At 44.2% G+C, this 144,179-nt stretch overlaps 6 protein-coding genes and 1 pseudogene across 9 annotated transcripts in view; 4 read left to right on the top strand and 3 right to left on the bottom strand.

Moving 5' to 3' along the window:
• LOC146617678 (kelch repeat and BTB domain-containing protein 11-like) overlaps positions 1-1,429 on the top strand; it is a 2,874-nt gene extending 1,445 nt beyond the window's left edge. The window contains exon 2 of the mRNA XM_085373071.1: positions 1,283-1,429. Coding sequence (XP_085229197.1) covers positions 1,283-1,429 — 147 coding nt within the window. The remainder of the gene's footprint in view (positions 1-1,282) is intronic.
• Positions 1,430-26,073: 24,644 nt separating this feature from the next.
• LOC146617677 (E3 SUMO-protein ligase ZBED1-like) lies at positions 26,074-28,834 on the top strand (annotated as a pseudogene).
• A 5,177-nt stretch (positions 28,835-34,011) lies between these two features.
• ccr6a (chemokine (C-C motif) receptor 6a) lies at positions 34,012-39,960 on the bottom strand. Its single transcript, XM_085372285.1, has 2 exons — positions 39,131-39,960; positions 34,012-35,376 (listed from the first exon to the last, which is right to left on the bottom strand). Exon 2 carries the CDS (start codon positions 35,354-35,356, stop codon positions 34,181-34,183), a length of 1,176 nt encoding a protein of 391 aa, XP_085228411.1. The 5' UTR covers positions 35,357-35,376; positions 39,131-39,960; the 3' UTR covers positions 34,012-34,180.
• A 3,690-nt stretch (positions 39,961-43,650) lies between these two features.
• Positions 43,651-69,904, bottom strand: cep43 (centrosomal protein 43). Its single transcript, XM_085373073.1, has 19 exons — positions 69,759-69,904; positions 68,814-68,867; positions 68,217-68,271; positions 58,308-58,396; positions 56,785-56,922; positions 55,278-55,334; positions 55,115-55,185; positions 54,952-55,013; positions 54,786-54,847; positions 54,602-54,664; positions 53,828-53,875; positions 52,822-52,985; positions 51,596-51,670; positions 50,326-50,394; positions 49,470-49,579; positions 49,151-49,216; positions 45,443-45,476; positions 43,933-44,020; positions 43,651-43,858 (listed from the first exon to the last, which is right to left on the bottom strand). The coding sequence occupies exons 1-19, from the start codon at positions 69,840-69,842 to the stop codon at positions 43,778-43,780; spliced, it is 1,470 nt and encodes a 489-aa protein (XP_085229199.1). The 5' UTR covers positions 69,843-69,904; the 3' UTR covers positions 43,651-43,777.
• Positions 69,905-73,129: 3,225 nt separating this feature from the next.
• mboat2b (membrane bound O-acyltransferase domain containing 2b) lies at positions 73,130-83,682 on the top strand. Its single transcript, XM_085372448.1, has 13 exons — positions 73,130-73,219; positions 75,080-75,225; positions 75,763-75,840; positions 76,266-76,361; positions 76,446-76,501; positions 76,576-76,630; positions 80,651-80,834; positions 81,034-81,226; positions 81,402-81,505; positions 82,663-82,727; positions 82,818-82,950; positions 83,099-83,250; positions 83,507-83,682. The coding sequence occupies exons 1-13, from the start codon at positions 73,130-73,132 to the stop codon at positions 83,676-83,678; spliced, it is 1,524 nt and encodes a 507-aa protein (XP_085228574.1). The 3' UTR covers positions 83,679-83,682.
• Positions 83,683-89,169: 5,487 nt separating this feature from the next.
• On the top strand, positions 89,170-108,967 carry kidins220b (kinase D-interacting substrate 220b). Of its 3 annotated transcripts, none has more exons than XM_085372135.1 (29): positions 89,170-89,316; positions 91,068-91,223; positions 91,519-91,617; positions 91,755-91,853; positions 91,946-92,044; positions 92,182-92,283; positions 92,605-92,703; positions 92,807-93,004; positions 93,085-93,183; positions 93,564-93,662; positions 93,743-93,841; positions 94,299-94,476; positions 97,465-97,629; positions 97,726-97,905; positions 97,994-98,159; positions 98,240-98,391; positions 98,487-98,776; positions 99,110-99,250; positions 99,508-99,745; positions 100,106-100,194; positions 100,473-100,617; positions 100,789-100,951; positions 101,026-101,204; positions 101,325-101,560; positions 102,136-102,261; positions 104,189-104,326; positions 104,402-104,500; positions 106,119-106,349; positions 106,430-108,967. In XM_085372135.1, the coding sequence occupies exons 2-29, from the start codon at positions 91,092-91,094 to the stop codon at positions 107,621-107,623; spliced, it is 5,235 nt and encodes a 1,744-aa protein (XP_085228261.1). In that variant the 5' UTR covers positions 89,170-89,316; positions 91,068-91,091; the 3' UTR covers positions 107,624-108,967. The 3 variants fall into 3 exon arrangements, with proteins under 3 accessions (XP_085228261.1, XP_085228259.1, XP_085228260.1); XM_085372133.1 differs by having other exon boundaries at positions 100,103-100,194; XM_085372134.1 differs by having other exon boundaries at positions 91,065-91,223; positions 100,103-100,194.
• A 6,333-nt stretch (positions 108,968-115,300) lies between these two features.
• sox11b (SRY-box transcription factor 11b) lies at positions 115,301-116,578 on the bottom strand. Of its 2 annotated transcripts, XM_085372035.1 has the most exons (2): positions 116,067-116,443; positions 115,301-115,901 (listed from the first exon to the last, which is right to left on the bottom strand). In XM_085372035.1, the coding sequence occupies exons 1-2, from the start codon at positions 116,417-116,419 to the stop codon at positions 115,301-115,303; spliced, it is 954 nt and encodes a 317-aa protein (XP_085228161.1). In that variant the 5' UTR covers positions 116,420-116,443. The 2 variants fall into 2 exon arrangements, with proteins under 2 accessions (XP_085228161.1, XP_085228160.1); XM_085372034.1 differs by having other exon boundaries at positions 115,301-116,578.
• Positions 116,579-144,179: the final 27,601 nt, after the last annotated feature.

Raw genomic sequence — 144,179 nt, 5'->3', positions numbered from 1 at the left:
ATCTCATTCAATCTTGCAGATTGCACCTTCTGTGGAAAGTGGTACCACACGGTGTGTGTGGACTTCCCCTGTGCAGAAGGCGACTACAAATGTTGTGGGTGCTAAATAAACAGAAAAAATTGATCCCTGTTGTCTTTGCTTACCGATTGTTTTTAGTGTTGACAATCCACATTGCTGGCATTGCATCTTTCAACATGTTTGTGGGTAGATTTGGATGTACCAGGGGTAAGTGCAGCCACTCAGCCTCTACTCAATGTGATCATAGCAGCAGGTGCAGATGTGTCACAAGTTAATCTAGTAGTGGCCTATGGTCATGTGTTAGTGGTGGGAACAGTCATATCCACTCACTCTCACTGGCTGTTTATTACTAATCACTGTGTAACTGCTGTGAATTCACAGTAACTGCCGTCTCCTTACAAATCTTCATTAGATTAACCACACTTATACAGACTGTATATAACTCCAGCCATGTTGATGAATTGCCTATATTGGCTGGAAATATTCATTTTCAGGGAAAAGACACAGACAGACGATGCTTACAGGATGTGATGTGACAACACCAATGAAATATTGATGTGTCATATTTGTCCAAGGCGTATTTCATTGTTATGGAAAAAGAGAATATTAAAATCATGATGACCAATTGGAGTGGTGATTTCTATGACTTTGTGTATATAATTTGGAATTTTGTACAAATGTAGGCCAATAAGGAATATATGATATCATTTCATTCTTTCCAAAGGTTTATTTGCATGACGCACAAACAGACACAATTGAAAGGTACAAATGTGCATGACACGAATTCAAACGTGGTGCAGATGTGTGTCACAGGTTGATCTGGCTGTAGGCTGTGGCACTTGGCCAGAGGTGGCGCTGGTTGACTCGACTCCATGTTAGTGCACAAAGTAAACTGCACGCTGTAGTTGTGAAGCAAAAACGCTGAATTCGGAGAAATAAACCGTGCGAGGGGAACGATAACGACGACAAGAGTCTCCCGATCGTTTACTCTTGCTGTCCCGTGAACAACAACGGCGTGGTGTTACTTGTTTGCTGTTTTCGCGATCGCGTCGCGCACGAGGATATCACCAGGTAAACTCGCCACATTTTTAAACATTTTGTTGTTCAACAGCATCAAGACTGACGGAGTGTGTTTGAGATAACCTCACAAGTGTCACAGATGACACATTTGGCTTTTTTTTGCTGGTTTGTCGGTAGGAGCTACTGAAACGCAAGACTGCCACACATCTGTTCAACCAACGCCAGTTGATCTAAACGCCAGTAGATCTGGAACACCGGCTTCCTGCCCGAGGTCCTACCAGCCCCCGCCGGGGCCCGGGGCAACCTGGTGCCCTTTGTCCTCAGCCTGCCCCAGAACACTCTTGCCTCTGACCATGGATCACAGACCGTGATCTCTGACCCTGGCATTTAAGAACCACAGTTGGGCTGCTTGGCCCCTCCTTGTCGTCGCGGTGCCTTCTTGTTCCTAACTTTAACGGTGAGAATGTTTCCTGCGTGTGCATGGGTGGCGGTGGGCCGAGCTGGAACTGTAACGCAGTTTTTATTCGGACAATTCCTGTTTGGTTTGTGACTGAAGCCGTCAGAGAGGATGCTGCTGCTCGTGAGGAGCTGAAGCGTGTGTTTAGAGTTATTGATGTCGGACTTTGATCATGGCTCCTGATGCTGCATGTCGATCAATAAAGCAGAAATCTGAGTGAACGCGAGTGTGTGTGTTTCATGTGACATCATCACGTGTCAGGAGGAAGGACACATTAGTAAACATTGATGTGCAAAAACCTATTTCATCTTACTAAGTAGTACTGAAGTTCATTTTCACTCTGCTGATGGACTCAATAACTTCACGTATTATTACAATATGACCGTTAATGTAAAGTTAACTGTGACACACTTTTGAGCTGTTTAAAATGTTTTTGACGCTTGACCTTAACAAACATCCTGAGAGAGCTCCACACCCACTAAATAAGGAACAGGGAAATTAATAATGATAATGATAAATATTTGCACTCAGCAGCAAAATCTTGTTAAATTTGGTTTAAAATCAATATGCTTAATGAATTTAATTCTGAATCATTTTAACTGAGGTCAGAGGAAAGCTGTTGCAGCAGGTTCAGTCTTTACATCCATATATGGAATATATAAAATCTGGGTTTGTACAAGCAGTCTGAGTACAAATAACAGTGTCAATTATAATTATTAACGCCTCACAGACAGACACTGTGTGTCATTAAAACAGCACCCTGAGTCAGTCGGGCTCACGCTGACGGAGAAACAGGAAACGCTAGTTGGAGAGCAGCTGAAGATGCCGCTCTCGCATCATCTGGCTGCGCAATCTCAGTGCTCTTTGTCTAAGTCACAGGTTAAAGCAAAAAATAAATCTTTATCCAGAGTAAACCTGCTGTCGTGTCTTCTAATGGAGAGATGAGTGTTCATGACTGAAATACAAAGAGGACACTCTGAAAACACTCAGACTTCTAACAATCAGATAACAATAAGAAACACAAGGCACAAGGGCATCAGTGAAATCATCCAGAGGGGCACCACAATCATTTTTTTTTCAGGACCTGTCTTTGATATTGTGTAGACACTTCAACAGAGACATCAAAATAACGGAAATAAATTTGGATTTCATCAGCAAACTTCCTGAAAATCAGCAGCAGGTGTGATGAAAACAGAGTAGGACCCAAAACAGAGCCCTGTGTTACACCAAAGGAAACACGGGCTAAGGAAGAGGAGGATTCCGCGATGGCTACAGAAAACAGCCTTTCTGACAGACATGAGCCTTCAGGACCAACAGCATGCTCCAGTTTAGATGAATGAATGTATGATGACCACAAGAGTCCAAAGCGATCTGAAAACTTGCCAGGACATTTTTAATAATAGGCTTCAGCTGGCACACAGCCTGATGACAAAGAAACATTTAATAAAAGTAAATTATACTAAAATATACTGTACTATATCCCTGGCCCAATAACGTGGAGCGATTCATTAAGAAGATGACTGGGGAGGATATCTGGAATGGAATTAGAAGCTCTTAAATAATTACTTAATTTCCTTCCTTCCTTTCCTTATTTCCTTAAAGATTACTTCCTTTAAAACAAAGAAATGTCCCAGGCTCAGGAGTGTTTAGGAGGTAAGACCAGGCCCAGCACAGATTTTATTCATTTTCACAAAGCACAGAAGAAGCCTCCACAGGAACAGTCACAGGTTTGGACACAGCCCGGGCAGTAACGGCTGCCATTAGTGAAACAAAGAATTGTGGTGAAATGAGGTCTGTCTGTCTCTCTTCCTCACTGTAATGCGTTTGGAGACAACGACGATGATGTAACTCTAGATTAAATTTGGCACTCAGGAAACAGGAAGCAGAGCTCAGGCGCTCACAGCCAAATCATGCTGAGAAACCGCAATGCCACAAAGCTGCTGACGAGCCTGGTTTATAGTTTCACACCTGAGTCATTCACACAGCTTTATGAACACACAACTGTTCAACCCATTGCTGTAAAGTCACTGTGTGCACCAGGGGGAGCATCTACACTGTGATAAAGGGACAGAAGGTTCCAGATGTGTGAAGGAGCTGCTGGTTTCACTGGAAATGCAGATATTATGTGGACTCGGTGTCACTGTATGACGTCCTGCTCTATGTGAGGCGCCTGAAGTCCTCACAAACAAACTGACTCTTTCATATGCTTCAGCAGCGGCTTTCAAACAGACACATGGGAGAGAGGCAGCATCAATGCAGCTCTCTGTTTCTGAACTGGTGACATTGAGGTCAGTGCTGTTAATGTTCCAACAGCTGCAGCGTTCCCTCACCTGCTCAGAAAAGACACGCCTCCACATTTCATCTGCAGGGCGACACAGGCGAGCCACCCTGCAGGCTGGACTCCACAAGTGACTGGATTTTAGTGTGCTCATTTCAGTGTGAAAAAAGCTGCAGACTTCACAGTCCAATCCAATTAGAAGCTGAGACACCCCGTGCATTCTGTACCACCCCAAAAACAACCACTAACAGACTAACTGACCACAGTGGACGTCTGTGTCTGCGCATGTTTAAACAGAGCAAATCCTCTTTGTGTGTCTATATCTATCACCCGGCATAAAAACACACATATATACCTGCAGGGACGAGAGGGGAATTTTAAAAATATATATACAGCCTTCCACCCCCAGGGAAGAACTCTGGAGTAAAAAGTAAAATAGCACAAAATATTTCGAGTTATTGCATGTCACTGTCACATGGGGGCGCATGTGAGACTCTTTTATGCATACATTTAGTGTTGCCAGCATGCTGCTAGGCAAGACGTGAAGCAGCTTATGGCGGTGAGAAGCGACCGTCAGAGGAGAGCAGACACACAACCTGACCACGACCAGTATTCTGAGAAACCTTCCTACTATGGCAAATTGTCCTACCCGTATTATAATTTGACGGTAACTTCTGACTGAACCTAATCCTAACCATAACCCTAACCATAAGAAATATTCACAATGGGTTAAAAAAATGAAGTAAATTTGGGTTTTGTGTTGAGCGCATGCACAGCATATGCTCAGAAACAGCAGGATGGTTTGTGAGGTAGGATGGATTCCCAAAACAACAGGTTTTTGAAAAGCTTTTATTTTGAGAATTCCACTCACCCGTACAATAAATTTGCACGTTAGCTGGGGGTGACGTGACGTTAATGGCAGAGTGCTTTTCGCCCGCTCCTACAGCTTGGCATTCGTTTAGGCTTTTATATATGTCTAATTCGGTTAAAGTCTGCTTTATTTCCACCTTCAAACTTTGTATGATGCCAAGCACCCAGAAGAAGCTCAACCTTGGTCCAAAATTGGGCAAATCTGGAGAAAACCACCCTCCGCTGAGCGACCAGCTGCAACGGTAAAGGCTCCCCATCGTTTTCACCCCTCTGCCAAGTGGACACCAAAAAGCTGGTGGAGACAATAACAGCGGAGGTGCTGAAGGCTGTGGAGGCCTCCTTTGAGAAGAAGATTGACCCTGTTCTAAAAAGACTGGAAACATGCACAGCTAATATATATGCATTGGAGGTTCAAATGAAGGAGGCAGAGGTGCGCATATCAACGCGGTTCAGAAAGGCGGTCTTGCCGCTCCCTCCCTCCCACAATACCTCTGGGCTGCACAGTTTAAATTTCTCACAGAATGGTTTATAGGTGATCCTGATTTCATTTACCTGAGTGCTGAGTCCACTCCTTTAAAGGGCATTCCATTGCAGAACCTGCTATATATTTCCATAGATAAAGCCACACAAGATAATATGGTGTTAAAAAATATGTTCACTATTTGGCACAAAGTCAGGCACCTGGAAGTATATGGTAATTGTTTCTCCCTTCTTACTCCTATTCATGAAAACCCTGACTTCTTACCTGGTCTTTGGGCTGGTTTTGCCGACCGGTCTCAAAAAGGGATTAATATAGTGGGTGATCTTATTCATGGGAACTCTTTTCTTATATTTAATCAATTGACAATCAAGTTTGGTCTGACCAATAAGGATTTTTGGAAGTACTTTCAGATAAAGAACTTTATTATTTCTAAATTGAAGGATTTTAATGGAGGGTTTGGTGTCTCTCCTACAGAATCCATCATACTCAACCAAAATGTATAACTAAAAAGATTTATAACATTCTCTCTGATCTTAGAATGGATAACTCTAATAAAATCAAGAGCCAATGGGAATCATATGAAGGCGTGATAGATGCTGAGGCTTGGGATGAGCTGTGTTGTCAACTTTTAAGGAATCGGCATCCATTTCTATTTGGGAGAGGCAATTTAAACTCATACATAGGCTTTATATTACACCTGAGAAAAGACACATAATGTTTCCAGCTTTCTCAAATCTCTGTAACAAATGTCACGCTGCTGTTGCTTTTCTTTTTTTTTCAGTCTGTGGAGCTGTTCTGTTATTCTACAGTTTTTTTTACATTCTACAGCTATGCATCATATTTAACCCTCTGGGGTGCAGAGTATAATTGGGTGTTTTTGACTACTTTTGATTTTACCTCTATATATTTCACATTAAAAAACTGTTTAACTTGCCTTGTTTGGTATTATTATTTTCAGCACAACCTCAAACATCTGAAATCGGAAGGTTTGTTTTTCATTTTGACATTCTGTATTAACCAGTGTTGGGTAAGTTACTATTAGTAAGTTAGTTACATTACTAGTTACTTCTATCAAAAGTAACTCAGTTACTTCAAGTTACTCATACTTTCAAAATAACTAGTTACTAGGGAAAGTAACTTTGGTTTTACTCAGAATTCTCTTGTTAATGTGTTGCTTCCGTAACTGGATACCCAGCAAGATTGCCAGTCTTCTAGCTTGCTTACTTGCCACAAGTGCACTGTGCCACCTACCAATAGAAAGGAAAAAAATAATGTGCATATTTCCACGAGAGAAATCCCACGACTGGACCGTCGTTGACCGCCACCATGATTCTAGCCTACGTCACAGCGTCATGTGCGCTTTTTACATCCAACACCAAAACTGCAGTCGTGGTCCTTTGATTGTACTCAGAACTCAGAAATTCTGCCTTCTGAAAAGGAAGATGTAGGTAACACCAGACTGCAGATGAGCTGCATACGGGGCTGGACTGGGACAAAAAAATCGGCCTGGGCATTTTGACTAGAGACTGACCCACCATTATAGGAAAAATCATAAAGGCTTTGAATGAAAACAAACGCCGTTGTGACAGTGATGCACACTGTTCTGATGGTATATATGTATCAATCATTTGTAAGATTCAGATAATTACTTTTTAAAAGATAGACATTTTAAATGAGAATAACAAAGAAAAGTATTTCTTTGTGCCCCCCTTTCCCTGTTAATGCCCTAACTGGCCCCCTGGCAACACTTTGCTAGACCCGGCCCTGCACAGTTACCAGTTGTCAGCTACTTAGAAAAGGATCCTGGTGTTATTTGTCTCTCAGAAACAGTTCATAACTTCCCTTCAACTCATTCATGTCACCTAAAAGGTAAACCTGTTTCTCCATCACCTGTTCAGCTCTGATGATTCAGTGAGGACATCTCCTGGTTTCATCTTCATGTTTCCCTCTCACCAGATAACCAAACCGATATCATGACCAGCAGCTTTTACAGCTGTGGCTCCAGCAAACATCAGCTGATACTAGAAATTAATATTAAATAAATTCTAACAACAGCTGATCAAGCTTAAACGTGGTGCTGTTGTTTAGCGCGACATCCGACATCCTCTTTTTTCTGGCGCGAAGTGGGCGATAAACAAACAAGAGAGAAAAGCTGATCAGCTGATCATTGATCAGTTTCATGATTGAAGTAGAAACGAGAGAGGGAGGGGGAGAGAATGAGAGAAGAAGAAACAGCTGCAGCGTAAAGACAATAACTCCAGCTTTGTGTCTTTTTCATTGTAGCTGAAGTACAGGACAAACTGTGTTTCTTTTCACCTCAATACGAAACGCGTAATATTTTCTCTGAATATGGGACAATTCCATTTTTTACAGGATGGTTGGCAACTCTACAAACTAACCTTATGAATAAAATAAAGTTCAACATCAGTAACATCATAGCACCCACCCAGCTGTATAGAAACTCCATCATGCTAGCGAGTACGCAGTAAGAAAAAAAATTAATTCCACCTAAACTTGGTTTAGGGAACTCAAAACTGGATTATAGATGGCAGACAGTTGGTGTCGTAAACCACCGCCTCTGTTCAAAGATGGTCGCTCACAGTGGACATAGATGGCTTCTTTCACTCCTCTTTCAAACCATCTGTCCTCTCTGTCCAAAATGTTAACATTGGCATCCTCGAAAGATCCTTAAGATGCAGAAGGACTGCTGTGTCTTGTCCCGTGGAGATGGCTCTTCTATGTTGTGCCATGCGCTTGTGAAGTGGCTGTTTGGTCTCTCCAATGTAGAGGTCTGGGCATTCCTCGCTACACTGTACAGCATACACCACATTGTTGTTTGTGTTTTGGAGTTTTGTCTTTCGGGTGAACCAGTTTTTGTCTGAGCATGTTGCTGGGTCTGAAATGCACCGGGATGTCATGCTTGGAGAAAACTCTCCTGAGTTTTTCTGATACACCGGCTACATAGGGGATGACAATGTTGTTGCATCTGTCCTTCTTATCCTCCCTCGCTGTTGTCTGATCTTCTTTTCTGTGCCTCTTTGCTGACTTTAGGAACACCCATTTAGGATAGCCGCACGTTTTGAGTGCTTCTTTACATGTGTGTGTTCCTTCTTTTTTCCTTCAGGCTTAGAGGGAACATGTTCTGCCTGGTGGTGTAGGGTCCTGATTACTCCAAGTTTGTGTTCCCTGGGGTGATGGGAGTTTTTGCTAGTTTACCTTACATGCATTAATGTAATAAAGTGGTTAGCGTACTCAACGTAAATTACACACGAACAACATTAAGCTACTGACACAGAAAAGAACGGCTGCTGCTGCCATCATCATCCGTCATCATTTCTTTTTTTTTTTTTTTTTTTTTCTTTTTTTTGCCTGTCCCGTTTGGCTCTTTTGCCATCAGAATTATTGTCTAAAGGCAAAGAAAGATGCCCAACGGATTTATTTTACCAAATTGACCATCCCAGCCTTGTCGTAATGGTCCATTTGATTCACCTTTTATTGTTTATTTTATTTTCACTTACTGAATACGGGACAGACTTGACTGGGGGAAAGAAGGGGAGAAAGAAAGAGGGAAAGAGAAACCGCTGAGAAGAGGGACGGGGGAGAAGGGCAAAAAACAACAGAACGGGCAGAAAAAAAAAGAAAAAGAAAAAAAATGCATATATCGATCACCTGGATCACCTGCTGAGAAAGAAAAAAGAAAACAAGCAGAAGAGAACAAGAGTAATAGAATAAACAACATCACAATGATATATGGGAATATGACAGTAAATACTAAATCTTAAACATTATTGTGCAGCACATAAGATCAACAGAACACAGTGTGCTTTGAGGTAGAAGCCAAAAAGGGTGTAGTTTGTGGGTGAGATCACCAGTGTGTACACCTGTGAGCATGGACGCGCTTGTTTTTTTAAAAGGTTCCTTCATGTAATGATCTGGTAGAGGGTGTGGGGGGGCCACAGCCCCGTCCTCCGGGGCATGAAGCAGGTATGGAGGAGATCAAAACTCCAGACATCCAGAGGCCCCCAGAACACAAGAGACCAAGGAAGACCAACAGAGGGGCAGCCGCGCCACTGTCCCAGAAAGAGCTGAGGAGAGTCCCAGATGAGGGCTCACTCAGCAGCCACGGAGCAGAAGCCAGGGGGAGTTGCAGTGACGCGCCCGTGAGCTCTGCCGGCAGCCAGCCGTGCCTGAGTGACCGAGCCCCAGGCCGAGAGGCCGGGGGCACCCCACCTCCGAAGTGGCCCGAGCGAGCCCCAGGCTCCAGGCCCCGATAAGCGGCCGCCAAGGAGTGAGCCGGTGTGTACCTGGACGCCCATCCCCAGACACAAAGAACCACCAACGCACCGATGTCTGAGGGAGTCCGCCACTGGCAGGGGAAGTGGTGGTGGGGGAAGATAGGCCTCCAAACCTTGGAGGGCCTGAGATGTCCCCAGAGAGGTGGTGTCTGACACCCAACCTGACATATAGACACAGACCTACAGGCACACACAGATACAAACATCCATTCCCACCCTCATGCTCTCATATGCACTTACTCCACACTCAACCAACGTGGAGACAGACATAAAGAGACGCTGTACACACGATCACACTCCCCAAGCGTACTCTACGAACCGGGTCTAGGTACCCTTGCCCCTGGAGGGGGGAACTGCACCCAGACCCAGGTGGTGTTACCCTTTTCCCTGCGGTGGGGGGGAGGCAGACCGCCCCGACTCCGCAGCAGCAGGGAGGCCCCACACTCCAGACCGCAGTCGGACGGCCAACTCCTCCTCCTAGCCCCCCCGCTCCAGCAGGCCGCAGAGAATGGGGGTGAGAGAAGACTCCAAACCTCCCTCCACCCGCTCATTGTAGTGTTGATGCATGTGTGCTCTAAGGTGCATTTAAAACCCAGGAGGGCATGGAGCTACCTGCCAGAGAGCAGCAGGTAAGCGCATGGTCCCTCCTGCTAGCCCTCAATGTCTACGTGTATTTAAAATTGAGAGGTGGGCAACGACGCCAGGGGTGAGGTGTACACCCTGATGGTAATTTGGATTCCGTGTATCGTGCCCACCCCCAAGATCCTATATGTATGTGTAATGAGAGTGTGAGTAATGTGAATGTCTAAGTTGTGGGATAAAATTGAGGAAGAGGCAGCCAGAAGGGGACGGGGGGGGTAGCCTCCTCTGCACCCTGGTGACATACCCCTACTCCAAGGTCCTGCATGTGTGGGTGGTTGTGGTGGAGCGGGAAGAGGGAGGCAGCTGGAGATGGGGAGGGAAGGAAGGGAGGGGCAAGTGACCCCTCCCTGGGGCCAGCTCCCCTGCTGACCCCAGTAGGCACCCCCATACTCCGCGACCCGCTAGGGAAAGGGGGCCCAGGCCCATCCAGACCGGGGCCCAGTGCAGCAGCGCCTCCCGGCCCCACAGAGCCCAGGACAGTCCACCCAACCCCACCACAGAGAAAACTGCACCCACCCCACCATCCACTCATCTTCCAGACTACATAAGACAATAAACGCCCAGGCTGAGATCTTCCTCCACCTCTCCTGTATCTCCCCCTCCTGCAGAGAGAGTTCCTGAAGAGAGGAAAGTTCCTGCAAGATGTGACAATCTCCCCCACCAGTTGAAGAGCCCCCCAGGTGGCTCGATGCACTGGCGGCACCCTGCTCCAGGGCTGGGCCCCCATGCACCCACCCGCCCACAACCCCGGCAACACACCAACCAGGACCCAAGCCCCCCAGCCCAGAGACGGAGCGCCCCCAGAACCTCACGCCCATCCCGGACCCACCCAGGGGCAGCCAGGCTACCAGGTCAGTAACCCACGTCCGTCAGCACAGACCCTCCCCTAGCCCCGCTGCACGCAGCCGCGACGAAACAGTCACCTGAGAGCCAACAGAGCCCCTAACCGGACATGACCACTACCCCAGGTTGAGCCCCCCAAGGAAGATGCCTCCGGGGAACCCCCCGACGCCCTAAGCCTGTCCCTACCCCCACACCAATCACAACAGTGAAGGCGGGACCAAACTATGACCCCCCACCCCCACTAGGTGATGGAGCTGATAAAAGGAGCCCAGAGCAATTGATCTGATGTGGTGGCAGAGGCTGTATCAAAACTAATGTAATCTAATAGATAATTTCTATATTGGTTAGAATTAAGATTATTTTTATTTTTCCAGTTCATGAGGACTGTTTTCTTGGCTATGCATAGGGCAGTGAAAACCATATGGGCGATATTCTTTTCTGAAGTGACATTATCTAAGCTGCCCAACAAGCACACTAAGGGGGAAGTTGGAATGTTACATTTCAGACACTTCGATAAGTCTTCACATATCTCGCGCCAAAACTTCTGAACTGGTGGACAGAACCAAAGAGCGTGGATATAATTGTCCGGTGAATTGGTTTGGCAGTGTGAGCAGTTGTTGGTAGACGTAAAGCCCATCTTGAACATCCGATGACCTGTATACAGTGTTGGGAAGGTTACTTTTAAAATGTATTCCATTACAGAATACAGAATACATGCCCCAAAATGTAGTCTGTAACGTATTCCGTTACGTTACTCAATGACAGTAACGTATTCTGAATACTTTGGATTACTTAATATATTATCATGCTTTTTACAACAACGTGAATGTACTATTGCTGTGTGATTTATTACTATTACTGAAGGTCCGCGACTCCGAACTGTAGTAAAGGGACCTCTGGCTAATACGGCGGGGTCCCTGTCGCCTCGTAGCCGAAAAATAGCTTTACTTTGTTGTGCGGGTCAACTTTTCTTGCGAGAGACAGAGAGAGGCGTTGAAAGGCTGCTCTAACGGAACTTATTGTTTTCGGAGGAAAACACGAACACGGCGTACAGTCGAGTCTTAATAGCTTACTTACAACTGGGCTCGTCAGGCACTCTTCTTGGCTGCAGTGGTTATTATTATATTTACATGCTTCCAGCTCCCGTTTTTCCTCGATGACAACTCGTACCTTTCCACTCCCCTTTTTCTCCCTCCTCGCGCTCACAGACCCATAACGGGTATGGCAGTCCATTCTCCCTGCAACACGGACTACACTGCCCATGATGCTACATTCTTTAGAGCTATGCTTGTAGCATTCTGCCTGTTAGCTTAGCACAACAACAACAACAACGAAAAGGCGCTCTCTCACCCAGGAAACACACAGTCACAGAGAGAGAGCATCACCCTGTAACCATGGCAACCGTAACGCTGCCGCCTGGAACAACAGAACGTAGCTGTCAAACAAAACCCAAACAGTCCTGACCCGCGACAAAATGAAACAGGAAAGTACGGCAATGTAATCCATTTATTTCAACAAAGTAACTGTATTCTGAATACCACCTTTTTAAACGGTAACTGTAACGGAATACAGTTACTCATATTTTGTATTTTAAATACGTAACGGCGGTACATGTATTCCGTTACTCCCCAACACTGCCTGTATAGTGCACTCTATGTAATATTTTGTATTGAATTAATTGAAGACTGGGATTTCTAATTAGATGAAAGGTTTTTAAGCAAATCTGAGACCAGAAGTTTAGGTCTAAGTTAACTGATAAATCCGCTTCCCATTTTGCAATAGGAAGTGATATTGATTCATCTGTTTTAGAAAGCATTCTGTATATTTTGGATAGTAATTTGGGGGTTTTAAGAGTAAGAAATTGAACCACACTTGGTAGTGTTTGTAGTTCAACTTGACCCGGTTTAAATTTATTTTTTACTATGGATTTAATTTGTTGATATTCTAAAAATCTTTTCTTGGTGATCCCATATTGTGTAACTAGTCCGTCAAATGAAATAAATTCTGTTCCTTCTAGTATATGTTCTAAATATTTGATTCCTTTACCACTCCAATCTGAAAAGTTTATCATATTATTGTTTTGTAATATGTCAGGGTTGTTCCAGATAGGTGTACGTTTGCATGGGATTAATGAAGATGCCGTCAATTTTAGAAACTCCCACCATGCTGTCAGAGAAGAGCTGATGTTGATGCTTTTAAAGCATTCATGTCGTTGGATGTTTGAGCTGATAAATGGTAGGTCTGAGATCTCTAGATTATTGCAAAGTGCTTGTTCTACATCTAGCCAAGGTTCATCTAAGAGGGGATGTTTTAGCCATCCTGAGATAAACTGAAGCCTGTTGGCTAAGAAGTAGTGCTGAAAGTTAGGCAGTTCTAGTCCTCCTTTATCCTTGGTCTTTTGTAGTGTTTTTAAGCTTATACGTGGGGGTTTATTTTTCCAAAGGAATTTGGACATACATGAATCTAGAGATCTGAACCAATCTTGTGGCGGTTTAGTTGGGATCATTGAGTATAAATAATTTATTTTTGGTAAGACCATCATTTTTATAGCGGCAACCCTTCCCATGAGTGATATGGGTAGACATTTCCATCTAGCCAGATCATCTTCTACCTTCTTTAAAAGTGGGATATGGTTTAATTTAGTTAGATCTGCAAGCTTGGGAGAAACATTAATACCTAAATATTTTATATTTCCCGATTGCAGTGGTGTAGAAGAGGAATTATGGAGGGAGCAATTAATCGGTAGGACTGTAGATTTTGACCAGTTAATTGAGTAATCTGATATTCTTGCAAAAGAGTTTATCAATTCAATCACCCCAGAGATATTGGTTTGTGAATTTTGGAGAAAGAGTAACAGATCATCCGCATAAAGGCTGATTTTATGTTCCACGTTCTTGCATTTTATGCCCTTAATTACTGAATTCTGTCTAATTGCTGCTGCTAGTGGTTCAATAAAAATTGCAAACAGTGAAGGGGAGAGTGGGCATCCCTGCCTGGTGCCCCTCAAGAGACAGAAGCTGGATGATGTCTGGTCATTTGTTCTAACACAAGCTGTTGGGGAATTATATAATATTTTTAACCAGTTTATGAAAGAGGATCCAAAACCAAATTTGTGTAAAGTTGCAAATAGAAATTTCCAGTTAACTCTGTCAAATGCTTTTTCTGCGTCTAAAGAGAATATTGTAGTTTCTAGGTTTTTACTGTATGAGTAGTCTATCAAATTAAGTAATCTACGTGTATTTGTTGATGAGTGCCTACCTTTTATGAAACCAGTTTGGTCAGGATGAATTAAGAGGGGGGTTATTTTCTCCAGTCTCTTTGAGAGAGCTATACAGATTATTTTAAGGTCTACATTTATAAGGGATATTGGACGATAGCTTGAGGGATATACAGGGTCTTTGCCTGGTTTTAGCAGGAGATTAATGTTTGCAGAATTCATATTTGATGGAAGTCTGCCCTTTTCTTTAATTTCCAACAACGTTCTGTAGAAAACTGGTGCTAGAATCGACCAGAATTCTTTGTAGAATTCTGCAGGAAAGCCGTCTGGACCTGGAGCCTTATTATTGGGCATACTTATCAGGGCTTCCTGGAGTTCACCTGGTGTCAGTGGTGAATCCAGTGCCATTGCTTGAGTGTCTAATAATTTTGGAAGAGTTATGTTGTCCAAAAACTGATCAATTTCTTTTTTAGATGGGTTTATTTGTGGTGAATACAACGTTTTATAGAAATCCCTGAAAATGTTGTTTATTTGTATCGGATCATATATTGTGTTCCCAGATAAATCTTGAACAGCACATATAGTTGTTTTTTCTTTATTTATTTTTAGCTGGTTTGCTAGAAATTGACTGGATTTATTACCATGTTCATAATTTTGTAAGCGTAGTCTTTGTACTAAGAATTTTGTTTTTTTATCAATTATCTCATTTAATTCTAGTTTTGTTTTGCTGTCATCATTTCTGCTACACTGACAGGGCTAGGGGCCAGGACTCTCCTCTTCGGGTTCTTGGGGGATGTTGCTAACTCCCGGTTCGATAACAGGCACCACACCCATAGTAGGTACGGTGCATTTCGCAGCTTTAAAAAAAACCCGGCTTTAAAAAAACCCGCTATGCGTCACCAGGTGTTTCATCAGATTCAAGGTGTTACCTCCTTTGCACAGTATCACCTTAAAGCACTTGTTGCAGGTTGCTGAGTTTGCATTTTTTCCTGTGAAGACTTTTGACCGCTGGGCATTTTTAATCTGTAGCTCTGCTCTAAAAGAACGTACGTACCTCGGACCGCCTACTATCCTTGGAAACATAAAATGATTGGCTAGAATCTGAAGTGTATCACATCTCAGGAAACAAAAAGCACCGAAATAAAGCACCGAAATGTGCGCTGATTTTAGGTCTGGTTACTACCGTTTATGTCAGAACCGGTGCCCATCCCTAATTACAAGTATTATGCTGTAAAAGCAACAGGCTGCACTCTGCTTCAGCTCCTGTGCAGAGCTGATTATTAAATATGTGCAAACAACAGCATGTTTTCAAGTCTCTTGCCACATCTGTAAAAACAGTAACACCAAATTAAAAGCAAAAAAAAGCTTGTACCTCAATAACTCCTCATTAATCAGTCTGGGGAGTATCCGAGTATTTATAACATTACACAAACCAAAGGTCCCCATCACAGTGTTCATTAAATGCTGGGTGTATCCATCTTCTGGGATTTAAATAGTTTTAGATCCATTACACTCACAGTCTTAAATGTTAAAATCTCAAAGGACAGCATTACATTTTTGATATTAACAATAACTCTGGTCCTCTGTGGAGTGTGCAGCTGATCTTATCGCTGTCTAAAAAAATGGATAACAAAACCTAAGGAGTACTGAATCATTCAATAATACAGACTATTAGAGTAACAGTTGTATAGCATCGCTAACTAGCTAGCAACAAGCCTCCAACACATTGCGTATGCTAGCGGCTAATCAAGAAAACAAATTAACTGAGTGATTTTAGATGTTGTAGAATTATAAGACGTTAAGCTGTGTGTCTTTTTCATAACAGTGACATAGTTGTGTTTACCTTAATTGAACGAGTCGTCAGTCGGTATACCCATCAGCAAATAAACTGGAGCAGCCGGGCTACGTAAAAAGTATAGAGGGGCATGTTTAGGGGCAGGGATAGCTCAGTAGGTAAAGTGGTCGCCCCATGATCGGAAGGTCGGCGGTTCGAATCCACTTAACGGCTACCCTGAGGTACCCCTGAGCAAGGTACCGTCCCTACACACTGCTCCCCGGGCGCCTGCTTAGTGGGCTGCCCACTGCTTCACTGAGTGAATGGGTCAAATGCAGAGAAAAACAAGTAATTTCCCCATGGGGATCAATAAAGTATCCATTATTATTATTATTATTATTTGCGGTCACATCCAGCGGATGTGTGGGTGGGAGCGTGACACAGTCGCTCCACTCTGGCTCCAAAAATGCAAGATGGCAGCCTCCACAAGCGGGATATTTTGGCTTCATTTTTGCACAACGGGAGGCCATGTTTTCTACAGTCATTGGTTAGGACTAAATGATGAGCTACCTGCCAACTTCCACAGCAAAGATCTCCTTCACATATTGTTGCTCTATGCTCAAAAGTACATTATGATACTGTGGATTTCTGATAAGGGATACCAGATCAGGTGCTGGTGCTGATGGTGCTGGTGAGGCCTTAGGGCCTCTCAGGTGCCGTCGGTTATGCCGTATAGTCTGCGGATGACGAAAGGCGTACAGTCTCTGCAGGTCGAACGATGACAGCCAGTTTCCAGCTTCCTGTCTCATGCTGAAAGCGAATGTGGCCCCCTGCTGCAGCCATGGTACGAGTGTGGTGCTGCGATTGCAGTATCGCCTTTAGTGTTCTTGTCTTTCCATCCGTTTCTTTTGTACCACCCTCTGACTTATGACGCGGGATACCAGCTGGTATCCGGTGATAGGAAGCACTCATCCCAGACGTCGACTCATGAGGAGCTGCGCTGATGATCTGAGGCCGTCAACTGGTGTGTTCTTTTGCTCTAATAGAGACAGGTAGGGATCTGCATGAGCTTTATCAGAACTGATTTGGCTGTACTGACTGTTTTTTCGGTGAGGCCGTTGCTTTGTGGATACAAAGGGCTTGAGGTTATGTGGATAAGTCCTATGTGACTACAAAGTCCTTGAACTCTGGACAGCCGTACTGTGGGCCATTATTGCAAATAAGCTTTTTTGGTATTCCGCGTCTGGCAAATATAGCCTTGAGCTTTTGGATGACTGACCCTGCAGTGGTGGAGAATAGCCTTTTGAGCTCAAAGTAGCAGCTGTAATAGAGATTGAAAATGTGATGTCATTCAGGGGTAAAACCGTAAAGGATTCTGGGAACTCGTGGCAAGAGGTACTAGCGCATGCAGGCTTTCAATTGAAATCAGTTACACAGCAATAAAAAGAAACACAAAAAATGGCAAGAAGCTGTTGTGTTATTAACTGCAATATCTGGTTGCATGACAGCCACGGGAAGCCGACGGGTAAAGAGATTGGTTGTTATCAGATTACGTCGTTGAAGAGAAATTGTTCAAGCCATGTTTCCAAAGTAACAAATAGCCGACGGATGGCCTGGATTGCAGCCATTCAAAGACCAAATATAACATCCCAGAACACTCCAGCTCACATGTTAGTCTGCTCCAAGCATTTCCACAAAGGTAAGTGTTTTGTAGTAGACCGACCACAGTATGTGAGAACTCAGGGCTGTGTGTTGGACAGGGTCGTCTGCAGTACGGGGGCCCCACAGGGAACGGTTCTGGCTCCGTTCCTCTTCACCATCTACACTGCAGACTTCTCCCACCATTCCACCCAGTGCTTCCTGCAGAAGTTCTCTGATGACTCTGCAATAGTCGGCCTCATCACTGATGGGGACGACAAGGAGTACAGAGGACTGACTCAAGACCTAGTGGGAGTATCTGTTAACAACAGAGGCGGTGGTTTACGACACCAACTCTCTGCCATCTATAATCCAGTTTTGAGATCCCTTCCCAGACGCCTTAACGCCCACTCACATCCTGGGCCATCTGATCTCAGGAATTCGCATGATAAGGTGGGGCCAGGTTTCACAATGAACTCACCCGAAACTCTGGCTGATTGGGACCCACACCCAGTTTCACACCTTGGCTCAGGCGATTAGAGGATCATCAGGGGGTCCTTTTGTCCCTCTGTGGGGGGATACTCCCACTAGGTTTATATCTGGGACTCTCCACCATTTGACCTTAGAACTGAAGAAGCTTCTCGAATGAGAGGTGAAACGTCTTCAAGTAACTTAAAGAAGTCCAGACGCTTTTCTTTGCAAGCTCCTTTGACTTCGCAGGTCTTTCCTCCCCACTGCTGTCAGACTGTACAACAAAGACTCCAACTGATCAAACACACACATCCACAAATGTGCAATAACACTAATGTGCAATAATCTTTTCTGGCATCATTGTATTTTTACTCAGTTGTATATAGCATTTGTATTCTATTTTTATCTTATTTTATTTTATTCTATTCTGTACAGTTGTGTACTGTATTTATTCTTATTGTATTCTAATTTTTGCTTCATAACTTTTGCACTGTCCACTTCCTGCTGTAACAAAACAAATTTCCCACGTGTGGGACTAATAAAGGTTATCTTATCTTATTTTTCTTATACATAATTGGTGATATAGGTTACAAGCACGTCGGGCGCTGATCAGAAATTGTCACGCTATGCTCCTTGTTTATTGTGCATAAATAGTGAATTGTCCTGACACAATATTGTGTTTCGCTTCTGTTATTACCATGGTACATTGACAAAAACATATACTTTTATTCACAGGATAAAACAGTTTTTTTGTATCACTAATTGCCCAGTACGATTACAGCATACAATATTATTGTCACTGCTACATTTCTGTATCGTGTACCAGAAATTATTTCCACTACTAATTAATTACCGTTGAGATCAAAGGTCCTATTAATAAACGGTTAACGATTGTGTATTTATGAAGACGATTTGTGAGACTGGTAAACTTATGATAGGTACCAGGGTCTTTCGTTCTACACGGTGCATTTCAAGGTCCTGTACCCATCTGTCGGTAAACTGTACCTGGGCTTGTTGCAGTGACCTGAAGTTACTAAAAACTTCATGAGTGTATGCACTCACTCCAAGAACCGTATAATTATAAATATGAGCGTGGTGAAAGTTGGGCAGCACGCTAACGTCTTTTGTCCACTCTGTGTGCTCGTAAGGGTCTAACCCTTTCACTCCTTTGATTTTTTTTCCTTGTATCTTTTCTTTGACTTTTCATCAAGTCTGTCTTTGTACAGACCGGCATTGTTCTCCTTCGTTTTGTACATAACTTTTTGGGGGGCCAAAGAAAAAGCAAGAAGGTATTGGAACCGGAGAATGAACGTGTTGCAGTACTTGGATTGTTTTGCCACGAGTTTCCGGCATGCAATGCGCGAAAGTCACGTGGTCTGTCAATCTCTAAAGTCCACAACTATGATGTAGTCTCGTCCACGCCATGTGAAGAGGTTGAGGCCACAGCCTTCCATGGTCTCTCAGGAATCTGGTGTGAAATCAGAGGTTCTTTAGGGTTCGTTGCACGCCTCTCCTGACATATAGAACAGTCCTCTACTGTGGCAGCAATGTCATTGCCCATGCCTGGCAAGAACAGGGCATCCTTAGCTCTCTGCAAAATTTTGTCTCTGAAATTCCAGAAATCCAGAAGGGTTTTAGGACATTTTTTCCTGTCTTCAGGCCAGCCACCATGTACTTTGCTATAACTGGGTGAGCTGTGGGTGGCTTGCTGTAGCAGCTTGTATTTCCGAGATTTTTTTTATCACTTACTGGAAGGCTGTCTATCACTGAGTGGACCTGGTCCTCCATGCCTTCATTTAACGTGCTTGTCTTGGTCGAGCAATGAATTTTCTGGACAGAGTGTCGGCCACAGGTATGTCTTTTCTAGGCCGGTGCACAATCTCTATGTCATATCTCTGAAGCTGTAAAAGCATGCACTGCAGACGAGTTGGGGCTACAGAGATTGGCTTCTTCAGTATGTGCTCTAATTGCAGGCCCTGGTGGTGGAGCAGAGATGAGACAGTTGGCATGACAATATGGGCTCCAACTCACAACCCTCTGTCCCACCCAATCCAGGTGAGGGTTATGATGCCTTAGCCAGGGGAAACCTAAAATTATGGGTGTGTCACGGGATTGAGAGGAGTAAAAGATCAGTGTTTCTCTATGGTTGCCGGAAGTAATCAAAGTAACTGGTGTGGTGCGATGGGTTATGTAAGAAAAGACTCGATTGTTTAATGCTTTAACTGGGATGGATGGGTTTAACTCAAAAAGAGGGATCTGAAGTTGTTCAGCAAATCCCCTATCAGTTAAACTCTTCTCGGCCCCCGAATCAATCAGTGCTTGTGAGGCGTAGGTTCCCTGACCGAGCAAAAGTGTGACCAAAAGTAAAAAGCGGGGCTTAGTGTTAACATTGGTTCCGCCCACCCATTTTCCCTGACCTACCGGCGGGCGGCCTCTTTTCCTTTTTTGGGGCAAGTGTCACGGGTAATGGGAAAATACGGACTCAGTCGCGGAGCTCTGGATGCGAAGCAAACAGTGCGTTTATTTACAGTGCTCAAAAGCAGTCTCAAAACACAAAGCAAAGTGCAAAAATCCAACGATCTTCTCTAAATTCCAAGTGGTGTGCAGGTGAGTCTCCCAAGTGATTATCCGAGTGTGTTTCTCCTCCGAGAGCTTAATCCAGTGGGCTCCTGACTGACATTCATGCTTTTAACAACGGGCTGGTCCGGACCGGCCTAATTTGAGAAACATGAAACACGTTGTGTACCTTCATGTTGCGCGGGAGGGCCAGCCGGACAGTCACTTGCACAGACAGCTTGCACAGGACAGCTTGCACAGAACAGCTCAGGACAGCTTGCACAGAAAAGGGTCCAAGGAACCTGGGAGCCAGCTTCTTGGACTCAGTCCGCAGAGTGATGTTCCTAGAGGAAAGCCATGCCTGCTGGCCCACCCGATAGGCCGGTGTAGGGACGCGGCGGCAGTCAGCCAGTCTCTTATTTTGTGCGCTCGTACGCAGTAGGGCCACTCAAGTTGCCCGCCAGATCCGTCGACAGCGCCTCATGTGATGTTGGGTACGGCCACCTCTCTCTCCATGATGGAGAGGAGTGGGGGTTGATACCCCAGGGATGCTTCGAAGGGACAGACACCTGTAGCGGCCGACGTGCTGGAGTTATGGGCGTATTCGGCCCACGCCAACTGCTCACTCCATGATGACTGGTTGGAGGAAACAACGCAGCGCAGCATGGCCTCCAACTCCTGGTTCGCTCACTCTGTTTGCCCATTAGTCTGCCTGTGGAAACCAGAAGACAGGCTGACCTGGACCCCCAGCTCGGCACAAAATATCTTCCACACCTGAGAGGTGAACTTGTGCCCACGGTCAGAAACAATGTCCAGAGGAATGCCGTGAAGGCGAAAAACATGCTGGGTTAGGAGCTGGGCAGTCTCTAGAGCGGTGGGAAATTTGGTAAGGGCAACAAAATGGGCAGCCTTAGAGTAACAGTCAATGATGGTGAGTATAACAGTTTTACCAGAGGATGGAGGGAGAGCAGTGATGAAGTCCAGATCGATGTGTGACCACGGCCAGCTGGCATGGTCTAAGGAGTCCCGATGGAGGTGAGTTGGACGTCTTATTTTGAGCGCACACAGGACATGCAGCCACATACTCCCGGACGTCCTGAGAGAGAGAGGGCCACCAAAACAACCTTTGTAAAAAGGTTACAGTTTGATTCCTACCCAGATGGCAGGTAAACCACGCGGTGTGTGCCCAGAGGATAACCTTACCCCTGACCGCCGAGGGAACATACAATCTACCTTCTGGACCGGTTCCGGGGTCGGGCTCTTGTTGTTGGGCATCTCGGACCACCCTTTCTATCTCCCAGGTGAGGGTCCCCACAATGCACGAGGCCGGCAGAATGGGTCTCTCCTTCTCCTCAGGGTCTGTGTCTGGCGCGAACTGGTGTGACAAGGCGTCTGGTTTCGTGTTCCGGGACCCGGGTCTGTAGGTAATGGTTAGGTTAAGCAAAAAACAATGCCCACCTGGCCTGTCGGGCGTTCAGGTGCTTAGCCGCTTGGAGGTAGGCAAGGTTCTTGTGGTCCGTCCAAACGACAACAGGATGTTCGCTCCCCTCCAGCCAGTGCTGCCACTCCTCAAACGCCAACTTGATGGCAAGAAGCTCCCGGTCACCCACGTCATAATTCCTTTCGGCCTGAGAGAGACGACGGGAGAAAAAGGCACAGGGGTATAATTTAGCTTCCTTGCGCTGAAAGAGAACCGCCCCAACTCCCGAATCAGAAGCATTCACTTCCACCACGAACGGCAGGGCCAGTTCAGCCTGGGCCAGGATGGGGGCCGAGGCGAACAAGCTTTTGAGACAGTCGAATGCTTGTTGAGCTGCTGGAGACCACAGGAACGGCTGTTTGGGTGATGTAAGTTGTGTGAGAGGCAATGCTACCTTACTGAAGTCCCAGATGAAACGTCTGTAGAAGTTGGCGAATCCAAGAAAACTTTGCAACTTCTTCCGGGTGCCGGGCACAGGCCACTCCAACACAGCTTTGACCTTAGCCGGGTCTGCTCGCAACCGGCCCTGTTCAATGATGAAACCCAGAAAAGAGACAGTTGAGGCACAAAACTCACATTTCTCCCCTTTGCAAAACAGCCGATTCTCCAGCAGACGGCGCAACACCAGTCTCACATGCTTAACATGCTCAGCTCTGGATCTGGAGAAAATCAGAATGTCATCAAGATAAACAAACACGAAGTGGTTCGAAAAATCTCGTAGAACATCATTTACCAGGGCCTGGAAGACAGCAGGGGTGTTTGTGAGTCCAAACGGCATTACCAGGTACTCGAAGTAGGCCAGATGGGTGTTGAAGGCTGTCTTCCAATCGCCCCCCTCGCGAATGCAGACCAGGTGATAAGCATTGCGGAGATCAAGTTTGATGAAAAGGGTGGCTCCTTGAAGGAGTTCAAAAGCTGAGGCGAGCAGAGGTAGAGGATATTTGTTTTTGATCATGATTTTATTTAGTCCCCGATAGTCAATGCAGGGGCGTAGGGTCTTATCCTTCTTTTCAACAAAAAAGAAGCCTGCGCCCATGGGAGAGGTGGAGGGGCAGATGATGCCAGCTGGCAGGGAGTCCGTAATGTAGCGCTCCATAGACTTGCGCTCGGGTTTTGAGATACTATAGTGTCGGCTAGTGGGCAAGGGGGCGCTTGGGAGCAAATCAATCCCGCAGTCGTACGGACGATGGGGAGGCAGCGATTGGGCCCCGTCTTTGCTAAAGACTTGACCTAGGTTGTAATATTCGGCGGGCACGGTTGACAAGTCGGGGAGAGTGGGCAGCCCCGCAGGATTGTCAGACATACAACCTGGCACCACAGAGTGTAAACACTGCTCATAGCAACCGGTGCTCCACCCAACAATACATCCCTTGGTCCAATCAACCTGTGGATTGTTTTGCTGGAGCCAGGGGAATCCCAAAACTAAGGGTGTGTCAGGTGCCTTGAAGAGAAACAGGGACATCTGCTCAGTGTGATTGCCGGAGAGAGTGAGTGTGATTTCTTGGGTGCGGTGAGTGACAGCAGCTAAAGGACTGCCATTAAGTGCTGACACTTGGAGCGCTTCAGGGAGAGGAACAACAGGCAAACCCATTTTGTGGGCCAAAGCCTCATCCAAAAAACTTTGTTCAGCTCCCGAGTCTATTAGTGCATCACAAGAATGGGTGCGGGAAAGAAACAGTAATTTAGCTGGGCAGCTGAGGTGGAGGAATTATTAACCGGCGCACCCGTCAGTATCCCCACCTTTACTGACGGGCTGAGTCTTTTAACCATGAGGGACAAGCGTCCGCGAAATGCCCCTTCTTCCCGCACACAAAACACTCACCCACCAGTTGTCTTCTCCTCCGGGTGAATTCAGTCCGTCCCAGCTGCATGTGTTGTACATAGGGCTCTGGTGGTTGAACAAGTGCTCTGGGTGTAGCAAGCAACATACCTTTCAGTTCAGATACCACCTGTAGTAGCACGGACTGCTCCTTGGCAACATGCTGCAGCATTTTTTTCATGTCGTTCCAACTGTTCAGCTTGAAACGCGAGTTCGCGCTCGATGGGAGTTGAGTCCGCTGAGTCCATTGCTGGCTGGATTGTTCTGTCATGGGTAATGGGAAATTACGGACTCAGTCGCGGAGCTCTGGATGCGAAGCAAACAGTGCGTTTATTTACAGTGCTCAAAAACAGTCTCAAAACACAAAGCGAAGTGCAAAAATCCAACGGTGATCTTCTCCAAATTCTTAGTGGTGTGCACGTGAGTCTCCCAAGTGATTATCTGAGTGTGTTTCTCCTCCGAGAGCTTAATCCAGCGGGCTCCTTCTCTCCAACCTTCTGCTCCGTATCTCTTCCTCCTACAAACAAGCGACAACAACATGTGAGAAGGCTAGCCGGCTAAAGCTATGTTACGAGTAACAAGCACTCTTTACTACCGAGCTTCAAGTACAATCCAGTGTCGACTGCCATCAGGACACAGTTAAATACCTCAGCCCAAAACGAAGAATGATTAGTGACAGCTGGGTGGCAAATTAGGGGCAGGTGTGTCGGCCGCTGGGTGGAGACAACAAGGGTGGGGAGGAGGAGAGAGAGACACACACACATACACATAGGCAGGTCTTCTGGGGAGGACCGTCCAACCAAGACAGCAAGAGGAAATCAGATGCTAAATAGGAATAAAATATTAATTTCACAGTACTCGATACAGTTATAGATCCAGAGGGCAGATTCTTAATCATAAAACTATCTATACTTGATAAAAAGCTATGTATTGTAAGTGTATATGGTCCAAATGTTGATGATCCCTCATTCTTTCATGGCTTTTTCAGTGCACTCTCTGAATACTTAGATCGCACACTTGTTCTTGGAGGGGACCTCAACCTTGGACTAAATGAAGAAATGGATAGGCTCAATACAGCAGGAACTCAGCGTAATTGGCAATCCACAAATATAATCAAACAGTATATGAGCGACTTTGGCCTTTGCGATGCATGGCGCTCCCTTCACCCCACCAGTAAGGAATATACTTTTTTCTCACATGTTCATCACTCCTACTCTCGTCTGGATTATTTTTTGGTCAGCAGCTCACTGCTGAGTGACATTTCAGACACTGAGATTCACCCTATAGCTGTCAGCGATCATGCTCCTGTATCTCTAACACTAATGCACAAGAATAATACTACACCAAGTAAAAACTGGAGATTTAATACATCACTGCTTAAAGATGAAGACTTTATTAAATATTTTAAAAAAGAAGGGACTCTATATTTAGACTATAATGACACTCCTGGAACTTCAGCATCTGTTCTATGGGAGGCAGGGAAAGCTGTGATGTGAGGTAAAATAATGCAGCCTGTCCTGCTGGAGGCAATACAATATAAATTAGATTGTAGTGCATAAATATACTTTTTTTCCCATGTCAAATATATTAAGTTAACATACCTCCAGCAGACAAATGTGTTTGCTGCACACCTGGCTTGTCTTCTAAAATCACTACTAGAAACCTAAAATACAATAAACATCAAATACATTTCAACGAATTTTTAAAAAAAGCACTAAAAGAAAAACAGCCTGTACCTCGAACCTCTGCTGTAGAGGTTTAAAACAACTGTTTGTGTAGAAGACAATTAAAACTAGTGATGTGACGAGTAATGGAGGGGCATTTCCACGATGCGCGTAACAAGGCTTGCTTCATTTATGGGAGGAGCTGAAAATGATGACCGCGAGCTATGACAGCGATATAAACCCCCCAGACTCCATTCAAAATGTGGGTATTTGATGGAGAGTTGCGGTTAGTGAGAGTTTGGAGGTTTAGGAGAGTGAGGAGAGAAAGTCAGGAGAGAATGGAGCCAGCTAAGAAGAGGAGGATGTCCTCCCCTGTGTGGGAAATTTTTGATCTTATTCCTCCCAACAAGGTATGTAAATTTCTACAGAAGATGTATTTTCATAATACTGATGGTGCAATACAATTTATGTTAAGCTGTCTTTACTTTTGTACAAGGTGAAGTGTTTGCTATGTGCCAGGGAGCTGGGATATAACAACAACACGTCATCCATGCTTAGGCACTACAGAGCTTTGCCTGAGAATAAGTGGAACACCGATCGTGGAGCAAGACCAGGTGAGCCATCAAATGCCATGATAATATAGCATGCAGTAATGTTACTAAATGATATAACAATATTAGTAATAATATAAATAACAACTGTAATAAGTTACGTGTGTGATATTTATATTTGTGCTTTGTTTTTATTGTCTTTCCTCAGGAGAACAATCTCAAATAGATGAAGACCTGGTCAGCATGGTGATTGAGGACTCCCAGCCATTTAGCACTGTGGAGGACAAACGATTTAAAAGATTTGTTAAATCATTAAATCCTAGCTATGTTCTCCCCAATAAAAAGGTCATAAAAGCAGTGAAAATTTAGTTTTTACAGACTAAAATGTGAACAGGCAGGACTGTGTAGCTACACTACACACTGCTTCACAGCCACGTCGTACTTTTAAACAAAATGTTTTTTCTTTCCTGTAGGCCCTGAAAGTCATGGTGGAGGCCAGGTAACAGGAGATGAAGGAGAAAGCTAAGGCCAGCATTGAGAAGGAAGCAGCTGTGAATCTGACATCAGATATGTGGACCTCCATCAACACAGAGGCCTATCTTGCAGTCACCTGCCATTTTGTTGATGAGTCCAGCACATTAAACACCGTTGTTGTCACGGTCTGGCTGGCAGACCATGGGGGTGTAGGGAAGGAGGACCCAGGCGCGGTGCTCTGTGTGTAAACAGTGCGTTTATTTACAGTGTATGAAACTAAACAACAATAAATCCCCGTGCTTTCCCCAGACTCCCGTGTCGTGTCTTCTCCCAGTGTTTGTGCTCTCCGCCCCCGTGTCTCAGCCCTCCCCATGCTGGCTGCTGTCTGGCACTCCACCCCTCTCCTGGGGACACAATAGAAGCAGCCGTCAGGACACATACAACCGCGGGCATACACACACACTAACCAAGCACAACTGGGTGACTAACGTGGAGTCTCAAGCAATGATCCCGCGTCAGTGGGAGCTCCAAGACTCTCCTAAGTAGCTCCCCTGACGAGGCGGACGAAGCAGCAGGTGTGTGGCTTCGGGTGTGGCCAGACCGCCAGCAGGCCCACACCAACCAGGCCTGAAGACCCTGACAGTGGTTTTAGGAGTGCAATATTTTCCTAATGCACACACTGCAGAAAATATTGCACAAGTGAAAGGCTCACTCATGACAGTGGACAATTACTGACAAAGTCACATGCCTAGTAACAGATGGGGCTGCCAATATGGGGGCTCGTGCAAGGGAGCTACGACTTAAACATGCCATATGCATAGCTCACACCCTGAACTTAGTGGTGAAGAAGGCCCTTGACCAGACCCCAGAGCTCTCTCACATCCGAGCCAAGTCCAGGAAGATCGTGGGATATTTCAGGAGCAGTACCACTGCAAAGGTAAGTTCTTAAGTGGATTAATTACAGTTTCTTTAATGCTACTTAAGTGTATAGTTCTGCTCCCTTGACAATCTAATGTATGGTTTTTTAAATTGTATTTTGTAAGGAGAGGCTTTCAGTGGTGCAGGAACAACTAAGGAAGCCTCAACTCAAACTAATACAGGAGGTGGAAACCCGCTGGAACAGCACTTATAATATGCTGCAAAGACTGTTCGAGCAAAGGGAGCCAGTGGGTGCTGCTTTGGCAAGTCTCACAACAGAGATCCCACCTATTTCATCTGAGGAATTTGGTATAATTTCAGAGTGAATAGAATAGAATAATCCTTTAATTGTCCCACAAGGGGAGATTTGGGTGTAACAGCAGCAAGAAAACACATATGCAAACAAACAGTACACAAGACACAGAACAGAAACACACACAATTTTTACATATTTACATGAAGGACAATGGTTACCAAAAACTGAGTACCATACTGTTGTTAAATTAAATAAAATTAAATATAGATAAGAGGCAACCCTGGTTATAGTGTGAATCGGTTGATAAAATAGTGCAAGATACAGTGCTGATGTAAACGCCTATGTTTGTTGGGAGCAGTTCTGATTGTACAGTCTGATCATGCAGGGAGCTGCAGGGAGGAAGGACCTGCGGAAACGCGTGTCTGGTTGTCCTAGTACCATTTAACGATGCAACCACTGAGCTCTCTCAGGAAAAAAGAGTGTCTGGGTCAAAGATCATACCTTTGCTCACTATGCTGGATCATTGCCTCAATGAACAAATGGAAAAATCACCATCCATTGGGTCTTCTCTGGCTCAGAAGCTGAGGATGCTATTGAGAGAGAAGCTGGATAAAATACAAACCATGAGCATTATGTGCCTTGCGACACTGCTGAACCCAAGGTTCAGAAAACTCGGGTTTCTCAGCCCTACAAGAGCTAGCGAAGCAGAAAAAAGACTGAAAGCAGAATGTGCTTCCGTAATGAGGGCCTCCACCACCTCCTCGTCCTCCGCACTACCACCACAGCCATCAATGTCACAAACTGTTGAGGCTGTTTCCCACGGTACTATTGTTATTGCATTTGAGTTGCACTTATATAACCTGATTGTACAATAATAGATACAGAGGAAAACCCAACAATCTACTGTACAATATAAAGTGCCTTGAGGCGACTGTTGTTGTGATTTGGGGCTATATAAATAACAATGAATTGAAAATTGAATTGTTAGTATCACATAAAACTCTCCTTATTGTTTAGGTAACAACCTGTGGCTGGATGAAAGTGTCAGGCAGACACAGACACAAAATGTGACAGCAGACGCGAATATTGAGGTCCAACTGTACATGATGTAGCCAAATATTGGAAGGCTGGAGGACCCCCTTAAATACTGGGAGAGACAAAAATATGTCTATCCTCACTTATATAAGTTAGCACTGACATACCTGTGTACCCCTGCCTCATCTGTGCCCTGTGAGTGAGTGTTTTCAAAAGCAGGGGAAGTATTGTCCAAAAAAAGAAATCGCCTACAACCTGCCACAGTGGAGAAACTGTTGTTTTTAAATAGAAATCAATGATGTGTCCCCTAAACACTAATCACTGTCCATACCTCAACTTTACAAAAGCACAACCACTGTCCATACCTGTCCAACCTCACCTCACAGTAAATGATCATTTCCATTTTAAGCATTTCCAAATAATCATTTTTCATACTGCCAGTATAAATATACACAGTATACTGCCATCACTACAATATACATGTTTTACACACTCCTTTTTTTGTTGACATTTACAGGCTGTGTGCAAAATGCCACACTTTTCCAATTCATGCCAACTAATATTTTTACATCCAATGTAATCTAAATCAGCGGGAGCTCCCAGACTCACGTCCTACTCCATCAAAGCTCAACCGGAAGTCCAATTTTTGAGAAGTTTAAGTGCGCCTTATAGTGCAGAAAATACGGTAAGTAATCCAAAGTATTCAGAATACTTTACTGATTGAGTAACTTAACGCAATATGTTACAAAATACATTTTGGGGTATGTATTCTTTAATCTGTAGTGGAATACATTTTAAAAGTAACCTTCCCAACACTGCAGTACAAGTTACTCACCAGAAATGGAGATGGAAGCATGTAAATATAATAATTACCACTGCAGCCAAAAAGAGTGCGTGACGAGCCCAGTTGTAAGTAAACTGTCAAGACTCAACTGTATACTGTGTTCGTGTTTTCCTCAGAAATAAGTTATAATATATTATAATATAATAAGTTCTGTTGGAGCAGACTGTTAACGCCTCTCTCTGTCTCTCTCTAGCAAAGTTGACCCAGACAACAAAGTAAAGCTAGTTTTCAGCCGCAGACCTGTTTTATATTCGCAGGGAATAGTTTTCTACACGAGATCACTGCAAAAAGTGCAGCCTTACCCACCCTTCTGTTACTCATTTTAGATTAAGATCTAAAAATCTAGTTGGTATTGGTATGGCAAGTAACCTTCAGTAATAGTAATAAACCATACAGAAATAGTACATTCATGTAGTTGTAAAAAGAATGATCACTTTAAATATACCATACCCATTTGTATCATTGCAGTGTGACAGTGGACTGATAAAAATTCATGCTCAGAATAAATCAGTACATGAAAGTTGTGACTTTCACACTCCTGTGTTGGACAGTTTCTGTTTTCCACTCGTGCACTCGTGTCTGCTTTCATACACTAATGTATCCACAGTTTGTCCTCAGTGTGGTCATGTCATTCATAATTCAATCATCATTCATGTGCCCCCTTCTGATTCATGCACATGAACTCAAGACACAGACATGGTCTCATTATTTACCAGAAGTGTTGGTGAAGTTACTTGAAAAAAGTAATCAGTAACTAATTACTGATTACGTCCCCCAAAAAGTAATCCCGTTACTTTACTGATTACTTATTTTCAAAAGTAATTAATTACTTAGTTACTTAGTTACTTTTTAAAAACACGATTTACAACCTGAATAGGTGATAAAGCGATAGATCTTTCAGCCCAATTCTACTTTTTCTACATAATCCATCATACAAAATGTAAAACTTGTTTTATTAGTTTTAATCTTTTAACTTTAAGCATCAAGCAAAAATGTAATTATATGCACCATTCTCTGACTGGAAGAAATTTCTTTTAAACCTATTTAAACCTATTTTCTGCACATTCCAGCACATAATTTTTTTTGTGTGTGTTTACACTCACTCTTTCAAATAGATGCAAGTAAAACACAGCAGAAAATAAAGTCAAAGACTAGCGGTCCTGTTGCTCTATTTTCACCTGTAAAGCAGGAGTAGGGTAGGCAGAGGTTTACCCTGGTGCAGGTGTGCCGCAGCCGTCAGTGGAAGAATCCGCGAGTTTCTCTGTGAATTTCCCATTACGTCGTAGCGCACTCGGTGCTTGCTTGGAAGTTTAGGGGGTTGTTTTCGCTGTAAAAAGAAGTTTTCTTCCCACGCACGATGGACGCTAATGTTTTTGTCACTTTTTATGGAATCAAACTAAAAGTAAGGTCAGTACTTCCATGCTTTAAACGCTGCACGCTCATACTCTCTCCCGCACTCGATCCATTGTTGATCTGCACACAGCTGTTGTCACAAACGTCGCACTTGCTTACGTCACTGTCATGAGACATTCTCGCAAAAAAAATCACGGTTTTAGTAACGCAGTAACGCAGCGTTCCTACGGGAAAGCAACGGTAATCTAATTACCGTTTTTGCAATAGTAATCCCTTACTTTACTCGTTACTTGAAAAAAGTAATCGGATTACAGTAACGCGTTACTGCCCATCTCTGTTTACCAGAGGGTCGGTAAGGTGACAGAACATTGTCTCTGAGACTTCAGTATGTAGAGTCCAGAGGTCCAGTTAGTGAAGAGACAGACTCTGATCTCTTCACATAAATGCTAAAACATGCATTAAACACAGTGAATTGACTGCCCAGTGTTACACTCTCAGCAGAGCTGTAAGCAAAGCTGTACATGGCGTCAGGGTGTCCTTAAAGCAGAAGCAGTGCTGAAAGAGATCAAGTGTGCACGCGAAAGCCGCCATGAAAGAAAGATCAGACGAGTTTAAATCAGACGTGTTTTCATGGTTCCGCCTGTTTCTAAACTAATGCAGTTCCTCTCTCTGCGTCCAAATGACTTTTCTCTGTGCATAAATCATCTCTGCAGGAAACTGCAGCAGCATGCTTTTACCAGACCCCAATGTCTAACAGCAGGCAGACTATAGATGTTTACACAATAGATTAAAACCCTCATTTCTAGCACAGTGTTGTCTAGAAAGCTTGTTTGTTTTTTTTTTTTGTTTATTTGATCGTAATTCTGTTTATTTGATCGTAATTCTGTTTAAAGTAGTGCGATTTTGCAGATTTGTCCTGTTCTGTGCCATTGTCCTGTTTTTGGGGAGTCTAACTTTGTTACGTCCCCCCCGAAGGGGTCTAGGCATGCGAGTGAGGGGACCAGTAACAAATGAGTCCAGAACAGAATGAAAGGAAAACAGACAGGTGTTCTTAGTAAATAACAGTCTTTATTGTAGATAATCATAACATAAGGAGCCGGCAACGCCGTATTACCAATAACATGCCGAAAAAAGGAAAAAAAGGTTGCAACAACAAAGAACACAACAACCAAACAAAAACTCCACACCACGAGGAGGCACTTCCAGGGGCCCACAAGCTCACCCTGTCACTAACAGCAGCTGGCTTTACTGCTGCCAAGGCCCACAAGCCCACACTACTCACGTAAAGCAGCTATACTGCTTCCACAATTCCACAACTCCACACTTCAGGCAGGCTACCTACACACCAAGCAGAGACACCCCACACCCTGCTCACAGCTCATCCCCAGCTTATATGACCTCAGAGAGGTGATTGCTGACTGGGCCCAGGTGGTAAGTGAGTCCAATGAGCAGCAGCTGTGTCCTGGGGAGAGAGAGAGCAAGAGAGAGACAGGGGGGTGGAGCAAAAGAGGAGGAGGCGGAGAAAAACACCACGCCCACACAAGGGCAGTATCAGGAGGCCCAGCTAGGGCCGTAACACTCTGCAAAGAGTCTGAACATCGAAGACATGCCATAACTCAGCTGAGTACAACAAAGAAAATACTCCTTTAAAAGGAAATCAGTAAATGCCCTTTACACTCCAGAGGTTTAAATCCCGTTAAAGTTCTGGAAAAGGCGCCACCTAGTGTTTAGCCATAGAATGACAGAGACGTTAAAACAAAAACTCGGACCCATAGCTATAGATGAAATAAACTGCATTTATTTTGAAAGGCACAAATCTGACAGCTCAGCTGTAATATTACATTCAAAGGATACATTCACTGTCACAATAATAAACACAGGTATGAACAGGAATTTTAAAAAAAGAATGAGAGGAATCACAACAAATAAGAGTTGGATATGAAGAAAAGCCGAGTTTTCTAAATGTATGTGCCTTGAGACAAAATTAAAACTGAAAAACTGAATTTCATCAGGGTTTAAATGAGGATGTGAAAATCTCTGAAAAGTTTCAATTCTTAATCCTGGAAATCACCCAGAAGCAGATTAGGATTACACATTCACATCAATGCAGACTAATCGCACAGCTGAATGAATGAAATGACAAACAGCAAATAAACATAAAAAAATACATTCTTAAGTACAAAATGTTAAAAAAAAGGATTCAAAACATGCCTGCAGTCTCATGTGGATGGTGGAGCCTATCAGCTGTTGTTTGTTGGTAGGTTTTAATGGTCAATGTCCAGTTAGTCTGGTGAGTAACCTTCTAATGGGTCAAGGTTCATTCATGGGCGGCAGCTGGCAATGATTCCAGTAAAAACAGCTCTTTAAAAGCTTTCACAAAGCAATCACAGACATTGTCACCAAACATGTTGGTTTCGACTCTGATGATGTTTAGGAGACCAAATGGAGTTTGAAGGTGCTGGTCTGAGGGCGAGTTTACTACAATGAGCTGATCAGGTGTGTTGGGGATTGGACAATCCCCCTTGCTCTTAATTTGAAAATTCATGTGCTTGTGTCGGGGTTTTTGGTACTGATGGTGCGATTGGGGTGGCTTTAGTTCTGGTTCTGTTCTGGAGGGTCTTTCTAACCAAATGGTGCAGCAGGTGAAGAACTGGATTATGAGCAGAACCAGGACCAGTGGGCATGAAAGTTGTGGGAGGAGGGACTCACTGGAGAGGCAGCTAATTATTGCTGCCTGTGCAGGTCACATGGCTATTTTAGCACAGGAATATTTCAGCTGTGCAGGATTGAACATCAGAGCCTGTTTCAGTATCCTTTCTGAGACCTTCAGAGGACACGAAGTTTCGAGTCGCCATCAGTCTTTTCAGGAACACATCAGTCAGCTCTTCCAAGGTCATTTTTTATCCTCGCTTAGAGCTCATCATCTGCAGGTGAAGGAAATGATGAGCTCTGGGCTTCATTTGTGTAGTAAAGACAGCAGGAGGCTCTGTGGGAGACTCGTCTTCAGTCATCACTCACAAAATAATCACACACAAAAAGAAAATGCAGGAGTTGGAATATTTCATGATTAAAATAATGAAGTAGAACAAGAGGTGTAGCATGGGGTTAGAACTCTTTAGCTTCTAAATATTTTTCTCTGGATTTTAAGAATCTTATCGGTGTGACAGAAGTGAGTCAGTTTCGGTGTTAGAGACCTGGAGCTTCAGAGATCAACCCACGAATGTCTTCACATGGTGAAAGAAGCACCACTGTTGCTGGACCCGTCCATTGAGCGCCGAGTGGAGGACATGTAGAAGTCGGAGGTGACTCTGGAGAAGCGGCGTGGGGCCATGTACTTCTTTCCAAGACACCACAGGTCCCTGAAGATCCTCCTGAAGTGGTTCCTGAAGTTCACTCCCACGAAGGCGTACAACACCGGGTTCAGGCAACAGTGCATGTAAGCAATGGTCTGCAACACCTTCAGGGCCATCTCCAATGTTTCTGCATCATCACACGAGCGTTCTTGAAACAAGGTGACCGTGTCGTACAGCAGCACTATGTTGTAGGGCAGGTGGCAGATGATGAAAACGGCCACAACCACCAGCACCACCCGCACCGCTCTGTGCCGCTGGAAGTTTTTGGCCTTCAGGAGGGTGACGATAATGGCACTGTAGCAGAAGATCATGATGAAGAGTGGCAAAAAGAAACCCACGCTGATCTGGGTGCTGGGGACGGCTACCTTCACCTCTTTGGCTGTTTTTGGGTCTTCAAACTTGAACTCGCAGACGTACTCAGAGGTTGAGTTCAGCATCTGGATTGAGATATCATCGTCGAATATGATTCCAGTCATGTGTGATGGCTTGTACCAGTCGTAGAAGTAGAAGGTGGGGACTGACACGAGTATAGCAAAGATCCAGACAATGGCGGAGATAATGCGGCTGTATGACAGCGAGCGCAGTCTGAAGCTGCGCCGAGCCTGGACGATGGCGATGTAGCGGTCGGTGCTGATGCAAGCAAGCAGCAGCATGCCACTGTACAGGTTCACACTGTAGGAGCCACGCAGCAGCTTGCAGGCCACCTGCCCCATCGGCCATGACCACAGCTCGTTGTAGACAATGAATGGTAGTGCCAGCACAAACAGCAGGTCGGCGATGGCCACGTTGAACAAGTAGATGTCAGTCATGGACTTGGTCCTCTTGTAGAAGGCGTAGGTGACAATGACCAGGCTGTTCCCCACAAAGCCTAGGATGCAGATGATGGAGTGGACATACGGGCCAATCACCTTCGCCATACTCTGGTTTTTTTGAAACTGACAAAACCCATCATAATCGTAGTTTTCTTCTTCATCTTTGGTTTGGTTGTATGACTGGTTGAACATCCCCGTGGTGTATGATTGGTTGAATATCTTCGTGGTGTATGACATCAAATTCTTTGCAGAGTAGACTGTAAAGGAAGCAGAGATAAAACATCAAACTACAGCAAAGGTGTCTGATGAACTCACAGTGAAACAAAGGTGATGGCAAGAGGAAGACCTGAGGGCACACGATGAAAAAGCTGTGTGGATGCTATAGCATCTTCAGTTGGCACATTAAACAGCTCTGTATCTTCATAATAATTAAATGAGAGCCACGTTTTTTCATTTGCATCTCTTCAAACAATTAGCAGCATAACTAAGGGCAGGTTCAGGTGACCATGCACCTGAACCTGCACTAACTATATACTTTAGCACAAAGGAAAGTTTGAAATCTAATCTTAAAAATCTTAAGTGTCTGTCTCCTGAATCCAAACTGGAAGCTGGTTCCATAGAAGAGGGGCCTGAAAACTGCATGAACTAGTATTTCATCATCCCTCGGAGACACAATGTTTTTAATGTCGTTGCCCAAGAGAATTTTCTGCTTCGTCCTTTCTCAGCTCCTTTCTCTAGCCACTCCATCATTTTCCTCCATCTTCTCCTATCCCAGCATCCTCCTCTGTCACACCAACCCTCTGCATGTCCTCCTTCACTGACCTCCTCTGAGGTCTTCTTCTTCTCCTTCTGCCTGGCAGCTCCATCTTCATCATCTTTTGTCCACTATATCCACTCTCCCTCCTCTGCACGTTTTCAAACCCTCCATTTCACTCTTGCCTGTTCTTCCTACTTCCTCTCTTTTGTACATCTATAATGTGAAGAAGTATTGGTCCCAGCACAGAACCCTGTGGGACTCCATGTCTAATGCTGTGTGTGAGGACGACTCTGTTTTTTGGAGTCTATTAGAGAGAAACAACTCAAACCAGCGCAATGTTTCTTTTAACACCTTTTTGTTGCAGTGAAACTCTGGCAGGGTGAGCACTAAGATGAGTTCACTGTCCAAGGCCACGAGACAGCAGAAAGTAGCCTGAGCTGGACATCCACAGACCTGTCTATGGATCCCAGACCTGTCGTCCTAAACCACCCAAACTCTAAGAACTATGTGTCACACCACATAACTTTAACCTGAAGCAGGCGTGTTTCAGGCTGATGAAACAGCATTTCAAAATACCACAGTGACTGTTGTTATTCATTAATTTAAACACTGTTTTTGTGACTTTGATGCAAACACAGTGAGGAAGCCTCACAGTGGTTGTAAGCTCCACAGTTTGTTTCTTGGAAACGTCCCGTTGTCCACTCAAATACTCTAAATGTTCCCTTTTTTCCATTGTCTCCCTCTGAGGAATCATAAGTTTTCACCTGATCTCATTTTCATGTTTCTGCTGCTGTTCTCTGCATGTGTCACACTCATGTTCCTGCGCTGTAACATAATTGGATAATTTTTATGCCATCATAAACTAGGCAAGAAGCCCGCAAGGCTCCTGGCTCTCGTTTGGGTTGTGAGCTCGATGTGACAGTAAGAGTCGGCGTTTGTCAGTGAGTTTTCACTCTAGAGTGAGATGGAAACAGCTTCTGAAGAAAGTCTGGAATGATTTTTAAAGAGTAAACTTTCACATCAGACAGTGTCAGTCACAAAACTCTTTGAGATTAATAAGTGACACACTTTACAGCCTCCAGATTTCAGCGCTCACTCATGCTCTGACTCGTCCCCGCTAAGCAGCGAGTCCTGAAACCTGAACAGGACTTTGTCATGTTAAACATGTGAAAGTGGTGCAGATGCCGGCTCCCTTGAGCTGCTGCTGCTGGTAAATTCCTATGCAGACGTCCTCATTGCGGTGCCATTGGTGCACATGCCACACCGTTTCAGGTGTTTGAGCATTTGCAGGAGGTTTGCAGAAATGAGGTCAGAAACAGCGAGTGACCCACTTCATGCATGCATGGCTTCCCCCTCAGTTACTTCCCCCAAATCACAAGACGCTCCGCAGCAGAATGAACACCTCCCCCTCTTCATCTTCCTTCTTCCTCACATATTCACCTTTTTATCTTCATATCAAAGATTAAAGTCGAGCAGAAAGAGCCAGGTGTTGGTCTACCTGAAAGGCTCAGGTGTGTTTGTTTATCAAGGGGTTTCCTGTAAATAAGAAAACTTCTTCCTAACCATCAGCAGCAGTTAGATGTCAATAAATGTCCAAATGTCACGAAATGCCATGTGCAGAAAAAAGGCACAAGTCCATTTAACTTAATTCAGTGTAACTTATTTTAATTTCATGTAATTCAATTTAATTGAATTTAACTTTATTTTATTTTATTTGACCCCGTGTGAGTAAGGGAGCAGCTTTTATTCATCATCTTTTTAATATAATTTCATTTTTCATTTAGATTTGATTTATTTTCATTTTTATGTCTCTATGATCTTTTTACCTTTGTGTAATTTATTCTTATTTATTCTGCAGTCTGCTTTATTTTATTTTACAACATGATTTTTATACCTTTAGTTTTTTAAAAACTTTATTTTTTTACATTTTGTTTTATAGTCTGATTTAGTTTAAATTTTTTTGTATTTTCTTCTGTCTTTATTATTTTCTATGGTTAAATTAATGTATTTATTTATTACCTTTTTAAACTTTTGTTGTGATTTGGTATAAATAAAAAATATAAATAAAATTAAACTGAATAATGTAGTCTGCCATTTTATTTTTGACTGTCTTATTTTTATATCTTTATTGTGTTTTTAATTGATTTCTGATTTTATTGGTGCGTTCATGCTTTAAATAAAGTTCAGTCAGGGCAGTAATCACAAGGCTGGAAATGTAATAGATTACTTGCAGTATGTGGGCAGGTGTACTAAATGCTGACCTGAGATCAGCTGCTGGTTTTCAGGAAGTTAATTACACAGACGCCTGAGCAGGTGACAGGACACAAACAGGAAGTGGCCATTTCCCGCCGCTTGCACATCGGACAATTCTGCTGTGTGCGTCCTTCGGGGCAGCGCGGCAGATGAAATCATCTGAGGTCTTCTGGACCTTTCGCTTCCCCGCAGGTGACATTTGAAATACGGGAAGTCTGAGGGGCGAAATTACAGCCGAGGGCCGCTGGGAGCAGAAGTGCAGAGCAGGAACCTGAGGTATTTGAGGAACTGTTTATTTCTCCTTTAAGATGAGTTTAGCCTGCACGACACAGACGCCACATTGCTGTCCTGCGGCGGGTAATGGGAAATTTCTCTTCTGCTTGTGCAGAAATGGGAGCCAGTTGTTCAGGACAGCTCGGAGCTCGCCTCGGCTGGCACTTTTATACTCAGTCCTTCTGAGAGCAGCCCCCCAACTGTACTCAGGCAGGTCAAAGGTCAATTTCTCGTTTCAGATGCTTGGAAAAGTTCAGGCTGCAGAAAACATGTTGAACTGATTATAAAAGTTTTTATTTATTTTTTGTCAGAGTTTAAAAAACAGATTTCTTTTGTAAAAACTGTAAACAAGTTTTTTTTAACCTGCAGGTGATGGTGAATGTGGTCACGACCTCTCCTTTCAGCGCACACAAACTTTATCAGATTTATCAACTGTGTTTCTGAGCTGCAGAGATGCTGCACAGCTGAGAGACTCAGTTACTCTTTGATTAAACTTTGTTCCTAAGGTGGTGATGATTTTTGTAAATGTGTGGTTTCTGTGCTCGTGCGAGCAGCTGACGGAACGTGCCGTTTGCAGGGAAACGCCGTCTTATCGGTTCAATCTTTACAAGATAAATCAACAGAAAACGCCTCTTCACAGCACTCCTGATCTTATCTAAAAAATATCCCACATTACATCATCTGACAGAGTTTAACCCCCAACTTGCTGAAAAGCAGGAAAAACACACCTGAAGGTTCAAAGTGCCACCTCTGAGCTTCAGCCTCTGTTTCCAGCCTGAAACGTTGAAACAGTCTTCAGAGTCAGAGTCTTCTGACTGTCCAAGTCAGCGCTACAGCAAAAGCTCCGATCAGAAGACTCACAGGTGTGGTGGCGGATGATGAAGCCGGCTGCTGAGGCTGCACAGCTGAGGACGAGGATGACGAGGGCGATGATCCAACAAACACTAAACGCTGCGATTAAAGAGAAATACGAAGCAGTGAGAAACCCCAGTGTGAGCCTTCCTCTTTACCCTGCCCTCTCTCTCTCTCTGTGTGTGTGTGTGTGTGTGTGTGTGTGTGCGTGCGTGCGTGCGTGTGTGTGTCTGGCCCAGCACACATTACTGTGACGTCCGCTCTTCATCTCAGCTTCCTCTCACACTATGATAAAAAATGAAAGGCTGAATTTTTCCATTTTTTTACTGAAGACCCCGTCACGTCCCCTTTATTCACACTGAACCTTATTTATACCTCCTTTGGAGACAGAGCTTCATAACATTTGGGGGTCACTGCTGTAAGATTAAAGGCTGTGTGTGTGTGTGTTTGCTGATAAAAATAATTTTTGTATTATCTGTTGTGTCGGTTTCCTGTTGTGGTTCCTCTCGTGCTATCGGGGGTTAAAACTGTCATAGCAGCATTACACATGATTTATTGTTTATAGTTTTGTTTCACCTCAGATGACTCTCAGACCATCAGTGACGTTCAGACTCTCAGCTTTAATATAGTTCTGCATGGACCGCTCAGCATTACAGACGTGTCAGGAACATGTAGTAACACAGTCTATGGCATCATTACATGTTTAGATTTTCTGTAAAATTACAGTGTAATTATATTTACATACAAACACATGCTGTAAGTAAGCTTTGCCCGTGTATAAACTAAGAACATCATTATAAGCTCGCATAGGCCTGCAGGTTTATTCTTTATTGGGAGGGAGAACAGTCATTACCACGTTCATATCTGTAAAAGAAAAGCTGACATCCATCATGCACAGCAGCAGAGTGAATATTCAATAGAGATGTAAAAAGGAAGATTCCCTCCGTAATGCGGCACACACCCTGAGGACAGACCTGCAGGGCCTGGAGAAATAGTTTGTTGCTTTATAAGAAAGCCTTCCTCAAAGCCAGAACATCTTACTATTCATCACTGATTGAAGAAAATAAGAACAACCCGAGGTTTCTCTTCAGCACTGTAGCCAGGCTGACAAAAAGTGAAAAAAAAAATGACTCATAATCATCTCAGATGTAACATTACCTACAACTACTTTCAGTACCATTGATATTCATTTAGAGTCTTTCATTTAGAGGCAGTATCAACAGAATGCATAGCATACATTTTCACTGCTATGCAGATGACACCCAACTTTATCTATCCATGAAGCCAGATAACACACACCAATTAGTTAAACGGCAGAAATGTCTTAAATACATAAAGACCCTAATGGCCTCTAACTTTCTGCTTCTTAATTCAAATAAAACTGAGGTTATTGTTCTTGGCCCTGAAAATGTTAGAAATATGGTATCTAACCAGATTCTTACTCTTGCTGACATTACCTTGGCCTCCAGTAACACTGTGAGGAACCTTGGAGTCATTTTTGACCAGGATATGTCCTTCAATAAACATATTAAACAAAAATATAGGGCTGCTTTCTTCCATTTGTGCTATACCTCAAAAATTAGAAATATCCTGTCTTAGAGTGACGCTGAAAAACTAGTTCATGCATTTATTACTTTTAGGATACTTGTTGTTCCTAGAGTATTTAAAAGTAGAATGGGAGGCAGAGCCTTTTCAGGCCTCTCTTCTGTGGAACCAGCTTCCAGTTTGGATTTAGGATACAGACACTATCTCTGCTTTTAAGATCAGGCTTCCTACTTTCCTTTTTGCCAAAGCATATAGTTAGGGCTGGATCAGGTGACCATGAATCCTCGCTTAGTTATGTTGCAATAGGTGTGGGATTCCCATGATGCACTATGTCTTAATAGGCCTCTCTGCAGTGAATGACACTTATTAATCTCTGGCTCTCTTCCACAGCGTGTCTTTTATCTTGTCTTCCTTCTCTCACCCCAATCGTTCGTGGCAAATGGCCGCCCCTACCTACCAGTGACCCAGCAACACACTCAGACAAAAACTGGTTCGCCCGAAAGACAAAACTCCTAAACACAAACTTAACAATGTAGTGTATGCTGTACAGTGCAGCGAGGAATGCTCAGACCTCTACATTGGAGAGACCAAACAGCCACTTCACAAACGCATAGCACAACATAGAAGAGCCACCTCCACAGGACAAGACTCAGCTGTCCATCTGCATCTTAAGGATAAAGGACACTCTTTCGAGGATGCCAATGTTCACACTTTGGACAGAGAAGAAAGATGGTTTGAAAGAGGAGTGAAAGAAGCCATCTATGTCCACTGTGAGCGACCATCTTTGAACAGAGGCGGTGGTTTACGACAGCGGTTCCCAACCCCCGGGCCGCGAGAGTTGAGGCTCGGGTGTGAAATGTATGGTATTCAGGGTTTTTATCAGTTTTTAGCATTATTTTGTTATCGTTTTGATCGTTAACTCGGTTTTCCTGGGTCTTTTCACGTGTGTTATGAATAAATCTTCTTTTTTTTCGGTACCGGTACTAGTTTTATTTTGTTGTATTTATCCGCGACACATTAAAGGCCGGTCCGTGAAAATATTGTCGGGCATAAACCGGTCCGTGGCGCAAAAAAGGTTGGAGACCGCTGGTTTACAACACCAACTCTCTGCCATCTATAATCCAGTTTTGAGATCCCTTCCCAGACGACTTAACGCCCACTCACATCCTGGGCCATCTGACCTCAGGAAATCACATGATAGGGTGGGGCCAGGTTTCACAGTGAGCTCACCCGAAACCCTGGCTGATTGGGACCCACACCCGCTTTCACACCTTGGCTCATGTGATTAGGTAGAGGATCATCAGGGGGTCCTTTGTCCATCTTTGGGAGGAAATTCCCACTGGGTTTAAATCTGGGACTCTTGACCATTTGACCTTAGAACTGAAGAAGCTTCTCGGATGAGAGGTGAAACGTCTTCAAGCAACTTAAACAAGTCCAGAGGCTTTTCTTTCCAAGCTCCTTAGACTACGATGACCTGGATGACTGAGAACCTTCACAGACAGAGGGCTGTCAATGTTAACGCCGTCATCACGATTAAAGCGATTAGAATTTTAAATGCAATCAACCCATGTGGAGCGCAGAATGACCAATGGTCCGAAATACGTTGACAGAGACATTTCAGGGATTTTCAGTCATTCAGTGCTCCAAATTGATTAATTGCGTTAAAAATTCTAATCGCGTTAATCATGATGACGGCGTTAACGCGTTAACGTTGACAGCCCTACAACACACACAAAAACTGAAGACATTATGATATAAACGTATAATTTGCACTGATGTGTTTTCTAAAATCTATCCCACACATGTACGCGAAAAGTGAGCACGAGGGCCCTCGGTGTGCCTGCTTGCTTCTGATGCTGTGCTGAAGTCTCACAGGCAACTTGTCGAAAGAGGAGGGGGCAGGCTGCTTCCAAATAGTGCACCTTTCATTCAAAAATATTGTCAATCCAAGCCCATTATGCATTAATTATTTTTCCTGCGTTGTGTGAATTCCTAGGAAGAAAAAAAAACCTATACAGTGTGTAGGTCTATTAGCTTATGTTGTGGGTGTTCATACTGGAGAGCAAAATTACTGATCGAAGATGTACAAGAAAAGGTCAAAGCAATCAGGTCCTCGGTTTAGAAACAAAACAGAAAAGGAGAAACAAGCAAAAGATACAGGTAAGCAGGTAAGCAGCAGTCTTTGGAAGGTATTATGTAACATGAAACAAGATAACATTCATTAGTAGTGATTGGGAAAACTTGTGTTTACCTTTGTTAGCCACTTGGCTATGATAGTAAAAAGTAGACAGACAGTATACACTGATGTGGCTTATTGAATCTTTTGGACTGTGTTCAGAACAATATTAATTACCCATTAATTGCTGATTTGTCTGCTATTCTCAATGTGCGATGAAATATAATGGCTGTTTGTTAGCCATGTGCATATTCTCTCTCTCTATATATAAAATATTTATCTGGGTAAATTCAGTTTGGTTCCGACAACAGTTTTCCATAATAACATATGTTAATATACAATCCTTAATATGTTTTATGTGTGTGTGTGTGTCGGGGGGAATGGAGGGTGGCAGAGGGAGTGTTCGCCCAGGGCACCAAATAGGCTAGGACCGCCCCTGAGTAAACCAGAGTTTTAAAGTCTGCGATGCCTCTGAACAATAAAATCAGCCCCGAGCACCGACAACCTCTCACCCTGCTACATTTTCACTGAGTAATGAGAAACAGTCTCTGTTTCTGCTTTTTACTTATCTCTGTTTTATTTACACACACACACACACACACACACACACACACACACACACACACACACACACACACACACACACACACACACACACACACACACACACACACACACACACACACACACACACACACACACAGGGAGGATGTCTTGATTTATGAACACAGAGCTTTATTCTTCACTGAGACTGTACAAGCTTAAATATCAGGATACAAAGAAGAGGTGCATGATGGGAGGCTCAGCCGACGTCCTCCATGTAGTCGGCTCCATGACTCTGACTGAGCTGAGAGATGCTGACGTCCTGAGTGGATTCATCCACCTGTGGACAGAGACAGAAATGAGCCTGAGGCTGCAAGTGGAGCTACAGGTGGAGCTGCAGGGGCATGGTCTCACCTTGTCGCTGTGGTCGGGGCCCTCAATGGAAACCTCCTCGATCTCCTCGCCGATGCTCAGCTCGCTCTTGGAGAACTCAGAGCGGTGACTAAACAAATAGAAGAAGAAAAGTAAGACGATCCTCCATCTGCCCAGCCTGACTGCAGGACAGATATCACTTTAACGCAAAACATGACAGTGGCTCTGTGGCACTGCGATCAGCAACACATCTGTCCTCTGTTCCTTCGAGCTGAATCTGAACAGCTGCTGTAAAGGTCTGGAAGGTTTCAACTACTTTCTATTTCTATTTATTTATTTATATAGCACTTTTAATTACAACAGTGGTGTTGACCAAAGTGCTGTACAAACATACAAATTACACAATAAAATAGCAATATCAATTAACATCAATACCAAATAGCTAATAACAAATAAATAAGTAAATAACTCTCATGCAGAATTAAAAGCCAGTGAGTAGAAATGCGTTTTAAGATAGGATTTAAAAAGGTTGAGGGTAGGAACCAGTCTAATGTGGAGAGGCAAATCATTCCACAATTTAGATGCCACAACTGCAAATGTACAATCACCTCTAAGAACTAGTCTCGACCTTGGTGTGCCCAAGAGCAAAAGATCACCCGATCTAAGAGCTCTAGGGGGCGTATAAGGCTGCAGTAGGTCTGACAGATACCCTGGGGCCTGTCCATTCAGTGCTTCATAAGTCACCAATAAGGTTTTTTTAAATTGATTCTAAAACGTACACGGAGCCAGTGAAGCGATTTGGTCATAGCTCGGGAACAATTCAAAAAAATTTGAAAAGTCTTGGATAAAATCTTTATGGTATTTTGGAGGTCTGTAGACTGCTGTGACAAGTGTCGGTCGAGGATGCCCCACTTCAAACCACAGAAGTTCAAAACTTGAATAAGAGTCAGTTAAAACCTGTTTGGATGCGAGCTTACTTTGTGCAGAAACATTTAAAAATCCCTGAATTCTGAGAGCAGCAAAAACGGTGAAGCGTTAAAATCACAGCTGTGATGGTAAACACTGATTTAATCCATCATCCACATCAGTGATTACGACGCAAGAAAAACCACAAAATACTTTTCCTGTCAATGTCTAAACTCTGGTCTAACACGCTTTTACGAAACATAACTTCATTTTGCCACTAGATGGTGCTATGACTGCCGTTAGCTGTGTTCGGGATTGGACTTTCATCAGACATCTGGAGCAGGCTGGATTTCTCAGTGAAAGTTCAAATAAAGTACTAAAGTAATAAAGTACAAACACGGTGCCATAGAAAACATGCTCTGATGTAATAATAACAATAATAATAATACTAATAATAATGATGATGATGATGATAGCGATGCGTGGAGCAGATCCAGCAGCACCTTCGAAGTGTGAGTGCTCGACTCACAGATATCACAGGAACATCAGACCCTCTGAATCCTCGTGAATAAAAAGGACGTGAATAAAAACAAGTGTGTGTGTGTGTGTGTGTGTGTGAGAGAGAAACTCACACACTGGTACGTACCTGTTGAAGTCGTCGTCGTACTCGACCTCGTCATCTGAGGGAAAAAAGTGAAAACCTCGTTAATCGTCTGACTTCATCCAGTTCAGAGTCAGGGTGGTTGAGGACCTATTTGTTTGTTTGCATTTTATTTATGTTTCTGTCATTGAGCAAGAAGAACATACAGCTAGCTGTATGTGCTGCTGCTGCTCACTTCCTGTTCCTGCAGTGGACACTTGTGTAAACAGGAAGTTTGTCAGTACCAGCTAAAGGTGTGGGAGCTCAGGCTCATCTGAACTTTATCAATAAATCGTTTTTTTTAATGTTCTTTGTTTACTTCTGAATGTTTTTGTTTATCTTGGCCTGAGACCAATTGTGGACCACTATTTCATTAAGTATAATCATTTAGTTTTGTCTGTACAGGATCTGAGCCTAAGATATGAAGGATCTAATCTGTGTCTCGTATAAAATGAAGGGCTTGAATAGTCCAATTAAAAGAAAAAAGGTGTTGAACCAACTAAAAAACCTTAAGTGCGCCATAGCAATGCTCCAGGAGACTCATCTCTCTGAAAAGGAACACAGGAAGTTGAGGAGAGAGTGGGTTGAACAATAACATAGATCTACTTATCAGGATGGGAAAAAAGAGGAGTTACAATTCTTGTTAACCAGTCAACATATTTCCACCATGAAAAAATATTTGCGGATAGAGAGGAGCGCTATTTGATGGTGACTGGCTCTGTAGGGGGGGGGTCTAAAATTACTTAACTAAATTTATATGCACCAAATGAGGACTGTCCAATTTTTTTCAAGAATACTGCATCATTAATAGCAGAAAAATCTGAAGGAATGATCTTGGTGGGAGGTGATTTCATTTGTATTCTGAAAGCAGCTGTCGACAGACTCCCGTTACACAATGGCCCCAAATCCAAAAAATCTCATAGTTTAAATACAATGATTAAGGAACTGGGCCTAGTGGATGTGTGGCGTCAGTTGCAACCCCAAGAAAAATATTTCACTTTTTATTCACATGTACATCGCAGCCATTCAAGGATAGATATGTTTTTAATGCCTAGGACCTTTATAGGGCTAGTCAGTGTGGCATAGAGGCAATCACTATCTCTGATCACGCCCCGGTTTGTCTGAAATTAAGAATCAATCCAAACAATCATTTTAAATATTGGAGAGCCAACATATCTATATTGAATAATGAAACAACTCGACAAGAACTTCAAAAGAGTCTGACTGAATATATTCAGTTCAGTGATAATAATGAGGTGCCCCCTTTAATCTTGCGGGAGATTGCAAAAAGTTATTTGAGAGGTAATATTATAGCAGTCTCATCAAGACTGAAAAATGAGAGATTAGCAGAACAATTAGCAGAACATCAGCTAACTAAAGAAACTGGGACTTTGAACTCATTGAAAGAGCAGAGGCAAAAGTTGGATGATTTACTAAAATTTAAGGCAGAGGGACAACGACGTTTTGCTAATCAGAAGTACTACCAACATGGTATTCGGGCAAGCCGACTGCTGGCATTTCGGCTGCGTAAGGAGCAATCAAGTAGGGTTGGTCATAAAATCAAATGTCCAAACTCCAGAAAAATTGTGTGCCAATCTAAGGAAGTTGCAAAAGCATTTTTAATTATATAAAGAAGAAAATGCCCCAAATAAAATTGAAAAGATTGAACAATTTCTTAACCCAGTCAATCTTAGTAAACTGTCTCAGGAAGAGGCTGGACTAATACCAAATCTAATCACCATTGAAGATATAAAAAATAGTATTGGAAAACTGAAAAACAACAAGTTTCCCGAAGTGGATGGCCTGCCTGGGGAGTATTACAATTTTTTTGAAAAAGAGCTAACACCATTGTTATGCAAAGTTTATAACTATGCGTTATTTAAAGGTGATCACCCACAGTCATGGTCTGAAGTAGGGCTGGGCTATATTATAGCGCTCACGGTAATACCGGTACAATGCTAGGCAACGATAAGAAAATGATATATCGCGGCAGAATGTGGGTAAAACGTGCATGCGCAGTGCTGAAAAAGCACGGCAGTGACAGAGAATGAGAATGGGGAAAGCAGATTGTTGAGTGAAACGGATGAACCAGAATTAGTTTGTAAAAATGATGCAACTTAACTGGTTTGGTGTTTGTCCGTCAGATACACAACAAAGCACATTTTTTTGTAGAACATGCAAGCGGGCCATCGTTATTGCTGTATTTGTCGGACTAAGGTGCTTGTAAATCTGGGAGTAATTTGGGTCCTAAACTCTGTCAATTCAATCAAGTCTCTTTAATGAGACTTTTATTTCATGGGTCCAAACTTTATATAAAAATCCCAAGTCTCGGGTAAGGGTTAATGGCCACTGTTCTGACTTCTCTCTAGGCCGTGGCACTAGAAGGGTGAATTGTTATCGCCGTCCTTATTTGCTCTCAGTATTGAACCTTTAGCTGAACTGATCAGATCCAACCATCTCATACAAGGAATTAGAGATGAAACCAATACACAACATAAGCTGTCACTTTTCACAGATGATATTTTGCTATTTTTAGGGAATCCGGACACCTCTGTCCCAGCCCTTTAAGATTATGGTACAGTGTCAGTTTATAAAACAAATACAAAGAATCTGAGGTGTTAATAATTGTCGGAACTGGGCCACACAGCTAGATCATCATATCTTTTAGACACTCTAAACATGGTTTCAGATACTTGGGGGTAATTATTACTCCTAAAACCAATCAGTTACTTACACACAATTATGATTCGGTCATTCAAGGAGATTAAGGGGGACTTGGACAGATGGAACCTACCCCACTCAATCTTATGGGGAGGATTGAATGTATAAGGATGAATATTCTTCAATTCAATTCAATTTTATTTATACAGCGCTAAATCACAACAATAGTCACTTCAAGGTGCTTACAGTCGCCTCAAGGCGCTTCCACGCCTATTATTCCTATTACAGAACCAACCCATTTTGATCCCACAGTCTGCATTCAAATTATCAGAAAGCATCACATCTAAATTTATCTTGCAGAATAAACGAACAAGGGTCAGACTCAAAATGTTAATGGAAAAGAAAAAGGGGGCCTCAAATTGCCTAACTTCACAATGTACCGGGGAGCTCAATTAAAATCAATGGCTGCCTGGATTATTCATGATTCAGAAATGCAGTTGGTATCTATGGAAGAGTATTCATTACCAGGTATCTCCCTTCGGAGTCTCCCATTTCTCAACCATCAATCACGGAAAAAATTTTTTAATAACTAATCCATGGGTCAAGCATACTGTAAAGATTTGGAACCAAGTGTTAAAAATGCTAAAAGGGAATTTGACCATGTCTCGAGCTGTTCCCATAAATGGAAATGTTGAGTTCCTTCCATCATTGTCAGATCGGAGTTTTGAGAGGTGGGCGGAGAAAGAACTGATTACAGTCAATCAGCTGTTTGAAAAGAATACTCTTAAAAGTTTTGCCCAACTAAGGGCTAAATATGCTTTATCCCCAGGGGACCATTAGAGATATTTGTAGTTAACAGACTACATTACAAAACATAAAGATTGGGACAATATTAGAAGAGAACCAATCGGGTTAGAAAACCATTTTATAAAAAGGAGTTTTGACCTTGTTCGGGTGTTTGTCCAGTCTTATATTGTTAACGTGTTTTATATATGTTTCATGTACTCTGTGTTATGTGATCTGAACCTGCTGCGTGTCAGCCCTGAATCCTACCTAAGTGCAGAGATCCACTTCTGTCACTTGGAGCCTTGAAGCCTCTGTCTTTGTCCTGAGATGCTCCTGCAGAGAAATCACGAGTTCCATTTTATCTGTCAGCACCAACAGCGTGACTGAGACTGCTCCAGATCAAACAGGAAGTTCCACATCACCAGACCACACAACCATCCAACCACACGAACATCCAAACACACAACCATACCAGTTGGAGTCCAGAGAACGGCCATGTCCAGGATCACAATCAGTTTGTTAAAGATCAGGTGACCTCACAGAAACACACTCAACCCAAACTCGCTCCGAGAGAAATCAAACTGACCGTTCCTGCTGAGGTTTGGCTCCGACATGCTGCTTTGTCCTTTTCCTCCTCCTCCTTGACCCTCCAGCGACCCTCCTTGACTCCCCCTGGATCCGGACACCTCCCCCTTCCTGTGAAGAGGAGACCGCAAAGACTGAAGACCCTGACAGACAGTCCAGCAAGTCAAATTAATCAGACACCTCCCACTCCACCCCAGATTAGACATCCTCTCTTCCACCTAACCAGAGCAGACAGCATCAAACAGCAGATTGAACATGGACCAGAAACAGCGAGAGAAGAAGAGGGTTGTAAAGCGGCTGGTCTATCAGCTCCGCCTACAGCTGCACAGTTCAGACTGCTGGTTCCCATGCTGTGGGGCATGGCCCTTCACCAGGTCAGGAGATAAACCTTAGGGGTCGTAATATGAACACTCAGAAACTTTTCGTAGATTTTACATTTTCTGCACAGATCAAACACTCCTGTTAAGTCAGCAAGAGTCTGACTGAAAACCGAAAGGGGTGCACTTGATTTATGACAAAGAGAAGCCAGCAACAGCTTCAAGGCAAAAATAAATACAGAAAACATGGTGTTTAATCAGTTTATCCTGTCTTTATGATTTCTAAAGTCATCCCTGAAACTCAAATCTGACCTATTAATGAAGCCTATAAATCATTTGACTATGTAAGGAGATCCCCTTTCTCTGACATCAGACAGTTCCAGGAATATAAAAACGGTTTATCAAAACACTTTCGTGCTCACGAGAGGAACCAAAATGTCAGAGCAGAGAGGAAAGCCTAGAGGTTTGATGCTGACCTGCTTCACCTGGAAGGATTCATCAGTGGCCAATCACATGAAGAGAGGTGCACCTGCAGCTCACCTGAGCTCAGAGGGATCAGAGAGAGGCTCGTCTCGCTCGCCCTCTGAGTCAGCAGCCAGCACAGACAGGCTAAAGCCAGGAGAAAGAGGAAGAGGAGAAAAGAAGGAAAGAAAGGAGTCAGTGAACATCAAAGTCTGAGCTTCTATTGAGGAGGACGTAATCAGCCATGAAAACTGTTAAACGCCCTCAGAGTCATGAGCAGAGGAGGAAGAGAAGCTTGGAGCTCCCCCGTGACCCACTTTCTCCACAAACGTCAATAAAGTTTTACATCGCCACCATCAAACTGTAATCTGAGCTGAGTACAGCTTAGTCCACGGGACTGGCGTCAACAGGGATGCTGATTTAACTCACGCGTAATGAGGCGGACAGGCGAGCAGCTCCGAGTTTACCTTCCCCAACACGTGACACGAGGCACAGCAGGGCGGGCACAGGTAAGAGCAGGGAGATCTTCGGCAAGTGTTTCTGTGGTCGCTCCGTCAGGTGGTGCTTACACGAGTGTTATTCCTGTATCTCTGTGTCCATCTGTGGGTGTGACGCCCCCTGCTATTAATGGGCAGCAGCGTGCAGAGCCCGTCACGTAGACAGGGAGCAGGGAGATCAATAACATCTGCTCATTGCTGATCGATCACTGATCTAAAAACTGTTTGATCAGACTGACATGGTTTCAGGTGCTGCCCAGACTGCTCCACTTTCATCACAAACGCTGAGCTGAGACCTGAGTCACGCTCTACAGGAGGTCACCCACATAGAGCTTGGCCACACCCACAAAACTCAGTCTCACACACACAAAGACAGCTCTGTCACACCCATAGAGGGCTCAGTCACAGCCACAGAGGGCTCAATCCACACCCAGTCCATCTAGGGAACACCAACACCGTGATCCTGCTCCACATTCAAACCCCAGCTCACAGCTCTGAACGCCTCCTGACAAGCTGTTAGAAACACAGGATCGCTCCCACCATGGAGGAAACTCTCCAGCCAATCATCATCATCCTGGATAAATCTGAATGTTTGCATTCATCAGCTGGTCAGTGAAACAGCCCAGAGCACAGAGACACTTCAGTGAAAATCTGCTCATTAAGAACAAATACAAATAAATTATAAATAATAATAATAATAATAATAATAATAACAACAACAACAGCGATTCTTTACGCAGTCTGTAGTGAAGTGTGTCTGTGTTGGTCTCTGCGCATCTGTTTCAATAAAGTTCTTTAAATAAAGAACGTACAGCTCCTCTGATTGGGCATGACGGGACGTGCACACTCACTCGCTCAGACTTTTGCCTCGTCTCATGGAGGACACGTTGGAGCCAGAGAGACTCTCTTCCAACACGGGGACGGCACTACCGCAGGAGGAGTAGGAGGAGAAGGAGGAGAAGGAGGAGAGGAAGGACAGGGAGCACGTTCAGACACAGCACAGGTGTGAACAGCACAGACAGGTAAAGTTCTATGGTGTTATTTTTGTGCAACTATTTGCCACTATCTCTGCGGACCTTGCGCTCTCCACATCTCTGCCCCTGCGCGTTCAACTCTTTCTGTACAGTGTTATATTTGTGCCACAAAACCAACCAATCACAGACTTGGATGCAAAAATTCTGATTGGCTGTTTTGGTCTCCAATCAGTTCACTAGTTACTGTAGCCAAACCCAAGCAAATATCCTAGAATGCATTTCGTCAAAAACTCAAACGAGGCAGTTGCAGAGGAACGCAGAGTGGCAGGGTTTGATCACAAAATAAAATTTTAAGATATTTTCAGGCTAGAATGTTGCTGCGTAAACGTCAAATATCTGCTCAATTTATAAAGACATCACATATTTGCAAAAATGTTTTCGGAGATGTTACCCACCAGCTGTGCGGTCAGCTGGTGGGTAACAGGCATCTCCGAAAACGTTAGATCAGCACTTTTGCGAGCGGGTCCGCAGAGATCTGAGCAAGAGCAAATGCAAAAACTGAGCAAGAGGGGCTGTTATTGTATGTGTATACAGCAAACCCTGAAATACATTTTTTGCACGCAGCAATGAATTTTGTTCGCTCAAATTTAGCTTTTCTTTGCTCAAAATAAATTTCTCCTCAAAATGCAACACTTGTACATGCAAATTTGTTTTACATGCGCTCAAAATGTTTTTATGTGCGCTCAAAATAGTGGCACAAATATAACCCCATAAAATTCAGGTGTGAGATGAACGAGAGAAAGCTGGAACAATTTCTTTTAAATGCAGAAAATTCAGTTTTCTATTACAACATGTTTGCATGTATCAAAATGTTCAGATTGTTTGCAACATTTATTTTATTGAAACAATTTGTAGGAAAGAAAATCTTAAAATTATTTTCCTTTTTTGGATTCAGCAAATATTTTCTGGAAATTTTCCTTTTATTTTGGAGGGGAGGGTAAATGTGAGGGGGAAGGATAACTACTGTGGTTTGAAGCTGAAAGGAAATACGTTTGACCCACAAATTCACACTGACTCAGAGGTCAAAGGTCAGCCAAGCTCACCAGCCATAGGTCTTCTGCGGTTTGGGCAAGGGGTCGTCAAAGAAAGAATCTCCTTCATCGAGGTCTTCCTCCTCCTCCAGGTCCAGGTCCAGGCGCTCCCTCTTGTCGGCAGAGATCTCCTCCTTCTGCTGGAAATCTCCTTTACTCAGAGAGCGTTCTGAGTCCTAAGCAGCGACATGACAAGTTCAGATCACACCGTGCACCCCAGACTGGAGGTGAGCAGGTGATGAAGACGCGGTAAAGAGGAAGATGTGGAGGCCGATTAAAGCTGTAGTAACGAGGTCACAGTGTTTCAGAGCAGAAAAGTTAGATTTGATCATAATCAGCTGCAGGTCTCAAACAAAAGCTGATGTTCAGCAGCCGGGAACTTCCTGTATGTTTCACAATACAAGCTTTTAAAGAGGCAGCAACACAAGTTAGAAAAATGTCCACGTCTTCATTCAGAAATAAACAAATCTATTTAATCAGTAAAACTAAAGATGTGTACTCTTTTGCAGCTTTTATTCTTAAAGATGCGAACAGGAAGAAGCCATTTTATCACATAAACACAGAATAAACTAGGTTTATGGTGGCAGTGATAGTGTCTGGTGAATTCAGATGCTGTCGCTCACAGGCTTAGTGTACTGCCCCTCAGCAGGCTTCCTGAAGTCCGCCAATCAAGAGAAATACAGCAGTGAGGGGAAGGAGGTAAAACGTATTTTCCCATAATCGGATAACTGATTATTCTGAACTACGACTGATGCAAAAGTACTCTGGAAAGTTGGGGATGTTTGAATATTAAAAGATTTAAAGTTAGAGCCTTTCATTTTATTTCCTAACCAGAAGAGCTGTGATCATTATAGCTGATGTCTTATGAGATGAACATAAGTCATAACATGAATAGCTTCCTGTTTCTGAGCTGTGACAGAGGAGGCCAGAGAGGAGCGTTAGTCAGAAGTGCTGCTGTTTATGGTGATGGTTAGCAATAGCACAAAGTGAGTCTCTCATCTGCTCCTCATTGTGTTACCTGGGCTGCTGTCTGACTTTGTCCTCTGAGGCCTTTATACCTGGGGATCTGTGCAGGACAGGATAGCAGCTATCAGCTAACAGGCTAACATCAGTGCTACACGGCTATCAGCTAACAGGTTATATCAGCTCTACATGGCTATCAGGATAGTATTACAGCTAAATGGTTATCAGCAGAGCTATCAGGCTAATATCAGCACTACACAGCTATCAGCTAAAAGGCTAACATCAGTGCTAATATCAGCTCTTAACATTACAGCTAAATGGTTATCAGCAGAGCTAACAGGCCATCATCTTCACTACATGGCAGTTAACAAGCTGAAATCAGTGCTAGCATTAACTCAATGCAGCTACCAGCAGAACTAACAGGCTAACATCAGCATCTTCATCTTGGTGCCAGCAGCTGTAACTGTGTTAGAACACAAATTAAACTGTTCTAATTCTATTTTGTGAACTATTTATCCCACAGTTTTCCTTCTATCGTGTACACATGTGCTAAAGTCTGCTGCAACCTGACCTTTAGTGAACTGTTTACTTTTAGGTTTGTTTCTGTATGTGTTTTAAATATTCTTTTAAATATTCTTTCCTTATCCAACTCAATTTTATTTTATTTAGCTAGCACCAAATTACAGCAACTGTCACCTCAAGGCGGTCGCGTTTGGGAAAAAAACAAAAATACAAACCCAGAATCGCTGTGATGTCACCAGCTTTAAATACAGGGAGATGAAGTAAAGCGGAATGACCTTTGACCGGTCAGATGACAGAGCAAACGTACCTTACTGACTTTCTGCTCAGGTAACTGGCTATGAGTCACACCCATATCAGAGTCCTGAAGCACCTGAACAAAGATGAGACCTTGTGAGACTCAGAGTTTCTGAAGAGCATTTTCTCGGATTTATACTCTAAATGTTTCACATTAACTCATAAAATGTGATCAGAAACCAAAAATTGAGTCTCACCACACTCCTGCACTGAGAGAAGAGTCGCCGGTACATCCCGAGGAACTGCTGGAAGTCTATAGCTGTAAACGTATTGATCAAATCAACCAGATCAACCAGACACAGATCAGTCAGAGCGCCATCAGAGTTTCTCATCAGTGTGATTGGTTTAAAATCGTTTTCTTACTTGTAGAGAAGTCTTTGTCTGAGGCTCTGAGCTCATCAGTGACGAACCTCTCCAACAAGTTCCTGTAGATCACACAAACAGATTAACCTTCATCATCATCGTCATCATCCTCAGACTCTTTCCGTGTCCCTCTTCACTGTCTGAAACAGGAAGTAAAACCTACTTGTTCACAGCGGGGAACAAATCAGTAAAGATGTTTTTCAGATTTTCTCTCAGCACTGAGCCGCTGTGGTCCTGCCGGGGGTCAAAGACAAAAGATCAATACTTGCAGCCTGTGGTTGGATAATAGCTGATGACATCACACACAGGTACAGTGTGGGGCTCACCTTGTCGTAAAAGTCAAACTTCTTATTGGCATTTGTGATCTGTTTCTGAGTCAGCTCCTACAACGAGGGGAAGGAAGGAAGTAGTTTATTTGCTGATAAGGATCAGATGTGACACGTGTGAACCTGTGACCTCACGCTAAACCTCTCTGAGCACGCTCAGTGATCAAAGAGCTGAAGCAAGATATTGGCTGAGATTAGATTGCAGCTCACAGAAAACAAACCACAGATTAAACCAAACCGGTGCAAGCAAACACACACACACAAAACACACGCCTTATATATACACACAGACACACATTGAACAGAAACCTTGGGGGGTTAAGGGATAACTCTGGATTATTTAATCTCACACTCAAATTGGCCTCTGAGTGATGCCACGGATGGAAAAATGTTCAGAGACCACGCCCACACTAACCCATAAATGCCCCTAACAGCAGGACGGGTTGACGAACTGACCAATCGAGCTCCAGAAATAGCACGGAGCCCCCCCCTCCTCTCCACGCTCCTCCTGACTCATCCATCTGTGGCGTCAGTGTTCAGTTGGAAGTGAGTTAAATGAATCATTTTAAGTCAGATTCTCATGTTTGTGTCAGCTAAGCAGTTTCTTTCAGAGGGATCAAACGTGTGCAGCCTAATTTTACATTTTGGTCCATTTCAGTTCTCATAGTCGCTCTGATCTTCTGTATTGTTCTTCATGTTAGCTCCACCTGACTGTCAGGGGTGAAGCCCTGCCCACCTGCTGCTTCAAATAATCCTTACTGATCACCTCATTGTTTACTTGAATGGGTGCATTGTTGTATTTTGTCATGTTTCTCAGGTCTTTGTCTGAATTTCTACGAACATTATTGCTAAGGATTGTCTTATTGCATTGGAGTCACACTGGGTTAAATATGTACACTTGGGTTTTAAGGGGTATTTATTATTTTCTTCTTTTTTTGGGTTGTATGGAAGCCCCAAACGCAATTTCATTGTTCTTGACAATGACAATAAATAAATACTACTACTTGCATGTAACCACCAATGTGATTGGTTAGCTTCTGTCATCCACAGACTTTTTTAGCATTTAAACGAATAAAAGTCCAAATGTCTTCAAACTACACAAAAATTAAACAAACTTGATGTGGATCATACAAAGCTGCCGTGTCAGAGTCCAGAGCTGAACAGAAGACTTCATGCACGTTACTATCAGTACTAGTGTCAGTAGCAGTACTGTAATACCAGTACTGTGGGCTGGTTGCGTGTGCTGCAGAGTTCGGAGCAGAAACTAGGACACCCTGAGATCAACAGGAAACCAAAACCCTCCATCTACTGACATCATGACCCAGAATAACCCACACAGACACACGCACCGACACACACCAACACACACACACACACACAGTGAAGGAGAAGTCCGCTCATCTTGGGAATGCTCCCTCCTTGGTCTCCCTGCTCTCACACGCACACATTCCATCAATAACTCTTCATCACTTCACTGACATCATCATCCTCAGGAGGTTTGTCTCACCTCAGCCAAGGAGGCCGTTTTGTCCCGGTGGCGCCCCCTCCTGACAAGCTCCAGCAGCAGCGGAGATTTCCTGTTCAGGTCCAAGTCGGAGAGGCCGAGCTCCCTGGAGACCTGATCCCGCCCATCCAGACAGCTCGCCTGGACAAACACAGCAGCAGGAAGCAAATAAAGCTTTATCAATAAAACTAAACCAGAACTCGTCCAGCCGGCACAGGCCTCACGCTCAGCAACAGCATAAACATCCTTTATTGGCTGATACTGGCTTCTTTGTTTAAAAAAAAAAAAAAAAAAAACCCACACAGACAAAACTTTATTTAAATGCTGAGCAGACATGGAGCGGACACTTAAAGGTCGTGTTGCATTTGTCAGCAATAATGTTTGCATTATTGCAGTCCGTTCACCCTCATCAGTGAGCCATCGGCACCCTTACTCGCTGACAGCGTACAGGTTGAAGTCTGAACTCGCGAGTGGGCTGAATGTATCACCCCTGAGCCTCCCAACGACACCGGCGCTGTCTGCACACCTGTCAGCAGGCCTCCCCTGCCCTGCAGCTTCTCATTGAACCCTTCATCTAAAACAGAAACAAAGTTCTTACTGTTGTCACCATGCAGGGTGGGCAGCGTGAACACGTTAGTTTGCAACTGTGAGAACTTGAAAACAAGGCGACACAGGAGCCTGAAATTGACTCCATCAGTGTATCTACTAAAAATCTCAGAGGAGTTCAAATCTTAGTGTCCTCAGAGGTCAGAGATCAAGTGTTCTGAAAACGACAGCAGGAAGCTCCTGCTGAGTAAAGTCAGGCCTAACAGAGTTTAATCTCAGCATACCAGTAAAATCATCATCATCAGCCGATCTGACAGTCATTACTGTTACCGATGGCTCTCTGCACGTCTAGCTCCATCTGTGCTGGTCCTTGAAACACCTCTGCTGTAAGGTTGTATGAGGGGATGCAGAGGTGGAGGTGCAGCTGGATGCTTCTCTGCTTGGGCCGAGCAGTTTGTTCTAACGTGGGAGAATCGCATCGTCCTCGAGGGTTTGTGAGCTTTCCAGAGTTTGTAACTAAACAGAGAACAGAAACCGTCACACAGTCGAGGGGAAGCCAACCAGTGATCTAAGCTTCAAACCCACAAACCACGAGAAGGAAAATTGAGTCAGTTTGTGGTCGCGAGCGCGCCTCAGCGAGTCCTCGGCTACAGGAGGAGGAAACCGCTCGCTGTGTGGCGCTGAGCTTCAAGTGTTGAACACGGCGTTCAGGAGCTGCTTCGGTCCTTTGTTATTTACACATCATCGCTCACATTTTCTTTCCAGTCACAAGCCGCCATCATCACGCCTCTGATTTATCGATACACTGGAATATGTATTATTATGGATCCTCTACTGATACCACAGCTCTCATAGCTCAAACACTCAAACAGCAAATACAGCTGCACTTTCTTCACAGCTTCATGACACCTGAAAGCAGCATGAGGAGTCAGCGGCAATGACGAGGAGGAAGAGGTGGAGGAGAAGCTTCTGGTACTCACAGAGTTGATCTCTGGCTCGAAGACGGCGAGGCTGAAGTCCAGGTTAAAAACCTGCAGGAAGTCCACGATCAGACTCGCCACCAGACGACCTGCAAGGGCATGATATCATCACTATCACCATAATCAAGATGCATCACAGGGAAAACTTCTCTCTCAGCAGCTGAGATCATCTGATGCTGTGTTCAGAGACAATCTACCAATCCTTATCACTCATCAATCACTTCACGTATTGATTGATTACCTGGCGTGTCACTACTCATGATCTGTAAGACTGATCAAACACTAAAATCTGATTGATGTGACTTTGCTCGCATTGTCCTGACACTAATTTTAATGAAGCTTTTTTCTTCTCATTGTTTAACATCATTTAATTCCTGAAGGCCACACGAAGCATCAGCATCTCATCACTTATTCACACAATTTAATCCCAAAAGGTGAAAAACATCCTGCTGGAGATGTCCAAACTCTTCACATGCCTCTGAAGCAGGGAACACTGTGATGAGCACTGTGATGTCACTAGGAAACCAGAAAACCATTTTTGGTCAGACGAACACGTCCTGACCTCCAACTCTCTGCTCGGCTTTCACACCACTGAACGTGGTCACTACTCATGCCACAGACCAACCAGGACTCAGCTGCAGGCCTCCAGTTTGACCCCAGTGGTTTAAACGAGCGTATGTCTGTGTGCATGTATGTGTATGTGTGAGCATGTCTGTGGCGTCCTGCTGCTGTGTGTTTGTGTGACACCCTCAAGGGCCAAAGAGATCAAAGCTCTGATCTTCATCATCATCAATGTGACTGCTGCTAAATAAAGGACAGAAAATCACATACCAACAGGAAGTCACATAATGCAGGAGTGACCCAGAATCTCAGGGTGTGAGTTGGAGTTAGCTCTGATTGGTGGATTCCTGTTAATGGAGCACACCTTATAAAAATACTGACACCATGTAAACGTCACAATGAACACCTAAAATCCAGGTGAACTCCTGCTCGTCAACTCTGTCTGCTCCCTGCAGTGGTCTGAGATAAGACCAGCTGACAGCTGTAGCCACAGTGCCCCCCTGTGGGGCACATAGGAGCTGCAACGCCTGCTGACCGAGGTCATTGCAGCCTTAACCTTTGCTGTCACAGCTCCAAAGAACGCCAACTGGTCTGTTCAAGAAAACCGGACTTACCATACACAAAGAAATGTATAACAATCATATCTTGTTGTATAAGGACTGCACTGCTTCAGCCAAATCTACATACTATTCTATGTATTCTATTAAACTATGGTTTAATCAGTTCTAGTGAAGGTAACTCCAGGTCTCTCGTTTCATTGTTTAGTAAAATTACAAAACCTCCGGACTGCTGATTTTTGCAACTCTCATATCTTTTTTCACTCATAAAATCGCTGATATCCACCAACAACTTAAATCTGTAGGAGCTTCTAGCTGTGAAGTAGACTTTCTGTTTTCCTCTTCCCTCCATAGCTGATGTACCAAATCTTACTCAAAAATCAAAATCAACCACTTGTCAGCTCGACCCTCTTCCCACTGTGTTAGTTAAAGCTTGTCTCCCTTCATTGGCTCCTCCTATAACTAGTATTATCCACTCTTCCCTTAACACTGGAATCATTCCTCCATCCCTGAAAACTGCTTCTGTCACTATAATTCTCAAAAAGTCTGGTGCAGATCCCAATAATTTTGATAATCTCCGCCCTATATCAAACCTCCCCTTTATTTTGAAATTTCAGTCTGGTTTCCGCCCCAATCATAGTACAGAAACGGCTTTGTTAAGGATTACTAATGACCTTCTGATGGCAGCTGATTCTGGTCTTTTAACTATCCTCATCCTTCTCGATCTTAGTGCGGCATTTGACACAATTTCTCATGGTATCCTCCTGAGCAGATTAGCATCCATTGGCATTAGTCACACCCCCCTTGCCTGGTTCACCTCATAGCTCTCAGACCGCACTCAGTTTATCCAACTTAAATCACACTCTTCAAGTTTCTTTCCCGTTTCTGCTGGTGTGCCCCAGGATTCAGTATTAGGGCCCTTTTTCATTATCTACATGCTCCCTCTTGGCCAAATATTCCGAAAATATAATATCAATTTTCATTGTTATGCTGATGACACCCAGCTCTGCATTTCCTCCAAACCTAATTCATCCCTTCCACCTACCTCCCTCTTGAACTGTCTTATGGAGATCAGATCATGGTTCTCCTCCAATTTTCTCAAACTTAGCAGTAATAAAACAGTTTTACTCACTGGCACAGCCTCTATCTTAACCAAATCTAACAGTTTCTCCATTAAAAATTCCCCCATCCTTCCTTCCCCGCAGGTAAAGAGTTTGGGTGTCATACTTGACAGTCCTCTCTCATTTCATAACCCGGTCTGCATACTTTTCACTTACGTAACATTAACCAGCTTCATCCCATCCGTAGTCAAAGCTGTGTCCCAGATGTAACACAGGCACTTTTATTAACATACAGCGTAGATGTACATTAAAAAATTACTCAAAAATAAATTATCAGCATTTATTAATAGTGCTCCATAAATAAAAGAAAACAATGTTGTTTTTGTGATAACAAAAATCTCACAATTGTGCAATCAAAATGTAAACTAACAGACGCTGAGTATAATAACAAAGAGACAGATTTCACAGCTGCTCTGTTCCCAAGTTCTACAGCGTGACTGAAAGCCTGGAGTTTGAAATCCTCTGTGTAACCGTGTCTTTTAACAGGAGCCATTTGAGGTCCCAATACGCACACAATACGGTAACATTACGTTGAAGCACAGTACGTATTACTCCGCAACAGTGGCGGTCCTAGCCTGTTTGGCGCTCTGGGCGAACACTCCCCACTTTTCTTGTCCATCTTCCATTGGTTTTAATTTTGCACTCCAGTATGAACACCCATCCCTCAACTCGAGGATCACCACAACATAATCTAACACACCTACACCTTAGTTCAGCGTTCCCCAACCTTTTTTGCACCACGGACCGGTTTATGCCCGACAATATTTTCACGGACCGGCCTTTAAGGTGTCGCGGATAAATACAACAACATAAAACTAGCACCGGCACCGAAAAAAAAGAAGATTTATTCATAACACACGTGAAAAGACCCAGGAAAACCAAGTTAACAATAAAAATGATAACAAAATAACGCCAAAAACTGATAAAAACCCTGAAAACCATGCATTTCACACCCGAGCCTCAACTCTCGCGGCCCGGTACCAAACGACTCGGCCCGGGGGTTGGGGACCGCTGCCTTAGTTCACAGATTCACTTTGTCTAGGGTGCATTTCTGAGATTTCACACAACCCAGGATTCAAATCGTGAATAGATAATGGGCTTGGATTTACAACATTATAAATTAAATGTGCTCTATTTGGAAGCAGCAGGGCCCCCTCCCCTTTCGATGGGTTGTGTGTGAGACTTTAAATCATCAAACTGTAAATTTTAAATTGTTATTGATCCCTTTACCCCTGGTCCTAAAGTGTATATTTATTTTCTTACTATTCTTATATTTATTGTTTTTTTACTTGCACTGCTGTAACTGGAGCCTCGTCGTCTCGTCTCTCTGTATACTGGACTGTATTTAGAGGAGATGACAATAAAGTTTACTTTGACTTCAGCAGCGAGCAGGCGCACCGAGGGCTCTCGTGCTCACTTTTCGTGTATAGAATTTCGAAAAAACATGGGTGCAAATTATAAGTCTGTATTATAATGTCTGGTATTTTCGTGTTTGTTGGTTTGTTTTTATTTTGTTTTATTTTGCGAGTTGGTTATTAGATGCTGCTCCAGCCAGTCAGAGAATCCCCCGCCGCCCCGCCCTCAACTCCCTGTGCCGCAGGCGCACATCGCAGACGAGGGCGACCTTACTCCCAGCAAATGGGCGATAGAAAACCGATCGGTGCCTATGCCATTCCCAATATGCGCTGGCATGACGTCGGGGCAGCATAAGTACGAGCATTTTTTTTTTTTTTTTTTTGCCGATGCCCGTGATGCCGCCCCCCACCACGATGCCGCCCCGGGCAACCGCCCGTGTCGCCCGTATCTAAAACCGCTACTGCTCCGTGAGGCTCCAGACTACGGTAGCCGTAATGCTCCAACATCATCCATCAAGCGATGCGGCTTCGTAGTTCGTAGCTTACCAAAGTCGTACTAAAACATTTTTTGACAGATTGCTGAGCGCCGTGTACCACATAAAATCGGTTCACGGTCATTAAGAACAACCAGAATTCATACATAACGTGCACTGTCAACTTTTGAGAAAGCTGTTAGCGCGGTTAGCTCGTTAACACGTTAACACGTTGATGCGTCCAGCCCCACGCACAGGGCGATCCGCGGTAACGGAGATTTGCTGTGTCCGTCTTGTTGTTGCCTGCAGGTGAAGTGATGGGGGAGGGGGACTTGTGTTCAGTGAAGGAGAGGCGAGGCCGAGTAGAGACAAAAGAGAGGCAAACTTGCGGCTCCACAAGTATAATTATAACGCAACATATACCATATCGATATAAACGATGCTGTCACATCTTATATCTCGTATAAAAATATATCGATATTTAAAAAAAAAAAAAAAACCTCGATATATCTGCTGCCATCCTTGTCCATAGTCTTATTACTTCCTGGATCGATTATTGCAACTCTCTCTTATTTGGTCTCCCTAATAAGTCCCTCCATAAACTTCAACTTCTTCAGAATTCTGCAGCTCGGGTCATAACTCTTACTCCCTTAAGAGACCATATTACCCCAATTCTTCAACAGTTTCACTGGTTGCCCATAGAAGCCAGGATAAACTTTAAAATCTTAGTTCTCACATTTAAGTGTATTCATAACCTCATCTTACCCTCCTTATCTCTGTGATCTGCTTCATATCCCCACTCTTACCCGCTCACTCAGATCTTCATCTGCCACTCATCTTGTTGTTCCTTCTGCTCGCCTTATCACTATGGGGCACAGAGCTTTCAGTCGCTCTGCTCTGGAACTCACTTCCTTCAGCCGTAAGAAATATAGATTCCCTTCCCTTATTTAAGTCACAACTCAAAACCTACTTGTTTAAACTGGCTTACTCGCTTTAATACAGATTTTACTTGCTGTCAAATCGTGTTTTTTTTTTTAATTTGTTGTTTGTGGTTGTATTTTGTGTTTTTTGTATTTTAATTTATTATAATCTATTTTAATCTACTGTTTTATTGATGTCTTCTTCTCTTTGTAAGGTGACCTTGGGTTTTAGAAATAAAATGTATTATTAATATTATTATTACTTGTTGCCATTGTAACAAATACTGCAGTCTGATGATCAATGACATCAGGATAAGAAAGAAACGCATGGTGAACCTGCGGATGCTCCGCCATGGTGCTCACAGGCGGTTTCACTCTTAGTGCAAGCTGCTGGATCAGTGAGGGATTCTTTAGAGCATGTTTGAAATTATTTAAACCTTTATGAACTCTCTCGCTGATGAGTCTTTCTGTTGGACTAATTTTAGTAAAACTGTAAAATAACAGCCATGAAGCAGTGTGACCTTCATGTTTGTCAGCTTCACTATCCAAGGCAGCAACAGCACTGAACCAAGGTATGAAGGATATAGGCATAATTGATGTGTGGCGAAACCTCCATCCAGGCCAGAGGGACTTCTCCTTTTTTTCACCAGTACATAATACACACTCTAGAATTGATATGTTTCTTGTACCACAAAATATGATGGCAACAGTGATAGATTGCTCCTACTTAGCAGCTACTTTTTCAGACCATAATCCCATTAAACTTTCCTGGGCTACCAATATGTCGCAAAGTGTAACCTACAGGTGGAGGTTTAAAAATTATATGCTAGGAGACTCTGATTTTATTTCATATATGAACACTAATATTGAAATATTCCTAGATGCCAATTCAAACTCCTCTTCACATGCCAATATTTGGGAAGCCCTCAAAGCCTATATGAGAGGTATGGTTATGTCATACGGTGCCAATAAGGTTAAAAAGGTCAGAGAGAAGATAACTAAATTGGAGATTGACATTAAAAACTTGGAACAGGAATATATTGCTACCAAAAAGGAAGAATACCTCAATATATTAACAAAAATAAGGTTGCAATATGATAATTTATGCACCAGCAGAGCAGAAGCAGCCATGGCCAGAACTAGATATCACTACTACGAATTTGGAAACAAAACAAGTAAACTACTGGCCTGGCAAATTAAGAAAGAAACATCTGATAAATTTATACGGACAATATTAACGGAAGATGATAAACTTCTTGATGAATCAGCACTCATAAATGCAGAGTTTAAACGGTTCTATGAAGATCTGTATAAATCTGAGCAAGGGGTCGACAGTACTGCTGCAAAAAGATTTATAGATGGAATAATTCTTCCTAAATTACATAATGAGGACAAAGAACTGCTTGATGCAGATATATCTGAGATGGAGGTTCTTCAAGCCCTCAAGTGTTTACAAAATAATAAGACCCCTGGACCAGATGGATTTCCAGTTGATTATTATAAGGCTTTTTCTAATAAATTATTGACACCACTTACAAATATGATTAAAGAAGCTTTAGAAAATAATAAATTACCAGAATCATTGGAAATTGCAACAATCACATTATTGCCAAAACCGGGCAAGGACAAACAGAGATGTGACTCTTACAGACCCCTCAGCCTTTTAAATGCAGATTATAAAATATTATCTAAAATAATTGCACTTAGATTGGAGGACATTATGCCTAAGATAATAAATGCCAACTAAACAGGCTTCATTAAAAACAGACATGAAGCAGATAATGTGCGGCGTTTGCTCCATATACTGAATACTGCTTAAAAAAACCAAGACCCACTGCTAATAATCTCCATGGACGCTAATAAAGCATTTGACAGGATTGAGCCAAACTTTCTATTTCAGGCAATGGAAGCCATGGGCTTCGGAGAAAAGTTCACCCGCTATGTTAGGACACTTTTTAATGCCCCCAGAGCCAATATCATAACAAATAATGTGCTTTCTGGCACTTTCTCTTTAACTAGAGGTTGCAGACAAGGTTGTCCAAATTCCCCCTTGCTCTTTGCGATTGCGATCGAACCACTAGCAGTTGCCATCCATACTAATGCCTCCATATCTGGAATCAAATTCGGCACAAGTGAACATAAACTTTCTCTATACGCAGATGACCTCCTACTGTATATAACGGACCCTCTTAAATCAATTCCCTCTTTAATGAAGTGTCTTAAAGAATACAGTGCAGCCTCAGGATACAAGTTAAACTATACCAAAAGTGAGATTATGTTATTAAATATACAAGATAGCCGTATTAGAGCTCTTACTGACCCATTACAGTGGTGTAATAATGGATTTACATATTTGGGCATACAAATTGGTAAATCCGAGGATCAAATATTCAAATTAAATCATATCAAACTGTTGGAGCAAACAAACTTAATATTCAGAGATGGATGGATTTTCCATTATCTCTTATAGGGAGAATTAATGTTGTTAAAATGAACATTTTGCCTAAGTTTATCTACTTATTTCAATGTCTCCCTACAAATGTTCCTAAAAGTTTCTTCAAAGAGCTTAACAAACTCATAACGTCTTTCATATGGCAAAAGAAAAATCCAAGAGTCAAACTCTCCTCACTACAGGCCCCATATTCAAGGGGAGGACTTAATTTACCAAACTTTAGGAACTATTATCTTGCCTCCCAGTACCGATCAATTTGGATCTGGCTACATGCAGAGAGGAGTGAGGTTCGATGGGTTCCAATAGAACAACATGAGGTGAACCCCATACCATTAAAAGATGTTCCATTTTTAGGTACAAAAAAAATGTCTATCCAAGCTCACAAACAATTTGATAATATTAAACACCTTCTGTGCCTGGCAGGAATCCCACTCACTTCTGAAAATAAATATCTCTTTTCTTAGAAGGACACCCCTATGGGGCAACCCTGATCTCTCTTATCATATTGCTGACCCAATATTGCGGGGATGGAAAGACAGAAATATTCGAACTGTTGCCGACTTATACAATAATGATACATTTATTGACTTTCAACAACTAAAGGAAAAATTCAAACTCCCAGGACAAAATATCTTCAAATTCCTACAAATAAGAGATTGGGTCAAAGAGAAATCCAAAGGATTATTCCCCGAGATTCCTAAAGAAACTCCTCTTGAAACGCATCTTTGCACCAAACCATGGAAGTCAATAAAAGGAATAGCATCTTCTATATACACTATTATCAATGAAAAGTTACCTGACTATAATAAAGCGTCTTTAAAAAGAAAATGGGAGACAGACCTGGGCTATGTCTATGAAGAGGTAGAATGGCACCATTTATTGGAACAGGCACAGACCATGTTAATTTCTACAAATCACAGGCAAATGCAATTTAATATATTTCATAGGATATATTATACCCCTTATAGGTTACATAAAATTGATATTAATTACTCCCCCAAATGTTTGAGATGTAAGGTGACAGATGGTGATCTCCTCCACATGCTGTGGAATTGCCCAGTGATAGAAGAGTTCTGGAGACGGGCCATTGAAATAATCTCAAGGGTAATGGGGATCCAAATCGAACTGGACCCAAAACTATGGATTTTAGGTGACACAGGTTCTATAAATGTGAATTATCACAAGAAATATTTTATTTTACTTGCGAGTGCTGCAGTGAAAAAATGTATTCTGCTACATTGGAAATCTGAAAACTCTCCAACACTGAGACACTAGATTAATGAGCTAGCGTCCTACTGCACACCTGAGAAGATATTGCATAGTGTAAAAGGGAAATATGGAACCGTCGAAAAAATTTGGGGCCCCTTCCTGTCAGTACTACCGTCTTTGGACCTAACAGATCATAGAGATGACGCAAATCCCCCTGGGTCTGCCTTGAGTTGATCCCCGGTTAGGCCCTTCTGACTTGATTTCCTGAATGCTGTAGTTTTATCTTGTGGGATGTTGATTCCTGTGTATGAGAGTTTCTATAGATAGGTGTAAATATGGGCTGTCTGGATACACGAATGTGATGAGGTTGAGAGCCATACAGGGGTAAAGGGGTGGGGGGATGGTGGGAGGGGTTCACATGATGTGTTTTCTGTTTTGCTCAATTTTTTATTTTATTTTTTTTGAATTCTTTGTTCTTTGTTTGTTTGTGTGTTTGTTTTAAATTTCTGTAATTACCAATATTGTCATTATTATTATTATTATTATTATGCCTGTATTTTCTGTGTTTGGTTTTCAGATGTTTGAGGTTATCCATGAAAGGCATAGATACAAGAGTGTGCACCTGGGAGTGCTTCTGTGGTCAGTTGTGAGTTTTCTGTTTGTTTGTTTTTTTGTTTTTGTTTTCTTTCTTGCTTTGTGTGTATGTTTGTTTTTTTGTTCGTTTCCAATTTAAAAATGAAAATAAAGCTTAGAAAAAAAAATTTGTTGTTTGTGGTTGTATTTTGTGTTTTTTGTATTTTAATTTATTATAATCTATTTTAATCTACTGTTTTATTGATGTCTTCTTCTCTTTGTAAGGTGACCTTGGGTTTTAGAAAGGCGCCCTCAAATAAAATGTATTATTAATATTATTATTATTACTTGTTGCCATTGTAACAAATACTGCAGTCTGATGATCAATGACATCAGGATAAGAAAGAAACGCATGGTGACCTGCGGATGCTCCGCCATGGTGCTCACGGGCGGTTTCACTCTTAGTGCAAGCTGCTGGATCAGTGAGGGATTCTTTAGAGCATGTTTGAAATTATTTAAACCTTTATGAACTCTCTCGCTGATGAGTCTTTCTGTTGGACTAATTTTAGTAAAACTGTAAAATAACAGCCATGAAGCAGTATGACCTTCATCACTGCTAACCTGCTCGTGAAATGTTGCTGCTCAGTGAAACCGGCTGCAGGCAGGAAGAGGAAGTTGAGGAACTCACCGTCTTTGGTGTTGAGACATTTTTTCAGGCTCTCGTTGACCAGCGGACTTTTATTCTGAGGAGAAACATCAGCGAGAGCTCAGAACAGGTCAAAGCTGTCAGTCACACATCAAGACCATCATTGACCCCTCCCAACTTCCTGACTCCTCCCACCTCATTGTTCACTTTTCCAGACTACAAACTTAGATTTTAATCTAAACACACCATGAACCTGCTGTCTCACGTATTCCTGAATTTGAATACTTTATTAATGACGTAGTAATAGTCGCTCCAAGACACTAAAAACTGGAACTGACTAAACTAAAGTTAAAATATAGCAAAATAGCTCTTATTATAAATATTCCAGTATGCTACACAAATTAAATATATTTGGTTAAGATTGCCCTTGTTATGTGCAGATATTTTAGTGTGTGCTGTGTATTAGATGGAGGAGTTGTTCAGTGCTACATTACGTATAATCTCATGCTCTCGTTGTGACTGGCCAGCATGTCACAGAGTGAGTGGGAGGTATTGTCCGGCATTGTCCTGATCTTGGACTATGACGGACAGCACTGACTGATCAACACTGTGCTTGGAACTTCTGTGTGAATCACTCACCTCCAGTTTGTCCTGCTCCTCCATTGCCAGGAACACCGCCGCTCTCATCTCCGCCTGCAGGAACATGTCATCAATACAGGTAGTTATTGAAACCTATCAGTAAATTCATACATGTCATTCATGACAGATATTTCAAACTAAAAGGGTTTCCTAAATATTATTTCATTTCCATTCATCAGTTTTCTTCCAGTCATCGTATTCAGGGTCGTGGGGGGTGGAGCCTCTCCCAGAGGTGGGACACACCTGGACCAACCAGCGTGTTGCAGGACTAACAGCGTTTCATTCATTTGCTGTATTTCACATTATTTTTATATGAGCTCTCGGCGCAAATCTTCCTGGTTCCTGGATCAGATTTTAGGCTGACGGGTTCCAACTGTGCTGAAGTTAGCACGCACGAAACTAGACCTGCACAATCCACACAGCGCTTAGTTTAGATATAAGTCACAAACTGATCAGATATCAGTCACAAACTGATCAGATATCAGTCACAAACTGATCAGATATCAATAAGAGTGGTTTCAGGTTTGGAGGTAAGTCTTTCTCAGCACCTGACGCTGTCGAGTCACATGACAAAAACAGGGCGTGAAAGGAAATAAAAAAGGAAAACTATTTCTATTTGTTCTGTGAGGTTTCTTCTTCCTGGCTGTGAGCTTTGAGGTTCTATGCTGAGCCGCAGTTACACGTTATTAGTAATAAAATGTCTCATCTACTCTCACGGATGTTTAAACCGGTTTCAAAGGTTAGATCCTGCTTGATCGACAACAGCAGCAACAGAGCTCACACAGCTGCTGAACCTCTACACTCAGTCAGAACTTCATCTCTCCTCTCAGGTTAAATAAAATAAACCTGAAACAGTCTCTGAGCAGCCGGTTAGCAGTCGTTAGCTGCGAGTAGCTGTAGCCTATCCCGCCGTTAGGGCGTCTCACGTTAAACGTGACCTTTCACCTTCAGCTTGTTCAGAGCTCCGCTGTTCTCAAGATTCTGGATCAGCAGGTCCCGCAGTTCCGTGTCGTCCTCGGCTGCTGACATTTTTCTGTCTGAAGCTTAAGGTGCTAACGTAGCTAACTGCTGCTGCCAGGACAACACGCCAAAACAACCTGACGCAACTTCCGCCCTTTATTCTTCTGTTGCTCTTTAGCCGATCTGTACGCAGTTCAGCCTGAATGCCATCTGCTGGCTTGCAGTCGGAACTACAGCTGGATAATTTACCAGTTTAACAAACGGCGTTCACGGTCCGTGAGAGGGATTCAGCCTCACGTTTTTCGTGTTATTTCTACTTTTATTATTTTTTACATTTAAGCCTTCAGTGTGGGACGGACAGATTTCGCAGGTCTTTCCTCCCCACTGCTGTCAGACTGTACAACAAAGACTCCAACTGATCAAACACACACATCCACACATGTGCAATAACACTAAGTGCAATTCTCTTTTCTTGCATCGTTGTATTTTTACTCAGTTGTATATAGAATTTGTATTCTATTTTTATCCTATTGTATATTTTATTCTATTTTATTCTACTGTATATAGTATTCTATTCTATTCTGTACAGTTGTGTACTGTATTTATTCTTATTATATTCTAATTTTTGCTACATAACTTTTGCACTGTCCACTTCCTGCTGTGACAAAACAAATTTCACACGTGTGGGACTAATAAAGGTTATTTTATCTTATGATTTCTAAGTTTCTGAGCTAGTTTGTGACCTTGTATTTATTATCTCTCCAGACGGAGTCTGTCTTCACATTAAATTAATAACTGCAATCGTTGCACGTCTGCTACAAAAAGCTTCAGAGGGGCCGAAAAATAAAACAGAAGACTCATAAGATCCCCGGTGAGTAGAAATACTGCACTGTACTGCAGGGCCGTGCAGAGAGGTTTAAAGGGGCGGGTGCTCGAAGTTAAAAGGGGGCACATTGAACCAGGCTGAATAACAACAACACACATTCATCAAGAATCTAATATAGGAAGGGCAGGGCTGTGTTGATCTGAGACTGTAGACATTAAAAAGTCCATAGGAGAGATGGTAGCTGATTAAACAAGTGTCATGAGATAATAACAAAATGCAAAGATTGGTGACAGCGCTTGGAACCATAAGGCAACAAAAAACTGTGAGAAATAATTTAGGCTCTGCCTGTGAATCACTCTTTGCTTCTCTTCTTCCTTCCATCCCATCATTTCATATATCACTCTCCACTTGCTGTCTACCTGAGAACAAGGCACAACTTGCTATTGCAATAAACTATAATCTAATTATCCACACCTAACAACTCTTGCACTTAATCTTTAATAAAATGATGACAGAAAAATGTTATAGCACTGCCTTTAGTAGCCTCACACAGCTCCTGCTGTTTCCTCCTCATGTCCTTACCAGGCATGTCTGGACAATGTTATATCATGAGTAAATCCATCTAAATAAAACACACACATGCACGCACACACAGTGACATTTTAGACCTTCTTCAGAATACTGTATATACTATGGGCATCATGGTGCTGATCCAGAATCCTTACATTATTATTTATTACTAGAGCTACAATAATAAAGCAATGAGGAGGGGGAAGTAATAAATATGAAATAATGTATTTATGATGATTCCATTTGTTTCACTATCCACTCTGTGCAGGGCAAAGCTTATTACATTTTTAAACTGTAGCGATACAATAATTTTACTGCTGTAAAATCCAAATTTTGTCTTATTTAAAATATAAATCTAATATAATCTGCTTCTTAATGTATGTTCTTTAAAATACAGCGTGTTTTTTAATATATTATAATTATAATAATGCATAATTATGTGGACATGCATACTAGATCGTTTTTTAGTTAAATATAATCCCTCCAGAAAGGCAGGAAATGCCCTGTAACTTACTTTAAAACTAAATATGTTTCTTAATACTTTAAAACTAAATATGTTCCCTAAAACGGTGACAGAGCTACAGACCCATGACAGCCTTACACAGGTAGCCAGCAGCTATGACCAGCACTACTTGTGCAGTTAATAAAAGGACAGGTAATGTTTGTCGCGCTGTTGCACACACAGCACGCTCATTTGTTTCAGTTCGTCAGTTGCCACAAGACAACTTACCAACGTGTACGTAATAAGCTAATACTCCTGTGTGCTACACACTACAGTGTACGCTGTACACCTACTTACTGGTTTTGTCGCATCAGTCTGTGTCTCTGAGTTAACTTGTGTTTCTCCTACAGCTCCGGACCGCTAAAAATGCGCGTGCTCTTTGTGAGCTCGTTCCCGGCTCGTAACCAGCGCGTTCTGCCGTCAAGGGCGATCATTGGTTAAATGTGATCATGTGACTGATGCAAGCCAGATCCTTTTATTTAGCAAAACTGTGATTAATAGTTAAATATTATTGTTGAGGGGTACAGACAGGACTCCGCACGCACGCACACATAAATTTTTTTTTTTTAAAAGTTGCCTCAACAAAAGGGCACTTTGGGCACCCACCAGGAAAGGGGCGAGTGCTCAAGCCCCTCTAGCCCCCCCTCTGCACGTGCCTGCTGTACTGCACAGAATACTGCATGCAAAAGGGTTACCAGAAATGACCAAAAAGCACCAATGAACGCCACAGTAAATCATTCCTACCTGTGGCCATCTCTCCTCCTTCTAATACAATGTAAACACTACAATAGTTACATCCTTTTGGCACACACTCTTTCTTACTCTGTAATGTTTCTGTCAATTTGTTAATATTTATTTATAATCACATATGTCAACCCTGAATATTTATTACTTGGTGACTTGTATTGTATACATTATGCTATTTCTCATATCTTAACATACTGTATTGATAAATAGTCTAGTTTGTTTTTGTTAATGCTACTGTACTGACACAACTGTAACCCATATAATTTCCCTAGCGATTAATAAAGTATTCTGATTCTGATCAAATCAGGAATGGCTCTCATATACAGTAAAACACCTTCAGTCCCTCAATTTTGAGTGCGACCGACAGACTTTTTTTTTAATGAATGAATTTATTAATTTATTAGTTATTGATTCCTGTTTTGCCAGTTTTATCCTTGAAGACTTAAACGATTAAAAAAAGACTTTGCCTTCAGATGCGGTGAGCTGTGTGTGTGTTCTTTAGCCAGATGCCAACAGATGTTTCTGAGACTGATCTGAAGAGAAAGCAGCAGGAGGAGGAGGCAGACGGAGGGGGAGAGGAGGAGGAGCAGAAAGCAGAGAAGCACGCGCAGACGCACGGGCACGGACCTCCGGTGGATCACGGAGCCTCCGCCGCCTCTGCGCAGCTGCAGCCGGTATCAGAAGCAGTACGGTCGGCCTAACATCGGAACTATGGCCGACGACGGAGCTCCATCCACGGCCTGCACAGGCTCCAGCCTTCTGCAGCCGCTCAGCGAGCTCACCGACCTGCCGCTGGACCAGGTAAGAGCCGCCGGACCTCGGCGGCCGCCGCTCCGGAGGTCCGACACGGGGGTACAAAGAGAGGCGAGGACGGGGAAGGGAGGAGGGCTTTGTCCGTAAAAGTAAAGGGCGGAGGCCTCGTGCAGACTCCTGCAGCTGTGATGGATGAGAGGCTTCATGCTGCTCATTCACGTAAGGAGGAGGAGGAAGGGGATGTAGCTGTGCGGACTGTTCCTATTGTGATGATGATGAAGGGGAAAGGCATGTCGGTGGTGGTGGGGGAAGGGGAGGGGGGGTGATCTCTCACCCGTGATGCTCCTGAGGCTCCACCTTTCCTCTTAGGTTTCGTCTGCGCTGGGGTCAGGTGTGGAGCTTCTCTGACGCAGGTGTGGCTCAGGTGATAACCAGGCACAGCCATGACCTCCACGTCAGCTCCTGATTGGTCATTCCTCAGTCCAGAGCTCAGAGGGGGTGGAGCAGCTACTCATTCAGCAGATGGTAGATCAGAGTGTGGTTGTGTGGACCTTCACCAGGTGATCCTGGTGAGCTGCTGCACACACCTACCCTCTGACTGGCTGACAGCCAGGCCTCTGGAGCCGGTTCAGGTGACCAGCTGCCTCAGTTTACTAGTTTTACAGGGAAGTACTGATGATACCAGTATCTCCTGTGGGCTGATGTCATTGTGTGTGAGTCTTCAGAGAAAAATCCTGTTTCTACACCACACAGCAAGTTTCACGCCTCTGAGTGGAGGCTCTGGTGTCACTTCCCTCCAAGGCAGGAAGTGGGCACTGCCAGAGGTGCTCCGAGAAGGAGGCCGGGGGGTGCGACCCTCACCAAGGTCGCTCCTTCTCAAACAGCACATTTCATCTTCTGCTCGACCGTCTCTGATTTTCATAAATATTTATCGTCCATAGTGTGAACACACGGCCGCTGTAACCTTTAAACAGTTTGTAGATACTCTAACAGTACAACAGAGAGTATTACAGAGAACTGTTTGAAAACTGCTGCATCAGCAAACTTTCAGGCCTTTTTCACACATTCAAACATGAAAATCTCAAACCTGTAAAAGATCAAAGCCAGAGATCTCGCTGCTCCTTATTCCCATCGTCCTGACTCAGATGTGTACTTTGGGACAGGCACAGTAAAACCTGCCTGAGTATCATTTAGGTAGTTTCAAGGCGTCTTGTAACGTCTTATATTTCAGGACACTCTGATAAAAACTTCACACTGTAAGAAAATACCTCGTGACAGTGACTCAGTGATGAGTACTTCGACTTCACAGTGTTGCAAAAAAACACAAGAGAACTTTGAAAGTCAAATTCTGAGTTTTGAAGTACAAAGAGACACAAAGTACTGCAGGTGGTGATATCATTGCTCTGTTTACAAACACTCACAATACCACACACAATACTACAAAAACTGACAGCGCTATTGATACTCTGACATTACTACAGATATTAGTCAGATAGCACTCTGATGTTATTTTCTTAGTATTCTGGTATTAGTCTGTAGTAGACGGTGACTGGACAATAACATGGGTGTTACTGTGCTAATGATGATGAAGATCCTCCTCCTCGCCTTCTTGCAGGAGGAGCTGCTTGGAGAAAAGGGCAGCCATTTTGTGCTTGTGTTGGTTCTGAAAGAGTCATGTGACACCTCTCTCACACCCAGGAGGGGGCGGTGGCGCTCAGGTTTGGTCCCCTCAGCAGGAGGAAGGCAGGATTAGCCAATGAGCATGCAGCACCCCTCTGTGAAGGTGTTAGAGAAGGTGAGGGGTCAGCCTGAGGGAGGCGGAGCAGTCTAACGGTGGGCGGGTCTGCCCTCTCTCACCTGGATGTACTGAAGCACCAATGAGGTGCTGTCTGTTTGCTTCACCTGCAGGTGAACTTCGTAGCGTGCCAGCTCTGCGCTCTGATCTCCGCCTTCTGGTTTCGTCTCTTCCTCCATCCCAGTAAGACCAGTCCCATCATCCGGCACGTGGTGGCCACGCTGCTGGGACTCTATTTTGCCATGTTCTGCTTCGGCTGGTAAGACCAACTACGACTCAGGATCAGTAAAACTGAGCTCTCCAAAGTCTGACTTATCCTAAAATTGAACTCTGATAGAGGTCACACGTGCATCGCTCATCTCACCTGTAATGGAAAAATTACACAATAATGATTGTCAGGAGCAGAAAACATCAGATGTGGCTGGACTAAATAAGAATCCGCTGTTAGAGCAGCTTTGCATGACTCGCAGTCATAATAATCCTTCTTTCATTTTCTCGCCGTCTGAAACAACTTTTAGCTCCTCTCCCCCTTTAAGAAAGCTTTCTTCTGATTCGGTCTGTGTGTCAGATGACCCTAAAACAAACTCTCTATGACATCATCCAGATCCCAGAGGGAAAAATGCTGTGACTGACTGAGTGTTGAGGGCAGCCTGAGCGTTGGCTCACAGAGATTACTGTTTGTACACCAAGCTGATTATGTTTAATGTGAGCATCCGTCACAGGAGCAGCAGACACATCACGTGTTCTGGTCAGCTGGTGTCTGGAGATGACGCTCTGTGTTCTCCTTGTTTTACAGGTATGCTCTCCACTTCCTGGTTCAGAGCGGACTCACCTACGGCATCATGATCCTCACCGGAGTCGAACACATGCACAAGTGAGCGTCACACACGACATGCATTAAAACGCTGCTAACAAGCCATTAACAAGCTCAGGGTTAATGAGGAAACTTTTTATCACCTTTGATGTCAGGAGAGCAGCTCACAGTCGGACCTCTGTTATTTCCAGCTCTGTGAACATTAGGTCATGCATACTGGCACAAAAGGACTTCCACAGATTCTGATGTTGTAAAAGTAACAATGTGCTCCTTTCAGCCAAACAAACATGACTGCACCAGGTGTTCTGTCCTCAAAAGGATGCAAACTTCAGACTGGTGAAGGTCTTAAACCCGTGGAGCTTCACATGAGCTACAGCCAGAAACCTGAGTGAGCCAGATCATCACAGAGGTCCTCAGACCTCAGTGAGGCCGTCAGGACCGCCGACCCCAAGTTGAATAACAGCCTGTTCTCTGTGTTTTTCCAGGTACTGCCTAGTGGTGGCGCTCACATACCTGAGTCTGTGTCAGATCACTCGAGTGTACGTCTTTGACTACGGCATGTACACCGCCGATTTCACAGGGTAACGCCTCCGCTCTGTGGCCCATTCACTCCTAAACGCCTCTCCGTGTCCAGGCTCTAATCTCTGCCTCTGCCCTCTCTGCAGCCCCATGATGGTCATCACTCAGAAGATCACCAGTCTGGCGTTTGAGATCCATGACGGTGAGCTGCACTCTCAGACAGGCTGTTTTCCGTAAATCCTGCAGGTTTTACTGTCCACTCTGTGTTTCTGACAGGAATGGCTCGGAAGGAGGAACATCTGACAGCGGGACAGAAGATTCTGGCAATAAGGTTTGTTCATGGTAGAAACATTATTTACTGGAACAGAAATCACTGTGTTTAGGCAGGAGGGTGGAGCTTAAGACAAAATCCATGCCTCCATGGTAGACACTTGTCAATCAAAGGTATCTCCGCCCTAATACTTCTCCCTAAAAGTAATGCAACTTCCTGCTGTACTTCTGTTCATGCAAAACAGGTTTAGTATGAAAAAATAGCTTCACCTAAACTAAAAACAAAAAATACTCAGCTGAGTCACTTTTACTGGATCAGTCCTTCAAAACTCATGACATAGCGGAACCCTTTGAATGGTCTTCTTCCTGCTCTTAGTAGATCTTTGCATGAACAATCCTCATTCTGTGGCCTTCATTTTTCATCACGTTATCGGCAGTGTTGGAGTTCAAAATTGTTGATTCTGCTCGTCTGGACGTTTCGTCACTCATCCAGGTGACTTCTTCAGTCTCAGCTGACTGCATGTTTCCTCAACCTTACAAACAGTACATTTACACAATAACTGAAATTAGCCACTAAATGAACAATCAGCTGTGAGGTCAGTTCCTTGATCATTAATCAATCAATGGTAGGCAGCTCTGAACAGCACATCCAGAACACCTTGGATTTTATTGAGAAGGTGAGAGATGTCATTATGGAGGCAGATGAAACAATGGTCTCATACAATGTTACATTTCTCTTCACTTGTGTTCCAGTCACTGAAGCGTTGGAGGTAGTTCGTAAGACATTACAGGATGACCCCAACCTTAGCAACAGGACCACTCTCAGCATTGACCAAGTGTGTTTACTTTTGGAACTGTGTCTTAATTCCACCTATTTCGCATACAAGGGTCAGTACTACAGTCAGAAACATGGGTGTGCCATGATTTCCCCAGTTTCACCCACTGTGGCCAACGTGTACATGGAAGAAGTGGGAATGAGGGCTCTTTTATCCTACTATGGAACATCACCAAGTCATTGGTTCAGGTATGTGGATGAAACCTGGGTGAAAATCAAATCTCAGCACGGGACGTACCACGATTCATGGATCACATTAACTCGATGGACCAACACATCAAATTCACAAGGGAGGAAGAGCTGCCATGATTAGTCGACTAGTCACGATTACGTCGACTATCAAAATCGTTGCCAAGTAATTTAATAGTCGATGCATCAATTTAAGCTTTTTAAGATCCTGCAAGACACAGGAATAAGTAGTAGGATTTAAGAGTGTAATAACGGACTGAAACAGAAGATGGCAGCAATGCATCTACAAGGATGCCAGCTGCCGTTAAACACCAAAGAAGAAGAAGAAGCAGTCTCCGGTATCATAGCTGTGTCCAGATTCAGGGACTGCATATCTTCGGAAGCCACATTTGTAGGCAGATTATGTGACAGCGACGCAACGAAGGCTGTCACAATTTGAAGACTCCTCCAAATGCGACCTTAAGCACTTTGGCAAAATTACGTTCATCTGTTTTATAATGTCTAATAAGCCTCATAATAAGCACAGTCACTACATGACTGAAACACAAGCTTAATCTCTCTATCAATAAAAATAGTATACACGTATGCTTGAATAAAAACAAACAGGTGATATAGAACACTTTTATTTTTATTTTAGCATACACTCAAAAATTACAATAGACAGCTGCACTTTTGTAGGCCGAGTACGTAAAGGTGACGCGACAAAGGCTGTCCCAATTCAAAGACTCCTCCAAATGCGGTTGACAAATGCGTCCTGCTTTTCCCCAGATTTGAAGGATGGGTCAGGTGTATCCTTCGTAGCCCAACCTATCTCAGAATTCACAGTGTGGCCCAGCCAATTTCCAGTTTCCAACAATGGTGGCAGCTACTTAGTTTTAATATCACTCTTATTGCTCCTTCTGGGTCACAAAATAAACTTTTAAGATCAAGTCTGGACTTAAAGAAGTCCAGACGCTTTTCTTTGCAAGCTCCTTTGACTACGATGACCTGGATGATTGATTAGAGGATTAGAGGATCATCAGGGGGTCCTTTTGTCCCTCTGTGGGGGGTCACTCCCACTAGGTTTATATCTGGGACTCTCCACCATTTGACCTTAGAACTGAAGAAGCTTCTCAGATGAGAGGTGAAACGTCTTCAAGTAACTTAAAGAAGTCCAGACGCTTTTCTTTGCAAGCTCCTTTGACGACAATTTGCATATTAATGATCATAAACCAACCTCACAGCAAATTGTTCAATCAGTGGGCTGGTTTCAATTATTGCGCAAATCTACTGTTTATAAGATTAGGGAAACCTGCAGTCAACTGAGATTGAAGAAGTCGCTTGGATAAATGACGAAATGTTTCCCCCACTAAAAACGTTACATCCAGATGAACAGAATCACCTTTTGGGATTTACCTCCCTGGGTGATTTAGCATGCATCAAGACAGTGTTAGAGTTGTCACTCAAAAAACTAATCTATTGCACATTACTTGTTACTTATATTAAAAGTAGTGTTGTATGTTACTTAATTACTCACTGAAGAAAGTAATTTCTTACACAACCTGTTACATTACCTCCATGTCACTCCAACCTGAAGCACAGTCTGATAATTATCAATGAACAGTGTACACCTGAAGCTACAGTCGCACACTGACACAGATCTCTGTGCTAATGAGGACACACACACTCTTGAAGTTTGAATAAAAGCAAAGTTAAAACGAGCCAAACAGACTTCAGAGCAGTCGTCATGGTGATTCTGCTTTAGAAACATGAACAGGTAGAACTGCCTTTGTTAACCTATTGAAGTTCAGGGTCTGGCTGCTAGACTGGGGTCTGCATATACTCCACTCTTTCATCACTCTTAGGTTCTTGGCTAGCTTAGCATTAGCATGCTGTCTGTGCAGATGTTAGCTAAATATCAGACATGATAAATGGATATGTACTTTAGAGAGCTTTTCTAACTGAGGTTTTTACTACAAGTCTCACTATGCCAATCACATTAGCTCTTTGTTCTGTGTTCTGGTTCTCCTTTACTGTCTCCCCTTCATTGGCTCCATTAAAAATCCAGAATTTAAATCCTGCTCCTCACATTCAAGGTCTTGAATAATCAGGCCCCATCTTATCTTAACGACCTTATAGTATCATATCGTTAGAGCACTTCACTTTCACACTGCAGGCTTACTTGTTGTTCCTAGAGTATTTAAAAGTAGAATGGGAGGCAGAGCCTTCAGTTTTCAGGCCCCTCTTCTGTGGAACCAGCTTCCAGTTTGGATTCAGGAGACAGACAATATCTCTACTTTTAGGATTAGCCTTCAAACTTTCCTTTTTGCTAAAGCATATAGTTCGGGCTGGATCAGGTGACCCTGAATCCTCCCTTAGTTATGCTGCAATAGGTGAAGGTAGCTGGGGAATTCCCATGATGCACTGGGTGTTTCTTCTTAACTCACGTCACTCATGTGTTCGTACACCTCTCGCATTAAATCATTGGTTCAATAAAAAGAGATTAGTACAAGAAACTGAACATTATTTATTGACATACAGAATTTAATGAAACCATTTTGCATGTACTCTGATGGCCCACCACAGCAGAACAGAATCCCAGCAGTGATAGAAATTAGGGCGTGTGAAAACAGATCTTTCATATACAACTTGTTCATTTATTATTAATCTCTGGCTCTCTTCCACAGTGTGTCTTTTGTCCTGTGTTCCTCCCCTCACCCAAACCAGTCACAGCAGATGGCCGCCCCTCCCTGAGCCTGGTTCTGCTGGAGGTTTCTTCCTGTTAAAATGTAGTTTTTCCTTCCCACTGTCACCAGAGTGCTTTCTCATCGGGGCTCATGTGATTGTTGGGGTTTTCTCTGTTTTCTTTGTATTCTTGTAGGGTCTAAGTTACTGTAAAAAGCACCTTGAGGCAACTGTAGTTGTAATTTGGCGTTGTATAGATAAAACTGAATTGAAAATTGAATAGTTCTCCATGCCTTCTTTAGGAGCACGGCTGTTTCCATAGCATACAACATTCACAGGAGTTGCCAATAGAAAGCATTGTGGTGAAATGGTCTTAACCCTCTATTTATTTAGGAGAATGCCCAGTCTGCTGGAGTACTTCAGCTACAACTGTAACTTCATGGGGATCCTGGCTGGCCCCACCTGCTCCTACAACGACTACATCGGCTTCATCGAGGGAGCCCCTCGACGCTGCAGAGACTACAAGGATGAAAGGAAGTCCAGCAGCAAGCTGAGGCACAGTGAGCCCTCCCCAAACGTAGGTCGCATGACTAAGGTATACCTGTATTTACAGTATGAGCAGTCGCCCCCGCTTGACATTAAACAGAAAGCAGGTTTAAGACATTTACCGTTGAGACGTTTAAACTGAGGAGCGTAATCCATTTCTTCTTTTGTTCATGATTGCTGACTGAATTTAAGACATACTGAACCTGAATGAATACTATGTTTCTCCACAGATGGAGGTCGTACGTAAGGTCACCACCTCCTTCTTCTGCCTGCTGGTGTTTCTGTCAGTGTGTAAGGTTTTCCCAGTGGAGCGAAACATCGACGACAACTTCATTGCCAACACACCTTTCTATGCTCAAGTGGTTTACCTGTACCTGTCCATGCTGACTACCAGACCCAAGTACTACTTCGTCTGGACGCTTGGTGGGTGGCTGAAATCTGCTTTGTGCAAATAAACTTTCATGTGCTGCTTTAGAGAAATTGGATTAAAATCAAAATCTAACCGATCATTTGTGCTGAAATGAAAATGCTGGGTTCACTGTTAGCACAAACACACTGTTCATACCTAAATTTCTGACCAGTCACATCTGTGCTACAGCTGACGCCATCAACAACGCCGCCGGTTTTGGCTTCAATGGTTACGACAGTGACGGCTCTGCTCGCTGGGACCTCATCTCCAATCTGAGGATCCTGAAGATTGAGGTCAGGACCATCACAGACCTGGACAAGTTTACGAGTAGGGATGGGTATCGTTTAGGTTTTATCCGATATCGATGCCAAACCGGTACTTTTGAAATGGTGCCGGTGCTTAAACGGTGCTCAAACCGGTGCTTAAATTTGAATTTGAATTTGAATTTGAAAGAATGGAGAACACAAAATTGGTCCAAAAACCTCTCATTTTCAGCTGTTTTTTTGTAAAAAGATAACAATGTTAGCCTTTTTTTATGGCATCACTCTTGGCTGGAAGCAGTGCTTAATCAATGGAAAAAACACAAACTTTGTCCAAAAACCTCTCATGTTTAACTGTTTTCCACTTTTTCTTTGGTCATTTTAGCCTTTTTGGCCAGGGTGAAGGGAGTATCTGCCATCAAACAAGAAGACAGCCGCATGTAGCTATGATGATGTTTGCTAGTTCACCTTACATGCATTAATTTGATAACGCTGTTAGCCTACTCAGCGTAAATTACACACGGACAACATTAAGCTACTCACGCAGAGAAGAACGGCTGCTGCTGCCATCATCATCCGTCATCATTTCTGCTACACTGGCAGGGCTAGGGGCCAGGACTCTATTCTTCGGGTTCTTGGGGGATGTTGCTAACTCAGGGTCCGATAACAGGCACCACACCCGCAGTAGATGTGCACGGTGTGAGGTCTCACAGCAAGCTATCAAATACGGCGCATTTCTCGGCTTTTAAAAAAAAAACGCTATGCGTCGCCAGGTGTTTCATCGGATTCGAGGTGTTACCTCCTTTGCACAGTATCACAGTATCAGCTTAAAGCACTTGTTGCAGGCTGCTGAGTTTGCATCTTTTGCTGTGAAGTACAGCCAGACTTTTGACCGCTTTGCCTTGGTCATTTTTAATCTGTAGCTCTGCTCTAAAAGAACGTACGTACCTGGACCCGCCTACTATCCTCGGAAACGTAAAATGATTGGCTAGAATCTAAAGTGTATCACAGCTCAGGAAAAAAAAGCACCGAAATAAAGCACCGAAATGTGCACTGCTTTTCGGTCTGGTTACTACCGTTTATGTCAGAACCGGTGCCATAATGGCACCGGATACCGGTACCCATCCCTATTTACGAGTCACTAAAATGGTTTGATAACATCAGTCTAATGGATCTCTGTCTGCTTCCAGTTTGCCACCAGCTTCAAAGTTTTCCTGGACAACTGGAACATTCAGACAGCACACTGGCTCAAAAGGTCACACTCAGTTACCTGATCTGGAATCTGTACCTGGCATGTGTAAAAATGACTGTTTGTGACCTCTGACCCCTTATCTCTGATTGACAGGGTGTGTTATGAGCGATGTCCCTACCATCCGACAGCAGCCACCTTCATCCTGTCAGCCATGTGGCACGGAGCCTATCCAGGATATTACCTCACCTTCCTCACAGGGATCGTCATCACGCTGGCAGCCAGAGCGGTGAGCCGCTGTTAGCTATTAGCCGCTAGCTGTTAGCCATTATCATTTAGCAGTTAGCTGTTATCTGTTAACTGATGTTGCTGCTAAGCCTTTGAAATGAGACCTGTGTCCATTTTAGCAGTCATCCATGTTAACTTCTCATCCTCAGGTCAGACACAACGTTCGACCATACTTCCTGCACTCCTCCGTACACAAACTGGTCTATGATGTCATCACGTGGGCAGCCACTCAGATTGCCATCTGCTACACGGTGATACCTTTTGTCTTGCTGTCTGTGGGTCCATCCATGAAGTTCTACAGGTCAGTAAGTCAGAAAGGGTTGACCAAAGTTTAATCAAGATTCAATCCAGGTTTAATGCATGTTTAACACAGCTTTAACCCAGGTTTAAATCAGGTTTTACCAAGGTTTAATATAAGTTATTCCAGGTTTAACCCAGATATATTTCAGGTTTACTGCTGGTGCAGCCCAGGTTTAAACCTTGTTTAACCCAGGTTTAATTCATGTGTAACTTTGACTGCTCATAGCAGCATTTCTGAATTTTCATCTTCTCTGCAGTTCCTGGTACTTTAGCCTCCACATCGGCTGCATTCTGGTCGCATTCGTGCTGCCCGTCAAACGGAGGAATCTCCCTCTCAAAGACCAGCAGAAGAGCCCAGTGCAGGAATCGCTTCAGCGCCACCTAGAGGCTACAGACAGGACCTGCAGCCAGAAGGCGAAAACCACATGAGACAGAGGACAGAGAGCGATGATGTGACATCATGCATTACATGGACGTGTACAGAAAGTGGGCAGATGGAGCTTCCTGCTGGCTGGGTACAGAAACATGATGACGATTACTTGGAGTCATAGGGAGGGGTATGGAAACAGGCCCCGTGTTGTCTTCAAAAGGATTCGTGACTGCTCAGATTCAGACAGATGTGTGGTGATGGAGGATTCATGTGTATAAATACATACAGTGTAAGTTGACATGGAGCTGCTGTGTGGGAAGCTGAGCTGCCCCAAACTCTCATGATCACCTGTGTAGTGTTTCTTTGTGGTTAAACACCTGCTGACTGTTCATCTGCAAGGAAGAAGAACAAAGGAAGGACGGGAAGAGTGGCTGGATGAGTGAAGCATGCACAAATGGAAGTCAGGCAGGTTAAACCACAGCATGACAGTGTTCACAGGGGCCGATAAAGGTCCACTCAGCAGTCTTACCCGTTTGGGTTTTTGCAGGTGTTACCTGGAGAGGGTGGCATCACGTTTACATTAGCAGATGTCTGAATCAGGTGATTTATGTCATTTCATTCCAAGCAGTCAGGTGTTTGCAGATTTAGCTCGAAGATTAAATGAACTGAAAGATCAGTAAGGGTCATATGATCATCTTTCACGTTAAAGGAGAACCATTGAGCTAACCTGCAGCTCTACTCAGCTGTATTACCCTCCAATGATTCAAAAATAATAAAATAAAAAAAACAACAACTTTACTTTATTTAACTCTGGCTTCTCAGCTCAATAAACTCTTTTAGCTCCTCTCTCTTTAAAGTCATCCTTCTTTAAAATCCCACTTCCTTCTGATTGGCCAGCTTCTGAAAACCCACTGAGGGGCAGCACTCTGTACCTGTGAGCTGTGCTGCCCACAGGAGATGACCACATAAAGAAATCTAATGTAATGACAAAAATATAGAACAGCGTTGAAGCTGAGTGCTAAGAGCAGGCTTGAGACTAGATTACTTTACGTTGGGTTACTTTAGATTACTCTGGATTACGTTCACATGCTAGTGTTATTACTTTGACCTTGGGCCATGTTTCGTATGAACACATGCTAATATTATGTAAGAAAATAAAGAAAGTGCTTCGGGTTGGGTTCATCGTGGTTCTGTAGTCTGGTCTTCGGATCTAGGAGGACGTTCCGACAGGAAGTGCTATGCGTTTACTGCTGTGTGTTTTTGTAAACTGAGGAAAACACATTTCTGTTTCCTGTTGCCATATTTGTATCGTCAGTGTTGTTCCTGGTGGAGATGTTCTGGGACACAGACACCTCTCTGTGGGCTTCATGGTTTTGTAAATGTGAATTAAAGCTGATTTTTGACACCTGACCAAGTGAACATGTGTGATTGTTGCTGGGATGGGTGGAAGTTTGAGTCTGCACTTTAAACTTTGGCAGGCTGATAGGAATCAAACTAGAGAACAACTCTGTTAATAATTCCTCAAATATCAGGTCATAAAGTCGCTGGGTGATGTTTGTGGTTCAGAGATTTCACCAGCACAGCATTAAACCCACAAACATGCACGCACAAACACTTTATTTAAAGCTATCACTCAGTGGATTTCTATCAAATACACCAGATGTTCTGCTATCCTCACACACTCCGGCCTTTCAGCCTGAGCTTGCATTTTCCTGCTTCTTCCTTAATTCTGAGTTAACCAAATGTTCCACTGCACTAACTTTGGCTTTTGTACAGGGGTGCAGTCTGTTACAGTATGTATAACCTCAGTAAGTATCTGGGTGCTTTACATAGTACAGTCATGACTGAAGGACAAACAGTCATAATAATGAATTGCACAGCCTGACATGCTCAAAATGTTAAACACTGAGATAAATGTGATTATGAGGCAAAGGTAAGGTTTATAGTGAGGCTGGACTCTGAGGAAGGAGAGAAGGACTTGTAGAGGCAGAGAGACCGAGCTGAAAAGGATGTGCAGCAGGTGAGAGTGACTCCCTCCCATGTGAAGGAGTTACTAACTATCCTCGACCAGCTTATAAAAGATGTGAGAACATCTTATTTTGCTGATTTGATTAACGACAAACACAATCCAAGGTTATTGTTTGACGCCATCAGCAGACTCGTCAGTCTGCTGTTCACGTCCTGTTCTTTGACTTTAAACCAGTTTCCTCGACAGATCTTCTCAATATAGTCTCACACATGGACGCTGTCATCCTGCCCAGCGGTCATTATCCCTCCTAAATTCATCAAAGGCGTTATGCCTCATCTCCCTCAGATTCTTTCTATTATGAATCAATCCTTTTTATCTGGCTGCCTTCCAGATTACAGCTAGCATCTTTGCTCTGCTGTAAAACCCTACTTAGATCCCACTGTTTCAGATACTCACAGGACAATTTCCAAACTCACATTTATTTCTGAAATCCTTGAGAAAGTCTGTCAGGTCGTTTATCGTTTAAATTCCAGTCCGGTTAGAGATAAACCCACAGCACTGAACCAGCTTTATTGACTAAGGGTATTCTAATACAATCAGATAAAGCTGAGCTTTCTATTTTAGTCCCGCTCGACTTATCTGATCCCCTGCTGATCTCAGTAGGCGCCCCCATTCCCTGGGCCTGGACCCCCACCAAGGGCAGGGGGTCCAGGCCCATCCAGACCGGGACCCACAGCAGTAGCACCACCAAGCCCCACAGAGCCCGGGGCTCTACTCCCACCCCATCATCCAATTATCTTCCGGACTACATACTGTAAGACAATAGACACCTAGGTTGAGTTCATTCTCCACCTCTCCTATATCTCTCCCTCACCTGCAGAGTGAACTCCTGAAGAACAGAGACCTGCAAGGATGTAACAACCTCCCCGCCATTTGAAGGGACCCTCAGTTCTGCAAATGCACCAGAGGCCCCCCATGCCAGGGCTGGGCCCCCATGCACACACCCATCCACAACCTCGGTGACACACCACCATCAGGACCCAAGCCCCTGAGGCCCAGCCAGAGCCCCAAGCCCCCAAACCTGACTACCAGTCCAGTAACCCATGTCCGCCAGCACAGACTCTCCCCAAGCTCTGCTGCAGTGTAAGTTCTCATCACTCGTATGTAGAGTCCCACAGGGCTCAGTCCCTGGACCAGTTCTGTTTTCTTTACATACATTACCCCTGGGTCACCTGTCTAATGGTTTTAATGGAATCTCCTACCACAGCTATACAGATGACACACAGCTATACTTTTCTGTAAAGCCCAGCAACCTCGACAGCGTCTCCTGACTCAACAAATGCTTCTTTGCCATTACTGAGTGTATATATTCAAATTTCCTCCATCTCAGTTCCAGTAAAACTGAGGTTCTAGTGCTCGGCCCAGACAGCTTCTCTAAGGAGGTTAGCCATTGCTTTGCCCCCTTGCCAATAACATGAAATCATATGCTAAAAACTTTGGAATCATCTTTGACTAACTTTTACTCTCACACCTCAGAGCTCATCCAGTCTTTTTTCCTTCACCTCAGAAATATTGAAAAAATTGCACCTTTACTGTCATTCAATCATCTGGAAGCTGTAGTTCACACTTTTCTCTCACCTTGATCATTTTTGATCGAAATATCTGTAGAAGCTGGCGAAGGCATGCCTTCACCAGCTTCTACAGATATTTCAGAATTCATGTTGCACAATTCATATTAATTTAAAATCTACTTTAAAATTCTGTTACCAACATATAAATGTCAACACGGACTCGCCCCTGCTTATCCAGCAGTCTCTGAAACCTTGTCACGGCAGCTGGCCTCTGACCCTCTAACCAGGGTCTCTTAACTGATTTTAAAACCAGAGAAGATTGTGCTTTTGTGGTTTTTGCAATCAGGATCACTGTTTTTCATTTTCTTTATACGCCTGCTAAAAACTCATTTTTATAGGTTAGCTGTGCCTTAATCTTTTCCACTTAATTTTCACCCATAGTTTGCAACCCTGCATAAATGCATGTGTGTATGTTGAAATATGTATATTTATCTTTAATGTGTGGCATTTACTGAAACTGTGAAGCACTCTGCAACTCTGTGTTTTGAAAAGTGCTACACAAATGCAACAGTTAACAGACTGGTGTAGAGTCAACTGTCTTTGAACGTGGACAAAACAAAAGAGATGATTGTCGACTTCAAGAGAGCACGGAGAGATCACTGTCCACTGAACATCGATGGATCCTCTGTGGAGGTCGTCAAGAGCACCAAATTCCTTGGCGTTCACCTGGTGGAAAACCTCTCCTGGTCCCTCAACACCAGCTCCATAACTAAAAAAGCCCAGCAGCATCTCTAATTCCTGCAGAAACTGAGAAAAGCCCATCTCCCACCATCCATTCTCACCACTTTCTACAGAGGGACTATCAAGAGCATCCTGAGCAGCTGCATCACTGTTTGGTACGGTAACTGCACCGTATTGGATTGCAATATCCTACAATGGATCGTGAGAACAGCTGAGAAGATCATTGGAGCCTCTCTTCCCTCCATCACAGACACCTATCGCACCCACTGCATCAGCAAAACCATCAGCATTGTGGAGGAACCTACACACCCCTCACACACACTCTTCACCCTGCTGCCTTCTGGCAAGAGGTACCAGAGCATTCGGGCCTTCACTGCCAGACTTTGAAACAGTTTCTTCCCCCAAGCCGTCAGACTCCTGAACACTCAGTGACTGGACTGACACACACAGGTATACCTTCATACATCAAGTTACTTTTGCAAAATGCTCAGTCATTTTGCACAACCCACTGTCATTGTTTTGCTTTTCTACTGTGCTGTCTTGTGTCTGTATTGCTGTGCTTTGTCTGGTGTTGCACTGTTTTTGTTTTATTCTTTTATTCTTTTGCAATTGTTCTGCAATTTTTGCACACTTGCACTGTATGTAGTCCTGTCTTTATTGTCTGTTATATTTAGCACCAAAGTCTTGGAGGAACACTGTCTCGCTTCACTGTGTACTGTACCACTGTACATGGTTGGAATGACAATAAAGCCACTTGATTTGACTTGAAGGAGGTTGGTCCAGACGACACTTGTGCAGGTATGGGGAGGTCTGGGAGAGAGGGTGGTGGACTTTTTAATAGTCTGTTTAAAAAGTACAGCACAATGCTGGAAATTGAGCGGATGATGGAAATGAAGAAGACGTGTACCAGTTCTGAGTTTCGAGAACATGGTGATGCGCAGAGCTGAAGGAAGTACAGCGTGATGAAAACACGGGAACCAGGTGTGTAAGTTAGGTTAAGCAGAGGTGAAGAAGAGAGTGCAGGCTGGGTGGAGATGGGGGTCGGGGGTGATGTGTGATGAAGACGCGTTGGAAGTGAAAAACACACTGGGCTTAGAGTGCGGGTGTTTTATTTTAAGTCATTTTAAACTAACAGGAAACTGCTGTCATGTGTGCTTTTATCGTAGCAGCCGAGAGCGGAAGCGGCGAGCTGGCTTTGGCACGCTTGACGGGCGGTGGACTGCGATTGGCTGCCTTGTCTCCGTGCCTCCTGCTGTTGTTCTGATCAGATCAAGATGGCTGCTGTTGTCGGGGATGGAGAGTGAGCTCAGGCTGACATCCGAACACAGGCCGAGGACACGCGCACCGACCCGCTGATCTACGGGAGCCAAACCTCGGACCCGGACCGCCCGAACTCACTCTGATTCTCCGTTGAAGGTAGAGGGGCTCTGCTCCCGTCGCTCTCTCTGCAGCATCCTCCCTGCCATCGATCGCTGTTTGATTGACACGTCGCCGGATCGGTCAGAAAAATCAGATTAGGGTGATTCGGTTTGATTTCCGCCCCGACGGTAAAACATAAAATCTGAGTGCTACCGGTGTAATATGGGGCTTTTTGCTGGTTGGTTCGGGGGTGGTGGGAGGGGTGGGGGCTCCGGGCGGTGAATGGGTGAAGGTTATCCCGGTTACCGCGGGAGATAACGGCGCTGTTAAGGTGACATGGCGGCGGTGTTTCACCGGTAATGAGTCCGAGAGTCCGCTGCCCTCACCGGGACCAGCCGGGCCGGTCAGATACACCACTGCACGGAAACATGGCGGTTTCTTCATTTACAGTGTGGTTGTTATTATTAACACTGGACCCGAGAGAGTCAACATAATAACATAAATCATTAAATGACGTCATCAGGTACCTACTTATTCAGCTTACAATAAAACCTGATCAATCAATATAACTACAGACAAAAAAAAACTCCGCAGTTAATCGATCATTATTATTGTGACTGGATTAAAATTGTCTGATTTATCTACATGTATTTATTTATCTATTATTTATTTGTTGCTGGTCCTGAGCTGTAAACAGTGGGATTATCGAAGACGTCACTGTTAGCACATTAATGAATTCTGTGACATATTGGAGCTGCTCCTCAGACACAGTTATTGTCTGCTCTTCAGTATGAATCCATAAAGATTTCAGTATCTGTGACTCTGCTCATACCGGCATCTCAATCTTTGTTCTGGGACTTTGAAGCAGCTCTGACCTTTTTCTGACTCTTCTGTGTGACCTCTGGCCTCTAGACAAACTGTCCAACAAGCTCCAGTTTTAAAATTTTATTTGGATGTTACAGATTAGCAGATCTGTGCCGTGCCCCTCAGTAGGCTTCCAGAAGCCAGCGAATGAGGAGAAATGGGTTTTAGTGTAAAAGAGGATGAGTTGAGGTGTAAAAGTGAGGATCCACGACTGGAGAAATCCTGGAACATATTCACCTGGGTTGTTTTTATCCCTCGGCTCCTGGCAGAAAGCTGTGGGCGTGTTTGTGGCTGATTAGAGGGAAACGCTCGCTCATGTGGACAGACCTCAGGCTGTCTGTTCATGGCGGTTTGTCCGTTAGATGATGACTTCCTGTTTTATCAGGCATAGAGCAGAGCCGCCAGCAGATCTCAGGTCAGCTTGTTTCAAAGGAAACTGTCTTCAGACACTGGCTGATGTCTGCACCACAGAAATGTCACAGAGATTTAAACAGGCTGCAGCTGCCTCTCACTAAACCTGCCAGCGCCTCCTGCAGGCTGCTCAGCTCCCGAAAACCAGGAGAAAAACTGACACTTCAGTGTGATTATTGACAAACAGGAAGTACTCAAGTACAGCTAATTGCTTTTATCAGTAATTAAGATCTTCTTTGTCTCATAAACTCAAACAACAACATGCAGAAACACGTCTTTGTCCTTTAAACAGAATTCAAATAAAAACTAATGATGAGGGAATGAGGCGGTGGTGGTGGTGGAGTGGGGGAGCTACGGGGGCAGCTTGATTTATACCACAGGACGGCATGTTTCTGCAGCAGGTTCAAAGGTCACTGTTTGGCTGCAGTTAGAGGAGCAACAGCTGAGTGAATCTAAGAGTTTCATCTCAGAAGTTCAGCTCAGTTTTACCCAGCAGGCCAAGCATTTCACTGCCGTGTTTGTTGTGTCAGCAGGGGGCGCCGTGAGAGACCGCAGACATGGACACTACCACGTCCATCAAGATGACCACGCTGGCCATCCAGAACCTATTCAGCTACGTGGAGGAGGAGAACCTGTCCGCCCTGAAGGCTCACCTGGATCGCTTCAAGGAAGTGGATGGACGCAGTGACGTATGTAATTGCGCTGTGATGGTGGCAGCGCTCGCTTCACAGTCAGAAGACATTTTAGAGCATTTGAGCACAGATATCCCTCCTTTAACTGTATTTAATGACATTCATGTTCAGTGTCATTGTTTGTACTGTAGTTTTTCTTTGAATTCAGTTCATTAATGCTATTGTATTATATTATTTTCATTTCTGGTCACTTTTTATTTGACTTTTATTCTTTAGTGATTTTTACCTTAGTGCTTGTTTTATTTTTCTGGTTTGTTTACCTGTTTGTTTGTGTACTTGCCTATGTGTGCAGAATGGTCAGACTCCTCTGATGCTGGCGGCCGAGCAGGGCAGTCTGGAGATCGTCCAGGAGCTCATCAGGAGAGGAGCCAATGTCAACCTGGATGATGTGGTGAGCGAAACGAGTGCTCTGTCACCAATGAGGAAAAAAAACCCTCCCCCATCCTCCGGTGCTATGGTTGCTAGGAGACAGGTGGGCAAGTTGGCCGGCTCCTGTTTCCATGGTAACCTTGTCTGTGTGTATTTTAGGACTGCTGGTCGGCTCTGATCTCCGCAGCCAAGGAGGGTCACGTGGAGGTGGTGAAGGAGCTGCTGGAGAACAGCGCCTACATCGAGCACAGGGATATGGTGGGAGCAAAGCCTCATGGGAAATGTCGTGCAGAGAATGGAGTAGCTAAACCGAGGGTTAACGTGTGTGTGTGTGTGTGTGTGTGTCCCAGGGTGGCTGGACAGCTCTCACATGGGCTGCTTATAAAGGTCGCGTGGAGGTTGCAAAACTGCTGCTGGAACACGGGGCCAACCCCAACACTACAGGACAGGTAACACACAGACAACACAGGTAACACACACGGACGAGAGAATTGATTTTGGCAGGAAGATTTTGTTGTGTTTTGGACGGTTTCAGTCCACAGTGTTTCAGTGATGGTGCTGACATGTCCTCCTGTGCCCCTCGCAGCAGTACAGTGTGTATCCGATCATCTGGGCCGCAGGTCGAGGACATGCTGACATCGTGAAGCTGCTCCTGCAAAATGGAGCCAAAGTCAACTGTTCAGACAAGGTGAGGGGGCGAGAGCCCAACAGAGAGCACACACACCTGCATGACCTGACCTGAAACAGCAAGAAACCACAGGAAACAGTGCAACACAACATCCGACTGACATCAAATAAATTAATCTCTGTGGGCTCGAGTGAATCGAGAGTAAGAAAGTAAAAACACCTGCACAGGAAACGTCCTGCAAAATAACACCAATACAACAATAAGTAGCATGATGGACAACAACAGGAAGTGACACAACACAGGAGCACACACCAAACACTATGGCATATTTCACAATAAAGCAGCTCAGAGAGGTGTGTGTGTTTCGTGTGTGTGTTACAGTACGGGACCACCCCTCTGATCTGGGCGGCGAGGAAAGGACACTTTGACTGCGTGATGCACCTGCTGGAGAACGGTGCTGACGTTGACCAGGAGGGGGCGGTACGACCTTAATCACCGTCACCACCTTCATCATCACCATCACTGCCGGCATGCCAGAATAATACGCGCCCACCTCTGTTAACTACTTCCTGTCTGTCCCCAGAACTCGATGACAGCACTGATCGTGGCGGTGAGGGGCGGGTACACGGAGGTGGTGAAGGAGCTGCTGAAGAGGAACCCCAACGTCAACATGACCGACAAGGACGGGAATACGGCACTGATGATCGCCGCCAAGGAGGGCTACACCGAGATCGTCCAGGATCTGCTGGATGCCGGCACCTATGTAAACATCCCTGACCGGGTGAGGCGCCAACAGGCATCGTCACATGACACACGCGGTTTCAATAACAAGGAAACTAAATGGCGTCCTGTGTGTTCCAGAGCGGCGATACGGTACTGATCGGAGCCGTGAGGGGCGGGCACGTGGAGATCGTCAGAGCTCTGCTGCACAAATACGCTGACATCGACATCAGAGGGCAGGTGAGGTTTTGGAGACACATTTCCTTCATCACATTGGAAACAGTGAGTTCATTTCTTAGCTCATTAGATGTTTATGAACATGAAAAATCTTTCCCATTTCCCAATTTCACGCACGCTGCAGTCAGACTAACACAGATGATATTTTATAAATGTGTCATCATTACTTAATTCAGTTGCATGTTTAGGTTTGATTGTTTTGGCACTTGGTGTCCTCCGCAGTTTTGTCTCTGTTTTGATTTGCTGGTGTCTTCAACATTCTGATGAGAAGGACGACTGCTGTTACTCTGCGAGCATTCAGTAAAGAAGAACTTGAGGATCGGAGCCAATCAGATGCAGCGTAAAGTGATGTTGCTAATGTTATCTCTCTGCTCCACCTCCAGGAGAATAAGACGGCTCTTTACTGGGCCGTGGAGAAAGGAAACGCCACCATGGTGAGAGACATCCTGCAGTGTAACCCCGACACAGAGACCTGCACCAAGGTGAGAGCCCAGCACACCTGAGAACACCTGTCTCAGAGTAGGGGGTGGGGTTCTGTGGTTAACCTGAGTTTTGCTTTCAGGATGGAGAGACTCCGCTGATCAAAGCCACAAAGATGAGGAACATCGAGATCGTGGAGCTACTACTTGACAAAGGAGCAAAGGTGTCTGCTGTGGACAAGGTGAGAGCCAGATAGACTAGGGGTGGCTGTGGCTCAGGTGATAGAGCAGATGACCTACTTATTGGAAGGTTGGTGGTTCGATCCTTGGCTTTCTACATGCCAAATATCCTTGGGCAAGATACTAACCCCAAGTTGCCCTCCGATGCGTTCATCGGAGTGTGTATGTTGGTTAGTTTGCACTTGAGTTTAGAAGTGCTTTTATGAATGGGTGAATGAATGAGGCATGTTGTATACAGCGCTTTGAGTACTCTGGGAGAGTAGAAAAGCGCTATATAAGAATCAGTCCATTTACCATTTACCAATCAGTCCATAGACACAAGCATCACGTGTATCTACCTGCCCTTCAAAGTAAAAGCAGGTTTAAATATTTAGCTTGTTTTTTAGTCTGTAGATTTGTCACAGAGTGAAATGAATGAACAGGTTACAGAGGACCTGATGCTGACACCTGTTTTCACAGAAAGGGGACACTCCTCTCCACATTGCCATCCGGGGGCGGAGCCGGCGCCTGGCCGAGCTCCTCCTCAGGAACCCCAAAGATGGTCGCCTGCTGTACCGCCCCAACAAGGCTGGAGAGACGCCGTACAACGTTGACTGCAGCCACCAGAAAAGCATCCTGACGCAGATTTTTGGAGCACGTACGTCTTTTTCTGTCTCACCTCATAGTGTGCCTGAACTGCACGCAAACGCAGTGTTATGGTTGATGTTTGCTCAGCTTTGAGTCTCTTCGTCACTCCTTCAACCTTTAAATGAACCTGGGCCGATCTCACTGCTGAAACTTAAGAGTGAATCAGGTGAAAGAAGCTGTAATTGGAAAGTATGAAGTAATGAGGCAGCTTTACATGGTGCTTTGTGTTTTTGTAGGCTGCGGCTGCTCAGGGAGCCAGACTGGATATCCTCAGCTTGTTACACATAACTGGATCAGTCTGCAGTCAGAGATCAGAGTGTTATGAAGAAATCAAAGCCTGGCCTCAGTGCACAGCTCACAGTGATAACATCCTCGGCTGAAACCAAACTTCTTAGTTTTTCTCATATTTAAAAGTTGTGAGACTGTTTCACTATGTGGATCATTCTAAACAGTATCCCTTATAAATGTAGACCTCAAAATAATCTGCAAAACTTTCTCAAAAAGATAAGAAGATAACCCCCCTTTTAATTCATCCTGACCAAAACCAGCTTCGTAAAAGGTAGGCACTCATCAACAAACACGCGTAGACTACTTAATTTAATAGACTACTCATGCAGTAAAAACATTGAAACCACAATAATGTCTCTAGATGCTGAAAAAGCGTTTCCAGTTAACTGGAAATTTTTATTTTCAACTTTGCACAAATTTGGTTTTGGAAACTCTTTCATAAACTGGCTAAAATTATTATATAATTCCCCAACAGCTTGCGTCAGAACAAATGACCAAACATCCTCCAGCTTCTGTCTCCTGAGGGGTACCTGGCAGGGATGCCCACTCTCCCCTTCACTGTTTGCAATTTTTATCAAACCACTAGCAGCAGCTGGTAGTTTGGTCCTGCCTTCGCTATTGTGGTTGATGTGGAGGTAGGGATTGGCTTAGGCATCTGGAGAGTCCTTAGGGACATGTCTGTGAAGGTTCTCAGTCATCCAGGTCATCGTAGTTTAAGGAGCTTGGAAAGAAAAGCGTCTGGACTTCTTTAAGTTGGTTGAAAACGTTTCACCTCTCATCGGAGAAGCTTCTTCAGTTCTAGGGTCAAAAGGTGGAGAGTCCCAGATTTAAGCCCTGTGGGAGTGACCCCCCCAAGGGGGACAATGGACCCCCTAATGATCCTCTACCTAATCACATGAGCCAATGTGTGAAAACGGATGTAGGTCACAATCAGCCAGAGTTTCGGGTGAGCTCATTGTGAAACCTAGCCCCACCCCATTAAGTGATTTCCTGAGGTCACATGGCCTGGGATGTGAGTGGGCGTTAAGGCGTCTGGGAAGGGATCTCAAAACTGGATTATAGATGGCAGAGAGTTGGTGTCGTAAACCCCCGCCTCTGTTCAAAGATGGTCGCTCACAGTGGACATAGATGGCTTCTTTCACTCCTCTTTCAAACAATCTGTCCTCTCTGTCCAAAATGTGAACATTGGCATCCTCGAAAGAGTGTCCTTTATCCTTAAGGTGCAGATGGACTGCTGAGTCTTGTCCTGTGGAGGTGGCTCTTCTGTGTTTGGGTTACCACCACGGTGCAGGGGAGGCATTCCCCCTCTGTCCCCTTATGGCCACTTGTGCCTCAATTTTATTCCACACATCCACATTATCACCCTCTCATAACACATACATATAGGGCCTTGGGAACGGGCACGTTATACAGCGTCCAGAGGATGGTCTGTGTATTCAATGTCACCTCGGGGCTGTGCTGACACCTGCTGTTCTCTGGCAGGAAGCACCATGCCCTCCCGTGTTCTAAATGCACTTTAGAACAACACGCAGCAACACTACACATCAGCAGGTGAAGGGATGTATGGGGTCTTCACACACCCCTGTTCTCTGCTAGCCATCAGGGCGGAGGGGCTGGGAGGAGGTGTTGACCGTCCGATTGGGGTCCCGGATGCGGGGCCTCCCTGCTGCTACGGAGCCGGGGGCGGTCTGCTTGTCTCCATCCCGGGGGAAAGGGTAACATCTCCTGGGTCTAGTTGCTTTCTACGGGCGAAGGTACCTGGACCCGGGGTATAGAGTATGTTTGGGGAGTGTGATTGTGTGTACAGTGTCCATTTGTGTCTGTCTTCCCGTTGGGTGAGTGCTGAGTATTCGTATATGTGTGCATGAGGGTGGGAATGCAGGTTTGTGTCTCTGTGTGCCTGTTCGTCTGTGTTTATATGTCAGGTCGGGTCTTAGACTGCACCTCTCTGGGAACATCTCAGGCCCTCCAAGGTATGGAGGCCTATCTATCCTCACCACACTGCCTGATGTGTTTCAGTGCGTTGGTGGTTCTTGGTGTCCGGGGCTGGGTGCTCAAGTATGTACCAGCTCACTCCCGGTGGCTGCGTGGCGGGGCCTGGTGCCCGTGGCTTGGTCGGACCTCTTCCGGAAAATAAAATAAATAAATAATAACACCAAAGGTCGATCAAATGGACCAATACAGCAAGGCTGTGATGATCCACTTGGTAAAGTAAATCTATTGGGTATCCTTGTTGGCCTTCAGACAATTTTGATGGCTAAAGAACCAAATAGGACAGTCAAAAACAAAAAAAACAAAGATGAAGGAAAAACTTGTAGTTTATCTGCAATAAGAGCTGATTTATGGTTACTGAATGCAGAGTGAGTGAATGAACAGTAAAGTATCATCAGCATATTGACATATTTACACCCACTCACAGGAAATAATGTCATGAGTAGAAAATGAAGTTCAGAAGCTGCAGGCTTGAGTTCCCTCTGCACTCTCTGCTCATTCAGACTTGGTGTTTGCTGTAAATTGATACAAAGAGTGAAATCAGCCACGCTGGGACTGCTCCGCAGGCTCGTGTTAATCGATCAGCTCATCTTACCAAAATCATTCTGACTCCAGAAATCTGATTACAATGCCACAGCAGATTACTTTTATCTGTTCTGTCCTCAGGGATCCTCAAATCAAAAGAATAAAAGACTCTCTGTGTCTCCACCCCCTCCAGGTCACCTGTCGCCCTCGGAGACGGACGGTGACATGCTGGGCTACGATCTGTACAGCTCGGCGCTCGCCGACATCCTGAGCGAGCCCACCATGCAGCCGCCCATCTGTGTGGGTCTGTACGCTCAGTGGGGCAGCGGCAAGTCCTTCCTGCTCAAGAAGCTGGAGGGTGAGTTCGTGTTCGCCACGCTCGCCAGGCTCACCACGCTCGTTACACTAAGGGTACACCTGGCCAACACGTACTGACACTCCTCTTTCTCCTCAGATGAGATGAAGACTTTTGCTGGGCAGCAGATTGAGCCGCTGTTTCAGTTCTCCTGGCTCGTTGTCTTCTTGTCCTTGCTGCTCTGTGGCTCCATCGCCATCATCCTCGGCTTCAGTGTGGACCCCAAGCTCGCCATGGCGGTCTCCCTCAGCCTGCTTGCCCTGCTTTACCTCTTCTTTGGTGAGAAACGCTTCGATGTTATGCCGCACGTTAACACATGACCTCCTGTACTGCCACCGGTGTTCACATAACCTTTTACATTCTGTAGTGGTGGTGTACTTTGGCGGCCGGAGGGAGGGAGATAACTGGACGTGGGCGTGGCTGCTGAGCACCCGCCTGGCGCGGCACATCGGGTACCTGGAGCTGCTGTTGAAGCTGATGTTCGTGAACCCGCCGGAGCTTCCGGAGCAGAGCACACGAGCGCTGCCCGTCAGGTAACGCCACCACATAGGGAGGTCATGATGTCACAGTAATGTCACGCTGATGTCATGATGATGTCACTTGTCTCCTGCAGGTTCCTGTTCACAGACTATAACCGGCTGTCCAGCGTTGGAGGAGAAACATCGATGGCCGAGATGATCGCCACGCTGTCGGACGCCTGCGAGCGAGAGTTCGGCTTCCTCGCCACACGACTCTTTAGAGTGTTTAAGACCGAGGAGACGCAAGGTATTGCATCACGTCCTGTCTGGCAGCCTGCGCTTCTTGAGGTCACCTGACCCAAGTCCAGTTTGGCTCAATCTCTTCTTCTTCGGTGCTCTCAGGTAAGAGGAAGTGGAAGAAGACGTGCTGCGTGCCGTCCTTCATCCTCTTCACCGTCGTGCTGGCCTGTCTCGTCACCGGCATGGCGCTGCTGGCCGTCTTCAAGGTGGATGGCGAGAACCGGACAGTGAACGCGGTGCTGATCGCCATCGGCAGCGTGGTTGGCCTTGCTCTGCTGCTCAACTGCAGGACGTGGTGGCAGGTGACCGACTCGGTGCTGAACTCGCAGAGGAAGAGGCTCCACAGTGCCGCCAACAGGATGCACAAGCTGAAGAGCGAGGGCTTCATGAAGGTGAGGAGAGGACACAGTCTATGGAGCGGCGAGGGGGTCTCCTTGAGCCTGAGGGTCTTTAGTTTCAGTGTTTTTAATCCTCTGATGTCTCTGGTGGAGGGAAACAAGAGGCGGGGGCAAGGGTGTAGCTCAGGAGTCTTCCTGGTTCTGAATGAGCCCTTGAACGTAATTGGCTGGTTCTGCACACAGGAAAAAGCTTCATGTAGCTTGTGTGCTGTGGTGAACTTTCAGAATAAGAGCATGGGGGTGGTCATTTGAGTTTGTTAGTGTGAGCTCAGAGACTGAAGAGTGTCTGAGCTGAATTCTGATGCTTCTGCACACTTTCTCCTGCAGGTCCTGAAGCACGAGGTGGAGCTGATGGCAAGGATGGCGAAGACGATCGACGGGTTCACGCAGCACCAGACGAGGCTGGCGGTGGTCATTGATGGGCTGGACTCCTGCGAACAGGACAAAGTTCTGCAGATGCTCGACACGGTGAGACGCTCGCACGGCTTCATTCAGTCAGTGTTTTTAAAGATAACGGAGCAGAAGCATGGACACAGTCTGACCTCATCGTCATCTTTAACGCAAACGTTAGCTGTGACATCACAGCCTTAGTCAAGCTGAATCGTGTTTTCATTAGATGAATGTGATCAGTCGGAACAGCTCAGCTCTCATCACGTGGGTCAGATTTACTTTGAAAGGGCAGAAAGTTGCCTCAGATGGTCAGTGTGGGCATGTCCCTCCTGCAGGTGCGTGTGCTGTTCTCCAAAGGGCCCTTCATCTCCATCTTTGCCAGTGACCCGCACATCATCATCAAGGCCATCAACCAGAACCTGAACAGCGTCCTACGCGACTCCAACATCAACGGGCACGACTACATGAGGAACATCGTGCACCTGCCTGTCTTTCTCAACAGCAGGGGCCTCTCCAGCGCCAGGAAGATGTGCACTGCCACGCCCACCAACGGAGACGTCACCACCGCCGATGGTATCCACACACACAATGACTACGTTATACGAGACTTGCAGTTACATCGCTTTTTATCGTAGCCGATTAATGAAGCGTGCAGGTGACATCAGCAGCCTGTTGTCACATCCTTCTGCTGTCACGTGACCGCGTCTGCTCTGAAATCATGTTCGATGAAGTCTCACAGAGATTCACTCAGATTCAGTCTGGACCTGAAAATAAACCTTCGGTTTTATTTTTCTTACTAAGATAAAAGTATGAATTAGAGGAGCAGGAGTGCAGAGGCTATTCTGTAATCCCAGAATATCTGCACACATCATACTCACCTCTGTCTGTGGTTACAGAACGACATAATGTTTACATCTGTTTGTGTGTCAGCAGGGTGGCATGAGGAGCTAGACAGGAAGCTGTCTCAGCACAGTCTGGGAGAATTAACCAAGTTTGGCAGCAAGACGACGCTCAACCGTCGGGTGAGTGTGTGTGTCTGTGTGTGTGTGTGTGTGTGTGTGTGTGTGTGTGTGTGTGTGTGTTAATCTAATGACTTGTAGGTGGTCTCATGTTTCCTCTGATTGAATTAAATCCAGCTGCTTTTCAGGTTTTAATTTGAAAAGGGTGTGATGTGATTAGATGTGATCAGGTCCGTTTATTGACTGTGTCAATGAGCTGCTGTTTCTTGATTGACAGCTTGTGTAAATATACTCTATCCCTTGTGCGTGTGGTCATGTGACCTGTGTGGTGCACTTTGCAGGAAACGTACCGGCGCCGCCAGGTGCAGCGCTCGGTGACGCGTCAGATGTCGTTCGACCTGACGAAGCTGATGGTGACGGAGGATTGGTTCAGCGACATCAGCCCACAGACGATGAGGAGGCTGCTGAACATTGTCTCCGTCACAGGTGACCTCCATCACCTTCATTATTAGCAGGACACGGTCTGACTGCCGTCAGCCCGTCTGCCACTTCCTGCTGATCTTGTTGGTTCATTCCAGTATTTTTCATTAAAAAAACATTTTTATTATTATTATCATAATAATAATGCAGTTTTTAACCCCGCCTGCTCCTGTCCAGGCCGTCTGCTACGAGCCAATCAGATCAGCTTTAACTGGGACCGCCTGGCGTCGTGGATCAACCTGACGGAGCAGTGGCCCTACAGGACGTCCTGGCTCATCCTGTACCTGGAGGAGACCGACGGAGTCCCTGACCATGCCACGCTCAAGACCATCTATGAGAGGTCAGAGGTCACCCTCCCTCCACAGGTGTAAAACGACACTGCGTCAGCTGATCAGTGTGTCCTCTCTCCCTAAGAGTGTCTAAGAACATCCCAACCACAAAGGACGTGGAGCCGCTGCTGGAGATCGACGGAGACGTGCGCAGCTTCGAGGTCTTCCTGTCATCACGGACACCTGTCCTTACAGCGAGGGACATTCGCACCTTCCTGCCTTGCACCGTCAACCTGGACCCCAAACTCCGTGAAATCATTGCAGGTACGAGTACTGCTCAGTACTGCTGAAAATACTGCTCAGTGTATTGCTGACTGTACTTCCTGTTGCTCTCATGAGCGTGGCGTGATTTGATGACATCATCAGTTTGAGATTCCTCCACAGATGTTCGCGCTGCCCGTGAGCAGATGAACATGGGCGGAGTCACGTACCCACCCCTGCCCCTGCAGGAAGCTCAGCCCCGCCCCACATCAGTCTACAGTCAGGTGTCGTCGACGTGCTCGCCCTCCGCGTCCTTCACCGGGCCTTTCAACCCACCGGCGGGGGGCGTGGTCTCCCCGCCACCTCACAGCAGCTACTACAGCGGCATGGCCAGCACACAGCATCCCTTCTACAACAGAGTGAGTAAAGGCCCCGCCCCTGCCCACACCTCATGATGTCATTGAATCCTGTAGGTGGCTGAGCAGCAGGTAGCGTAGCGATGTCATCGGTTCACGTGACGACTGTCCCGCCTCAGTCCCTTTCATCGTTTGTGTTGTTTTGCTTGATTTGATTTCATTTCCTGTTTCACTGAATCCCTGCTGTCTCACACAGCCCACCGATCAGCTGACAGGCTGCCGTCCAGCTCCGTAGAGTAAAAGGAGTCGACAGAAAGCTTCACAGAGAGTTGAATAAAGTTCAACTTTCAGCTAGCTTCAGCTAATGATGATTTTTTTATTTTGAATGCGTCAAAAGTTTTGACATCATAACAAAAAAAGCACAGAAATACAAACAGAAACGACAAAAAACACAAATGTTCATGAAACACATTGAAATAAAAATTCAAAGTTTCACATTCCTGTTTTATTCTTGTCAATTGTCTGCTGACGCTGACCGGGTGTCAGGCGGCAGGGATTCGCTCTTTGATTTGACAGGTTTTTTTATGTTTCATCACATCCACCGACATTATTTAAATTTTTCACCTCCTCCCCCTCAGCCATATTTTCCCCACCACCTTTACCAGCTGCCACGCCCACTCGTGGCTTCCTTCCCACCACACCTCCATCCACGACCACCTCCTAAAAGCTCCTTCAGCAGGGATGCCGCTGCTCCCGCCGCTCCTGTAAGTACGGCCGTAGCTGGAAGCTATGACTCAACATGAACGTTTTTAACAAGTTTCTATTTTTCTGATATTTCGTCTTAAAATGTGAAAAAATAATGAAACTTGTCTGTTTTCAGTTTTTGAATCTGAAACTTAAAATGTTTAGTTTTATTACCTGGTGAAGAAGAAACACATAAAATATTTTAGAATAAAATCTTTTCGAAACTCCGCCCACCAGATGTTTGTTTGCTCAGAGGTTTTCCTCTAGAAATCTAGAAAGAGTCTAAGTCAGAGTTTTAGTTTTCTTTGCTTGTGGTCTGTGAAGGCTCCTCTGTTTTCCCCTCTTTTACTGCTGCTGTTATTCTCCTCTTTGGTTTCTGGAAACACTGAACCAGTGGCGGTTTCTTAAAACTGTGCCTTCAGTAGAAATCATTGTGCTGTCCTGTCGTTCATCTGTGTTTCCTCATGTTTTCATCCCCAAACTGTCTGTCTGTCTGCAGTCTAAGAGTTCTTCTTTGAAAAGGAAGCAGGTATTTAACCTTACCTAACATGACCCTCCTTGTCTCTTTCCCTCCTTCCTTCCTGAAGTGTCCACAGCAAGCGTCCGCGTGTTTTGGTGTTGATCGCTCTCGTTCAGCCAGCTGACAAATCGGCCTCAGAAGTTTTCTGTGAGGTTCTCAAGGATGTTTCAGACACAACAGGTTCCCACAGGAACACTTGAAACATAACAAGTGACTTTTTATGAAATACTTCGCTTCACAACTGAGCATGCTCTGTTTTTATTTAAGGAGCAAAATTTCTGATTTGTAGTTACAGTGAAATGAAAAACAGATCCAAGCATGAACATGAGCCAGTGATTGAGCCGTGACCGATCTGAACTTCAGCCGGACTTGAGCCGGATGCTGTGGACCAAAGGAGGAAGTGTTCCAACCACTACAACCCCCCAGCATGCACCTTGCCTCTACTAGCATGTGGCTTCAAAAAGTAGTAGTGGCATAGATCAAAAATTTGTTGTTTGATCTATTCAGAAACTTTAACTTGACTTTTGACCCCTCACTGCTAACCCACACAGCTGCTCACCACCCCAAACTCCCCCAGCCCCACCTCTGCATGGTGAAAAAATGTCCTGACTGTGAGTTAAAGGTGCTCACAAAGCTTTAAAACATCTGTTGGACAGTAATTTTCTGTACGTCATTGGGGACATTTCTGTGTTTCAGGCCACGTTTCAGCAAAAAGTTATCTTAAAATTAAAAATTGGCCTAAAAGAAACAGATGAGTCCTGTGCTAGCTGTGCTAAGTCACGTGACATGGTTATCCAGATCCAGATAAACTGTACATCAGAGGTAGTACAAAACATGGACGTAGCTTCTGGGTCCAAAAAATAAAGCAGTCACGTGTGCCTTAAACTGTTTTGGATTTTATGGCCGCCAGGAGGTGACACTGTAAAATTTCTTCTGGTTCTATAGAAGTCTGTGGGATGACCTCTGACATTTATAAATACCTTCCTTATGTTGCTTAGTCTCTCATATCGGGTCAAAACAAGGTTATTCAATAAATTTTGGTCATTCTGAGCATGAGAGAAAATTTTCCAATTATGCATGATGATTTTCAGAGCTGCTGCTCTTCCTCACATCTGATTTCTAAAGACCAAGTTAACAGTGGTGAAGCTGATCAGTGGGCGATCTCACAGTGGCTACATCCGTCTTTTACATGTCTGTCAGGTGTACTTTTACCTGAGTTAGCGTTTATGTTTTTAGTCTGGTGGAGTCACTGAAGAGAAATGTTGAGCTAAAAGCATTAAGCTCAGGTTGAGACTTTAACCTGCCAGGATTTGGATGAAGTTTCTATTCATCTCACAGCTGGATGTCACATCTGAAAATAATGACATTTGTTATTAAAATCTAAAAAATGTTGGATATTTTTCCCTGGGAAATATATCTGTGTTCAGGGCTCCGCCTCCGTTGCGTCTGCCACTCCGCCCGTCCTCCTAAGCTCCATGACCACAGAGGCTGTCTGTGAGCGCGTGCGGCATATGGAAGGCATCGACCAGAGCATGATAGGACAGTACACCGCCACCATCAGGAAGGTCAGTGACACAACTTCACAGGAAAGCAGAAAGCCAGGGACCTGAGACTGAAATACAAATGTTTTTCATTTTCAGGCAAACGTTAACGGCAGAGTTCTGTCTCAGTGTAACATCGACGAGCTGAAGAAGGAAATGAACATGAACTTTGGAGACTGGCAGCTCTTCAGGGCAACGGTCAGTCCAGGCAGTGAATGCATTAATAATAATAATAATAATAATAATAAACTTTATTTATAAAGCACACTTAAAAACCAAGGTTATGCCAAGGTGCTTAACAAGTAAGATAGAGAATAGGTGGAGGATAATAGTACTTACTTTGATCCTATTTCTAAGTATGCAAGCAGATAACTGTCACTGATACATAGGAAAGCAACAGGTACAGAGCAAACAAGAATTTAAATGAGCATAAAAGTGCATGATATAAAAGAAATATTAACTAGAGGGAAAGGTAAGATTGAATAAGTGGGTTTTTAATCGTGATTTGAACAGTGCAATGGAATCAGATGCGCGGAGGTCGAGAGGAAGGGTGTTCCACAGTACCGGGGCAGCCAGAGCAAGCGCACGGTCACCCCGGGACTTCAGTCGAGATCTGGGTTGGGTCAGAAGTAGTTGAGTGGCAGATCTGAGTGTTCTAGCAGGAGTATGTGGTTTGAGAAGTTCACTAAGATAACTTGGCGCTAATTTATTAATAGTTTTGAAAGTAAGGAGTAATATTTTAAATTGAATACGGTACTTTATGGGCAGCCAATGCAGGCTAGCTAGGACAGGAGTAATATGGCAAAATTTCCTGGTACCAGTCAAAAGGCGGGCTGCTGCATTTTGGACTGTTTGCAGTCTAAGAAGAAGAGAAGAGGGAAGACCGTAGTACCAAGAGTTACAATAATCCAACCTGGAGGTCACAAAAGCGTGAATAAGCTTCTCCAGGTCCTCATAATGCCTAGCCTTAGAGATAAGGCGCAGTTGGTGGAAGCTAGATCTCACTACAGCAGACACTTGCTTATCGAGTTTGAGCGAGCTATCCAGCAGTACACCCAAGTTACTGACATAGTCACAAGAAAAGCTAGCAAAGGAACCCAGGGCAGCACAGAGTTGGGCACGAGGGATATTACTGTTGAACACCACAATCTCAGTCTTCTTATCGTTTAAAACGAGGGAATTACTCAGGAACCATTCTTTGACCTCCCGCATGCATTCTTGAAAGTAGTGCAGGGACACAGCAAGGTCGTCAGTAAGTTCAAAATAGATCTGTATGTCATCGGCATAACAGTGGAAGGCGATATTGTATTTTTCAAAGATTGCGTCTAGAGGGAGCAAATACAATGAGAAGAGAATAGGGCCTAAAACTGATCCTTGAGGCACACCACAACAGACCGGAGCGGAGGAAGAGGAGAAGGTGCCTAAGTGAACTGATAAGGATCTATCAGCGAGGTATGATTTAAACCAGTCGAGGGCAGTGCCTCTAATACCCAGTGTGCTCAAGTCTTAGTAATAAAATGTTATGGTCCACCGTATCAAAGGCCGAAGAGAGGTCCAGTAAAACTAGGACCATAGAGCGTCACTAATGCTAAGAATATCATTAGCATTACTGACTAATAGCGTAAAATTATCTCCATATAGGTGAATTTTCTAAAACAGAAACCCTGTAGCAGTGGAAAACCAAAAAATTGGGGTTTATTAAAACAGTTTTCAGTGACCTGCAGCAGCTTTTGGGTTCATTTCCACATAAAACACATCTTGGTTTACTGCTATGTAATGACTTCAAATAAGATCCACCTCCTCCTTCCTGCTGAAGGTTTTGGACATGCGTCACATTGAGAGCCAGGTGCTACATGAGGAAACTGCCAGCGAGCAAGGTAGCGTCATTGGCGGTCACATCGAGCCAGTAAGGCGAGTGATGGCTCCACCCCACGCTGGCGCCCCGAACACGGATGCATCACCAATGTACAGCTTCAACCTGAGCTTCGAGGAGCTGAGCACGGTGGGACTGGATGACCCGCAGCGACACGGAAACATGCCGTGGATGGTAACTATAGAACATGTGATCTGTGATGTCAGATGTGAGGGGTCTGATGCTGAAGAATGTTGTTTTCTGTCTGTCTTCAGGGTGGCGCTCACAGAACCGCCAGCATGACCAGTCTGAACTCGCAGGAGTCCTCCAATGACATCTCCAAGCTGACGGACAAGCAGCAGGCAGAGTACCGCGATGCCTACCAGGAATACATCGCCCAGATGGCCCAGCTGGAGTTGGGCGTCATCACTGGGGAGAAGCCCATCCAACCACAACCGGGACAGTTCATGACATCATCATCTGAGGATAAGAGCAAGGATGGCACCGAGCAGGATGGACGCAAATCCTTCAACAAGAGGAGCAGCAGCAAACCGGCAGCGGACAACACTGACTTTGCTTCCAATGGTGAGGCGCTAGATCCCATCAGAGAAGAAGACGAGAAGGGTGACCACGGGTCTTCCAAGTCAGTGCTCACCCGCAAGTCCTCAGCTGAAAGAGGCGGGCTGTTCCAGGGCGCTGCTGATCTCAAGCTGAAGGCCAGTGGTGGGTTGCGCTACCAGAAGCTGACCAGCGATGACGAGGAGTCTGAAGAGTCGGATCACGCCCCCCTGCTGAAAGATGGCAAGAAGGTGGTGGACCCCAAACTGCCCGGCGGTTCACTGGCGCTGAAAGGGAAGGACTACCTCTCTGATGCCATGCTGGACAAGAAAGACTCGTCTGACTCTGGCGTGAGGTCCAATGAGAGCTCGCCCAACCACTCGCTGCAGGACGAGGAGGCGGACCTGTCGCAGCTGGACAGGGCCAACCTGATTGAGCTGAATGAAGAGAGCCTAGCCCGGAAGCGTGGCCTTCCCAGCAGCCTCAGCGGCCTGCAGGACCCGGCGGTGGCGCGCATGTCCATCTGCTCCGAGGATCAGTGCAGCCTGCTGGCGAGCAGCCCGGAGGAGAGTTGGCCGTCGTCCAGGAGCTACAACCTGAACCGCACGCCAAGCAATGTCACCCTCAACAACAACACCAATGCCCAGCAGGCCAACCGCGCCCGCCAGCCCCCAGAGGGCTCCACCTCCTCCAACCCCTCCTCCTCCACCTCCTCCACCAGCGAGGTCATCATCCCCCCGAGCTCCGGGACCACCACAACCACCACAACTTCTACTCGGCCGGGGCCAAACAACGAGAACGTCAGAGTGGTTCACTTGAAGCGTGGCCTGAAGCCCGGAGACCCGCCGGAGATCTGCACTGTGTCCTCCGACACTGTCACCTTCGGCGAGGAGCGTGAGAGCATCCTGTGACCTCACAGCGAGGAGGGGAAGAGCGCCAAGGGTCCACTGAGAGTCGCCTTTCAACTTCTGCAACCAATCAGGACTCTAGAATGGTTTGACGAGTTTGACGAAGAAAAAAAACATTTGATCAGTGAAAAAGAAAAAAAGCTCAATTTGACTGAAAAATTATCAAAAATCTGAAATTAGGAAGAAAAAATATGTTTAGAAGTTTTGGACTTTAAATCTGAGCAGAAGAAGAAGAGTGGCTGCTGGAGGACCTCAATTTCAGTGTTAATGGTAGATGTTTGTGCATGCTCACCTGTAGTCCGTAGGTAACATGAAGCTTCGTAGAGACGTAACGTGAAGCTGCTGCATGTCGTTATTGTCCTGCTCTGATGTGATTGGGCGCTTCCGGCCTGTTTACATCGTGACAGAGTTCATTATTGATGCTTATCGTTCACGCCCCTGAAAGCGATCGCCACTGACATCGCATCCAATTGTTTAACAGCGAGAGAGGTGACTTCCTGCTGTCAGAACACCACAAACTAATTGGCCAATTAGAGACAGACACCTAACCTATTTAGGGTCAAACCAGCCAATGGGAATGATCTGGTGTTTCATCAGTTAGAGCAAGGTTTCCATGGTGATACAAATCACCAGCTTCCTGTGAGTCCAGAAACATCAGCAGAGCTTCCTGATTGTTTAGTAGAATATCCTTCAAGGACCAATCAGGAGAAAGAGTTGGAACAACACCTGCTCTAACTGATCAAACAGTGAACTAGCACCCTGAGAAATTACCTGGACAGGTGAGCGCAGACTTCCACTTCGCCCCCTGGTGATATTCAGCATTACAAATGGGTTATTCACCCATTGCTGAGGTGTACTGCAGTCAGTTATAATCAGAAAAAAACCTTGTTAACTATTTTGCAATGATCTTCGTGAACGAGTATTTAATCGGCTTTTTGTGTTTGGTGTCACACTGACGTGGTGCTCTTACAGTGAAGTGAATCTGTGATCATGTCGTTTGGTCTGAAAATCTTTGAAATCATGGATGAGTTTAACGTCCTCCAATCATCAGGAAAAAAATTCTGACCAATCAGCAGTGAACGTGAGCTTTGTCGGACATTTATGAACGACAGGAAATGAAAATGAAGATACCAAAATTATCCAGATATCTTAAGATTTCAGAATAAAATAACAAAAATAATGTTTCCTTCAAAATAAATAATGGATAATATAGCTGTTTTCAGTGTTAGATTCTAAAAGCATGTTTCTGTAACGCTGTCGTTTGTGTCTCGCGCTCTCAGTGATCATGTGACCTGTCTCAGGACGAAGTTAATGGAAAAAATGTTTCTGTGAACTAAAAATAAAAAACCTGCATGTTGAAAGTATCAGAGTACATTTATTGAACAATGAACACAGTAGTGAGCATTTTAAATAAATAAATATTTTATTTTGTTCTGAACACTTTTTAGGAACTTTTACAGGAAATTGGACATAAAGAAGCAAAAACAAATATTTACAGTTTCTAAAAGACATTTTTTATTTTTGTGTGTTTATTTTTTTATTTCAGTATTTCATTTGGATTTTTTAACTTTTGGCCTTCCTTAGTTTAAAGGGAAAAATCCAAAAACTTATGCTAGGTTTCTTATTTTCATTTTACAGACCCTATACTTTTTTCATTTGAGTGGAAAAATATTTTTATTAGAATTAATGTTTAAAAATATTTTCATAAACTATTTACATTTCAATATTTTAAAAGTTTCAGCCGTTAATGGACAAAATGTCTGTCCCCACGAGTTTGAAGACATGTCTGAGACTCAAAATATGGTTTTAGTGTCAGGGTTACAGTTAGGTTAAGGTTAGGTTTAAGCTCAGGGTTAGAATTGGGCATTCATGTTGACTGTTAGGGTTAGTGCATAGGGGAAGTATTATCTCAATTAGATGTCCCCACAAAGATATAAAAACAAGTGTGTGTGTGTGTGTGTGTCCTGGTTTGGATGTTCCAGCTGGATCGGAATGCTGTTACCATGGGTGATAAGATGCCAAACATCTGCCTCTCCTGCAATCACATGACTCTGATCCGCCTGGACTATAGCAGGAAACAGCAACAATGAAACATGGTAAACATGTTGATGGTGAAGATGTGATGATGATGAAGGCTGTTCGTCCTTTGTCTGTGGAGCTGAAGGATAATTAAAGTTTTTAACAGTGCTTTATTTAAAACTGCAGTTCATCAGACAGTCTGAAGCTGATTAAATGTTAAATCAGAGACGTGTCAGCAGGGGGCAGAATTTGCTGCCATCACATAATTCCCACAGTGCTGAGCGGCCCATTGGATTGTGACACAGACCTGTTTTGACCTTTTATAAATGCCTCAGAGTCTGTCAGACACATGCAGGGGAGGGGGGATGTGAAGGAGATTTGAGCACCCGCCCTTTCAAACATCTCTGCACGGCCCTGGAGTCTGTACTGATACATCTCTGGGGCATGACTAGCATAGACTTCTAACTATTGTAACTATGGCGACGCTCCATGATCTGCCATTATTGCAAAAAATGGTCCACAGGAGTGACTGGAATGACACAACTCTCCCCTTCATTGACTCTAATTTGAGCCAACCAGGTAAAAGTGAGGGTATGATGTGAAATGTAGGAATGAACTGAACCAAATGAGCCTGCTGATGTTCATCAATTACTTCCTGTGAGGAAATAAATCTGTTGATGTCTCCACTTCACAAACAAATAAGCAAACAAACATTTGTGGCAAACAAATCTAAACCATTAGGATAATTTTAAAAAGTTGGACTTTAAAGACTTTATTTTCTTCACATATTTAATTTGACTTCTTTGGACTTCTTAAATTCAGATTTATATTTGGATTTAATTGGATTGGATATATATATATATATATATATATATATATACATATATATATATATATATATATACATATATACATATATATATATACATATATATATATATATATATATACATATATACATATATATATATATATACATATATACATATATATATATATATACATATATACATATATATATATATATATATATATACATATATATATATATACATATATATACATATATATATATATACATATATATACATATATACATATATATATATATATATATATATATATATATATATATATATATATATATATATATATATATACATACATATATATATATATATATATATATACATATATATATATACATATATATATATACATATATATATATATACATATATACATATATATATATATACATATATATATATATATATATATATATATATATATACATATATATATATATATATATATATATATATATATATACATACATTTCACTTTTTATTTCTAAATGCTGACTTTGTTCAATAATGTATTTTTTCTTCATTTACAATTTTTTTGACTTGTGAAGTTTCTTCTTCAGCTGCTCTTTTCTGAAACTGCAGGAGCAGAGTGGAAGATGGGAGTTGTTGTCCAGCAGGTGCCACAGATGAGCTGTTTGAAGATATTTGTTTTATTTAATTAAGTTTTATTTTGTATTCTTTTATTTTTTGAGTTATTGTTGTTAATTTATCAAACATCACAAATGTAAACACAGCTGATCAGTCAGTTGACGCTTAGATGTCCTCAATCAGCTTCAAAGAAGGTTAGAAGCATGATGGGAAATGTAGGAAGAAGTCTGGGTGACTTTGTCTGTGAAGGTTCTCAGTCATCCAGGTCATTGTAGTCAGTGATGGAGGAAAGAAAAGTGTCTGGACTTCTTTAAGTTGCTTGAAGACGTTTCACCTCTTATTTGAAAAAGCTTCTCGGATGAGAGGTGAAATGTCTTCAAGCAACTTAAAGAAGTCCAGATGCTTTTAAAACATGAAGCTCAAAAATGCACGTCAGTGAATGCATTGCTATGCAGATGAACTTGATGGCAGTCCCTGTGGGGTGTCAGTGAATGCATCGCGGCTGCTGCTCTGATGTTTCAGATAAAAGCGAGTGGTTGATAAGAGTGCGATTTCACGCTCCGGTGAAAATATGCAAACACAGCAGAGGAAGCCAATCAGAGCTGGGATCAGATCCCAGATGTTCGCCTCCACAACTCACCAGACACAAGGCCACACCTGCCAGCCTGACAGGGGCGCTGCAGTCACTGTGGTCTGTGATGGTACCGGCGTCGGCTCCTATGTGTTTGTTTCTCTTCATGTTTTACTGGTTACTTTTCGTTTGTCTCTGCTGTTCTTGCTTCAGACGTCAGTGATAAAAAAAACCTCCAGGCTGAATTTCATTAAACTTTTTGAGGAGGTGGAGTCGGCCCAAGGAAGACGAGCTTTACCTTTGATTTCACAAAGCTCTGATTTTTGCAGGAGAGGCGACACGTCTTCAAGAAACCTAAAGAAGTCTAGTTGGTTTTCTTTCAAGCTCCTTATACAATATTTATTTTGTGGTTAATTACTCACATGTTTGTTGGGAAGAGACAGTGTTTCTGGTGCCGACCTGCTTCACTGATCTATTATTGATATGATTCACTGCTCAGCCTCTCGGACTTTTGCTTCTTTCTGCTGCTAAAAGCACATTTTTAAATATATTTTTACTTCCCCAATGACCTCGTCCTCTCATTACCCAGAATGCCGCTGTGTTGGCCTCAATTATCCAGAGCAGAACCTTCAGATTTATCAGGCCGGTGGGGATCCGGCTGCCTTTAATCTGCTGCCAAACATCTGATCAGAGAGTAGTGGGGATAGAGAGGTGAGCAGTCTGACTGTTTCCTCTGATTTGACCATGAGCAGCGACATGCGCTGAAGTCAGCTCACTCCAAATCCCAGACGTTTCCCGACCTCTGTGATGTATGCACAGGTGAAAACCAAGGAGGATCTTCTCTAACAACCTAGAGGTGAAGGAAAGTATACTGCTCTCTGATTGACTGTTTATCAGGCCTTGATGTCAGAGTTAACAACCAGCAAACAACTGAACAAAGACAAACTATGCTCTGCAAACAACAGCCAATCAAAACCAACCTTCTCAGAAAAGACACCAGTAAGGTGTCTGAAATCTGTGGTACTCTTGACCTTAGACATTACTGCACATAACACAATAATGTATCTGATACACTTGTGTCGTCACCATTATCATCATTATGTTGGTTCAGGATCAACACTGCTGACCAGTGGAGAAAATGTGGAGAAAAAAAGAAAACGATGGCTTGGTTTGTATGAAACTCAAAAGTGTTTTCTTTATTAATTTCTACAATATAACAAATAAAGTACCAAGCTGTTAACATTTGAGTGTTTGTGGATGTGAGTGGAAGAGTAATCTGCAGAGAACCTTAAAACTGGGCCAAACCGACCAGTGCGTGCAGTTTTTATGATCTTTCGAGCGTTGGCTTTAAAGTTATAGGGTGGTACTAGCTAAAATAACTGTCCAGAGGCATTACCATAATGTGTGACAAGACACACACACACCTGGTTAGCAGGTATTGAGCTCTCCATTTGCCATCTAAGCAAACTCCATCTTCATCCCTCCTCCTCTGTATATTTACTGATAACACATTTTCACAGTGCGTAATAAAAGCATGAACATGTTACTGCTTAGGTCAGGCCAGTCCTCTAAAACAGGTTTGAATATAGATCATTGGGACTTCCTGCTTAAATAGAGGTTAGATAAAGGTCCATGTAAGGTCATCATTTTGAGACAGAGCTTTTTAGAAGTTCAGACCAAACATCAATAGGAGTTGGAAAAAGAACAAAAGCTGCAGTTCCTCTAGCGTCTAGCAGAGGTAGCAGTGAGTCAGTCAGTAGAAATAAATATGTTTCCACCTGATACAAAAACTCTTTTGGTATCTATAGCTAATTTAAAAATTCCGTTATTAGGGGTGTGGTCTCTGTGACGGACAGGTGAATGGTGATACAGGTGGCTGTAGCTGCTAGCTGTCTGCTAATTTCACCTGGACTAGACCTCTGGCCCATGTTTGTGCTGTTGGAGCCTTTTTGAACATTTTAATGACATCATGTGACCAATAATATGATTGCTGTGAGGTCATTGTACTAACAGATGGTCCAAGAAGACAGTACTCCAGTTTTGCATCTGATGGTACCAAACAGTCTCTGGCTGTAGTACAATAATCAAGAGTTGGTTGATAACAGACTGTCCTTTTTATTTTTTAAATAATTTTTTAAAAATTAAAAAAAAAAATGATAAGACTGTCCACAGGCCAGTGAGTTGTGCTGTAGCGGCCATGTTTGTATAACATCTTTGGGACTGTTTAAGGGTCCTGGGAATACTGTAGGTCAGAGAAGGTCCTGTTTTTAAAGCTGCGTGAGGAAAAACCCTCACAGTGCCTCCGATGATGTCACTTTCTCTTTTCTGACTCCTTAAAAATCTTAACTTCTTGACTCTTTCATGATCAGTTTTGAAGTCCACTGATTGTTAACATGAGTCATGTGACCACTGAAAACATCATGCCCTGCTCTGATAAACTGGGAGGACTAGTTCACACTCTGGAAACGCCAGAAGAGGTCAGACATCACTGGGGTCATCAAAGTGTGGAAGCTTAATCTAATTTAATGTGATGCATGCCTGCAAACAGCCTCAGAAACACCAGACGTGAAAAAAATAAAGTTTCACTTACACAGACAGGCTTCAGATGTCTCAGGTGCAATTATGCTGTCCAGCTGAAACATATGGAAGAATCTATATATAGATATCTATCTCTCTCTCTCTCTATCGTGTGATTAAAAATTTAAATCTCAAGAAATTCTAAATGATCACAGCATGAATTAAAAATTAAGTTACTGATCATTTAGAGAAAAAAAGTCCAAATGTTGCTATGGCCTCTCATTGTGTCTGTGACACAAATTGTGTTCACCGTACGAGGCTGTAACCATCGATGACTTCGCGTCTGTCCACAGCAGCAGCTCATTTTGCACAAATCTGCCCGACGTGGACTGAAAACGGAGTTTGACCGAACCAACAGTCAAAAACATGAACATTACAAACTGATGGAAGGTTTAATAAAGCAGCAGGGCTCTTAAAGGAGCCAATCAGATCCCAGGAGGATCAATAATGAGACAGAGGCGCTGATCAGTTTGCAGCTGATTTATTCAGCTTCACATACACACTCCATCATAACGCACAGAATCACTGGTTTTTGGATTTCCCTTTTTTCCTTCATATTGCACCAAAAATAATGAGCAAACAACAGCATGAAAAAGCAACAAACTTCTTGTTTCCCTCAAACCTTTTTACACACCAGTAGGTACAGACAGGCCTGAATGTGTGTAACCAGTAAAACAAGGGAGTAAAGCAAGGCAGGCCACACGGGTTTGAACCCTCACATAGGAGACCAGTGGAAGAGTCTGACATTCCCTTTGACTGTACAAAAATAGGCTTGAAAATATTTAATCTAGTTTCCTTAAAAAGATGAGGTATGCTCGGTTCGGTAATATCACAAATATCCACACCTGAACGGGAAAAAAAAAAAAAAAGTCAGTCGGTGTCGTCCGGGTCCGACCCGAGCGGCAGAAACGAGTCCATAAAAGCCTATCGGTTCATCTGCTCACGAGCACCAAGTCCACGCCAGAACGCAGCCGGCCACAGCGCTTGGAGCCCGTGCAGCAGCAGCCGCGACACCCCGCTCCCTGACCGGAGCTCGAACGGGGGTGAAGGGTCAGACTAGCAGGTAAACACCAGGTCCGTGAAGTCGGCCTTCAGCCAGTCAGCGGCAATCATCTCGCTCAGCTCCGGCGTGCAGTAGTCCGGGAACTCGAAGTGGGACCCGAGGCTGCCCCCCTCCGTGCATCCGCAGGCGTCCAGGTCCTTATCCACAAGCGACAGGCTCAAGCTCCCCGAGGCCGAGCTAGACGACGAGTTCCACGGGTCAGAGCAGGACTGCAGGCCGCCCAGGAAGTTGGAGGTGAAATCCAGCGGCTCCACGGGGAGGTCATCCAGGTCTTCCCCGCAGCAGGAGGAGGCGGAGGTGCAGACGGAGCGGGAGGGGGAAGCTGGGGAGAGGGAGGCGGGGTGGACCGGCGTGCTATGCCGTGTGAAGCTGAAGTAGAGACGGCCAGAGGACGGGAGCGTGCTGGGTCCCACAGCGGAATCCCGGGGGGGCAGCTTGGTGATACTGTAGCAGGGCAGCTCTTCTTCCTCCTCCTCCTCTGAGGATGATGAGGATGAGTCGTCATTGTCCTCCTCCTCGCTGTCCGTATAGTCACGTTTGCTGAGTGTAATAGCGCTCGGCACGTACCGTAACCGGTGATCCGTCTGCCGGGCGCTGAGCTGATAGCGGGGGTTCAGTAGCTGGTACTCGGGGTCCGGCTGCTGGTGTTTCAGCTGGTACCGGGAGTTTAGTTGCTGGCACCGGGGGTCTAGTTGCTGGTGTGGGTTATCTCGGTCCTGTGGTTTCCGCTGGTGGCGGGAGTCCGTCTGCTGGTCTTGCGGGGGGAGACTGCCCGCTTTGACGGCCCCGCCCACCGACTTGCCGGCTCGGGGGAACTTCTTCGCCGCAGCAGGGGTCTTGTGAGACGGTGTGTCGTTTCTCTCCTGGTACTGACCGGCCGACCTCCCCTCGGTCCGGGGCTTCTTCTTGGGCCGGTACTTGTAGTTAGGGTAGTCGGCCATGTGCTGCAGCCGGAGGCGCTCCGCTTCCCGGATGAACGGAACCTTCTCGTTGTCGGTTAACATTTTCCAACGCTTCCCGAGCCACTTGGAGATCTCGGCGTTGTGCATGTCCGGAGACTGCTCCATGATCTTCCTCCGCTCGATTTTAGACCACACCATGAAGGCATTCATGGGCCGTTTGATGTGGCCCGAGGCGGTCTTACGCCGCTCCGGTTTCTGCGGCGAGGGGCTGCCGGCACAGGCCCCCACCGTCCGGCTCCGCTCCGGGGCAGCTGCTTCACGGTAGCCGGCGGTGAGCCTCGCCTCAGTGGGCTCCTTGTGCAGACCCATCGTCTGAAATAATCCCTGAAAGCCACCGGGCCGGACCGGCTGATGTTCCCGCGGTTTCCTTCAGTTTCTCAGTTTGTCTGTACTCGCGCCCCTCAGTCACGCTTAATGCATTTCGTGCGCGAGCTCTCAAACCGGCGTCTTTTTAACCGAAGTAGAAGTCGTTCCCGCCCTCAACCAATCAGCGTTGTTTTGCAAGAACACCTTCCCGCCTCCGCTTCGCCCTCAGCGAGTCACAGTGTAGAGCTCCTCCCCCGCGTGTTAGCTCACCCGCCTCAGGCCGTTACTCCAAATCATTCTCAATAGATCAATCAGTGAAAGTAATCAATGGTTGCGGCTCTCTATCGACAAAAGAGAAATATTCCCACTGTGTGTGTGTGTGTGTGTGTGTGTGTGTGTGTGTGTGTGTGTGTGTGTGTGTGTGTGTGTGTGTGTGAGAGATGGTTCAGTGTGAACAAACTGGTGGTCACTTACATATTGAATAAAGCCTGGTTTATTTCACTGTTTAATAACAATCACAGCTGGATCTCATGTGTTTCTGATATTAAATGAGTGAAAAGCTCAGCGCTCAGGTAACAAGCCCTCTAAGGCTCCTTGAAGAGTCCTTAAGGACATCCCAGGAATCCTTTAGGAGGGCTGGGAGGTTCCTGGAGTCTTCAAGGAGTTCCAGTTATTCTGCTTAGATAATCTCAGTTCCTGATGTGGAGCTGGTTTGGCTTCTTCCAGAACCACAGTTGGACCCCAGGAGAACATTGAGCTCATCAGGAGAGACAGTCAGCATCAGAAACTGAGCAAACCGTGTTTGCTTACGTTACAGTTATGAAGGACTTCCTGTGCACGACCACAAACAAACACACACAGGAGCCCCACAGAGACACTGCCTCTCAGGGGGTCACAGGTCACTGTTGTTGCTGCACTGCTTTAATGCTCTCAGGTAAAAGAAGTCTGAAACCAAAACTGCTCCCCCTCAGCTGAACAACCGTCCTCACCCAGTGCCCTCAGCCCCCCCTCGCCCAGCACCAAGCCTTTCTAACTGCCCTACAGGAAATTTCCATCTGTAAGCAGCATGTGAGGACAGTCAGGTAGACAACGCCCCCCCGGCCGCCCTGCAGAGATTCCCACTTGTACAGCAAATAAACATCCAGACATCAGCTGACACAGGTCCGAGTCCTTGGGAACATGTGTTTAAGGTCACATTGCAATAAAAAAAAATCACATAAAAAAACCTCCTTCTGTGGATAAAGTTCCTAAACCAGAAAATAAAATAAAAAAAGAATTTACACACAACGTGACAAGAAACCAGGAGCAGTGCATATGAAGCTTTTGTAAGCACAGCTCGGCTGCTGCTGGGGGATTCAGGCCCTTTAAAATGTAAATTAAAGCTTTTAGAGAGCCCTTAGGACCTTTTATCCCTCCGAATGAAATAATTAACCTGGTGTTTGTTGAAATGCAGGTACAGTCAGGGCTTCTACCTGCCAGCTGCTGTAACAGTTGACAGGTAGATTGTGGATGTTTATAAAGTGAACTTCTGGATAAAACAGTTAGTGCGCTGTCTGATTTAATGATTCCCGAATCCAGCTGGTAGCTGCCGATCCTGCACCAGCACACGGTCCACGTGTGTGTGTGAGTGTTTCTGTGTGTTTGTCTGTGTGTTTGTATGTGTCTGCAGCTCAGAGTTTCTACTGAAAAGATCTGAACTTTAAAGTTTTTAACCTTTTTAAGGTTTTGAAGACAACTGTTATAATTGTTAGAAATGAGTCACGATTTTGACTTTTATTTCATGTCTTTTAGTTTAATTCAATTACTTCAGCATATTTGTTTAACCTTCATACTGTGAACACTTTGAGAGGTCACAGGGGTCGGGTCCTGTGTTTTAGATCATCTTTGGTCAGCAGTTCATCGGTGCAGCAGAAATCTGCATGGACGTTCAAGTTTTACACCCCCAGGGTGCACCTTCAGGCTCCTGTCAGCACTGACCTAGCCCCGTCCCCCAGGGCATGAAGCAGGTGATCCAGGCCCCAGACATCCAGAGGCCCCAGAGTCTGAGAGCCCAAGGAGGACCATCGGAGGGGCATCCGTGCCACCCTCCTGGGAAGAGCTGAGGAGAGCCCCAGACAAGGGGTCACCCAGCAGCCATGGAGCAGAAGCCAGAGGGGGACCTCCATATCCAAGGCTGGACTGGGACAAAAAATCGGCCCGGGCATTTTGACTAGAGACCGGCCCACCAGGATAAAGATTGAAAATGTGATGTCATTCAGGGGTAAAACCGCAAAGGATTCTGGGAACTTGTGGCAAGAGGTACTAGCGCATGCAGGCTTTCAATTGAACTCAGTTACACAGCGCTTAAAAGAAACCCAAAAGATGGCAAGAAGCTGTTGTATTATTAACTGCAATAGCCGGTCGCATGACAGCCAGGGGAAGCCGACGGGTAAAGGGATCGGTTGTTATCGGATTACGTCGTTGAAGAGAAATTGTTCGAGCCATGTTTCCGAAGTAACAAAGAGGCGACGGATGGCCTGGATATACCAAATATAACGTCTCAGAACACTCCAGCTCACATGTTAGTCTGCTCCAAGCATTCCCACAAAGGTCAGAGTTTTGTAGTAGTTAATACGTCATTTTTCTTAACATAATTGGTGATATAGGTTACAAGCAAGTCTGGCGCTGAACAGAAATTGTCGCGCTATGCTCCTTTATTTATTGTGCATAAATAGTGAATTGTCCTGACACAATATTGCGTTTCGCTTCTGTTATTATGGTACATTGACAAAAACATATACTTTTATTCACAGGATAAAACAGTTGTTTTGTATCACTAATTGTCCATTGCGATTACAACATACAATATTATTGTCACTGCTACATTTCTGTAATGCTACCAGAAATTATTTCCACTACTAATTAATTAAATGGTAAATGGCCTGTATTTATATAGCGCTTTACTAGTCCCTAAGGACCCCAAAGCGCTTTACATATCCAGTCATCCACCCATTCACACACACATTCACACACTGGTGATGGCAAGCTACATTGTAGCCACAGCCACCCTGGGGCGCACTGACAGAGGCGAGGCTGCCGGACACTGGCGCCACCGGGCCCTCTGACCACCACCAGTAGGCAACGGGTGAAGTGTCTTGCCCAAGGACACAACGACCGAGACTGTCCAAGCCGGGGCTCAAACCGGCAACCTTCCGATTACAAGGCGACCTCCCAACTCTTGAGCCACGATCGCCCCCCTAATTACCGTTGAGCTCAAAGGTTATATTAATAAACGGTTAACAAATGTGTATGTCTGTGAAGGTTTTCAGTCATCCAGGTCATCGTAGTCAAAGGAGCTTGCAAAGAAAGGCGTCTGGACAGTGTTTTAGGTGTTTAGCAATGTTATAAGTGGCGGAGTTTATGCTACTGACTATGGGTCTGAGTGGGACAGCTTCCTTGTGGATTTTAGGAAGTCCGTAAATGCAGGGTATGGCATCCCCTGGGTAAAGGCGGTGATATGTAAGGCGGTCAATAATTTTGTCCTTTTCAAAGTCTTGAAGGCAAGCTATAACTTTCTTTTTGTAGCTGCTTGTGGGGTCTCGCTTTAAGGCTTCGTAGGTATTGTTGTCACTGAGGAGAGTAGTGATCTTTGTATGGTAATCTGTAGTGTTTAGGACCACGGTGCATCTTCCCTTATCAGCTGGTAAAACAGTGATGTTGTGGTCTTTGCTCAGGGAAGCGACGGCCTTCTTTTCCTGTATTGTGAGGTTGGATGGAGGGAGCGTGGCTGAGACTTTCATCCTGATTTGCTCTGCTTCTGTCTGTGATAATTTATTAATCTGTATGACAGATTCTGTGGCTGTGATGAGGTCCACTATGGGCAACTGTTGTGGAGAAATGGCAAAAATTGCTACCATCCTTGCTCCTCTTGTGGGGAACACCCCACACCACATCAAGAACTCCACCGACTTCACCGACAAGGTCCAGAAACTTACCCTGGATCCAGATGAAACCATGGTGTCCTTTGATGTAGTCTCTCTCTTAACTTGCATACCCACCACGGAGGCCGTGGAGACTGTCAGAAAACAACTACAAGAAGACAGCTCCTTGGAGGACAGGACCAACTTCACACCCGATCAGATCTGCACACTGTTAGACCTCTGCCTCACCACTACATATTTCAAGTACAACGAAGGCTTTTACAGACAAAAACATGGCTGTGCCATGGGCTCCCCCGTGTCACCTATTGTAGCCAACCTTTACATGGAGGAAGTGGAAAGGAAAGTGGAAAGTTCAAAGGAAGAGTACCCAGCCACTGGTACAGATATGTGGACGACACCTGGGTCAAAATCAAGACACAAGAAGTGGAATCCTTCACTGCGCACATTAACGTGGTGGATAAAAACATCAAGTTCACCAGGGAAGACACAAAGGACAACTGTTTGCCTTTCCTGGACTGCGCTGTGCACATTGAAGAGAACGGCAACCTCAACATCGAAGTTTACCGGAAGCCCACACACACGGACCAGTACCTCCTCTTTGACTCCCATCACCCTCTGGAACACAAACTTGGAGTAATTAGGACCCTACACCACCGGGCAGAACATGTTCCCTCTAAGCCTGAAGGAAAAAAGAAGGAACACACACATGTAAAGGAAGCACTCAAAACGTGCGGCTATCCTAAATGGGCGTTCTTAAAGTCAGCAAAGAGGCACAGAAAAGAAGTCCAGACACCAGCGAGGGAGGATAAGAAAGACAGACGCAACAACATTGTCATCCCCTATGTAGCCGGTGTATCAGAAAAACTCAGGAGAGTTTTCTCCAAGCATGACCCAGCAACACGCTCAGACAAAAACTGGTTCACCCGAAAGACAAAACGCCAAAACACAGACTTAACAATGTGGTGTATGCTGTACAGTGCAGCGAGGAATGCTCAGACCTCTACATTGGAGAGACCAAACAGCCACTTCACAAGCGCATGGCACAACACAGAAGAGCCACCTCCACAGGACAAGACTCAGCTGTCCATCTGCATCTTTCTTAAGGATAAAGGACACTCTTTCGAGGATGCCAATGTTCACATTTTGGACAGAGAGGACAGATGGTTTGAAAGAGGAGTGAAAGAAGCCATCTATGTCCACTGTGAGCGACCATCTTTGAACAGAGGCGGTGGTTTACGACACCAACTCTCTGCCATCTATAATCCAGTTTTGAGATCCCTTCCCAGACGCCTTAACGCCCACTCACATCCTGGGCCATCTGATCTCAGGAATTCGCATGATAAGGTGGGGCCAGGTTTCACAATGAACACACCCGAAACTCTGGCTGATTGGGACCCACACCCAGTTTCACACCTTGGCTCAGGCGATTAGAGGATCATCAGGGGGTCCTTTTGTCCCTCTGTGGGGGGTTACTCCCACTAGGTTTATATCTGGGACTCTCCGCCATTTGACCTTAGAACTGAAGAAGCTTCTCGGATGAGAGGTGAAACGTCTTCAAGTAACTTAAAGAAGTCCAGACGCCTTTCTTTACAAGCTCCTTTGATTAACGAATGTGTATTTATGACGATGATTTGTGAGACTGGTAAACTTACCTTTGTTCGTACGATGGTCTTTCGTTCTACACGGTGCATTTCAAGGTCCTGTCCCATCCGTCGGTAAACTGTACCTGGGCTTGTTGCAGTGACCTGAAGTTACTAAACTTCATGAGTGTATGCACTCACTCCAAGAACCGTATAATTATAAATCTGAGCGTGATGAAAGTTGGGCAGCACGCTAACGTCTTTTGTCCACTCTGTGTGCTCCTAAGGGTCTGACCCTTTCACTCCTTTTATTTTTTCCTCGTATCTTTTCTTTGTCTTTTTGTCGAGTCTGTCTTTGTACGGACCGGCATTGTTCTCCTTTTGTTTTGTACATTCCTTTTTTGTGCGGCAAAGAAAAAAACAAGAAGGTATTGGAACCGGAGAATGAACGTTTTGCGGTGCTGCAAATGCTTGCATTTGATGCGGTGTTTGGATTGTTTTGCCACGAGTTCCCGGCATGCAATGCGCAAAAATCACGTGATTGCTAAACAAGGGGGAGGGTGCATCCGGCCTCCTCGGCTGTAATTGGTCCAGCCCAGAGTCGATCATGACCAATTGGCCAATCCAACACCTTTCATTATATATACCCTTCCTAAAAAAAAAAAAAAAAATCCATCGGCCCATAAAAACAAAAAATCGCCAGCGGCCCACCGGGCAAATGCCCGGTATGCCCGATGGCCAGTCCAGCTATGTCCATATCTTTGGGGGCCTGAAATCAGCTAGGTTCAGTTTGTCCAGTTTGATCTGAAACATTTAATAAACCATCCTCCTGCGTCTGGTCTTGCTACCTGAGTGTTCACGCCTCACACCGAGGCTGCAGAAACAGAAAATGTTGAACCAAACAGACTCAAAGACTTTGTTAAATTTACATATATTTCTCTGGTGTGGAGTAAATTCTGCTTTTATTTGATAAAACTGAATTAGCAATGACTTTAATAACTCCAATTTTAAATGGTCAGTATCGTCTGCAGCACGAAACCCAACAGCAACAATGATTTCTTAAACCACAGAGAAACAAAGGCAACAACCCGGTGATGATGATAATGGTGGTGATCATCATCATCATCATCATCATCATCATCATCATCATGTGGATTGGTGGGATCTGTGAAAATAAAACTGAGGTTTAAAACTGGAAACCTGTGGATGTCAACATAACCCTAAACATGGATGGATGGAATCGCAGCCGGAGTTACAGGTTGAGCAGCCCTGTTCTAACCTGTCAGCAGGTGGGGGTGTAACCTTGGATTTATGTTGCCATGGAAACAGGGCCCATGGTGCATGATGGCTGGAGTGTCAATGTACATGTATTTGTACATTTGTACATGTACAGGTGTTTGCGTGTGTGCACATGTGTGAATATTGATCAGTCAGTGTTGCATCCAAGCTGATCAATTCATGTGATCAGTACAGACAGAGTCACCTGACAGGTGAGGACCTGTCAGGTGACTCTGAGCTCAGTATCTTTATTTGAATGATGGATCCGAGCAGGTGTTCACAATGAATGAACACCTGCCTGAGCCTGGAGCAGCTGCAGGAGGAAACAAACGTGCTTTGATGGACCGACTCTCAGTCTGCTGGTCCTGTTGTCCAGCAGGCCCAGTGTATGCTGGGAGGTCTTGTCTTGCAGCTCCATGTTTCCTCATCTGAAGGCTGTGTGCAGCTGCTGAAGGCGGTTCTGGTTCTGGTGTGATCGGTCAGTCTAACAGGAAGTTTCGAGTTGTTGGATGAAACCCTACGAGCTGTTGACGCTTTTTGAGTCTGAGGCTGCGATTTAAACTTTATCTGATCTAATTGTGTTTTTTCAGGGACGATGCTGCTTTTTGCTTCAGAGCTATCAGGCCTGTTATGATTGATGACCTGCTGTCACATGACCCCTCACCACAAAATAAAGTAATCAGTGAGATTATGCGCTGCTAATCTAACAGACAGATGAAATCATTTTTAATCTTAATCATTTTGAAAAGAAAGATGATCAGTGATCTGATCAGTGTTAATGGTGGGTGATAATGCTTTCAGTCGCAGCTCTAATATTCTCCACTGCTGGTGTCTTAAAATGAGGAGCTGGTGCTCTGCTGGTCACATGCTGTGATGGGCATAACACCAAGTAATCTCCCTAACCCCTGGTCTCTCAGATGGCCACCCCTCCTTGAGCCTGGTTCCGCTGCAGGTTTCTTCCTGGTAAAAAGAAGTTTTCCTTCCCACTGTCTCCAAAGTGCTTGCTCATCTGGGGTTGTCTGATTGTTGGGGTTCTCTGTATTACTGCAGGGCCTTTACCTTACAGTGTATAACACCTTGAGGTGACTGTTGTTGTGATTTAGTGCTATATAAATAAAGTTGAATTGAGTTATATGAGAGGGCTTTTAGCTGCAGTAAAGATGTATATCTACACAGGATGGGAGCAAGAAAGGATTCTACGTGTTTCTTTTATTCATGTGGATAAAAAACAAAGACGATGAGTTGCTGAGAAAACATCCACAATTGTCATTCACGTTTGTGTTCCTTGAACATGAGCCAGGTTTAACCGCACAGGCTTGTTTTCCTCTGCAGTCCTGAATGTTAATGGCATATTAAATTAATCAAGAAATCCAAACGTACAGAGGACTGTGAGCATAAAGACAAGACAGAAAATATGCCAAATAAAAGCCACGTGACATATTAAAGATCAAACGCACTTATATAAAGTCCCAAAGACAGACACAGACTTTCAGTGACACTTCATCACTAACCTGGTCCTGTTTTATAGATTCAATATGATGCTCCTTATTCCTGCTGCTGTTCCTGACGTTTACTGCCCTCAGGGTTTAACAAGAATATCTGCAAGTTTAATCGTGTTTTAAAAACACATACTTACAATGATGAATTTCTGTTTTTTCTAATGTTGCAGGTTCTGCTTTTAAAATCTTTCTAGTCACCATGAATCAAACAATAATGAATGATATAATGAGATAAACTGGTTGTAGTGGTTAAACTGGTGGTTATAATAATAATAATTATTATTATTATCCCATCATCATGCACTGCACTATTAACCTTAACCTATTAACCTTCGGATTAGCAGCTCCACCCTCAGGGTGATATCTAAAACCTGCAGGCCCCTGAGGCCTGGAGTTCGACACCCCTGATTTAGACTAAAGACTGAAAAACTCCCCTCTGTTTCTAACTACTTGGTAAGATCCCACTTCCCCCCTAATATATAGAAGTTTGGAATTTCCCATTTCCTGTTTGGCGGTCTGGACCTCAAAGAGGGTAGCAACATGGAATAGAGCAACCTTCAAATGTTCTGGTAGCACTGATAATCCACCCATGCAAGAAATAGGTTTAAATACATGAGCCTGTACAGCAGATGCTTTGGAGAATGACCAGAAATACACATTTGATTCCACCTGGTCCACAGCAGCTTTAGCGGCACACTTCAGGTGTGAGCATGTTTCATGTCTGTACTGATCACACGAATTGATCAGCTTGGATGCAACACTGACTGATCAATATTCACACATATGCACACACACAAACACCTGTACATGTACAAATGTACAAATATATGTACATTGACACTCCAGCCATCATGCACCATGGGCCCTGTTTCCATGGCAACATAAATCCAAGGTTACACCCCCACCCTCCAATCTCAACATGTAATTGGTAGTCATGGAAACCGGGCTGCTCTAAACTCTCCTGATGGAGGAATGACATCCATCAGACCACCCACCTCCAACCCAGAACTCCCAGTGAGATGCTGGGAGGTGGTGGAGGAGATGGAGGAGGTGGAGACTTACAGATCATTTTGTTGATCATTTAGTGTTTCATGTTTTAGTTTTGAGTTTTGACTCCAGATTTATTGATCTGGACTTCAAGAGTGTTCAATGAAATGCTCCAATTAGTTAAGAGTGAGAAAAAAATGTCTTGTTATAAAGTATTTGAAATTTAAAAACAAACAAACAAAACACTACATTTTCAGAAATATTTGTGGTTGTTTTCTTGTTTGTTTGTTTTGTACTACTTGAACACTAAAGTGGCCCTACAATGAGAGGACAGTGCCAGCAGTGGCCCACATCTCATTTAAGTTTGAGACCCCTGCTGTAGTCAGACAGCCCCCTGTGAACAAGCGCTTTGGCGACAGTGGGAAAGAAAAGCTCACTTTTAACAGGAAGAAACCTCCGGCAGAGGTGAGGGGGTGAGGGGCATAGACATGCTGTGGAAGAGAGCCAGAGATTAATAATAAGTAATGATTAAATGCAGAGAGGCGTATAAACACATAGTGAGTGAAGAAGAAACACCCAGTGCATCATGGGAATCCCCCAGCAGCCTATATCTGTTGCAGCATAACTAAGGGAGGATTCAGGGTCACCTGATCCAGCCCTAACTATAAGATTTGTCAAAAAGGAAAGTTTGAAGCCTAATCTTAAAAGTAGAGATAGTGTCTGTCTCCTAGATCAAAATTGGAAGCTGGTTTTCATTAAGAAAGCAGTCCTACATATTTATTTTATATGTGCATTGAAGGACATATCCTGATCAAAACTGACCTCAAGGTTCCTCACAGTGTTACTGGAGGCCAAGGCTCTTGGTTAGATACCATATTTCTAAGATTGGTACAACAACCTCAAGTTTGTGAAAATCCACATACATTCTTTTAACCAACCTTTGTTACTTAAAATAGATACATTTTATCATGAAATATATTTTTGACATGATGCTGAGGACATCCTGGATTAACCTCTCTGACTCATACAGGATCCCAGTTGTTCACTGTTCACTGAAACCAGCGATCGAGATGGAAACTCATCAGCAAAATTCTCTGTGGAAATCCCAGGAAGTTGATCCTTTGTCTGGATGTTGTGTTCTCAGTGTGAAACGCAGCTTTGAGTGTCAGCTGACCCTTAGAAACATTTCCATAATGACAGTAACCAGCACTGTTGATGAAGAATGGGCCACATGCTCAGTCTCATGGTCATTAAAATGCAAATTATAATGACTGTTGATGAGTGGTCATCAGCAGCATTCCCAGAGGGCTGCGGATGGCTGTAAACGTCACCTGGATGAATCGTTTCTCCCAAAACACAGCAGGAAGTGCCTCTGCAACTGCAGGTATCGCCTGTTTTATCCCGTCTGCGGTTCAGTTTTGGCATTTGCTCATAAAGCTCACGAGGACATGTGTCACCTTCATAAATGTGCCAAAAATCAGGTGGAAATCAAACTTGTACCTTCCACTGCCCACAGCTCAGTGTTCCTGTAACTCTGTCCACCCCTCAGCTGTCTGTGGTGAGTGTCATGTCCAGACATGCCTTCAGATCTCACATTACCACAGGCCTCATTAGGAGTAATTATGCAGCTGTCAAGTAAACAGCACACCTGTTCAGGTGTTCCAGCTGAATCGGGGCATGCTGTTTTTTCTTCTTTGTTTACTTTGGAAGCTGTTTTTTTTCCCTGTGTTCTCTTCCTGATTTTTTTGTGAGCTCCTCCAACACATCCAAACACACGAAACATAAAGCGACAGCATCTCTATGAGTTTATTCTGGCTGTAACTGAAACATGCACAAACTGGTTCTACCACCAACACCTGCAGTTCCTCTGATGTTCATCAGAGGCAGCAGTGAGTGCCCCCCCCCCCCCATAGAAAACGAACTCATCACTAGTGCTGTAAAATTGATAAAGAGCAGAATTCAAACAGTTTGTTCTCTAACATCTTGCTGGACAAGAAGATGTTCCTCGGGGATCAGATATGATTTATGTTCAGGCTAAAGAAACAGGTTTAATTCTTTAAAAGTCAGAGGCTTACAGATCAAGCTGTATGTGTTGCAGCGCTAACCGTCATACAATACAAAAACACACAGCCATGGGGGTCAACATAACAAGCACAGAACTAAAGACAAAGGATGAGCTACAAAGAAATAAAGAGCCATGAACACCAGGAGATACCAGAACGCTAAAGATCACCAATCCAGAGCACAGAAGCATCAAAGATGATATGCACACAATCTCAGCCGAAGGACCACGAAAACGACCCTCAGGCCTTCATTAGCAGCTTCATGTCTGTGAAACCAGTGCTGTGAAACTGCACAAAGTGCATTCTGGGTAACCTTTCAGGCTCCAGCAGCCTGTGGGACAGGTGAGAGCAGGTTCTTTACAGCCTGGATGTGTCTCACTGATGGGGATCGTTTACGTTTTAAGGTGTTCATGGTTCTCAGAGCTCAGGATCTGTGGATGTGACATTTTCCTCCTGCTCGTGTCGGCTCACTTGCGTGTCAAATGTTAGATCAGCCACCCATCAGGAACATCTGGAGGAGAGTGGAGGACTCCAGGCTTTCCTTCACTTCTTGTCTGTGTGAGTGATCAGAGCGAGGATGGTGGCAGTTGTTCTGATTGAGGTGGGACGATGAGCTCTGACAGGCTCCAAACAGAAGCTGTCATTGTCATGGCGGCGTCTATACCTCCAGATGAGCCGGTGATGGATTTAACTGTCTGAACACATTCCTGCAGCAGTACAGGGTGCCATTATTCTGCTGTGATTAAGTGGCGAGTGCCGAGGAAGGACGCCTCTGTGACAGCAATCAGCACACAAACCGAGGATAAAGGACGCTCTGCAGTCCGAGCTGCGCTCAGGTGGAAGACAGGCCATCTTTATGTCAGTCTGCCTTCTGATGGACTCTTGCATTGAAAAGTGAAACGGTAAAAAAAAATGAGGGCCACGAGGGAACATCTGCAGATTACTACTAAGCTTCAGATGTTCTGAAACACAAAGCGGATGAAGTTTAAGGGGGTACAACATGAGTGAAAGGGGTGCACAACATGGCCTACTGAAATCAGCAGAATGGAGGAGAAGTATAGTGACATGCCAATTTTCTGTCCCCACAAAGATGTCTAAACATGTACATGCCTATATACACACACACATGCTGAGCAGAAGTTGCAGTGATGCACACTAATGCCTTTTGCCTCCCTGGCAAAACTTTGCTAGATCCGCCTCTGCACAGTTACCAGCCGTCAGCTGCGTAGAAAAGGATCCTGGTGTAGAAAGTAATATTAAATAAATTCTAACAACAGCTTATCAAGCTTAAACGTGCAGCTGTTGTTTATCCGCTGGTTTCCTCTTTCTGGCGCAAAGTGGGCGATAAACAAACAAGAGAGACGGGACGTGTGACCTTCAGGCTACACCTGACCTTCCTCTGATTTGGACAGAGAAACTGTCAAACTGGGCCAGAACTTTCTGGACACTTCCTGTGGGAATGTACCAAGTGTGGTATGAAGAAGGGGAGGCTATTTGTACTCTGATAACTGTTTCCTGTTGTTTTCAACAACAACCTCGGGACCCTCTCCCTGCTAACACATGGAGCAGGAGAAGCTCTGTGATTGGACGACACCTTCACAACCTGTCTGCGATCATTCCAGGTCAGCAGGCCTCGCCAAGTGAATCAGGACTGAGGTGGCTCCTGAAATGTAATCAGGTGATCAGATGACCTCTTGAAGACTTTAAAGTGCCCAGATGTTTCTGTACAGAGGTGAAAATGATGTGACAGATGTTTTTTTTAACAGCTTTAAATGGCTCTCATTTCTGAGAGCTCTTTGTGTGCTGATAAAGCTCTTCTCATTTAATTTTAAAGTGACAGAAACATGAAAGGAGGGGGGAGAGAGCCAACAAGGAAATCACAAGGATTCTTTTCTTTTTCCGAGGCACAGTGAGGCTTGCTGCTCCGGGCCACTGCACCTCTCAGGGTTACAGGCCAGCTCGCTAATAAGCTCCAACACAAAACCCCCAGCAGGCTGAGGGGGAGGGTGGATGAGAGTGGAGGAGGGTGGAGGAGGAGGTGGCAGATGCCAGACTTGGGACCCAGCAGATGGAGCCTGATGAATCCTGAAAAGAAGGAATTGAAACCCGGAGAAGTTGCCAAGCGGCCGGCTGTAATTATCGCCACGCCTGTGGGTTCATTGTCAATTAGAGAGGCGGTTGGGGCGAGTGACAGCTGTGGCAGATGGTAAAGTTCCAGGGAGAGAGAGAGAGGGGGGTTCCTCTCCAGTGCAAAGCTCAGACCATCAGGCTGCGATTCAGCAGCGGCTCACAGGAAACAACATTATGACCACGTTTAATTTCATTTTACAGTTATATAAATTTTTCATTGGTTGGTGTTTTGGTGACATCGCTCACGTTTCCACAGATTTCCTCATTTACATATTTTACATTTATCCCTTTAGTCTTTTTTTTGGGGGGGGATGTGGCAGTTTTTGGGTGAGAGTGGGGTGCTGGCGCAAAGCAAGTAACAGACACGTCACAGCGCCCCCTGATATGCACCTCAGGTATATTTGAACAGTTTTCAGTTTGGGTGTTTTAATCCAGCTTCAGTGCCTCCAGTGTGATTTCATTTCATGAAACAAAACTCGAACACACTTTATGTTTAAAAAGAAGAAATGTAATCAGGTAAAAGAAGATTTCCCATTTCGGATCAGAATAAATGACAATTATAATTAAAAACTACCGGGGAGGGGATCCCGGAGCAGACCGAGAACACGCTGGGGACATGATGTCCCTCGCCTGGTTTGGTCCGACTCAGAAGAACTGCAAGAGGAGGCTGGAGAGGTGCAGGGCCTAGAATGGATGCATGGAAGGATATATCTTACAAGCTGCTCTATCCATCCATTCTCCGCTTATCCATGTCAACGACCGCACCACCCTCTGTTATACTAAGATGAGAGCACTGGTACTAAATCTTTGAATCTTTGGATGGGTAAATGGATGGGTGTTGGGTGGAGGCTGGGCCATGTATTTACATATTTCTGTAGGAGCAGGTGTGGTTGGACCCGTGCTCTCTGTGGAAGTGGCAATTTGGTGGTTTGGTTTTGCCATCACACGTGTTCAGACGCTTGAGAGCATGTTAAAGTTTAGATCATGGTCACCCGTGTGTCCGTCTGGTTTTGGTGTTGAACTTGTGAAGATGTAATTTTTTTCTGCTCTGCAGACATGCTGAACTGTTGTGTGTTTGACTCCGTCAGTGCTCCGCTCTGCCTCCACCTGAACCTGCACTGCTTGGTGATTGCCATGAGTCGATCTGAAGTTTATCTCAGACACACATGTGCACCCTAAACATGTTAATGATTCTCATTGAGTCCATTCAGTTCAGTCACTGTGCTCCTGATCTTTGTTTTACTCCGCCTCCTCAGCAACATCATTATTACACCTCAGACCAGTAAAAGTGAACCGAGTAATTGTGGAATAATAGCCTCCTGGGCTGCTCTGATTACTCGTTCATACAGTTATTTATAAGCATGAGGGGATTTCGTAGGGTGACGATGAGGAATACTGCGGCTCATCCTTCAACACAACAACTGTTTGATAAAGTTCATGAGCTTTTTTGTTTGTATCCTGAAGTGCCTTGAGGCGACTTATGTTGTGATTTGGCGCTATATAAATAAAATTGAATTGAATTGAATTGAATCCTGGAGATAATGTCTGGACAAGACACTGGGACCACAGACGATGGTTTTACAGTGAGTACAAGCACTTCAACCTCCAGAACAGCTAATGGGGTTAAGTCAAGCTAACCGCTAACATGAACAGTGTCAGGTGATACCTGTGCAGGACCTCATGGAGCTGCTGGAGCTGATCAGAGAAGCTCTTCAGCTCTGACCACTGATAAGGAATCTGAGGTATCAACTGCTGGTTATTAGTAATTAAAAACTAGTTAGTTATTTAGTTAGTTACGTTTGAGTTGCTTATGAGTTTATCACCTGTCACCAGATAAAGGTAAAGATATTGTTAACAAGTATTATTAAGGAAGGACACCTGGTCACAGGTGGATGGCGAGCTAGCACAAATACATCTTGGTAACAGGTGCATTAACCATGGCAAAGGGCCCTACAACAGGTAGTAAAGACTAAGCCTACTGGCCAGTGATGTGTACCATGACCGCTGACCCTGTCACCTTAACAACAGCCTGTTTGATCACCTGACAGATTGGAAAGACTACAGGTGTCTCAAGTTTTTCCCTGTGGATTAAACTCACAGTTATGTACTGCATCATGCAGAGTGGGCCTGAGACCAGCAGATATTGATCTCATGTTAGTGCATGTGATATTATTTTCACCCTTCCATTGTTTTAATCCACTTTATCCTGTCCTGTGTTAGATGTTGTTGTGTTCTCTGCATGGCTGTGTTGGGCTGAATGATGCTGCAAATTTCCTGCTTTTAAAAAAAATGAAGGGGCGTCACTCCGAGACAGGATATTTCTAATTTTAGAGATGTTGCTCAAATGGAAGAAAGCAGTCCTACATATTTGTTTAATATGTACATTGAAGGTAGGGCTGCCACAATCAGTTGACTAGTCACGATTACGCTAACTATCAAAATTGTCGATGACTAATTTAATAGTCGATGCATCGTTTGAAGCTTCATAAGATTCCTGGGGTTCAAGGCTCACCAGAGCCGGCAAGAACAGGGAACTCCCCGGCACATTGTTTTCAGATCCTGAGCGGTCTTTCGCTACTCAGGTTAAACATGATATTTAAGTCACTTAGATGACTTAAAAATGTTATTGTTTGGCTTTTTTCAGTGTTTTATTTGTTCCTGAGTAAATCGGTTTGGCTGAGATTAAAGTTAAGGTTTCCTACAGCTGAATAAACGGCAAGCAGAAAACTGATCATTGTCTTGTTATATTTTAAACACCAAAGAGCAGACGGCTGAGTTTATTAAACTCCACCGAGACAATCTGCAAATTTCATTAAAAGTTTAATAAACTATCATCTTGTCTTTATTTTTGGTTAGCACATGCCTTAAACACTTCAAGCTGTAAGCTAATGATATAAAAGCAGATGCATGCTGGGCCAATACGCTATCCTTTTACATCCAATGGATGATGATCTGATTAGTCAACTAATCGCAAAAATAATCGGTGAGTAGTTGACTATCAAAATAATCGTTTGTGGCAGCCCTAATTGAAGGACATATCCTGGTCAAAAGATTCCTCACGAATGATTTAGCACTCCTCTGGGTCACGCCAGGCGCCAAAACCAACATGTTGGCAGCTTTGATCTGTGGGTGAAGAGTACAGCTGACTGTTGTTACTTTTACATATGTTTACATCATTATTCAAATCTTTGGTCCCATTTAACATGTACATACTTTATTCTCATACTGAAGATGGAAGCCCTACCCTGGTGGTTATCTTAGAGCCTGATTGGCTGACAGATAGTGGACAGCTTTAGCTGAGATGGTGTTCACTGGTAATAAAGAAGATAGATGGCTCTAATGCTCACTCACTCATCTTCATCATGGTTTTAATTCTCAGAGTAATCGAATCTGAAAGTTTACAGTTGAATATGATATAAAATTGGCTTCTAGATGTGACTCAGAGGGAGTCACGTTCAGAAGCCCTTTCACCTGCTCTCACCTGTCCCACAGGCTGATATAAGTACAGAAGTTTACCCAGAACACACTTTGTGACTTTTCCTGCAGCAATCATCACACTGATGCTGGTCACGTGATCTGAGAGTAAAACCAATCAGGTCGGAGTTTCTAGCAGAGCTTAAATGTGTTTGTAGCCCTGGAGGATTTTGAAAGTTTCACATGTAACTACATTTAACTGAGATGGAAACACACAAGGAAGAGAATTTGAGCAAGACTTTAAAGTCTTTAAAACTCCCAATTCAAACATGCTTCAAAGCAAGAAGAAAGACGTTTCAACACGTTAAATGTTATTCTGGGCCTCCGTCTCCTGTTTTTTGCAGCAGGCTCAGACTGAGGTGCCCCCAGAGGCCCCCAGACTCTTCAACCTGATTACAGCTGTAGGCAAACAGACTCACAGAGGAGGCAGCTGCACACTCCAGAGACATTAACATGAGAAAGAGGTCACACACATACATATAGACGTACACACACACACACACACACACACACACACACACACACACACACACACACACACACACACACACACACACACACACACAACTTTAAAACCCTCTGAAAAATAATATTTTCACACACAAATAAAATAAAATAGAAGCACATTGATTGTTCTACAGTGGGTGGATGTCTTAGTGCCGGGCTGGAACAGCCAGCAAATGAGTTTGTGGTCTTGGAGGAATCACCTGCTCCTAGGAGATGGTGACTGACATCAGCAGGTAGAGGATGGCGCATCCTGGGACACAAGGATGTCCATATCCAGAATGAGCAGGAAGACCAACCCAGAGGCTCTGTTTCCTACCAAAGCTGACGTGTGCATAAAAATGATTTCCTATCGGTCAACTGTGGTGAGTCCAAAGTACTGCTGTGGTCTGCTGGAAGCTGGTGATGACATCAGACACAGGACAGGAACGCTGGCTCTGTGATTGGCTGTGGTCGAGAGGAGGTCAATAAACAAACTGTTACAGATCATGGATCATCGTGACTACCCACCGCGCCACTTAGTGGATCAGCTCCTTCTCTACAGGGGACACATACAGGAGATCTGTCACATCACATGTTCTCACCCACTGAACTACAGTTCATCTGTCTGACTGACAAATATCTACCTCATCTTATTATCCATCGTTTCCATGAGTATTTCTAGTGTCATTTTATTAAAAAAAAAAACCCCTGATATTTGGCCCCTAAAAGTAGAACTATGGCTGTCAGTCAAGTCTAAGAGTGACACAAAGGAATTTGTACACATGGTAGGAACAGTTTCCAGTTACAGGTATCTGGGACTGTTTGTACACTAACCTCACAGCAGCCATCTTATTGGTCACATGATGTCATTAAAATGCTCCAAAAGGCACCAACGGCACAAACACAGTCCAGATATCCAGTTCAGGGACTCCGGTTAACTAAGGTGAAGCTAGCAGACAGCTAGCAGCTACAGCCATCTGTTTCACCATCCACCTGTCAGTCAAACAAGCCACGCCCTTAATATTACAAACATTAAGCCTTAATACAGTTTAACCAGTTGAGTTATAAAAACCTCCTCCCCTGTACAGGTGTTATAGGTGTCTCTGACTTCTGATATGAAACCAAGATAAACCATTGGTCTCACTCATCTTCAGTATATAAAACTGTGTCATCTGCATATAGTGACACTCTTCTTCTGCTCATTCCTCTCTGTTACTTCCTCTTTACTCTGTAACAAAAGCTGAGTATAGTTGTTATAAAGGGAAAAATTATCTAGAACCAAAACAACAACCAAAATAGTTGTTGTATCAGGCTGTTAGTGTTTATTGTTGACTGATTGACTGCTGCCTCTGCTGGACATTAGTGGGACTGCAGGTCCTGCTGCTAGATATGGAAACAGTTTTACCTGCACTTTAATTATAAACAAGCTTTTGCCTGTTTTCTAATCAAAGTTTAGAATGGCCACAGCAGGCAGCTCCAGTTTTTTAAGACATCATGAGCTTCCTCCTCTTCCTCTTGGGATAAAACTAGGATCATTCACTTGATCACATGTGAATGTGTACAGCACTAAGCTGTGGATCCACTAATAAAGCATCAGTACATTACAAGCTGTTTCTGTTCCTGGTGGATAAACGGCTCTTCTGCTTGAGTTAAAAACCTTCAGCAGATCCCTGATCTCCCAGTTCAAACCAGCAGGACTGGAGCAGGATGATGTCATAGTCTAATTCTCTCAGCTGATAGGTTGATGAGTCACCCTGGGGGCGACAGTTGGCCCGCAGGCTGCAGATTTTTAATCTCTTCTTCTGCACTGTAATGAAGGCGAGTAAACAGCAGTGGCGTCTTTACCTCGTCCTCCTGCTGGGATTCAAATGACACATTAAATCTAACAAGAAAGCGATGAATATTTAGATTCTCCTCCTCACTGTTTTCTCCGAGGATGGAGACTCCTGAGTATTTTCTCCCACACAATCACTCTGCAGTTCTGTCTGCTCACTTGTTCTCTATTCTCTTGTCTTTGTTGTGCGTGCACGGTGATGGCTGTGCAGCATCCAGCGCTGGTAGTAATGATGTGTATTTTCGTGTGTGTGTTTGGAAATGGAAATAAGTCTGAGGATGTTAGATCCCTGCAGATTTGGGAAAATGTGAATACAATCAGTGTGTAAGAAACAGGCCAAGCTTAGCAGCTTATTAAAGACGGGGGATTACAGCGAAGGGCGCGTCACGCTGTTTTCATTCTGGTTTAATTCACACATTTCTACAGACTTTCATTATGTCAGCTGCTTAAATCTGAACTCGGAAAGTCAGCAGTGAGCTGAAAAACCTCTGACATTCAGCTCTTTAGTTTGAGGGCTGGGAACCATTTCACCCTCAGATCTTGAAATCAAATTGAGATCCAGACTCTTCAGGTCCAGTAAAGCAATGAGTGTGGCTGTTCTCTCGAAGCTTGATGTCTGGGTGTGGAAAAAAGAGGCTTTAGGAGGTTTAGCAGAGGAGGAACAGGTTTGTGAGCTGGTTTCACACCAACTCTGCTTGAGCTAAACAAAACAGGTCAGAGTCAGAGTCTTGTTGAGGGTCATCGATGGGAAGAGACAAACACTGTCATGTGACAGGAAGAAGATCATGAAAATGATCCAAGCTTCAGCCCAGAGAAAGTCTGAGATGATTCATCTACCGCTGGATGACTTGGATGGCTTGTTGTTTAAATGTATCCTGGTCTTCACTGAGATCTTCTCGTCAGCAACATCAGCTTTCATTCTGCCAACCTGCTGCTGTTGGCTGAGTAACGTCTGAGGAGTTTAGACTCCTTGATCCAAACTCAGTGACAAACCTGAAACTCTGAAGAAACCCCACCACCAACAGTAAAGCTCTGGTGTGGCTCCCATGGTCTTGTTAGAGGCGTGATGCCGGCTGAAATACACACAGTGTCTCCTGAAGACGACGGCAAGAAGCACAGGGTCACTGTCTGAGTTCCAATAGGATTCATTTTCTGTTTCAGTATCACTGAATGTTTATTCACACTCAAAAAATCAGAACAATCAAGCATGATATGAAAAAAAAATCGTTGATGTGGAATAAGACATTTTTACAAATTTTGCACATCTAGCTTGCAGAGGTGTTCGTGGCCCTCACGGTAAACTGATGGGGCTCCAGATTTCATACTTTAGAGTTTAGCTTCACAAGTCTAAACTCTAAAGCCTGAGGACTGAACCGGTGTCTCTCAGAACAAGTGAGAGAAGGTGAAAGGTGTGTTTACCTGCATTTGTTCCACAGATCTGGGTGTTAGCAGCTAGTTGATATCTGAAGATGATGTAATCTGCTCTGACTCTGCAGATCCTGCAGCTGAACCAGGATCTGAGCCAACAGACTGCCAGGTCTGATGCGAAGTTTCCTTCCTCTGTGGGTTTTAGTCAGTGATGAATGAATGAAACTTGTTTGAACATGTCCAGAAGACAAACCCCCAGAAACTCCGAGCTCTTCTCCTCCTGTGCAGGAGGTGCAGGTCACACACACTCTGCTCCTCACACAAGATTTAAAGGGTTAAAAAATGAGTCAGAAACAGAAAAGGAGAATGATAAATATTATTATATTATATTATATTATATTATATTATATTATATTATATTATATTATATTATATTATATTATTTTATATATTTACACTTAATATTATAATAAATATGAACTCAGTCCAGTGAGATGTAACCATGGATACCAGCTCCAAATTTAAAAGGTTAAATGTGCTCATCTCGCTCTGGGGTCCACAGATCGGCACCAGTGTGCTCTCAGTGATGAAGATCTACAGTTTATGATGGAAAAATAGCATTTAGACCCTTGTACTGAAAACTATAACACTGATACTGAACTGTTACTGAACTGTTGACAGTACAGATAGAAAGTACAAAAAGTTTGTTACTGTATTTCAGTACAATTTTCAGCTCTTTGTACTTTACTTGAGCATTTATTTTTTGAGTACTTTTTAGTTTCACTCCCTACATTTCAAAACAGGCTCGTTACTTTGGGTTCAGCTGCATCATTAGTGATAGTCTGGAGTTCAACTGGCTGGAACAACTGCAGGTGTCCACATGTTGTATTCATGGAACGTAGCATCTAGCTAGCCCTACAGAAGAGGAGTGGGCATAAAGGGAGCAACGTTTTTTAAGTGTTAGGGAATTTGAAATGCACCATTTCATTCAGCTCAACAGACATTAACAAATACACAAACTGTTTGTTTGCAGTTTGTCTCACAGTGTTTTGCAGCTAAAGGTCTAGCTGCTGTATTTCACAGGGAGAGAAAAGAAGGAGAGCTAATTTCACTCAGAGAAAGATAAGAAAGACAGAACAGGAGAGGAAGAAGAGCGCTTAGATTTAAAGGGAAGGACTGCTCATTTACAGCACACATGTAAGTCCTCATGTTTTTACATCTGTACATGTGACATTGTTTTTTCATATTGCAAAACCTGCTGCTAAACAAACTGAGGCAGATTAGCTGTGTTATTTAAGGGCTGCACGAAAATCCTCTGCAGGTTATTGCAGGATAAACAGGTTAGTTTGCTGCACTGTGGTGGATTTACAGTAAAGAACAGTGTGTGACTGGTGCACAGTGGCTGTGATTTCATGGTCACGGTTAGCTTACATCAAGTGTAGCAGAGATTCATATGCCTTGGTTGCATAGTGTCTAATATAAAGACAGCATAAACAGTGTACTGTCAGTGTAGAGAATGAAATCAGCCAGGACAACTCAGGGAACATCTGCTCACATTTGGTTGAATTCAGGTGTGTACATCCACAAAGAGCAGCAGGTCAGCTGATCACAGCCTGTACACTAAGAAAATCTACTAAAGTTCTAAATAGAAATTGTTATGAGTTATGATTATTTTCCCCACACTGAGACATTACAAGTCACCCCTTCCTCCTACCTGCTGAATCCACTTTAACACCTCACTGTACACATTTTCCTATTTAGAGGTAAAGTCCCCCTCTACAGTGGAGGCAAAAGAAAATGAGGAATGTGTGAGTATAATGAGGAAATGTACTTGAGTACTTACCAGAAGTAAAACAACCGCCTTACTTATTTATAATATTAATAATGCAATATTTACACACCATAAAGCTACTTATTAAAGAAGCATGCCTGTCTCGCCTCCATCCATTCCTCCCAGCAGGTATAAAGCATGACACGCCTCCCCCATAAACATAAAAAATATTGGTTTTATCATGGTGGTAATGATTATTTATGAAGCGTGCAGGAAACGGATGGAGGCGGGCGGAGGGCAGCTGAAGGCGGCAGCGTTATCAGCTGATGATAATGTGGCTATTTGAATTTCCAGCAGGCGATGCATCACATAGATTTACTGCAGGAGTCGTCTTCACTGCGGCTGATTAATGCAGGGAGAATAAAGGCAACACTTTACTACCTGCTGCACTCATCTCCATCACTTATGATGACTTATGTATATATATATGTATATATTGTACTATTCTTAGTTAGCGTATTGTCTGTCTTGTCTTAATGTTGGTTTATGTTGGTTTATAATGGAGCACTGTAACAAAAAATAATTTCCCCCAGGGATCAATAAAGTATTCTGATTCTGATCACCTCCACCCTGCAGTCAGTGAAGTAAGGCACATGTGAAAAGTTTGTATTGTTAATTCTGAGCTCTGAAATAACCACCATGGTGACTTACTGGGGAACTCTGTAGGATAAAGACTGAGTGGGTGCTGGATCACTGTTAGATCTGTGAAACAGCCCCAAGATGCTGAAACTACATCAGCACAGCGCCGCGTCATATTTAATAACTCTGATCCATATACTGAACAATAATGGCTTTGTGGTGTCACCAGGATTATCCCTCTGTGGTGGGTCCGCTTTACGTTTCCAGGATTGTGGAGCGCTACGTTATCAGCGGTCCTGGGCCATGTGGGTCCTGGCTCAGCTTCGGCGCCTAATAAGCTCATCACTGGACCCACTTCAGTTTGCCTACCAGCCTGGCATTGGCGCGGATGATGCCGTCATTCACCTCCTACATCGTTCCCTCGCTCACCTGGAGACCGCTGGAAGCACTGTGAGAATCATGTTCTTTGATTTCTCCAGTGCCTTCAACACCATTCTTCCCTCGGTTCTAAAGGACAAGCTGGTGAACTCTGGAGTGGACCATCACCTCACTACCTGGATCCTGGACTACCTCACCGACCGACCACAGTATGTGAGGACTCAGGGCTGTGTGTCGGACAGGGTCGTCTGCAGTACGGGGGCCCCACAGGGAACGGTTCTGGCTCCGTTCCTCTTCACCATCTACACTGCAGACTTCTCCCACAATTCCACCCAGTGCTTCCTGCAGAAGTTCTCTGATGACTCTGCAATAGTCGGCCTCATCACTGATGGGGACGACAAGGAGTACAGAGGTCTGACCCAAGACTTTGTGGACTGGTGCCAGCTGAACTACCTCCAGATCAACGCCAGTAAAACCAAGGAGCTGGTGGTAGACTTCCGCAGGCACAAGCATTCTCCACTGCAACCACTGAACATCCAAGGTATGGACATTGAGGCTGTGGACAGCTACAGGTACCTTGGTGTTCATCTGAACAATAGACTGGACTGGACTCATAACTCAGACGCCCTCTACAGGAAAGGGCAGAGCAGGCTGTACCTGCTGCGGAGACTCAGGTCGTTTGGAGTGGAGGGCCCACTCCTGAAGAAATTCTATGACTCTGTTGTGGCTTCTGCTATCTTTTATGGCGTGGTCTGCTGGGGCGGCAGCATCTCTGCTGGGGACAGGAAGAGACTGAACAGGGTGATCTGAAGGGCCAGCTCTGTTCTAGGATGCCCTCTGGACCCAGTGGAGGTGGTGAGTGACAGGAGAACGGCGGCTAAGCTGTCATCCCTGATGGACAACATCTCCCACCCCATGCAGCAGACTGTGACAGCACTGAGCAGCTCCTTCAGTGGGAGACTGCGGCACCCACGGTGTGGGACGGAGAGATTTCACAGGTCTTTCCTCCCCACTGCTGTCAGACTCCATAATAAAGACTTTAACTGATCAAGCACACACATCCATACATATGCAATAATACTAAGTGCAATAATCCTTTCTGTCATCGTTGTATTTTTACTCAGTTGTATATAGTATTTGTATTTGTATTCTATTTTTATCTTATTGTATATTTATTTTATTTTATTCTACTGTATATAGTATTTTATTTTATTCTATTCTGTACAGTTGTGTACTGTATTTATTCTTATTGTATTCTAATTTTTGCCTCATAACTTTTGCACTGTCCACTTCCTGCTGTGACAAAACAAATTTCCCACGTGTGGGACTAATAAAGGTTATCTTATCTTATCTTATCTTATTCTTAGTTCCTTGTATTTTTGCATTTCGTTCCTTAGGCCATGTTTCCTGAGTTGCCCTGTTGTGTTGTTCCCTAAGTGTTTTCCCTTCGTGACTCTTACCCCCTGTGTGCCCCTCTGTGTATTTATGAGCCCTCGTCTCTCTTTGTGTTTTATTCTATGTTTTCCCCAGCCCGTTATGTCTGTGTTCTCCCCGTGCTCTCTCTCCTCCTGTCTGAACCTCTGTACTTCCTGTTTTACTTTGCCCGTCTCCCGTTAGTGTTGTGTTCACTCCTGCCGTGTCTTGTTATGATTATCAGTGTCACCTGTGTTCCCCGTGTGCTCCCACTTCCCTCGTTAACCCTCTGTGTATTTATGTCTGCGTCTCCCTCAGTTCTGTGTCGCGTTCTCCCTCATGCTGCGTGGATTTCCCTGTGTCTCTCTCTCCGAGTGTTAGTTTACTTTTCCCAGTTTAGTTTTGTATTTTCCTACGTTCTGCCTCTTCAGCAATAAAGCTGTTTTTTGAATTCATCCCCTGAGTCTGTGAGTTTTGCGATTGGGTCCTCATCCTGCCTGCCACACAGCGACCATGACAGCTTGTTTATCATCAGATAATATGAATGCAGATACCTATCAGTCAAAGAGGCCATGCCCCTAATAATGCAAACATAGTTGATTGACTTGTTTCTTGAAATCCATCCCAGGTGCAACGCGTTTCCAGCACAAGCTCAACGTAAAGTGAGGCTGAAGCATGCAGGGACTGTGTGAGAGCGTGTAACTGAAACTAGACACGAACCTGCAGAGATTCCCAGCAGGCTGCATTAACAGGAAAGCACAGATCTTATTTAATGTCAGCAGCAGGAGCGGGAATAATTGAGTAAGTTGGTATTTTTCACGATAAAGAGTAAGAAATAACAAATATTTCATTTTGTAATTTGAGATTCTGAGTGGACTGAGGGACGAGTGCTCTTTATCGTATTTTGGGCTCCACGTTGCTATCTTGCTGGGATCAGGCTCTGCTGGTGTGACGTGATGGATCGGGCTTCTGTGGTTGTTTTTCATAGAAATGAAGTGAAACTAATGTTTTTTTTTTTTAGTGGAAGAAAGGAAATCAATCTAAAGCAGTGTGTGGAAACCTGAGCTGTCTGATGTAATCAAGCAGATAGTGCTGAGCGTGTGCCGCAGTGCTGCTCCGCATCACTGTAATTGCATCAGCGTCCATTTTCTGACACGCTCCAACACAGGCTGAGGGATTTCCATTTCCATAAATCAGCCTTCGCGCCTCATCTGAAGCACCGCCTTCTCCTCTTTAATGTTCACTCCGGAGAATTTCAGGGTGGAATCTTAGGGTGGAATCTCAGGGTGATGTAAACCATCAATGACTCAGTTTGAGTCAAAGCCAACAAAGACTCCAAATGCTGCTGACTGATTTAAAACCACAGCTAAGGGCCAAAAGAGCACCGAATGTCAGACAAACACCTGTTTGTGTGACAGAGCTTTTAAGAGCGTAGCATTTAAAAATAACAGTGTGAAGTGAGACCAAAAACGTAAAAGGGAAATAAAAGCCTAAAACGGTCTGGAGGTTTTCAGCATGGCAGCTAATGTTAGATCTGTTATGTTCCCTCATTCCTGTTATGGATCTCCTCCAGCGTGTTGAAGCAGCGATCCATGTCACCGATCCAAAGATTGACTTTCAGAAAATAAATCAAATCCTGTTTTTAATGAGCTCTGAACAAGCTGGCAGTTCACAGAGTTTCTCCTCAGGGCGTACAAGCCTGCAAATATCTAAAAAACACCAGCTCTCTCCTCAACTCCATGTGCTTCAGCCCTAACCCTGCAGAGATAAACTAGTCACTGAGTTAGGGTTAGGGTTAAACTCGGTGAACCAGAAGCTGATGAAGTCTGAGGTGGGTGTGATCTCAGGGTGGGAGGTAGCACTCGGATTGTGTTTCTGGATGTGGTGTGAAACCCCCGTTAGCGCTTTGTTTTCATGTGGCTGAACTGTTGAGTCTTCATGTGATGAACACCCACAGCTTCTGTCCTGCGTTCAGACTTCAGCTCGTAAAGACTCTTTCCTGGTTATGAACAAACTTGTGGTGGTCTGGTCTAACACCAGCTCCACCTGCCCCACCTCTGAAGCTGCTGAATTACTGATGATGATGATGATGATCATCATTTATTTAATTATTTATTTTTAGTATTTTATTTTTGCTTTTACAACTGAACACAACATCCTTATACAGATTCAACTGTAAACAATTACTACAGTTAGCATATGTGGACTTGTAAGCATGAAGACAAAAAAATGAATAAATGGAAAGTAAAATACCTGAGGAGGTAAAAAAAAAAATAGAAAAAAAATAACAATAATGAATAAATAAATAAATAAAATGGGAAGGTGCACACGGAGGGGGAGGTATAAGATTAAGAATGATTAATTTCTAGGAATTTTAGAAATGGCTGCCAAATCATGCAAAAACGTGCCATTTTTCCTTTCCTGTCAAATCTTATCTGTTTCACCCTGGCAACAGTCACCATCTCATTAAGCCACCTCTTAAAACACGGGGCCGAAGGGGACCGCCACTGCAAAAGAATGAGTTTCTTTGCAGCAAGCATACCTGTCATGGCTACTGGACGGACTCACGTGCAGACAGTTCCTTTCTTAGAGAACAAAAGGAAATTTATTTACAACAGGGATCACCTAAGTGCTATATATATGTACAGTGAGTTGGGAGGGGGGTCCAGGGCTCCAGGGAGAGAAGGGGGGGGGGGGGGGGAATCCACGCACACGCTTCCTCTTCCACACAGTCACCGCCACAGCTCCTCCGCACACACGCACTCCTCTTCAGCCGCACTTGTT

Source organism: Diplotaxodon limnothrissa, linkage group LG15 (assembly GCF_057381915.1).
Source record: "Diplotaxodon limnothrissa isolate DT_005_m linkage group LG15, D_limnothrissa_male_GT1.1, whole genome shotgun sequence".
Taxonomy (NCBI): Eukaryota; Metazoa; Chordata; class Actinopteri; order Cichliformes; family Cichlidae; genus Diplotaxodon; species Diplotaxodon limnothrissa.
Note: the sequence above shows the minus strand (reverse complement) of the source record. Positions and strands in the feature narration are given on the sequence as shown.

Coding starts and splice junctions, on each gene's coding strand:
- ccr6a (XM_085372285.1), bottom strand. CDS start 35,356: ATGTCATACACCACGAAGATATTCAACCAATCATACACCACGGGGATG.
- cep43 (XM_085373073.1), bottom strand. CDS start 69,842: ATGTCAGCAGCCGAGGACGACACGGAACTGCGGGACCTGCTGATCCAG. Junction 52,986..53,827: donor AAAGTCAGACAGCAGCCCAG/GTAACACAATGA, acceptor GTCGCTGCTTAG/GACTCAGAACGCTCTCTGAG. Junction 45,477..49,150: donor AAGTGGATCTCTGCACTTAG/GTAGGATTCAGG, acceptor TTTTTCCCTCAG/ATGACGAGGTCGAGTACGAC.
- mboat2b (XM_085372448.1), top strand. CDS start 73,130: ATGGCCGACGACGGAGCTCCATCCACGGCCTGCACAGGCTCCAGCCTT. Junction 81,227..81,401: donor CTACTTCGTCTGGACGCTTG/GTGGGTGGCTGA, acceptor TCTGTGCTACAG/CTGACGCCATCAACAACGCC. Junction 82,951..83,098: donor TCACGCTGGCAGCCAGAGCG/GTGAGCCGCTGT, acceptor TCTCATCCTCAG/GTCAGACACAACGTTCGACC.
- kidins220b (XM_085372133.1), top strand. CDS start 91,092: ATGGACACTACCACGTCCATCAAGATGACCACGCTGGCCATCCAGAAC. Junction 92,704..92,806: donor ACGTTGACCAGGAGGGGGCG/GTACGACCTTAA, acceptor GTCTGTCCCCAG/AACTCGATGACAGCACTGAT. Junction 104,501..106,118: donor GGCAGCTCTTCAGGGCAACG/GTCAGTCCAGGC, acceptor TTCCTGCTGAAG/GTTTTGGACATGCGTCACAT.
- sox11b (XM_085372034.1), bottom strand. CDS start 116,578: ATGGGTCTGCACAAGGAGCCCACTGAGGCGAGGCTCACCGCCGGCTAC.